Raw genomic sequence first — 124,199 nt, 5'->3', positions numbered from 1 at the left:
GAGGTGGGGGATAGTTGGGGTGGGGTGGGGGGTGGGGGCAGAGAGAGAAAGAACATGAATCATGGAACCATGGAAAAATTTTTTTCTAAAACAAACAAACAAACCAAATTGTCTGAGTTCTCGCCTCTGGAATCACACCTTTCTGAGTGTGTGTGAACTCTTAAGTTTCTGGCTTGTTCTCACCTAGCATCAAGTAAGGTGTGAACTCACAGAGAACCAAGAATTTCCTTTCACACTACTGATCCACCTAGTTGCTATGATAATGTAAGGATGGGATTTGTGCAAGGGGGATAGGACAAAAGGAGCCAGAGAAGGTGTTGCTGACAGTTGGTGACAGTTGAGACCAGAGAGAATTCTGGGTAATTCTCCAAAGGAAGAAGAGGAGGAGAGGGCTTCCAGCAGAGGACTGGGAGGGGAGAGGAGGAGGACATCCCAGCTCAGATCCAGTCCTGAGGGCATCCTGAGGATCTTCTTTGGAAATTGAAACCCTGATTCCCTGGTCAAAGGCATCCAATGGCTTCTCACCCATCAAGACTTCAACCAATGAGTGAGCTAAGTTTTTGGACTCTATTTTGGGAGCAATCTTTTCCTTCACCCACAACCCAACCTTGCTGAGAGACCCTTTCCAGTCTAACTTACAATTATAGAAAAGGATAGAAATAGAAAATAGAAATAGAATCTGAAGAAGAGGCAGGGGGACATGCTTAGGAGTGGGAACCCCAAAAGTTCCCACTTGAGTGACAGACCCCATAGAAATAGAGAAGAGGGCACCTCAAATCCCTCTGCCCTTCACCCCTTTCCCTAATCCCTGGATTGCAAATAATAAAAGACATTCATTAGTCAGATAACATTACAGAGTGCCTGAGAGACAAGGGAGAAGGGAACTACAGCTTGGTTTGGCTACCTCCATCTTGAAGCCAGACCACCCACTGTGAAGTTGGCTGACCTTGGGGGAGGCTGGTATGAACCCTGCCCTCATTCAGAATCAGATTGGGGTACCACATACTTCATCTTATAGGGAAGCCTCGCCCCCAACTCCTGTGAGGCGGCACGACTATACAGGTCACCCAGTTTTGGGGTGACACGCCCTCAAAGTCTCCCAGTGTATAATTGGTGGGAGGGGAGAGCTGGAAGAGAGTCTCACCACATATATATCTCACCACTCTCTCTCTCTTTCTCTTCTTCGATCTAACATTGGTTACTGGCACTCATTATTATTACAGTTTTGGCAGAGGCTCTCTTTATTCTCATAATAAGCATAAATGATATACTTATCAAATTTGCAGATGACACAAAGTTGAGAGGCAGAGCTAACACACTTGATAGTATTCAGGATCCAAAAAGATGGGTCTTGATGACCTAGAATGCTAGGCTGAATCTGGTATTTTGAAACAGAATAGGAACAAATATAAAGTACTATGTATTGCAAAGGTTTTTTTTGTTGTTATTTTGTATTAAAATCCTTATCTTCCACCTTGGAAGCAATACTAAATATTGTTCCAAGACAGATTAATAAAGGTTAGGCAATGGGGTTAAGTGACTTGGTCAGGTTCACACAGCTAAGAAGAGTCTGCGGTCAGGTTTGATCCCAGGATTTCCTGTCTCAGGGCCTGGCCCAGAACTTAATCACTTTGCTGCTCTGCAAAGTTGTTTTAAAGGCAGCTAGCTAGGTGGTACAGAGAATGAGGTACCAAACTTGTAGTCAGGAAGACAGAATTTAAATTCATCTCCACACACTGTGTGATCCTGAGCAAAGCTTCGAATCCCAGTCTGCTTCAATTTACTCATCTATAAAATGGGATTAATAATGGTTCCTTTCTTGCAGTTTAGGGTTACTATTAACTTAATCCCAGTGCCTTCCTTCTGTTATTTCTGTTTTATCCTAGCTATAAGGAACTCTGTATCTTTTTCTTTGCACATTGTCTTCTTCATTCAATTTAAGCTCCATGGGAGCTGAGGTTGTCATTTGTCTGTTTTTGTATCCCCAGCACTTGGCACAGTACCTGGCATACAGTAAGGGTCTAATAAATGATTAAAATTGTACTGATTATGAGGATCCAAAGATATTACACATGCAAAGCACTCTGCAAACCTCAAAATACTACATAAATGCTAGTAATTGCTCTCGTTAATTATTCTTCATTAACATAGACATAAGAAGGCTTGGTTAGTAAAAGATCCACAGAATCTGGGAAGTCTGCAAACTCAGTCTTAGCCAACAGTGGGGTGAGGCAGGCAAAAAATGTGAATATGATGTTTCCTTATTTAGGAAGGCATGAAACCTAGAAAACAGTTTCTCAAAAATTAGGAGAAGCTATATGGGGCCACTCGCCCCTGAGAAGGAATTGCCTCTACAGCCAAATGGTCACTAGGCCTTGACGTGAAGACCAGCCAGTTCCCGGCCTGCTTTACTGGGCTCTTCAGGCGTGGCTCTTGGCTGCGCGTGTTCCTTGTACCCAAGCGCCCTCTGCCAATAAAGTTAATTTGGCGGAGAGTGCCGCGCGGAGGCTGCTGGGGAAGGCACCTCTCCGCCAATCAGGAAGCTCTGGCGAGCGGCGCGAGAACCTCCGAGTCCTCCTGCCTCGTTCCTGCTCCTCCTCCTAGCCGGCACCGGCTGCCGCGGCGTTGGTAGCGGCGGCTCCTGGGCCAGGTAAGCAAGCCCTCGCCGCCCCGCCCTCCTTCCCGGGCCGTCAACGGCGCTTCCCCTAGGCAGTGTTCACACCTTGTGTCCCCCGGAAACTGCAGCCCTGTGGTGTCTGTCCCGCGCCCCCGGCCTTGGTGGGGCAGCACCCGTCCGCTTTCGGAACTACTCGCCCCAGGGGCTGGGCTCCGGCTCGGGTCGTGCTGGACAACTCTACCTCTCAGTCTCCTTCCGGGCCCAGTTGGAGTCCCGTATCGGCGCCCTTCCCTCCTGCCTTTCTGTTGGGTCCCTCGTAGAGCCCCCGAGATACTGCAGAACACTCCAGGAGAGCGCCCGCCGCCCTAGTACGGTGGCCCACGGGTCCCCTTCTGTCACTCAGGCCTCTTCCCCACCCCAACCCTGCCGTGGTCCAATTTCCTAGCAGCCTATGCTCCCTGTGCCCCTCTAGGGCTACCTCGCCTTCCTTCCCCTACAAAGAAAGACTCCCTGTGGGTTAGGCACGGAAAGTTTCAAGATTGCCAGCGTCTTTGCCATCCCATCTCTTCTTCCTCTTGATACACCTGGTGAAAAGAATAGGCGGCTACTGTCTGAAATGTTATGTGTTCATTCCAAGAATCACAGAAACTAAATCTGGAAGCTACATTAGAGGCAATCTAGACATTGGGTCATAGTGTCGAAAGGGACCTCCGAGGTCATCTAGATTAACGACTTCATTTAACAAATGAGAACATTCATATCGAGGTTCTTAATGTCACAAGGAATAAGAGGCCTAGGGGAGTGAGAGTGAGGAGTATGCCTAGGTTGCAAGCCAGGATGACTGGGAGAATAGTGGTACCCACGACAGTAATAGGAAGTTGAGAAGAGAGGAAGGTTTTGGAGGGAAGGTGATGAATTCTGATTTGGATATGTTGAATTTGAGATGTCCATTGGACATGCAATTTGAGATATCTAGAAGGCAGTTGGTGAGGTGGCTCAAGCTCAGGAGAGAGATTTGGGCTAGATATATAGATCTCAGAATTATCTGTGTAGAGATGATAATTGAACCAATAGGGGCTGATGAGATCACCAAATAAGATAATTTTTGGAGTAGAGGTTCTTAACCTTTTCTGGGTCATGGATCCCTTTGCCCTCCTAAACTCTGTGAACCTGTTGCCAGAATTTTTTAAAAATTCATAATTGAAAAAATGCTAAATTTCAGGTGGAGATTAGTGAAAACACAATGATTTTTTTCCTTATCCAAGTTCATGTATACCTTGAAATCTACACAAGTCCTTGAATGCTACATTAAGAACCCAGGTGTAGAGGGAAAAGAGAAGAGGATACAAGACATATCCATAATTAGTGGTGTGGTCAGGATGAAGAAAGGAAAACATGTTGTAGAAATGACACTCATACAGGAATAAGTACAACTGTGTTATATTCCTGGTTTGAGGAGCAACTTGCTCTGTGTTAAGCAAATCACTTAACATCTTTGAGCCTCAGTTTGCTCATCTGTAAAATAGGGGGTTATAATAACTGTCCTATTTAGAGTACTGAGTTTGTGATGGTTAAGATAAATAGTTGAGTTAAAGCTTGATATTAACATGTAAAGTATAGTTAGTGGGGTTTTTTGTTTTTGTATTTGCATATTGGCCTTTCCATGAAAATAAGTTCACATTTGTGTTATCCAATATATTGAGTAATAGAATGTAAGGCTATGGCTTGTCTCCTTTTTGTTTTTATATCTTTAGTGGCTGGCATTTATTAGGCACTTATAGATGCTTCTCAATTGATTGAGTTCAAAATAAAAAATCGACAGCTCCCTGTCTTAAGGATTCCTTGGTGACATTTTTTTTTTTAAAGTGTCTTGGGGGATATTTAGAAGGCTTAGTGGATAGAGAGCCAGGCCTGGAAACAGAGGTCCTTCATTCAAATCTTACCTCAGTCATTTCCTCGCTGTGTGACTTGGGCAAGTCACTCAATCCCAATTGCCTACCCCTTACTCCTCATCTGCCTTGGAACTGTATTAATTCTAAGACAGAAGGTAAGGGCTAAAAAATGTTGGGCCTTTGTGTTTGTCACACTTCATATATCAAGTAATAGATAATTTTAGCTAAAACACTGAGATTTACAAAGTGCTTGATATACTTTATCTCATTTTTATCATCAACAATAATCCTTTGAAGTAGGCAGTAACAATATTGAGATGAGTGACCTGAACATATTCTAAATTAAATGAGTATCAGTCAGCAGTGAGGATTGATGCAATGTGGCAACTGATTGGACAAGTAGAGTGAAGAAGAATGAGGAGCAGAGGCCCTCAGGCTCCAATCAGATCTCAATATTATTCTTACATATTATGTATTATTGCCTCTTTTCTTTTGTTCCTACTTCTTCACTGACTTAGCCAAACTTCTTATTGATTGCATTTCTTAGCATTATTGGGCACTTGGGGTGAAAAGGAATACAGTCAAAATGTAACAAGTCCCTTAACCTAGATTACACCTTAAGGAGATAAGAGACATTCATTCAACAAGAATTTGTCAATTACCTGCTATTTTTGTTGAATTGATTATGTGTGATATAGTGTTGGGTGCTATAGAGAATGCAAATAAAAACAAACCAGTCACTTGAGTGACTGTGAGATAAGTATGAACTAAATGGGACACACTGTAAGTCCTTTAGGTGATCAGATGAAGGAAAATGATTGTGAAATGGAGTAGTCAAGGAAAGATATATGAGGAAACTGCAACTTGAGATGCATTTTAGAAGATGTTCATGTATCAGAGGAGAGGTATTGGGTATTTAGGGTAGATATGAACAAAGCACCATGCACCTTTTAATTGGCTGTTCTGTATGCCCATAATGTGTTCTTTCATTCCTGGCTTCCCTCAAGAGTCAGCTCTGATCTTACCTTCTGCAATGTCTTTTTTCATATTGTTCTTTACCCCCATCCATTTACATTGTATATGTCTTTTATGAACAATTACTTCCCTATTAAAATGAGCTTCTTGAAGTACAGGGACTGTGTATATTTATCACTTAGTACCTGGCATTTAATAATACTTGAATGCTTTTTGATGGTGGCTGGTTAAACAGTCCTGAGAACTGCTTGGAGCTGGAAAGTATCTACTCCTTACTGTCTTTCACCCCATAGATGTGATCAGATGCAGAATCTTGTCCTTTTTACCTCTATAACATCTCATATCCATTACTTTCTCCTAACATTCTCCCCACCCCCATTCCCCATTAGAGCCTTGATTCAGGTTCTCATCACCTCTGTCTTATACGATTGTAGTGACTCCTAATTTTTCTCCCTTCCTCAAGTCTCTGCCTGCTCCAGGGGCTGATGACATAGTTCCATATCTGGAGAAAGTCAGTGTCTGGTACCCATAGCCTAATTGTCCATTTAAATGTCTTAACTTTTCATTCTTATTTCCTCCTACTAATTACTTCCTAATAAAAACTAAAACAGTCCTTGTCGTCGAGGCGCTTGTAGTCTATCAGGGAAATATCAGATACATAAATATATACAAAATACAAAGCCATTTTTAAGAGGTCACTAACAGCCGGGGAAATCAGGAAAGACATCATGGAGAGTTGGACATTTTATTTTAATTTCTGGAAAAATAGGTCGAGGCATGAGTTGAAGCACATTCTTAGACCCATACTTGAACTGTTGAGACAGGTGCTTAGGGAAGCGATCTAGATAGATTTGAGAGGTGTTTATCTAGAATTGATAGCTAAAACTGTGAGGATAGATGAGATTTCAAAGTGAGAGAATATAGAGAAAAGAGTGGAAGGTTAAGGATTTATACCTTATGACATTATACAGGCCAGAAGGTAGAAGAGACGTACTACCAGTTAAACTATCTTTTGTTCATTATATGCCAGGCATTATGCTATGTGTAAATGAATTAGAGGAGAAATTAGTCATAGTATCATAGGTTTAGAGATGAAAGAAATCTGGACGGTCATCAAATCCAGTGATTCTTTGCCTTTTTTGTGTCATGGACCCCATTGGCTATCCAATGTTCTCCTCAAAGTAATGTTTTTAATGCATTAAATTAAAAACAAAAAAATTAAAGGAAATATTATAATTTTTTAAATTAAGATAAAGAACCCCTGGTTCATTCTAATACCATCATTTTATAGCCAAGAAAACTCAGGTGCAGAGAGTTGAAATGACTTGCACAAACTGACACAAATATTATGTGTCAGAGTCAGAATTTGATCCCAGATTCTAGACTCCAAATCTAGTGTTCTTTCCGCTATACTATATACCATGTTTATTGTTGGATGAAGTTGGTGAAGTTGACTTGGAAAGAGGCTGGTTTAATCAGGTATCAATTATTGAGGACCTAGACTGAGGATTTTAAGAGAGATCTTTTGAAGAAAAAAAAAAAGGATAAAATATGTGTATGAGGTATGAAATATAGCCCAGGCCCTAATTATTACCTCCCTATCCTATTGCAGTAACCTCCTAAACATCTTGCTCCCAGCCCATCTTTCAGCCTTGTTGGCAGGATAATTTTTCTTACTCAGAAGTTGCTAAAAAGAAATCTGAAGTAAATTCATATTGTTCCATGAATAAAATTCAAAGTTCTTTGTTTAGTATTTAAAGTCCTTCACAGTTTTGGAGAGTCTGCTTGAGGGTCCATGTATTTCAGGTTAAGAATCCCTGCTTTAAGATAAAATACAGCTTTCTGTTCTGCATTCAAAGCCCTTTACAATATAGCTTCATCCTTTTGCTAGACTGACTGTACATGTTGCTTTCCTATACAAGCCTACATTCAAACTAAATTGTCCTATTTGCTGTGGTTCTTCACATCTGACACTCCACATTCCGTTGGAGTGCCTTTTGCATAGCCTGTCCTCCATGTCAGAAATATTAAAAAACAAACAAACCAACAACTCATGAACTTCAAGCTAAGAACCCTTATTCCAAAATAATCAGGAGAAATATATGATTAACATAAGATCCTAGGACTTTAAGAGTTCAAACAGTCCCCGAGAACTCCCATAACCTAAAAGAGAAAAGGAGTTTGAGAAAGGGGAACTGATTTTAGTGGAAGAGAATTTTGGCTTAGGTCATATTGAGTTGGATGTGATAGTGTCTAAATAAAAATATCCATTGATTGACTACTACTAGTATGAAGAGAAGACTAGAAGTGTAGATTTTTGAAATATCAGTATCTCATTTACAATAAAGGTATTGGAAAGGATGAGCTCTCTTAGAGAGAGGTGTTAGAGAAGAGAGATTTGTAGATTCTTTTAGAAGAGGCTTTTAAAAATATAGTATTCAGTGGAGGAAGAAGATTGTATTTATTCATATACTTATGGTAGTCTTATAAATTGTGTCCAAAAAGAATCATAGAACTTATCGTTCTTGTGGTGTATTATTATGTATTACATGTAATATAGTTCTTTGTTTTCTTTAAACATCTATATACTGAATAATTATTAGAGCCAATTTTGCCTTATGTCTTAGACTAGTGATGGGCAAATTACAGCGGCAGACCAGATGTGACCCCCTGAAATGTTCTATCCAGCAGAGGGACATTATTCCTAATCTGACGAATACAATGAGTAGGATACAATACAATGAAACTTCAAAAGAGTTGCCTTAGAAACAGACTTAACAGATGAGCATTTCTTTTCCTTTGGCCCCCTCTTTAAAAAGTTTGCCCATCACTGTCTTAGACCATAAAGAGTTGTCCAACAACAATTCTAATTTCTATTCTTTTCAACCTTTCCTCCTTACCTCACCTTTGGAGTTTGGAGATAATAATTGCCTACCAAAAAAACAGTTTTCTCTTTATATACTATATGACAGTGGACACCTATAGTAGAAAGATGAATGACTAGGTCCCCAGTCATGGTTTATCAATATTTAGAAGACTTCAGAGGATAATTTAAAATTTTCTGGTAAAATGAAGAAGATTTTTTCTTTTTAACTAACCTTTTCCTCAGAATTCATTAGTATCTTCACTGTATAATTACTTTTTAATTTGATCCCTAAAAAGTGTCAATCTTTCACCCAAAAATGAAGTTGTGAATTTCTCCTTTGCCATTACATTTTCTACATGGAAATATGTGTTACTTGAAACTCATATTTGTTCATTAAAATAATGATAAAAGCAATCTGTCTCTAATGAGTGTTATAAATTACATCCTGGAAAGAAATCTAAGCATAGAGAAGACCTGGATTTACATATGAGCTCTGCTACTCTGGTTGGTGATAGTGGAGCAAGCAGCTTTCTGGGTCTTTCTTCAAGTGGAACATGAAAGAGTTGTACTGGCTTGATCTAAGTCCCTTCTTGTATTCGTAATATATGAATAATTATGATAATTCTAATTCATTATATCATAGATTTACTATAGACAAGATTTTTGAAATACCAAGTAAATCCATAAGATAGGGAGTAGTGTATCTGTGATGCTCAAAGGAATTGATAGATGCAAAATGCTTTGCAAATCTTAAAATGCTCTCTAAACATCAGCTATTATATAAATAGTATTGTTATATAAATAATTATATGTAAATATACAATACATATAAATAATATTAACTGTTACTAAATCAGCAAAAATATTTGTATGTGATTTTTTCATTTAGAACTTTTTTCTACCAAGCAAGGGAAAAACTTTGTGAAAATGATGAAATAGTTAATAATTCTTCTACTGACAGCATCTCAAACATTCTACCTATTGTGCATATGTTGGGATGTAGAGATGATTTTGGGGGGAGGGATGAGATACAGAGTTAATTCAGATAGTTAATAATGAGTTTATGTTTATATATATACATATATATGCACATATATATATATAGGGAATCCTTCAACAAGATTTATATAGTGCACTCAGTTGAGAGCAGTTTGTTCTTTTTCCTATTTTTTGTTTTCTCTTAAGGTCCTTTGAATTTTTATATTTTGACTGTAGAGAATAAGAAGGAAAGGAAATTATTTCATGTAATATATTATGTCACCGAGTGTTTGCAAATAATCTTAGAAATCACTTTCAAGATTTTCTTATTGGGATTAAAGAGCTATCCCTCTTAAACAGAAAACATTCCCTTTAATCACTGAAAGTCAGAAGGTCAGAAGATCATTTACATAACTAGTATCCAATGAAGCCTATCTTCAAATAAACTGTATAAACCCTCACTTTAAATATTTTTTTGTTTTTAGCCAAGTAAAAAGGCTTCTAGGTTACTATTAGTTGGAATGGTTGTGAAACTTTTTAATAGTTTCTTTTGCTTTATTTCCTGACAATGATGGTGGTAACTTTTGGGGCTAGTTTCTTTCCGTTAGATGTAATGTAGAGATTGTAACCTTTAGCTCATATGCCATAATCATTTATGGGATGCTGTAAACCATATGGTATTGAAAGTAGCAATTTTCAAGTTTTGGAGATCATCTGCTTGGGCCTGTTTTTGTTAGCTGGAGGCTGGGCATGGAAACTTAAGCAGAATATCTCTTGTGTAGCTTTCTTTAAAACAATGAAGCATCAGTGAAAAGCATTACAATTAAATTGTTAATACAAAATACAGAAAAATTAATCTTTTCATTTAATAACCATTAATACTGTAAAAGATTTGTCCTTAAGCTAACTGGAGGACTGGAGTTTTGCTGGGAATTGCACATTAGGAACTACTGATTTAAAAAAAAACTAAGTATACTCATCAATTTGAATATTTAAATTTCAAGTCTTGTGGCCTGATTAAATATTGAATATAGCTGTATTCAGAAAGTAGAAATGATTACAGTTTTTGTAATTAAGTCTTGTTAAAATCAAGTGATGATTTAAAATAATTTCTAATGAAGGAATTTGACCTTTTTGCACCTTTATCTTTAATTCCATTTATTTGACACCTGAAATATAGGAATATCTCTTATAAAAATATTGAAGCCTCATAAAATCTTTGAGTTTTATTTAATATGGAATGTTAATATAAAGTACCAGCCAATGGCATTGGCATTATTTAACAAGGCTGGCCTCAGTGTAGAATTGGTTATGTAGATGGCAGTATGAATTTTCCTAAATTCATCTTTCCCTTACTTATGAACTCAGTCTTCTAACTTAAATGCAGAAATCTAGAAACCTAGAATGCTCTTCCTGCTTTTCAGAGTTCCCACTTTCAACAGCAATAATCTCATACTACAGATTTTTTTTTTTAAATTGAGCTCTTGCTATGTACAAAGCACTGTAACTACAATGAAAAACATGAAACAGCCCCTGCCCTCAGGTTGAATAGTTTGTTTTTTTAAACTCTTACTTTCCATCTTAGAATCAGCACTGTGTTTTGGTTCCAAGTCAAAAGAATGGTAAGGGTTAGGCTATAGGGGTTAGACTTGTCTGGGGTTACATAGCTAGGATGTGTCTCAGGTTATATTTGAACTCAGGGTCTCTCATCCCTAGCCTGGCCCTCAATCCACTGAGCCATCTACCTGCCCCTATTCTCCTGCATTTTTGAAGAGGATAGTACTGACTGTTTATAATTTTTATGCACCTGTGCCTGGAAAGCTTAGTACAACCTGGAACACATGAGAAATTTGCTTTCGATCCCATTCCTTGCACAAGTTCAGCCCAAATTCTGTCAGTAAACAAAAGCTTGATTTAATTTTTTCCTAAATATTTTCATTTTCTCATTTGGAAAAAGAGCAGTGATTTTAAAAAAATAATCCAAGTTTTGGGGGCAGCTGGGTAGCTCAGTAGATTGAGAGCCAGGCCTAGAGATGGGAGGTCCTGGTTCAAATCTGGCATCAGACACTTCCTAGCTGTGAGACCCTGGGCAAGTCACTTAACCCCCATTGCTTAGCCCTTACCACTCTTCTGCCTTGGAGCCAATTCACAGTATTGACTCCAAGACGCAAGGTAAGGGTTTTAAAAAAAAAATAATCAAGTTTAGTTTATTGGGTTAAGATTGACTTTGTTTAATCCTTGCATTTTTAAAGACTTCATTTCCATTTCTTATTTCATGAAGTAGATTGAAATTATATTTTGAATCATAGACAAGCAGGACAGCTTTGAAAGCAACAGCTTGAATTTATTATATAAATAAAAAGAAAAGCAAGCTGAACATTATAGAGGTCTGCAGTTTCATTTACAATTCCTTTTTTTTTTTTTGGTTCTACTGTGTATATGTTAATGCCCATTTGGCTTAGTGTTATGCAGAATACTTTTTTAAAATTGCCTTTTGATAATTAATGGAATCAACTTTACCTATAGCAATGCTGGTATTAATGCTGTAGCTTAAATATAGACCTGGGAGTGCTAACAAAACCTTATAAGACTTTTGAAACTTCAGATTTAATTATAGGACAGACCAAATCACATTTCTCATATATAGTATTTTATAGAGGTTTTTTCCTATGTAGCCTCAATGCATGTTATAACCACAAGTGGCATGTAAGCTCATTGAAGACAAGAACAGTCAGTGCCTGGCAAATAATGGGCATTTAATAGAGGCTTGTTGAATTGAATTCTAATAAGGAAACAACTAATAAGAGTTGTTAAAATTTTTCTCCATCATGAGTTATAATATAGTTTTCCTTTCTTATACTGGGTATTCATTATTTTGGTTTTAGATTTTGTATAATCTGAATTATACAGTATATTTGTATAGGTGACCTAATTAGAGAGCAAAGAACTAGATTCACTAGTTTGATATGAATTCATGCCCTACAAAGAGCCATTGATTCAGAAATATTCAAGATGAGTTATTAGTTTGTAAGAAGACTGTTTGCTGTGGTCTGTACATGGAAAGGTAGTAGGGGTGGTAAGGTGCCCATACATGCATGTGCATAAGAAGCCTTTGATAAAGGAAGACAGTTCATAAATAAAAGTGGAAGCTCTCCAGTGTAATCTTATCAGCATCCTGTTATGGTCAAAATACATCCATAATTAATTTTCTTATGATTCATTCATATTAAGTCAACTGGTTGCTTTACTCAAATCCACCAGAGTGCAGATTTGCATGGGTTGGCTAGTTAAAAGTTTCTGGCAGCGTCATGACAAAAGGGTCTAATACAATTACCTTTTTTAGCAAAATATATTTGAAAAGTAGAATATTTTAACTTATTATGTTCTTCAGTTTGTATATTCATGAAAACAAATGCTCTACTGTCTAGACTTTTATTATTCATCCTGGTAGTAGGAGTTAGAGACAGTTGTATAACTAAGTGTACATGCTGTTTCCTCAGAGCTTTCTCTACAAAATGGAATAAAGTGGCAATGATATTTGCTACTTCTCTTTCCCTTTTCAGGGAAAATTTCATGCTTCTACTCTTCACTATTGAAGTTAGTAGAATGTGTGTGCTAATGAAACTGTATTCAGAGGGTTAAAAAAAATGTTATATATACCTGTAATGAGTTTTGCAAACCTTTAAGCCCTATAAGGATGTTAACTATTATTGTTATATGAAAGTGGAAATAATTACATATCCATAAGTTATTCTCTTGCCATTTCTATCTCTGCAACATCCGTAGTATCTGTTCCCCTTTTATCTGCTCATAGGACCACCACCCTAGTTCATATTCTCTACCTTTCTTTTGGATGACTGTAGTAGAGCCTCATACATGCATGTCTCTCTCTTCTCCAATATGTCCTCCATACTGTTGCAGAAGTGACTTTCCTAAAGCATTGGTCAATCATCTCAGTGCCCTATGACAGTGGTGATGGTGAACCTTTTAGAGAGGGCAGGTGATGTCCTCAAGCACATGTGAAGAGGGGGAGGGGAACAGCCCAGCCCCATGTCCCTCTGGCTTTCTAGTAATGAACTGTGGTAATCTTTGTGCTGGAGTAGTGATGGGCATGCCCACAGAGAGGACTCTGAGTGTCTCCTCTGGCACACATGCCATAGATTCGCCATCATGACCTTAGGGTCTCAAAAACTCAAGTGGCTTCCTATATGAAGGCCTTCGTAATTAGGCTCAGCTTAGCTTTCTAGACTTATTGTATACATTACTCTCCTTCATATATGCTAGCCTGGCTTTCTTGCAGTTTTTTCTGCATGACCCTGCATATCACATTTCACTGCTTTCTGTACTAGCTTTACTCCTTGTGAAGGTCCTTTTAGCTAATATCACAGTACCTGCAGTGCCCCTTTCCTCTACATTTCTCCTACTTCCCATCATCTGATTTACCCCTGTAATTTCTGTACTCTTGGTACTTCTAGCATTTTTCTCTGTCCTACAGCTGTATTGTCTTTTACTGAAATTTTCTCCAATTAGAGTATGAGCTCCCTAAGAACAGGAATGGTCTCACTTCTCAGTTTATATTTCTAACTCTTAGAAATGTACTTGACACATGGTAAATTCTTAATAAGTGCTTTTTTCTTTCATTCATTCTATCCTGGGAATACTTTACTTTCTTTTTCTTTTCTTTAAAAAAACAATACAAAACCAAAACCTCTTAATTTCTCTTTTAGCATCAGTACTAGGGATGGGTTCCAAGGCAGAAGAGTGTGTATGGGCTAGGCTAGTGATAGGCAGACTATTCCCTGCTGGCCACAGCCAGGCCGTAGTTTGCCCATCACTGCCTTAAGCAATTCCCTAATCACTACACTCCTACATCCAGGTGTGGGGGAATAGTTTGCCCATTACTGGGCTAGGCAGTTGGGCCAAATGACTTGCCTAAGGTCGTACAGCTAGGAAGTGTCTGAAGCCATATTTGAACCCAGGTCTTCCCAGCTCCAGGCCTGGTTCTCTATCTGTCTAGCTTTATTTTCAGTCTCCTATTTTTCCATAGATAATAGCCTGTTTGGTCAAACATTTGAAATGACCATAGTTTAATATAAGGTAGAAAATAAGCCTGAATAAATAAATAAACATGAGAGTCTAGATTAAAGTCTTACTTGGATCACAAGAACATTAAAATATTTCTGTTCAGGGGGTAGCTGGGTGGCTCAGTGGATTGAGAGCCAGGCCTAGAGACGGGAGGTCCTAGGTTCAAATCTGCCCTCAGATCCTTCCTAGCTGTGTGAACTTGGCAAGTCATTTAACCCCCATTGCCTAGCCCTTACCACTCTTCTGCCTTGGAGCCAATACACAGTATTGACTCCAAGATGGAAAGTAAGGGTTTATATTTAAAAAAAAAATACACACACATATGTATGCATATATTTCTGTTCATTTACTCTAGCTCTAAAGTAGTTGTGATCTTGTTTTGAATCACAGTTCTTTGCTTTCATGCTCTTTAAATTAATCCTTATAAAAAATCTTTACTTTCCTGTTATGGATTTATGGCATTAACAGTGGTTTTTTAAGTATTGGTCTGTTTATATCAGAAAAATAATTACATTTTATATAAAGATTATACCTATTCTAGTTCAGTAAGACATTAGTAGCAGGGGAGATGGTAGGAAGTGAAGGAAGAAAAATATTATGACAAATATTTTCTGTTTAAACCAGCTTGTTTGTTCTGTCTTCCAATAGGGTAATACTTGTTATACCAGTAAACCTTTTATTGTGTGGCTTAGATGCAGTAATTGTCAAAAATAGGATTATATGAAAAATCTTAAAAAAAAAAAAACTTTATCGATGATTTTTGTTTCAATTCCAGCATACGTACCTCCAATCAGATCTTTCACAGTGTACAATCCATGAAAACAGCTAAGTACAGTAATATATATCGAAGAGTGGTTTACAGTGATAGTACATGAGTACATGCTTTCTTGCACTTTAATAATGACAGTATTAATGCACAAAACAATAATAATAATGTACTTTAATAGTATTCTATTTGTTTAAAAGAAGGGCAGGTATTTGCTTCATACGTTATTTTCCATATTTTCTATTGTTTTTGATCCAAGATTTGTGCCACTTAAAATTTTGTTTTCTTGATCTACATAACTATATATATATATATACATATATATATACACACACATATATATACATATACATGTATGTATATCATTCTTTTGTTTCTGCTTTATGATTTGTATGTATGTATTTTACTTATTCATTTGTATATCATAATTTGTTTAACCATTTTCACATTTGTTACAAGAACAGGTTGTCATATTTTTGCTGTTGCAAATAGTGCTGCTATTGATATTTACTTGCAGATTGTTCATTTATTATTATGTTACTGGCAGTAAACCTAATAGTAGGATAATTGGGTAAAAAGGTATGAGCAATTTTATAAATTTTCCTGCATGATTTCAAAGTATTTTTCAAAATGATTGAATCAGTTCACAGTCCCATCAGCAGTGTAAGTGTATCTTTTCCTGCTAGATTAAAAATTTTGCACAGAAGGCTTAAAAATATGTATTATAATTTATTATATTGACATTATTTTTATAAGTTTTTTGATCTTGTATTTTAAAGCATGTTATTCCTGCTGTCATTTGTAATCTGGAAGTCCCTCAATAGTAGTAGTAGTAGTAGTAGTAGTAGTAGTAGTAGTAGTAGTAGTAGTAGTAGTAGTAGTAGTAACAGCAGCAGCAAGAACAAAACTTATTAAGCTCTCATTGCCCTGAATGAACATAATATGAATGCTTAGAGGTGGCAGGAGCCTATTTATTCTAAAAATATATTAGGCTAGCAATATTTGAATGCATATGCAAAAATGGAGCTTTTGCGCTGATGAGAGAGAGACTAGATTGTGCAGTACAAAGAACCCTGGATTAAAAGTGGAAAACCCTGACAACTTGTCCTGCCATATTATACAAGGTCTTCTCAATGGGCCTTCTTAGAATGGTGGGAGAATAAGTAGTTAAGAGCTACTGGTCATTTTTAACCTGAAGTTGGTGCCAAAATTTCTATTATCTCTGCTATTTTAGCACTAGGGCAACTAAGGCAGGAGTTTTTAACTTGGGATCCACAGATACCCAAGGGATATTGTGAACAGATTCCAGGGGTACTGTAAATTTGGATGAGAAAAAAAATTGTATCTTTGTTTTTTACTAACATTTAACTGAAATTTGACATTTCCTTCAGGTATTTAAAAACATAGTTCTGAGATGGGATCCATAGGCTTTGCCATATTGCTAAAAGGGACCAGGACATAGAAAAACCTACTGTTCGAGGGACAGAGGCAAGAATTCTGGTCTTCTTCATATCTTTGCATTTGATATATTGTGCATGTGTATGCATATGTAGATGCACATTTATATTAAAAATATATATATTTTATGTGAACTTGGGCCCTCATTGTGTACCCGCATCTCAAATATATTTGCTTCTCCGTTGTCTGACTCATTTCTTTCAACACTACTGTTCCTTACTGTGTAGATGAGGGCCCCTAATACCATTTGGTGCTAGTCTGTGTTGTTTCTTTTGTTTATAAAAAGGCCTGATGATTTCTTAAGCTTTGCTAGAAACCTGCATGGTGTTTGAAGTTTCTCTTTTTCTTTCCTTAGGTTCCCTGTTTTTTCTTTCCACATAATATCTGCTTCAGAAATGGATACTGAAGGCTTTGGTGAGCTTCTTCAGCAGGCTGAACAGCTGGCTGCTGAGACTGAAGGCATCTCTGAGCTTCCTCATGTAGAACGTAACCTACAAGAAATCCAGCAGGCGGGTGAACGGCTGCGCTCTCGCACACTGACACGTACATCTCAGGAGACAGCTGATGTTAAGGCGTAAGTACTTTATTGTGAAAGCGTCATTGGGTTTGCGTGTCTTAGGAAATAGAATACATTTTTTCTCTTAATGTTTTAATTTTGATGTAGTCTATAAATGAGGGGGGGAACATCACAAAAACTTCAGATAATTTTTGAAATGTGTAAGTCTTGAAATTTTGCCTGCTTGCTTGTCTAGGCTACAAGAGATGTTGAAGGGGTAGTAGAAATAAGAGGAAAGCCACTTAGTGCTATAGTATTATAACATTTGATTCTGTAAAATGATGTAGTATTTGTAAAGTGCTTTGTAAACTCTATAGCTTTATAGAAATACTAGCTATTACTATATTTACTGTTTAGCTTTGTGTTATGTCTTGAGTACTGGCTTAGAAATGCCTGCTATAGTCGTTTTAACAAATGTGAGCCATTTAGACAAATGATGTATTTCAAAGCCTAGGGAGTATACCACAAAGGACAGAGTTTTAGAGAGTACCAGGAAGAGCCTTATGCTCAGTCAATTTCAAGATAAATCATTAAAGCATGATGTGATCCTGATCTGTTTAGAATCAGTGACTCCAAAGGCTGAGACGGAAGGAAAGGGAAGCTGTTGGAAGCATGACTTCTCCTTAGCAATGATAGAGCAATAAAAATCCAGAGAGCCCCATGAGGGAGTAGCTGATGGAAATTGCTGACTGGCAGCTATCCACTGCAGTGATAATGTCTTATAGGTCATAGATGTGTCTACAATTCAGTGTAAGAGTATATTGGAAATAGTTATGTCTTCCCTTATTCTTCCAACCTCAAAAAACATAAATATTTGTTGTGTTTGATATAGGGGACCAGTTTATGTGGTATACATTCAACAAATATATATAACCAGTGATAAGAGCTGGAACAAGCTGAACCCATTCTAGATAGTAGTGGTTTCTAAAATCAAGGCTTTTGAATGTTTTGACTCCAGAATAGAATTATTAAGAATAGAGTAGAAGTTTCTAAGGTAATTCTCTCCTTTTTGTCCTATCTTATGTTTTAAATCTCATGTTGGCCCTATCTACTTATGCTTCTAGACACATACTTTTCGTCCATTTTAAAAAGAGGCCAAAAGAACTCTGGAAAGGATCTGGGTGCTCTGAGGCCACCTGCAAACAAAGTATTGGTCTCAAACATTTTCTTCAAGCTTGTCTTTTCTTCAGGATATTCAGCTCATATGTGTAGCATTACTAGTTCTGGTTTGCTATTATATAGTTCTTGGGCACATAGGTTATATACAAAGCTGCTGTTGAGAGTGGGAAAATGATGTAATACTATTTTAATTACCACAGTTATAACTTCATTTTATAAATCCTAGAGCTTAAGATTTAAAAAGAAAAATGATTTATTAGTAACTCATATTCTCCTTTCCCTTATCTTGTTCATTCTATTCCTTTTTTCTCTAAGTTTCTTTAGAGAAGAACAGTTAATGCACTGGAGGAATGGGAGTAGGATAGAGTAGGTACATATATTAAAAATTCCATGAGTAGACAACAGTCTTTGTGCATCATTTTTCTGATAGGTAGAGGAATGTATACCATAATTTGAATTGAATGTTTTGATATTAGATGAGCTAAGAAAATGACAAGTTGAATAGGAAGTTTTCTTTCTTCTTCATATTGATAAGGAAAATCTAGACTTTAAGATTTCAGTTTAGAATTGACATTTTCTTGATTAGCAGTAGAGGAATGATGTGGGGCTTAGCTTTAAGATCTAGACATATATATTTGACTGCTGAGTTACTCAAAGCAATCTTGAAAACTTAATCAAAAATAAAATCATTAGCTGACAAGTTATATTTGGGATATTCCTGAATTAACAACATAATGTATTTTTAAAAACTCTTACTTTCTGTCTTAGAATCAATATTTGTGTATTTGTTCCAAGCAAAAGAATGGTAAAGGGTAGGCAATGGGAGTTAAATGACTTGTCCAAGATCATATAGCTAGGAAATAGCTGAGGCCAGATTTAAACCCAGACCCTCTCATCTTACATAATATATTTTAATAGTTGGAAAGTTTCAGTTAGTCTCACTATTACTAAAATAGTTGGTTAGACTAGCAAATGAGGGGGTAATATTTGCTTGTTCCTTCTTTGCTTCTTAGAAACATGCTTGAGCTTACCCATTTTACCTTGGACTACATTATCTCTTTATTTTTATTTATTTATTTTTTTAAAAGCCCTTACCTTCCGTCTTGGAGTCAATACTGTGTATTGGCTCCAAGGCAGAAGAGTGGTAAGAGTAGGCAGTGGGGGTTAAGTGACTTGCCCAAGGTCACACAGCTGGGAAGAGGCCAGATTTGAACCTAGGTCCTCCCATCTCTAGGCCTGACTCTCAATCCACTGAGCTACCCAGCTGCCCCCACCATTATCTCTTTAAACTCTTATCTTCTAGCTACTTTCTCATTCACTGCTAAATTCTCAAGAAGAATTTACAGATGTTTTCTCTACTTCTCTTTGATCCTGCCTCCATCCTTTGTAATATGACTCCTGACTATCATTTAATTAATAACAATAATGATAATAACAATAATAGCTAGCCTTCATATAGAATCTACTATGTGCTAGGTGTTATAATTAAAATTTTCTGTGGACCATATCTTAATTTTATAATTATTTACAAAATAGCAAAAACAGGCCAGAGAAAGAGAGAAGCACAAGCTGCTTGGCTGGCTGGCTCAGGGCATGAAAGCCTGGGGCCACCAGGCTAGCCAGCACTTCTAGACACTTCCTATGCAAGCTGCTGAGCAAGTCCAGAGCCAGACTGCATGCCTTTTAAGTCTGTGCTTCCAGGAAAAATGCTGACTTTCTGTCCCCTCCATTGTCAATTTATGTTCTTCCTGATGTTCTTTTCTTGAGCCTCTCTGATTGGATGACTCAGACCTCATTCAGGACAAGAGGTGGATTTCTGGGACATGAGAACTAACTGTGTGGCTTTAGAATGGCTGCACAGATTATGTCTTTTCCCAGTATGGCAGCTAGTTGAGTGATTTCATTACCTAAGAGAATCCTTGTTTACAGATAAAATAGCCACTCTGCCAGTCTTCTATTTTTTTTAAACCCACACCTTCTGTCTTAGAATCAAAACTGTGTTTTGGTTTCAAGATAGAAGAGTGGTAAGGGCTAGTCAATGAGGGTCACACAGCTAAGAAATATCTGAGGCCAGTTTTGAACCTAGCACCTCCCATTTCCGGGCCTGAATCAATCCACTGAGCCACCTACCTGCCCTTACTATGCCAATCTTTACCAAATACATAAGAAGTAGACAAAAGGAGGGTAGATTCTACCTGTATCTGCCTACGGGGAAGATACAGTTAAAGCTTTAGCCTTAAAATCAAATATTTTTTAAGCTTTAAAGTGAAAAGATTGGGGGCCAAAAGAGCTACAAATTAATATTAACTCCATACAGGCGCTCTGCTAAGCACTGTGCAAATATTATCTCAGTGGATCTTCACAACACCCTGAGAGGTAGGTTCTTTACCCTTACTGAGGCAAACAGATAAGTGACTTGTGGGGGATCACACAGCTAGTAAATATCTTAGGTTGAATTTGAAGTCAGCCTTTTTTAAAGATTGGCATTTTACCTAGTGGGCCACCTAGCTGTATCTATCGAAACTGCTTTCTAAGTTGATTGACTTTCTCAGTCATCATTATCCTTGACCTTTCTGCAGTATTTTATGCAAGCAAGCAGGCAGGCAACAATATTTAAGTAGTAAACATGAGCCGGATACTGTGTTAAGTTCTGAAGATATACATAAAAGCAAAACAAAAACAAAAACGTCAAAGAATCTACATTCTAAAGTGGGAAGACCGTACATAAAAGTGAGCTGGAAGGCAGGGGGTGAGGTGGAATATGGAATAAGATGTACCTGCAAATGTGTACTATCACATTTATATACTATAACATGTTCAGCCATTTCCTAGTTGATAGACACCTTCTGCACATTCCCATTCTTTGTCACTTCAAAAAGAGCTATAAATACTTTTATATTTATATAAATATAATTTATTTATAAATAGCATTGATTCATTCATTCATTCGTTCATTTATTTATTTAGCTAATTCCTTCTGTAATCTGTTCTAATTTTCCCTTCTTCTTTTTTCCTCCAGTTTTCCTGTTGGATAAAATACATTTCTGTACCCAATTGTGTGTGTGTGTGTGTGTACGTATTTATATATGTATTCTTCCCTCCTTTGCCTCAAAAGAGAGTAAGGTTCTAGTGTCAGCTATTCCCCACCCTCCTTCTTTTGTATAGCTGTCTTCTTGTGTATCTTGATTATGTGAGATAATTTTCCCTAATTTTCCTTTCCCTTCCACTCTGTGTGTTCTCATCTCTTTCCATTTTTTCTGTTAAGAAGGATAAATAGTTTAGACTCCAAAATGGGGAAATGACACATGAGGCCCCTCTGAACCATATTATCTTTAGGGCATATTATAGAGAAGTCTAATTATACAGAAGACTGGGAGTAGTTCTGTTGGTTCTTGACGATCTTAACAGAAACTTAACTCCTAGTCTTCTGCATAATTAGACTTCCTCTATAATATGCCCTGAAGAAAATATAGTTCAGAGGGGCCTTATGTCATTTCCCCATTTTGGAATCTAAACTATTTATCCTTCTTCAGTACCTTAGGATTGTTTATTCATGTTCATGTTTTTATATTTATCTTTATTCAAACTACAGAATATCTTTGCAACTCTGACCTTGTTATCAGTAATACTTGGGAATCCTCTATTTCATTATAAATCTATTTTTAATTTTGTAAGATTATACTCAGTTTTGTTGAGTTATTCTTGGTTGCAATCCTATATTCTTTGTCTTTTGGAATATCATATTTCAAGTTCTGTATTCCTTCATTATGATGGCTGCTAAATTGTTTATGATTCTGACTGTAGCTCCTTGGTACTTGCATTCTTTCTTTATGGCTGCTTGCAGTATTTTTTCTTTCCCCAGATGCTCTGAGTTTTGACTATAATGCTCTTAAGAGTCTTCATTTTGGGATTTCTTTCAGGAAGTAAGCAATGGATTTTTTCCATTTCCACTTTACCTTCTAGTTCTAAGAGGTCTGGACAGTTTTCTTCCAAGATTTCTTGAACTATGGTGGCCATGCTTTTGGCGGGTAGTGGTAGTCATAACATTCAAATAGTCCAGTGATTCTTAATTTTTTTTTCTTCCTTGTCCTATTTCCCAAGTCATTTTTTTACTATGTAAAAAAAGATACCTTACATTTTCTTCTATTTTTTTCTCAATTTTTTGTCTTTGTTTTAATATTATTGTCTCATGGGATCATTGGCTTCTACTTGGTCCATTCTGATTTTCAGGGTTTGTTGAATGGGCAAGATTTTGTACTTCTTGTGCCAAGCTGTTAATTCTCTTTCTAATCCTTTCTTCCATAGCTCTCATTTCTTTAACAGTTTTTTTTCTCTTTTACTCTCATTTCATTTATAAATATTTTTTTTACTGTTTGAAAAAAAATTCTTTTGCCAAACTTTTCCAAAAATTCTAGTTTAATTTGTGCATAGGCTCTTAATTTTCTTAGAGGCTTTGCTTACAGATGTTTTGGAGTTATTCTCTTCTTTTAGGTTTTGTATCTTGTGCATCTCTGGCACTGAAGTAGCTTTCTGTGGTGGGATTCTTTTTATGTTTGCTCATTCTGTGCTCCTCTGAAGGGAAGTTCTCGACTGGTCCTGTTGCTGCTTTCTTGGAAGGATGGAATGTTGTGTTATTGTAAGATCTCAGGAACAGTTCAATAACAGGATCTGCAAGCTTTCAGTACTCCCACAGTAATCTGATCCAGGGCGAAATTTAATTGCTGCTCGCTTCTGGTCTGAGCTCAACAAATGTTTGACTTGTGCTTGGCCCTGAATAACAGTAGACTACTGCTTTGCCACTCTTTGCCAGGTGGGAAGTTCTGCTGATTCAGAGCAACAGAATTGCAGCCTCCCTACCTTTCTTTTCTTTTCAATATTAAGTATTAATTCCAAGGCTGATGAGTAGTAAAGGTTAGGTAATTGGAGTTTAGTGATTTGTCCAGGGTTACACAGATAGAAAGTGTTTGAGGTCAGATTTAAACCTAGGACCTCCCATCTCCAAACCTGACTCTTTATCCATTGAACCCCTAGCAGGGATTCTTTTTTTTTTTAATATTTTATTTTTTAGAAAATATTTCCATGGTTACATGATTTATGTTTTTACTTTCCCCTTTACTCCCCTCCCCCTTCACCACCTCCTTCCCCTATAGCTGACAAGCATTTCCACTGGTTTTAACATGTGTCATCAATCAAGACCTGTTTCCATATTATTGATAGTTTCATTGGTGTGGTCGTTTCCAGTCTACATCCCCAATCATGTCTGCATCAACCCATGTGTTCAAGCAATTGTTTTTCTTCTGTGTTTCCACTCCTGTAGTTCTTCCTCTGAATGTGGAGAGCATTCTTTTCCATAGGTCCCTCAGAATTGTCCAGGGTCATTGCATTGCTGCCTAGCAGGAATTCTTGATCAGGGATTCTTGATCTGGGATTCTTGCCCTGGTTATTCCTCTGCAGGCTTCAGATTGGATTAGAAGTTGGAATTGATGCCTGCCTCTTTGTCCTGGGGGAGGGGGGGGCCTGAGTGGGAATTACACTGCTGCTGCTTACTTCTAAACTTGTTCCTTTTAGCCTAAGACCTATGAGCTTTTTCTACTCAAAAACAGAGAGCCTGAGAATAAGTATGTTTTTGTAGTCCACCTATATCTGTGACTTATGCTTAATGTGGGTCTGGGACATCCCTTTGCCCTGCCTGTTTAATGTCTGCTTGGCACTGAAGTATGTGGCTGTACGTGGCTGCTCTTGAATAGATGCAGTCCCCAGTGTCCATAGACCTGCTGACCTGGACTACTGACTTTTTCTTGCATTTCCCCACCAGGGTTCAGTCTGGTATGTTTTTGTGATTTATTTAGTGGAGTTTGCAGGAGGAAACTGTTTTGCTCTCTGCTTATTCATCTTGGCTTTTCTTCTTATCTCTCTCTTAAACTCTTTCCTTCAAGGTTTAACTAAGTTATTAAGTCTTCCATGAAATCTCTCACATCTCCATAAATGCATTGTTTCTTTCCGTTGATTTTCCTAAAGTACCTTATCAGGATTTTTCCCTCATCCTGCTCTAATTGTACACTATGCCATACTCATCTATGCGTATGTTATATCTGTTTTGGCAGAATGGAAGTTCCTTAAAGCTGGCACTGAAACATTCTTCAGTTTTTGTGCCAACAGAATCTAGTACAGCACTTTGCAAATACTTAATAAATGTTTGTTAGGGGGCAACTAGGTGGCTCAGTGGGTTGAAAGCCAGGCCTAGAGATGGGAGGTCCTAGGTTCAAATCTGGTCTCAGATACTTCCTAGCTGTGTGATCCTGGGCAAGTCACTTAACCCCCATTGCCCAGCCCTTACCATTTTTCTACCTTGGAACCAATACACAGTATTGATTCTAAGATGGGAGGTAAGGGTTTAGCAAATTTTTTTAATTAAAAAAATAATAAACATTTGCTAAATTGGCCCAACTCTGCCACTAACTAGTAGTACAACCTTAGTTAACCTGTTTTACCTTTTGGGGTCTTTTGTTTCCTCATTGCTAAATGTGGATGTTGGACTGGTTTTGTCTCCAACAAGCCAATAAGTAGTTTGAAAGAACAGCTTAGGCACTGTTTAATCTCTTCCCAGTCCTTAAAAAAGTGCTCAAACCCAGTCCTTCATACTGCTTATTGATTTGTTGGAAATGAAACTTTGATCTCTGAAAGTTAGAAAACAGTACCCAAAGTTGCATCATCAGATGCTGAATTCTAGATACTATTTGTGAGCAACTAAAAACAATTCTTCCCCAAGCCATTTTGGATTAGGGGTAAATACGTCTGAGTGGAACAAGAGAAACTGAACTAGAACAGAGAGGTTGATGCCTAGGCCAGTGTTGTCTGTGGAGAAACAGTCACCTGGAAATATAACTCCCCCAAGAGAGTCTTTGATTCAACATGAATGTCATGGATGTCGGAGATGGATTTTAGTATAGGACAGAATGGAGAGCACCAGTGAGAGGGGCTATACGTTAAGATATTCATTAAAAACAGAAGCAGATAGAAAAATGAAAACTAAAAAAATTAAAACTTGGGTATTGAATATTCAGAATAGATGACAGGCTAGTTCTGGAAGTTTCTATGGGCACTGTTGGAATTGGGGCTCAAGTGTCATCAAAGAAAGTGGTTTTGATCAGAAGTCAAGGGGCTGTAACTAGGCAGAAAAAGACTTTGTTTCACCAGGGGTAAAGGAAGCTGATCGTAGTTCTGATATTTGCCTGGAAAGTGGAAATAGACGGGAGGGTCTAGGTTCAAATCTGGCCTCAGACACTTCCCACCTGTGTGACCCTGGGCAAGTCACTTAACCCCCCATTGCCTTATTAAAAAAAAAAGGACAGTGACTCAAAAGGATTGGGGCTAAAGGATGTATCTGGATTGGAAGAGAAGGATAAAATAGAATGTCTAAATAGGATGAGTCAAGCTTTGAATGTGTTCCAAGCTAATTGAATAACGTGAGACTATATAACTATCATTTGTATTAGATGTATCATTTGTATTTTGAGATTTCATTTTACTATCGATAATGTAATAATTAAAAATAATATAGATTGAGAGTAAAAGGAGAAGTAATATTTTATTCAGGGCCATATTGGTAAAAGAAATGGCCACGCACCTGGCTAAGATCTATTTCAAAAACTCCGCCTTCAGCCATTTATCATCCATACTTTCCCTCCCTACCAAAGAGGAAGTCCCAAGCCGACCACCCAATTTAAGCCACGCTCCACCTTGTCATCACACCAGAAACCGGAAACCCATTGAATCATGGAAAATGTAGTTTCAAAGACCCCCCCAAAAGTCCACAGGAAGTCTGTCATACATCTAAGTATTCCAAGGCTCAAATGAGCCACAAATACCTCTCAATGGAACCCCCCCAAATTCCAAATAACACAATAAAAAACATCAGCATGTATTGTAGTAGAAACTGTGGGGGAAGGGCTGCTACAAGAGAAGGGGAGAAAAGGGATGAATTTTGAATCTTTGAAGAATTTGAGCCTTGTTGTTTAGACTCTAGAGCAACAGTTTAGACTCTAGAGCCATAAGTTGCCGACCCCTTCTCTAGAGGAATGCTTTCTCCTCTATTTTATTGTATATTGGAACTAGGAAATGACCTAGAGCAGTGATGGACAAACTTTTTAAAGAGGGGGCCAAAGGAAAGGAAATGCTCATCTGTCAAGTCTGTTTCTAAGGCAACTCTTTAGAAGTTTCATTGTATTGTATCCTACTCATTGTGTTCGTCAGATTAGGAATAATGTCAGATTAGGAATAATGTCACGCTGCCTGATGTGGAGCTGCATCTGGCCCTCTGGCCATAGTAGTTTGCCCACCACAGACCTAGAGTAAAATTCAGTGGAAACCTGCTTTTGGAGAGCCTTTTTTGTTTTGTTTTTCTCCACAGTTTATTTTTCAAGATTTCTGTGTGTTAGTGCCTTTTTATCTTTTTAAATCAAAAGTGTATAGGAATTCAGTGAAGGAAAAGCAACAGTATGTGAAGACTTCATGAAGGAGGTGAGGCTTGAACTTGAAGGGCAAAAAAGAATTTATTAAAATCCTATATGAGGATGACTATTCTAGGTACTGTACAATTAGCATATTAATTAGAGCTTGGTACTATTGAGACTAGATTGGGAATTCCATCTTATGTGGGCTAGTTAGTGTTGCCCTGTTTCATAGAATGTATAGACTTCAGACTCTATCCTTACCCACCAGCTTTTAAGTTTTCCACAGGAGGAACTGGGAAGAGTATATGAATGAATTGGCACAACCTCATCACTAGACAATTCAAAATATAACTATGCTGTTAGGGCCTTAGTAATGTTATTTTTGTTTTGGGAAGAAAGCCTATAGATACAGAAAGTCTTTGTCCTCTAATTGCAGTCAGTCACAATTTAGAATCAGACCCTAGATCCTAATTCAGTGTGCCTTATTTAGGGCCGTAGGCTAAAAGCCAACAATGTCTTATTACAGTGGACAATATTGGAAAAATTTCAAGTTAATAATTAAGTTAAAGACCTTGAGGCAGAGTGAAAAAAAAAAAAACCAAACTGGACTAAGCAAGGAAAACCTAGGCTCAATGCCTGCCTCTAATACACACTGGCTATAAGTAACTTAAACTCAGTGACCTGAGCAACTCTTTAAGACAATAAGTTCTAGAGAAGCTTCTGATCTGCATTGGTAGAAGTGTCCTCACCAAGGAGTTCCCTAATCATAGCTCTAGTCCCTATTGCCTAATGTATAGTTTTCATTTATCATAGTGATTTAGGATTTGCAAAGCACTTTACTTAGTTTTCTTTGACTCTTACAATTTATGATTTTTATTTTCCCCATTTTACAGATGACAAAACTGAACTCAGAAGTTAAATGCTTTGCTTAGGGTCATGAATCTAGTAAAGAGTCTGAGAAGGGATTCAGATTGTTTGGGATTGCTTATGACTGTTACATACTTCTCTTCCTGAATTAAAATCTGACCTCAGACACTAGCTGTGTGACACTAGGCAAGCTACTTAATCTTGTTTGCCTCAGTTTTCTCATCTGTAAACTAGAAAAGGAAATAGCAAACTGCTCCATATCTTTGCAAAGAAGACCCTAAATGGGGACACAGGAAGCCAGACACACACACAAAATAAAAGCAACCTAGCCATTAATAAAAAGATAAGAATCATTCATGGATATACGAAGTCTTGAATATATGAAAAATCTTCCATATTTATAATGCAGTAATCCAATTTCTTCTCTCATTTTTATCTTCCTACTTTTTCCCTCTTCCCACCACAAAAAAACAGGTCAGTTCTTCTTGGGTCTAGAGGACTCGATATATCCCACATCTCACAGAGACTGGAGAGTTTGAGTGCCGCTACTACATTTGAACCTCTTGAGCCTGTGAAAGATACAGATATCCAGGTAAGAGTAGTCTGACTATTGAAATGCAGATAAAATCCTTGGCAAATAATTGATCATTTGTTTTATAGCAATTTGCGTTTGACCAGATATCCAATAAAAGCAATATTATTATTGTTTTTCTGCTTCCTGATTAAATGAAATATCTTACCAAAAAAATCCCTTCTGGTTTGGTTTGGAAGTATTGGAGGGGACTGGGGTGAATTTGGTTGAATATATTTAATTACTTTTAGGAGTTTCTGCAAGGCTAAATTATGGAAAACAAGCAATTTCTGTCCTAATTTGAACATTTCTATTTATTTCCATTTCATTTTTTTTTTTTACTTCAAATCAGAGGACAAAAGTCATGGCTACCAGATAATGTTTCAGACAAGTCATGTTCTTTCTATTGGATCCCAAGTGGTGTTATGTTTCTTTTTGTGTTGTTGGTTCTCAGGCAAAAAATTAAAAAAATTTTGACTACAACTTGTTAGTTTCCTCTATTGATTTCCTTCCTTTTTTTCTTTAATTTTAACAAACAAATCAGCAAACATGAACATTCAATATATAGAGATCAGCAGTATATCTGTACTTGTGAATCTGTTATATAGTTTTTTAAAAGCATATATTATATTTAGCACAGTGAATGTAAAATTGCTTTACTTGTTTCTTTCTGAACTTTACTCTCATATTTTTATTTTTTTTTTAGTGCTATTATTACTGACCAGCTTCCCCTTCTTACTTAATTCTCACTAATACAAATGCCTTCTCTCATAACAAATAATCACATTTGAACAAAGCAAATGAACACCATATTGAATAGGTCTGAAAATGTTTCTCATTCTTAACCTATAGTCAGTCCATCATCTTTCTGACAAGGGTGGGAAAAATGCTTCATTATTCAGTCTCCTGAAGTCATGATTGGTCATTACATTAATCAGCTGCCTTAAACCTTTGAAGGCTATTTTCCTTTACATCAATCTAGACATTGTACAAATTATTCTTCTGATTCTATTCTCTTTACTGTGTCATTTCATGTAAATCTCAGGTTTCTCTGCATTTGGTCTTTTAGTTATTTCTTGAAGCACAATATTATTTCATTGCTTTTTGCCATAATTTTCAACTACCTCTTGCTGGGTAGCTACTTTGTTTCCAGTCTTTTGCTAAATAATACTTCAGTAAAATGTAATGAAATATGCTAACATTGTGTCTCTCTACCATATTAATCAGGAAAAAAGATAGTAAGATTATTAATAGTGGATAGATCTGTCCTGTAGTCAGGAAGACTTGAGTTCAAATATGGCTTCACACTAGAGACAGGGCTTGAGCTAGCCCTTAATTTGCAATCATTTCGAAATGTTGTGGTAGTTAACTTTATATAATAAACTATGCACTAAGTCAGAAGTTATTGTTCACATTTTTATTTTTCAGAAATATAAAGACAGCTTTGTGATCTGATGGGCTTATTGTATGTGAAGTGGTATTTTCCAAACAATGTTTTTTTTATAAGAATACAGCAAAATTCTCTATACTGAATATAAGTCAAGAGTGAATTTATTATGTGAATTTACAACACTTAAAGCATAGTTTGTAAGTAGAAATGCTGATGCATCCTTAAAAGGGTATTGCCAAGTACTTTGCAAACCCAGCCATTGTTTGCATTACTTAGAAGCTTGAAAAAGCATTTTCCTTTGTACAGATTGCCCTTTACTGTTTAGTGAACATTGATTATTTTTTCTTCTTTTCTAATGGACCTTGAAATTAATTTAAGTTTCTTTTGTTTTCTTGTTTATAATAATCAATGATGTTGGCATGCTCTGGAAACATTTTTTAAAGTTTTTATGGCTAGCAAAGGTAGCATTTAAAAGAAATTCATTTGTATATGTATGGATGGGATAAATGGGTTTTTAAAAAATATTAATTTCTTTTTAAAAAACATAAGCACGAGAAATTGCTGCAAAATTGTGTAACAAAAGCATGATAATAGAAAGCTTGTTTTGTGCCACCTGTGACTGAAGTGTTGTGGGAACTAAAATCTCTTCACAATTTTGCAAATATTATTTTACTTGAGTTTGTCTTTTACAAATTGAAGGTAGGTTTTATATTTTTGCTATGTTCTGAAGCATAGTATTGGTACTAGTATATTTTGAATGTATTCTATGTGTTGAAGAAAAACAAATTGATGTACCCTTTGCTGTAGGCATAGCCAAATCCCCAAGCAGAAAACTCCCTTCTCCCCTTAGGACAGCACTGACTTCCTCTATCTCTCCATTAAAGACATTACTTTTTTTTCCTTGCAACTCAGGGTTTTAGACAATCGCATAGAATAAATAAATACAAGATAGTTTATGGAAGACACTAACAATTGTGGGACTCAGGGAATGTTTATTTAGAGGGGAGTGTTTGAATTAATTTTTTTTTTTAAAGCTAGGTTCTATTAGGCACAGGAGAGGTTGGCGCAGGGTAGGCAGTACAAAGATGTGGAAGCAGGACATCAATCAGCAAGTATGGAGGGGGAACTCAAGATTCAAAATTCCTTTCAGATTGTTGGTGTTGTACCCAAATTTTAATACCTAACCCAGGTTCATGGCCAAAGAAAGAATCACACTGACAATGCAATATGCAAGAAGAGGCTCATTCTTTACTAGCTGTAATAGCTAGGGTCGCTAGGCAGAGAGGCATGCCTGAACGACCCCTTGGAATTCTCAGCCAAGAGTTTATATAGAAATGTTTGGGGAAGGGGGTTGGTACATACATAATTATCAAGGTAGTGTCAGGGACTGGTGGTCAGGAAGCATCTGGGGAGGGGGGGGTGTTTCAGGGTCAGGGGTCTGGAAGCATTTGGCAAATATTGTAAAGCAGGCAAACATAGACAAACATTCAAGATAGCTTCAGTTTTAGGTTTATGATAGGGGAAGATAAGGAAGACTGTGCTGGGAAACCTTGGGGGCTGGGGGTAGCTTGTCCAGGCCAGAAATAGTTCAGTAGACTGCCAGACTGATTTTTAAATCCAACATTGGAAACTGTTTTTACATGTATTTGGGGGAAATTAAATTTAAAAAAATTTAAACCAGCAATTATTTATTTAGTGCCTATTATGTGCCAGGCACTATACTAGGTGCTGGAGATACAAGTACAAAGAATGAAACAATCCTTGCTTGAAGGGAACTTAGATTCTAATGGGCGAGACAATAGACATGTATTTAAAAATATACGTCATAAATATAAATGAATAAATACAAACAAATAGGTTAAATTTAGTGGTTGTACTTAAATTATATGAAATAACATGGTCACAAGTCAGAACTTTATTTACAAATTAGAGGGGAAACAATAAAGTAGAGAAATATGAGAGGTTAGAGAAAATACCTATACTAGTCCTCAGCCAGGAGGGCCGATAGTGAGTGACTAAGAGGCTTCCTCAAAGATGGAAGCTAGTTTCTTAGGAAACTAGGAAAGTAGTCAGCACTTTTCATTCACCCAACATAGTAGTCCAGGATTCAGAATCTAAGTTGAAGACACGATCCAAGCTGAAGTCTCTAGTGAAGTTCCCTGGAAAACTATCTCCAGGAGACACTATCCACCAGACTTGCTCAGCTCCAGGATATTGTGACTTTTAGGGTGGTTTCCTGTTCCTGCCCCTCTTCACAGGGGCCAATCACAGTTTCCAAATTGTCCAGCCCTGCCCAGGGGCAGTGTCTGTGGGATTTACTTTTCATCTCTAAAGGTGTTAACTCTTCTCCTAGGATTCACATGTTTCTGAGTTGTCATCCAGTTTGGATTCACTTGTTACTGAGTTATCACCCAGTTTAGCACATGGGTTGCAAACTTCCACCTATTTAAGGTTAAGTAGGGGTGTCTTCCTTTTGGAGGAACAAACTCCTATAGTAAGAGTTTCCCTAACTTTAGGGTTAAGTATGGGTTTATTCACTTTTGTTGATTAATTCAAAAGTAGACAAAGAAAAATTAATCCTGTCCTCACAATCTAGTGACTTACTAAGTAGGGGTATTTAAGGTATTGTTAACCAAAGTTTTAACTCCAACTAGCCTAAGTGAATAAAGGATTCCCTTTTTACAAGTGTAAATTCAGAATAGACTAAGAGAACCAAGAATTTCCTTTCACAATAGAAGATAGTTGGAGGAGGACATTAGCAACTGACAGATGAAAAACACTTTTATTTAGAAGGTGCTGAGATATGACCAAGTGTCTTCTAATGAACAGAGAGAAGGAATTTGACTAGATTTGTGAGTGTGAGAATGCCCAGCGAATTGGAAGAAAATTTTAGACAGAATTGTGTAGAATTTTAAAAGTTAAAAAAAGGAACTTTTTTTTTCTAGAGGCAAAAGGAAGGCACTAGAATTGATTGAATGAGGAAATCACATGTTCGGATCTTTATTATGTAGGATGGCCTAGAATGGGGAGAGTCTTTTGAGATGGTGATATTTAGGAAAATTATCAGTAAGGAGAAAGGCAGCTAGGTGGCTCAGTGGATGGCGATGTGAAAAATAGATAATGGAGGACACCAGGGATGTTACAATAAATCTAAATAGTGGTGGGTACACACACTGGGTTGTAGGAGAGACTGGACCAGGATAGGAAGACCAGAGTTCACTGGATTAACACAGGAATGGCAGTTGGTCTTAACTGTCACCCAGCTCTCCCTAGGCCAGAGTCTAGAAACCAACAGGCAAGGTAAAAGGTTTAATTATGTTTAACTAAAAGGTGGAAAAGGGATTTCTATACTTAAAACCTAAAGGGCAAAACCACAGGGCAAGGGGAGGACTTCTCTACTCTAATCTTAGTGATCTAGCAGGCAGAGCCCAAAGGAGCAGTAATGGAGTCACTGGGAGCCTGCATCAAACCTGGTTCCTGCCAGGCTTGATCAGCACAGCTAAGGACTGAGGGTGGCTTTGGGGTTTCTCACAGTAATCCACCGATGACCTCTGGATGTCAAAAGCCAAAGTATCCAAATAGAGAGGGTGTGCTTGAGATGCTGTCCACCAGATCCCAAACTTCTCCTCTTTCCTTGGTGCTGCTCTGTTGTTCTTGCTTTCTTTGCTAGATGCCACCACCACACAGGATCCCAGGGAAATCAGGATGCAGGGTGTCCTTAACTCTGAGATCTCTCAGGGCTAACAACAGTTTGTGCCAATCCCTAATGGAGTCTCTCTCAGGGCACAAGCACCTTCCTGTTCCTTCATTCTATCTTGGAATGCTCCAGCTCCTTCCTGCTAGGTACATCCTTAATATTTAATTACTAACTAATCTTTCTCACAACAGGGAGACCGCCTAGAGATAGGAGGGCCTGAGTTTAAATGTGGCCTCAGACACTTCCTAGCTGTGTGACCCTTCGGCAAGTCACTTAACCCTAGTTGTTCAGCCCTTCCCACTCATCTGCCTTGGAACCAATACTTAGTATTGATTCTAATTTAAAAAGTAAGGGTTTTTGTAAAAAAAAAAAGTCTTATGAAAGGAGTGATAGCAACCTAAACTAAAGTGTAAATATTTGAGTAGAGAGAAGGAGTTGATGTGAGGGATGTTATGGAAGTAGAATTAGGAAATTTTAGCATCTGATTGGATATGTGAGGTGAGGGGGAAATCAGGTTATTGAGATTAAATAATCTAAACCCCTTATTACCAAACTATTCAGCTATTTGAAGTACCTGGTAAAGTATCTAGATTTCTGAAAAAGCTGTGATTTAGCATACAGGATCACAGTATTTGGAGTGGACTACTTGGGGTTCAAATCTGAGATCTGCTACTTATTTCCAGCCTGATGCTAGGCAATTTGTTTCCATTTCTATAAAATGAGGGAGTTGTACTAGGTGACTTTCAAGGTCCCTTCACCTTCTCAATCTACAATCCCATGTGAATACTTTTGGTAATAACTATACACACACAAAATAGTAAAGATAGTATCCTTCTAATTGCTTTAATAATAGTAGCATTTTATAGTTTTCAAGATGGTGGAAATAGTATTTTCCTCATTTTTACAAATGAAAAACCAGTGGTCAGAGAGGTCAAATGACTTGCCCACAGTCATAGAAAGTAAATGCTCCAATCCTCAAATTTAGGCCTTCTGACTCAAGTACAGTTGTTTACAGTATGCCAAATTTATGTTAACTTCAGCTGTATTGTTTGTAGTCTTAACATTTGTCCTTTTCTCTCCCCTCAATTATACTATTCTTGTCATATGTTATACCTGTTTTACCACTTGGGAAAAGCCATACATTTTCTTTATCTGTAAAGTAAAACAAATCTGCATTATGGAGCTAGATGTTAGAAAGTAGTTCATAGACTAGTCTTAGAAATCTTAGAGGGTGTAATGGTCTCTTATGAGAGCATATTTTTTTAAAAAGTTTTTATAAATTTCCTTCATCTCCAAATTAGAATCCAGCCTGTTAATGATTGGAGGGGAGGGGGGATGGGGAGGTCCAGAATTGAGAAACATTTTTAAGTGATTAGGGTAAGGGAAATCTGTTTGTCATTTATAAGAATAGGTCCTCAATAATTGATTTTTACTCCACTATACAGTAACTATAATGAAATATTCATGATTTCCTTCCCTTTTCTGCTCATAGGCTTGTAAATGAAAAAGAACATGCTCAGACCTCTTTTAGCTTGTCTTTTAAATAGTTATAAGAAGCTAAAAGGTATTGACAATCCTAAAACTAATTTCAGAACTGAAGTAATTCCGTATGCTTCTTTTAAAAGGCCAGTTAATGACTTTAAAATAGCAAAACACTTCAAAATACAATGAATTCTATTTGAGGAATGCTTAAAATTCTGTTTTTGATTTTTTTTGCCATGGACTTTATCTTTATTATTAATAATATATTTGCATGGTAATTGTTTTAAAATTTTGTTGTTGTTGTTGTTTTCTTTCTAATTTTATACCTTCCAAATTAAATCAGTAGAATTTTAAATAAATTAAACAAAGATAAGGAAAAAAGATGATTTCCAAGATACCATACTGCTGTTAATTACCCATTATCGTCTTCATATCATTTCCATTGTTTAACTAGAACTTAACTGGTATTTAGTATGGGATTTTCTCCAGCCGATAAAATGGAAAATAGAATTAGGCATAAATTGGAGAATTTATATTTTTTTTTTGCTTTAAATACCATTGGACAAACATCCTATTTCTTCTCTTTTCTTTGAAGTTCTTGGTTTTCTTTACCTGTCTCAGTATCTTTATCTTTCTGTCTTATTTTATAAGATGAATATATGAATTCTGTGCCCAAAATAATAATTTTATATAGAACTTTAAGGTTTGCAGGTGCTTTACTTAATCTCATTTGATTGTTAAGAAGATCTCCTAAATCAGGTATCTCAGATTAAGAGCCTGAAGCTCAAAGAGGTTAATTATTCCCTCACCCTGAGACAAAAACCTACTGAATGCCAGTGGTGGGATTTCTTTTTTTTCCCCTAGGTTCAAATCTTGTCTCTGTCACTTTTTATTTGTATAATCCTTTTTTTTGAAATTTAGAATATTTTTCCATTGGTTACATGATTCATGATCTCCCCCAACTCTCTCTTTCACCCTCCTGAAGCTGACAAGCAGTTCCACTGGGTATCATTCTTCAGAACCTATTTCCATGATATTCATATTTGTAGTAGAGTGATCTTTTAACATCAAAACCCTAATCACATCTCTATCGCACTATGTGATATCATATCTTTTTCTAATGCATTTCTGGTTCCATAGTTCTTTCTCTGGATGTGGATAGCATTCTTTCTCATAAGTCCCACAGAATTGTCCTGGGTCATTGCACTGTTGCTGGTAGAAAAGTCCATTACATTTTATTGTACCACAGTGTATCAGTCTCTGTGTACAGTGTTCTCCTGGTTCTGTTCCTTTCGCTCTGCATCAGTTCCTGGAGGTCGTTCCAGTTCACATGGAAATTCCTCCATTTCTTTATTCCTTTTTAGTACAATAGTAGTCCATCACCAACAGGTACCACAATTTTTTTAGCCATTCCCCAATCAGTGGACACCCCCTATTTTCCAATTTTTTGCCACCCCAAAGAGCGCAGCTATAAATATTTTTGTACAAGTCTTTTTCCTTATGATCTCTTTGGGGCACAAACCCAGCAGTGGTATGACTGAGTCAAAGGATAGACATTCCTTTTAAGGCCTTTGTACATAGTTCCAAACTGCCCTCCAGAATTCAGTACTTAGTGGTGGGATTTCTGTCAATAAAACAGCAAATATTTATTGAGAATTTAGTATGTGCCAGGCACTGGGGCTAGGCACTAGAGACATAAATACAAGTTATGAAACACAAGGAGCTTACATTCCAATGGGAGAGTTTAGAACAGTGATTCCCAAAGTGGGTGCTGCAGTGATACAGAGGACCGGTGATGGCCACAGGTGCATTTATCTTTCCTATTAATTGCTATTAAAATTTTTAAAAAATTAATTTCCAGGGGGCTAAGTAATATTTTTTCTGGAAAGGGGGCGGTAGGCCAAAAATTTTTGGGAACCACTGGTTTAGAAGTACATATATACAACATAAAGAGACTAAATATAAATCTATGCCAGTGATGGGCAACCTTTTGAGCTTGGTGTGTCAAAATTTGCCAAAAAACTGAGCATAAATTGGGTGGTGTGTCACTTTGAGAAAAAAAACATAATTTGATGATATTTATAGTTTAAATAAAAATGTATAATTGTAATATATAACTGTATTTAATAAACCAAAATAGGTAAATTAATATAGGAAGAATTGCCATCTATAGTGCACAGAGTATCTACACTACACTACAGCAAATGTTTCATCCTCGGCATGTGGCCCCATACTTCTCTGTATCGAAAATGGCTACACAGGTCAGTGCTGACACACGTGTCATAGGTTTGCCATCACCAGTCTGTGCAATAAGGAGAGGGAACATTCTAGACTGGGCTGACCGTGTCATAATTCAGTCAATTCCAGTTGTTCCCTATCATCTCCAGAATCAAATATAAAATCCTGTTTGGTTTTTAAAGGCTTCCATAATCTGACCCTTTCTTAACTATTCAGTTTTCTTACTCAGCACTTTCTACTCCTCATCTCTAGAAAGACTTTCTCTCCTATAACCTCCCCCACCCTTTTTCCATGACACTGACTTCTTTGCTATTCCTCATGTACTACCTTCCATCTCCCAACTATGGGCATTTTCACTAACTTTCTTCTTTTCCTGGAACTCTCTCCCTTTTTATCTCTACTTCTTGGCTTCCCTGGTTTCTTTCAGGTATCATCTAAATTCTGAGGTTTACTTCACCTTAATCTTAGTATCTTTCCCCTGAGATTATCTCTAATTTGTTCTGCATATATTCTATATTTGTATATAAAACTGCATATTGTCTCCTTCATTAGAACATGAGCCCCTTGAAGGCAGGGCCTGTTTTGTCTGTCTTTGTATCCCCAGTGCTTAGCTCAGTGCCTGGCACATAGTAAAGCTGCTTAAATGCTTGTTTACTTACTGACTGATAGAGATATGAACAATTTTGTGTGAGTTATAGAAAGAAGGCCTATTTGGCTGAATTGAAAAATGCTGAATGGGAAGTCATGTCTAATGAGACTGGGAAGAATAGATTGGGGCTAGATTGTGTTAGGACCTTATAAGCAAAACAAAATTTTTCTTAGAGGCAATAGAAAGCCACCAAAAGTGGTTGAGTGAGCAGTCAAATGGTTAGATCTGAAATTAAAGAAAGGATTGGAGTGGGGAGACATAGTTAAGAGACTATTGTAATAAACTGGGCAAGAGGCTTATTGATCAAGTATCTGAATAATAAAACTGAGGTAGCAGTTTTGTGAGTGAGATGGAATCAGATCTTGTGGAGGTTGAAATGACTAGTTTGGGTAACTAATTGGATATATGAGATAAGAGAGAAAAGAAGGAGTTGAGGATAATGCTGAATTTTGTAGCCAGGAATGATGGTGCTACTCTCAATAGAAGTAGGAGAAATTTGGAAGAGACATGTTGGACATGTTGAACTTGAGGTGTCGCCAGGGCATCCAATTTGTAACTCTAGCCTTCTTTCTACTGTGTACTGTTGCTTTTCTCCATTGTAGTATTGTTACCCATATTTAGGCTAATAATAATTACTCATGTTTAGAAAGCACTATAAATGAACATTGTTCCTAACAGTCTTATGAGGAAAGTTGTGCAAATACTATTATCTCTCTTCTTACAGTGAGAATAACTAAGAAGAGAAGAAACAACTTGACTTGCCCATATTTTCATGGTTAATGTCAGGGTGGAATTTGAATCCACCAGTCTTAAGACTAGTGTTTTTGTAACTTCACTATATTGTCTGTGTTGAAACTAAGGGATAAAGGAAGGAAGCTAAAATTTATTGCTGATAATAGATGGCAGGACCAGGTCTTTGAGTCATTTTCTTTCTTGCTAAGAGAACTAGCTGGATCTGACCTCAGTTACATTGAGTTGAGACAGATTGGGGTATATTCCTTAGTGATTGTTGGAATTACAGTGCTAGAGTGTGCCTGAGATGTTTGAAGACTGACATTTTTAAAAAAATGTACTCAAAATAGTGTAGAGAAAATACAGGTGACAAGATTATAGTCCTTTGTGGCTTTTCCCCAACGATGTCACTTCTTGTTGCCATTGAAATGAGCTATGATTGTTAGCAACTGCATACTTATGGGTCTTACCAAACGGGTATTATTAAATAGCTTTATCTTGGCTATGGTGAGGAATATGACTTATTTCAGTAAATAGTTTTCTGTCCTAGAACAGTTTTATTTTATAACCAAGAACATCAATTTCACTTACGGATTTTAAAAAATCTACTTTGAATAAAGTATTTTTGAAGACCATAGCAAGTAAAATTTTTCTATCATGAAAAAATGCAGTGAATTTGTTTTGGGAAGATGTGTTGGTCTAGTTCTGGCTCTTAAAAGAACAGAAACACAGCCATGTCTGCTTCTTATTTTACAAGGTTTACAAATTATACACAAACTCCTGACAATACATAACACACAAATATATAAGGAGACAGAAGCTTCCACCTCACTTCTACCCTTAGGTCTCATTCTTGACTTGGTTCTGGGAAATGAAGCCCCACTGGTACATACACTTCAGGAAGTCTATGATATCAGACCATAGGCCATTACAGAGTATATTGAGATGGAGAGGAACTTGGAGCCTTTTACTGATGTACCAATCAATCTAAGATAGACTCCTAAGAACCTTTGAATATATTACTCATGAGTAGGCACACTCTAACATATATGGATGTTATGTAACACAAAGATTGATAGAATTCCTTTAGTTTGGTAGTTTGGCTGCACTTAATGGTTCATTATCAGTTATTCCGGTTGTTTCTGTTTACCTGAAGAAAAGCATCTAGTCCAATCACCTTGTGTTAGAGGAAGACTGAAAATACTTATATAATACTATATTAAATGTAGTTTTGCTTTTTCCACATAATCAATATTAATTTTTGCTTGGCCACAAGCTTGGCATTGAACCATTAGTGTTATGATGCAGCCTCCAAAGCAAATATAATATAGGATTATATTTAGTGGAAGTCTAGTGTCTTGGTCATAGCACATAATAGCTCTATTGTACTTCAATTGTAGTCTGACTATGGTGTTCTTTTCTGGGTGCACAATATTGTAGGACACTGATAAATTATAGTACATTCAAAGGAGGGTGGCCAGAGTAGTGAGAGGTCTGAAAGTTAGGTCATATGAAGAATAATTTTAAGGTCCAGGAGATATTAGTCTAGAGCAGCTATGTGAACCTTTTCCAAGTTCGAGTGCCCAGAGGACAAATTCAAGCTGTCTGTGAGCCCCACATTACTAGAGAGAGTTGAGGGAGGAAGTGCTTGCTTTGGGTGGCTGGACAGAGAGGTGGGACATGCAAAATATATCCTTGGAGGAACAGAGCAGCTCCTCCAGTTCTGGCTCTGCACGTGTGCCATGTCTGCGCCAATGTTGGTCTAGAGAATAGATGATTAAGGGATATATGCTAGAGAGCTATCTTTATATATTGAAAGACTCTTATATGATATAATCTGTGTAAGTCCAGAGACCAGAGCTCAGACCAAACAGAAGGAAATTATAGGAAACTATATTTCAGTTTAACATTATGTAGAATTTTCTAATAATTAAAATAACCCAGCAATGTAAAGGCTTGCCTCAAGTAGTACTATCTCCTTATTCCTGGAAATCCTTAAAACAGCTTAAGGATACTAGTCAGAGATGCTATGGAAGGGATTCCTGTTGGGGAAGTCCCTTCTCAGTCATAAGAAATATGGGACCTTTAGGTACCAAGTAGAAATCCTATCTGAGCAAGATTATTATGAACCCGATAAGGTTCATTTATAAGGGCTTGCATATGCAAACAATTTGTTCAGGTACTTAAAAGTTTGTTGTAAAGTAGATATTTGCCCTTTCAAGAAGAGTTTATACTTGCTTTAGAAACCACTTTTGTAAATTGTGCTAGATTGCATTATAAGAAGTTTCTTCTTATGATCATAGTAATATTATAAATATTTTTAAAAGGAAAACAATTATAAGATTAAGGCAAGAAACTTGTTAGGGAATGATGCTTACTTCTCATCTCCTCTGTTATGATCTTCTTACCTATAAGTAGATCAGCAGTTAAGTTCTTGTTAGCCTTCTTATTGTAGCTTAGAGAATAATGATAGTGTATATGATATTTGACATTTGTCTGGTGAAGTGAATTGTTGCTGTGGCCTTTCTTTCATGACAGCCTATATTCTTTTTCTCCTGTGTTTATGAAGAAACATCAGTCTTTTTTCTCTGTGGATTTCAAACTCTGCTTAGTTCAACCCAACCAGTTCTAACATATAGCAGGTTTATTTCAGGTCAGGATTCACCAGTATGGTCTGAGCAACATCTGGAAAATTCATAAATACTTTTTTTGATTTGTATTGTGTTTTCATACTGCATGATGAATAAGAGAAACAGAGACCCTTAGAGCTCGAATGAACTTGGAGATGATTCATTTTGTATGCTTCTTTGTCCCTTGCAAGAAAATATCACAGTTCACATTTTCTACTTAAAAATGTATTTGCTGTTCATTGTCTTTTTTTTTTTTTAAACCCTTACCTTCCATCTTGAAATCAATACTGTATATTGGTTCCAAGGCAGAAGAGCTGTAAGGGCTAGACAATGGGTGTTAAGTGAATTGCCCAGAGTCACACAGCTGGGAAGTGTCTGAGGTCAAATTCGAACCTAGGACCTCTCGTCTCTAGGCCTGGCTCTCAATCCACTGAGCTACCCAGCTGCCCCTGTTCATTGTCTTTGAACCCTGGCCTGGTGTGAAAACTCAAAACCAGGATAGAATATTTCAAATGGATTTATTTATAGCAGCCTGCTGGACTGTAAGCCCGGTAAAGATAGGAACTGTGTCTTATCTAAGCTTTGTAACTCTGTCTAGCACCCAGCACTGGTCTCCACAGAAAGGTGTAGTTCATTGAATTTTACTGGCCAGGTTAATGGACTGTCCTATTTTGTTTCCATTTACAGTGGCTAACCTAATGATGATTGTTTTGGTCTGCATTGCATTGATTTACTTTTCCTGCTTTACTATAAGGAAAGGTAGATTAGGTGCTGTGTTTTGACTAGTGACAAAAGAGGCAATTAACCACAAGTATTCTGTGAATCAAATTAAGAATAGCAATTTTAGGATAACAATAGATGTTGCAGGCACCATTTAAGAAGAATTTAAGAAAACTGCATTTATGGTGAGCCAAGGATATGATTTCAGCTCTTCTCTTTATCCATTCAGTTTATGTCTGAAGGATATGCATTCTAAACAAGCAAGTAAATGGATGTTCAATGTATTCTGAACATGCAGGAAATGACAAGTGTTTTTTTGTTTTCTCAGAGATTTCTTATATCTTGGAGCAAGCAAGGGAATATCAATTTCAGACTTAAAAAGAAGTACATTGAAGTAGTTCAGTAAGAGTATTTTGGAATAACCTCAGACTAAAATATTTATTTCACATTTTAGCATAGCCTTTTAACTATCAGCTAGCCAGTGGAGTCTTTGAATTGGAGCCCAAATAGAATCTGAGTTTAGCTTGCAGTTCTCTTAACCTGCCAGTATTTATTGATAGCAAACCCTTTTAAAACATACATCATCACCACATATATTGAATATATATATTGAATTCTACCACTTTAAGTTGTTTGGTTTCAGGAACTTAAAATGAGCACACAGTTTTGTCTTTTAGAGTGTTTGATATATTAAGTAGTAAAAGAAAAATAATCCTATAGAATAATAAAATTGCTATCCATTGTTGTAGAGTTGTAATTCTACATGAAGCTTTTTCACATTCAACCATGGGTGGTAATATTCTACTGGTTTGGGGCTCCTAAGTTTCCTTCCAATACCAATATTCTGTTACTAGACTCCACTGGACAAGAGCCATGAATAAAGGTCTTCATTAATGGTGATTGTAGCTGTGGATTCAGAATTAGAGAACTATGGGAGTCTCTGTTACGGAATAGCTTATGGTAAATCATATGAAGGCAATGAAAGAAGGGCTTTCTTCTAAGTAATTTGTTCATAGACTCTTACCTTAGGGTGTTTTTTTTTTTTTTTTTAAATCAGTTTTGTTGTTGTCATTGTTGTGTGCACAGGGATAAGAGAAAAAGGTTTTTGGGAGAGGAGAAAGCCATCATTTCCCAGTGTGTTGTGATTGTATTGTTTTTTGTTTAAATGCTTTTTGTTCATGTTTCCATTTTGTATTTTGGATAGAGAGTTAGGTGATTTCCCCAAAGCCCAGAGATTTGGTGACAGAGCTGGGACCAGGTTCTCAATGTTGTCATCCACTGGTCTGAAACAGTAGTGATTAGGCTTTGCAGACCCACTCCAATTATATCCGATGACGGCAGGGTGAGTCCTTGCTTTTAATGGAGGTAACTATGAAACTGAGACGTGATTAAAAAAAAAAAAACCTGTGCCTCCTTGAGACTGCAGTTTTTTAAGCACTGCAGCAGATTCTTCTGAGAGTAGCTGGGTATAACACAGTTTCCAAGATACTATATAAAAAGAGCCCTCGTCTTATAAAAATATACTTCCGACTAGGCATAATTCATTCGTTTTTTGAAACAAAGGGGCAGATTGTACCAGTGGCTCAGCAGTTTATAGGTGGGAGTTTAGGATTTACACCCTCATTTGAGGCCTTTAAAAATGATTTGGCTTATTTTATTTTTGTGCAGTGAGATGGTGGATTCTGAGATAGACATTCCTCTCACCTTTTTTTCATTTGTTTATTTTAAAATGCTATTTTTTTCCTTAGAAGCAGCCTTAGAACTCTTCAGATTCATATACTGTTTTTTACCTTCACTACCTATTATGATGGTAGATTTCTGGAAATGTGTCCTTTTTAAGGGGAAGGGGGATTACATGTTTGATTAACTTATTCCAAGATAAAGTTTCAACTAGTAAAAAACTTGTAAATTGTTCATACAGGTGCACATCAGCCAAATTATGGTTACTTTGTCTAGACATAGTCCATAAATGATGACTTCCCCTAATAAATATTCTCTTCAAGAGTAGTGAACACATGAGGTATAAACTTTTTTCAAATAGTGCTTAGTGGTATTGATGGCACTCTCTGCACCTCCAGATGCTCCAGAGCAGAGCAAATAGCATAATGTGTACCCCATCAATAGAGGTGTTTAAGCATAGACTGCCTGGTAAATGTTGAATAGATAGCGCTTTCTTTGTTTTTGATAACATTATTTAGTATATTTCTCCTCCAATGGAATTATTGGTCAAAAAGCATATTCTCTGTAGTAATAATGACAATGATGATGATAACAATAATTACTGACATTCATATAGTGCTTCAAAGTTTGCAAAGTACTTTACTTACTTTTTCTGCACATAGCCAGATTGCTTTCCAAAACAATTATATAAAATTTCAGTTTCACTTGCAGTGAATGGGCGTGCCTGTTTCTGTACAATATCTCCAACATTGATTTTTGTTGCAGTCCCCACCTTTTTTGATGAATTTGATAGATGTGAAGTGGTGCCTCAAAAATAGTTTTTAAAGTGTATCTCTGATTATTAATGAGATTGAGCATTATTTTAAATGGTACATTAATTTTATATTTCTTCTTTTGATAATTGTCTATTCTTCCTACCATTAATTAGTCATAATTCATAGATAAATGGGAGGCTACCTAGTCTAACTTTCATTTCATCATTGAGGTTAAGAGACTTGCTTAAGGTATTCTAGGAAGCAAGCCCTAGACAAGATTTGAACACAAGTGCTTTTATTCTGGAATCAGTGTTCTTACCCTGTAGCATATATTCCTTCCTCCATTGTGCTATGCTGCCTCTCATATTTACCATCAATATTTTCTCAATATGATTTTTCTTTTATATACATATACACACAAAATGTATATTTTTTGTACATATATCTTTTTACTTTAAAAACATTAATGTACAGCACACTTAATATTAAATTTTCTAGAGAATGATGGATGATTTCTCTTTCAGGTGGCAAATAGATTTAAATTTGAAAAGGTACCTAAAAGTATTTGAAGATCAAAAAAACATTTTCTCTCTATAGCATAAAAAATGATACTGAAGAAGAGATAGTAAAGTACCCACTACATCTTCCCCTTTTTTCTGCTTGATATTGGAAAATTTCATTGTAACTTAGACTACTCTATATTTATTTATTCATTCATTTATTTACTTACTTATTTTGCCCATTTATTTATTTGTTTGTTTATTTCCTGGACTACTTTAGAAAAGGAGTAAGTTATGAGGAGGAAGTATTTAAAAATAAAAAGTTAGCAAAGTAGAATAAAGATAGTGTGGCTCAAGAGCTAGTGAAATAACATAAGGAATGAGAAGTTAGTAAATCTGGAGAAAAGTCTGGGCTAGATAAAATCTTTGGGTATATGAAAGGTTCGAAACTGATTGTGGAGGAGATGGGATCCATTTGTATGTGCTTAGTAGTAAAATGATTTAGATTCATGGAGAAACTATAGCATACTTAATAAACATTGATGCTAACTTCTTCTCAGTATCCTGGGGAGATTAGTTTTCCAGGAAGACCGAGCCTAGTTTAGCCCTTAATCTCCCGGTCCTTGCTTCTTGACCAGAGTTTTCTACTTCCCTGAGCTGTCAGCTTAATTTACAATCTAAAGCTCAGCCTATTATTTCTTCATGTTTGCTGCCCTACAGGCACAGTGGAAAAGATTTCTGTGAATACTGGAGCAGTATTTGGCTTAGAAACAGTAAAAATCTTGAGCTTGTGAAAATAGGTTGTATTTCAACCTATGCTTGATTGCCTTCATTTTGTTTTGCTTCTGAAGCTGAATTTGAACATCTGACAAAGAAAAGGATGATGCTAGAAGCAATTTTAAAGAGCACATCACGTTTTACTGTAAAACTGAACTATTGATTGTTGACTTATTTGTAGGCTTAATGCAGACCCATTTCCTTCCTTAGTGTCTCAATGGCCATTAAGATTCTGGCATTAAGCCGGAATGTTGAAATCTGACATTATATAATATGATTTGGCTGTCCAGCAGTATTAATGTGGGTTTGTTTTTAAAGACAGAGGCAAAGCCTAACTTCCCTTTCTAGTTTTTTTTGTATACTTTCAAATTTTGTAAAGACCCTCTGTGAAATAAGATTATTCTCATTTTCCAGAGATGGTTTTAAAAGAATAGACATGACATTTAATATAGCAATGGTGCATATATCATACACACATTTTTCTCTGTGTGTGTGTATGTATGTATGTACACATATTTCATATATAAAGCATCTTTGGGATATAAACTTGAACATGCATTCAATTTGGTACCAACTGGGCTACCTAGTTCTTTACATTAGATCATTGTAACTATGGGGAAGAATTGAAATACAGGCCCTGCCTCACTAAACGGAACAGTAGTTAGTATGGTAGTGCTGGGTTTACCTATAATTGTCCCAGAACATCTGCTTGGGAAGGAAGAGAATTTGAGGCACTTTTAAGGTATTATAGCACAGAACTGAAACCTTTGATTTTGGTGAGGACCACTGCCACAAATTCAGGAGGGAAAAGAATAGTTTTCATATTTTTAATACAACTTTTCCTCCCTTTACTCTCACACTTCTGATGACAGTATTTGTCATTGTAATGAAAGAGGTTTTGGGTGACAAGGAAAAATTAAAGTTTGTGATTAGAAGTTTTAATGTGTGAATGATATCTAGGGAAATAAATTTGGGGCTCTAAAGGAAGTATTAGACAGGAAAAGCTTATTTTTAGACAAAAGTAAAAGCATCTTGGGATATAAACTTGAACTTTTGGAGTCTAAATAAGAAGGTAAGCACTCTGATCAATTCTTACTCCTGAGAAAATTGATTTCTTACTCCAAAAAGCATGTTTTATGCCCAGTTAGTTTTCTTGGAGGACTTTAGCCTATCTGAAAAAGAGTCTGGCAAGATAGCCACCACTTTTTTCCCAGTGTTAAACTGGTTCAGCAGTAAGAAAGGGAGTATTTGAGAAAATGCAGCATTACCTGTCTAACAAGAAGAGTATATAGCATTAGAAAGCAGTTATCTTGACCTACAGAATTAAAAGACTATGGTAGTGATTAAGATATAGTAGAGGCAACATGGTATAGTGGGAAGAAGATTGGACTTGGAGTCAGAGGACCTACATTCCAATTCCAGCACTAACACTAATATCTTTTTGACACTGGGGAAATCACATGACTCCTGAGCCTCAGTTTCTTCATTAATAATACTATAATGTTACCTGAGCAACTTAACTTATTGGAGTGGTTTTAAGGAAAGTGTTATGTAAATTCTAAAGTATTATGAGTGTTGGACTCTTGTTATTATTATGAGCTGTTATCTAGAAATAGTCAACCTCAAAATTAACAAGTTCTTAAAATTGTGAATCTTTTATGATCCTCTAATTTTTTAAAGGACTTTGATAGATTTATTTAGCAATCATAAGCAATTTTAAAAATAATTTATTTTATCATGTTATTTATCATTATTCTTGCCCTTTTAAGGGGCTGAATATGAAGCATAGAATTACTTTGACATAATTTAGAATGGAATAGGTAAAAAAATAGAGGCCTGCTTAGACATAAAATGATAATAATTCACACTTTTATATATCACTTTATTCTTTTCCTGGCTTTTCCTCATTTGATTATCACAGAAGGTGGGCCTTCATTTTACCATTGAGAAAGGAGAAACCCCATTTGTTGTGTTCAGGTCACACAGCTAGTTAAGGGAAGAGCTGGAACTGGAACCTTGCTTTCCTGGCTCTACTTGCCAACAACACTGCTAAAAATTCTTACATTTCTAAGGGGGGCATCAACACTTGGAATGACTGGGTAATTCTTTCAGTATCTAGATCTTTCCTACACTTCATTCTTGATTCTTTGGAGATACTTTGGGCTTACTTTGATGCCTCTCTTTAGTATTGAAGTGGTCTAGGGTTCTGAACTCTAGGCTTTTCTAGTTCGACCCCAGAAACAGTGTTTATCAATGTTTGTCACTTCACTCAAGGGCAGCCTCCCCACATTTAGAGATTCACTAGGAGAAGACAATTTAACCAGATCGTGATTTTCTTCCAAAAATATCATCTCATTAATTTTATTTACTACATTATAATGGGGCTGCAGTTTATGTCAGTGGAGGGAATATAGTTGCCAAAAACTGGTGGGTCCTTGTAACAGGTGAAGTAGCATCATGACAGTTAATACAATTAATGGCAGAGATGAATGCACTTTCTGCTATTAATGATAGCTTTCTGTAGATAGAAAAAAGTATCTTCTTTCTTCCCAGATGCCTATTAGCAGCAAAAGATAATATTGTTGTTTATTGTTGCTGTCCTGGTTTACATATGAATTATTTAGATTACACTTGATAAGATTTGTATACCTTCCTAGTCTCCTGAATCACATGCCCTTTCCCTCATGCCTTTCTTTCTTCTAAAAGAAATTTTCTTTACCTGAAATTGTGACTCTTTTGAGAGGCCATTCTTGTTGAATTATACCATCTAAAATGATTTTGGAGACATTACTTAGTACTTTTCAATGAAATTCTTCTAATAAAAAAACTTGCGTGTCTGTTTGTCCGTCCCATGTTACATTTTGAAGGTTTGTATTGGGCATCTAAGTTTCTTTCTGTTCTTGTAATTCCTTCAGATTTTCAGATTCCAGCAGAGTAGCCAGTTTTGAATAGGACATCTCTGTCAGTTGAATTTAGGATTCAAAGTATAACAAAATTAGTATTTTAAGTATTAGTAGAATACAACATTTGGGGTTTTAGAGCACATTACTTTTGTCCAAATTAGAGATTGACTGTGATCTCAAAAGCATTAGAATTGTCCTGTAGGCAGACTTTTGTTTGCAGCTGTTGTTGGCTTTCTTAGTGGAATATGCCAGTTTATTTGTTAGAATCAGAGGGACCTATGTACTTACCACTTTTTTTAGCAAGTCATTTTACCTTTGGCAGCCTCAGTTTCCATATCTGTAAACTGGGACATTTGGATTAGATCTCATTCTACCCCTTAATTCTCTGAGAATATGTTTATACCCATTTGGTTTACATAAGGAGATTGAATAGGTCCCTTTGATAGAATTCATCCTTTCTAAACATATATATTGCTGTTGGGGTTTTTTTCTGAATTTTTATTTTTTAGAAAAATTTTCCAAGGTTACATGATTCATGCTCTTACTCTCCCCTCCACCATACCCCATAGCCGGCGCACATTTCCACTGGTTTTAACATAAACATATATATTGTGTCTACTAAATAGTTGAAAGATGAAATTAGTAACAACCTTGTTCTTTTTTAGCTCTTTGAATAACTATATATAAGTGAATTTCCTTTATCATTTTTGTGACTCTTATATGCTTAGGAAACTTTTTAGATCCTATTCTGTGGCACTAGATTCATATTGTCAGTAAAAGTAGATGAGCATTCAGTGGTGTGGTACATTGGGCTAGCAATCTAAAAGTTAAATGGTATACTTTTTTTAATTTAAAAAAGGATATATTTACTTGGGATAAAATAACTTTTTTTTAAACCCTTAACTTCTGTGAATTGGCTCCTACGTGGAAGAGTGGTAAGGGTGGGCAATGGGGGTCAAGTGACTTGCCCAGGGTCACACATAAAATAACTTTTTTTGAGTGCTTATTATGCTATTCAAATGAAAAGTTACTTTTTGTAAATTAAATATGTTTAGCAACAAACAGCAGGTTGATCCCAGACCCAATAGCTACTCGTCACTATCTCAGAAAATTTGAGTTAGAACAAATCTCAAAAGCAGTGCAGTCCAGTGGTACTTATTCCTACAACAACCTCAGTAAGTGATCATCAAGTCATCCCTTGAAGATAAGAGAAGAAAAAACACTACTTTTAGAGGCAAATCATTCCACATTTGTACAGATCTAATTATTAGGAAGTATTTGTTTTTAAGGTTTGATCACTACCTTTTGCTTTAATGACATTCATTCCCTAATCTATCCCTTCCCCTCCCCGATATAACAAGCCTTTGCTTGTAACAAAGATTTTTTTTTAAACCCAACAACTCAGCAAAATCAAGTGGTCTATTGTGACGCTGTATGTAACATTCCACACCCATAATCCATCATCCCTGTAATGAAAGGGAAAAAAGTACATTTTAGGAAGGTCTCCTTATATTGTGCCTGACTTTGCTTTTCTGCCTTTGTTCCCATTTCTGTGCCTCTGAAATCTAGCATAGTAAATTTAATCTCTCTTCCACATGACAGCCCTTGAAATACTTGAAGACAGCTTTCATGTTTCCCCTCAATTCTCCCACCCCATCTTCCCTAAACATTCCCCTTTCCTTCAGCTAATCTTCATATGTGTTCCCTCTTCTCCCTGTCAGCTCCTGTTAATTGAGGAAACATTGTAATCTGGCCAGGTGTGGTGAGGAGTAGCAAATGTTTATTTTTCAAGGCCTGGGTATTCTTTTGAATTTTTATTTTTTGGTAAATAAGAAAACATGGAGATACAGGCCTGTTCTCCTGTTGAGGCTGCCTCTGTCCTGAATGCTAGAAAACACTGAGTTTTATCTTAAGCAAAAGTAAGTTATAGTCACGTTTTGGGAGTTTTAATCTCGTCTTGGTCTCTTGTGTTTGTTTCCTAATTTAACTTAAATCGAGGTTGATTCCTATACTCTTTACTTAATAACAATTGAAACCTAAAGGAATTTTTTGCTTAGTCATAATTAAGAATTTATACATTTGTTATATACCATATATTAATATGATTAAGAAATTAAGTGTAACTGCTTTTGGTGCGGAGGGTGGAGTAGAGAGGGAGGAAATAAGCATTTATATAACTGTTGCCGATATGGACTGAAATGTCCTACATACCCTGCCAGACTCCAAGACAGAGGTACTCTTTCCACTATACCACTTAGCTGCTCCCAGCTCACTTTAACTTTGTATCAATTCATATGTCTTCCTAGATTTTTCTAAAACCACCCCGTTCATCCTTTCTTACAGCACAGTAGTATTCTTATACCACAACTTGTTCAGCCATTTCTCAATTAAGGGATATCCCCTCAATTTCCAATTCTGTCACCACAAAATGAGTTGCTATAAATTTTTGTACATATAGATCCTTTTCCTTTTTCCTTGATCTCTTTGGAATTCAGGCATAGTAGTGATATTTCTGGACCAAAGAGCATGTACAGTTTTATAGTCTCAAATTTTTCTTCATAATAGTTGGATCAGTTCACAGTTTTGCCAGTAGTGCATGAGGGTCCCTATTTTTCCACATTCTTTCCAGCATTTGTCCTTTTTCTTTTCTGACATTTTAGTCAGTCTGATAGATATGAAGTGGTACCTCAGAGTTTTAATTTGCATTTCTGTAATGATTAATGATTTATAGCATTTTATATGATTATTGATAGCTTTGATTTCTTATGAAAATTACTTGCTCATATCCTTTGACCATTTATCAGTTAGAAATCGGTCTTTTTTTTTTTTTTTTTTTTTTCAAAATAAATTTGAGTCAAGCAGCAGGTATTAATTAATCTGGATTAAGAGCCAGATCTAGAGACAGGAGGGGTCGTAGGTTCAAATGTGGCATCAGATACTTCCTAGCTATGTGACCTTGGATTCAACACTTAATCCCCATTGCCTATTCCTTAGCACTCTTCTGTCTTGGAACCAGTATACAGTATTGATTCTAAAAGACGGTATGGGTTTTTTAAATTTAGCTCAGTTCTTTATATATTTCGGAAATGAGACCTATATCAGAGAAAATTTCCCTCAGTTTCCTACTTTCCTTCTAATTTTGGCTGCACTGGTTTTGTTTGTGCAAAACCTTTTTGATTTTATTAATCAGAATTTCCCATTTATCTCCCTTGATCTTCTCTGTCTCTTGTTTGGGTCATAAACTCTTCCATTATGCATGGATCTAACAGATATTTTTTTATGCTCCCCTAATATGCTTAGGATATCACCTTTTATGTCTACATCATGAACTCATTTTGAACTATCTTGGTATATGGTATGAGGTATTGTCAGACTGCTTTTCAGTTTCTCTAGCAATTTTGTTGAATAGTGCTTGCTCCAATAGCTTGAATATTTGAATTTGTCACTAGGTTACTATGGTCATTATATATTGTATGCCTAATAATCATTTCTGTATATTATGTACCTAATATTTTCAATTGATGAACTATTCTAATAATTTCTTACCCAAAACCAGATTGCTTTGATGATTACTGCCTTGTAATGTAGTTTGAGATTTGGTACTGCCAAACCACCTTCCTTTACTTTTTTTTATTCCCTAGTTATTTTAGACATTTTTTTCTTCCAAGGGATGACTATTCATTTTAAAACCTGGGATGAAATAAAAGTTCAGGGCAACCAAAGAGAGATTTAGTAATCTAGTAAGATTATATTTAATATGGATATGTGTAAAGTCCTGCACAGGATTTCATCAAATCATTCATAGGATAGAATGGACAACAGTTGGGGGGGGAGGAAATATGATGTTCTACTGGACTCAATGGAAGTCACACATGTGGAATAAGCAAAGAAAGGTAATTTGATTTTAGGCTGCATTAATAGAAGTTTAGTGTTATGAACTTTGCAAGACAGATAGAAACACTTAACTCTGTCTTAGCCAAACCACATACAGAGCATTCTATCCAGTTTGGGTAGGAAAGACTTCAGTAAACTAGAATGGTTTAGATAAAGGAATTGGAGATATTTAGCTCAGAGAAAGACAGACTTAAAGACTTAAAGTGATAGTTGTCTTCAAATGTAGGGAAGAGGGATTAGGCTCATTTTTTAAAACTCCATTAAGCAAACTGGGTAAAACTGGAAACAAAGAGTTTGCAAAGAAGCAGATTTAGACTTTCAGTGTAAGGGGGAACATTGCCAAATAATTAGAACTGTCCAAAAGCATAATGAGTTAGCTCATAAGGTTTATGAGTTTCCCTTTAGCATTGGTCTTCAAGCAAAGAGCAGGATAACTCCTTCTTGGAGATATTGCGGAGGAGATTCCTATTCAAATAATAATTAAACCAGGTGACCTTCAAGACTTCTTCATTCAGATTCTTAAGATTCCAATAAATGTTGACAGTAGTTTCTTTACTTTGGAATTAGAATCAAGTGTGAAGTTCAGTTTCTTTTCTGTCATATGATAACTTTTTAAAAAATCTGAAAGTACCTCAGATCAGACTGGGGATTCATCAAATGAATGATTATGTGTGCCTTTATAATTGATCTAAGTAAGTACACTGTACAGTGTCAGTCTGATTGACAGCTAGTGATGGGAAAGAATATCATTCTTGAAATAAGGAGAATCTGCGTTCTGGTAGTGGCTTTGATACTAACTCAGATGGGTGCCTCAGTTTCTAAGCTTTCAAATAAGAGGTTGAACTAGATTTTCTTTTAGGCCCTTTTGGCTCTAAAGTTGCAAGATTCTGTCAAACTGACTGCTGGGTCATTCCAAATACTTTTGAAAACTGTTTGCCCAAAAGGTGCACTACGTCTTTCTTACCACTCTTTCCTCAAAGAGAATAAAATTGTCTTTGTAGAGGCTTAGTGTCCACTTTCTGCATATATGAGCATATGGGTGTGTGTGTGTGTGTGTGTGTGTGTGTGTGTGTGTGTGTGTGTGTGTGTGTGTATACACTAAAGAAAGGGGGAATGGTCTCACTAAAAAATTGGAGAACTTCTAAAAGATTAGGTTACATTGCAGAAATATTCAGAGGACAGATGCTACCTACCACTATTTTAACCATCCTGCTTTCAGTAACTGCTTTTATTGGGAATCGCTTGTTGATAATAGGTTTAATTTGAAAAGAATACTTCTAAAATCTCATTTCATCTCCTTGAACGAATTACCTTGTTTTTATCTTAAACCGTGTTTTTCCCTTCATTCTAAATCTCTCAAAGGAAGCTCTTTTCTTCTTTTGCTGAGGGAATGATTTAGCTTCTCTGTAGTCTGACATCTAGATGTAGAAAGATCTTTTTTTCTCTCAGTTGTATGTAGACCCCTGGGCAAATAAACAAGTTGGCACATGAATTGAAGAAGCAACTGAAATTGCACATGAATTTATTTTGCTGCCAAGTAAAGAATTGCAGAAATCATCTCTATTTTATCAGCTGGATTTACCTTGCTTCTTTAAAAAAAATTTTTAAGTACTACAGATAATTTCATTGATAAATCATCACATTACTTTCTCATTTTCTATTAATTTGTCCATCCAGATTAGAAAGTGAATTCTGCTGTTGTTATAATAGCCAACATAATGCTTTAAAAATTTCAAATTGCTTTATATTTATTCTCTATTATCTTCACTATAGCCTTATAAAATAGATACTATAAGCATTATCATTCCTACCCTGAGATGAGGAAACAGAGGCTCAGAGAGGATAAGTGAATTTCCTGTGGTTACACAACTTACAGGTGCACCTATTTCAAACCCAGCTTTCTATACTTCAAGCTCAGTGTTCTTTCCACACTGTGGTATTGTCTTACTGCCTTTCCTCTTTGACCCTGAATTCATTTCTGCTGAACTCTTTTGCCATTAGATGTTTCTTAGTACATGAGAAGACATTGGTCTGGTGAGTGGAAGCAGTTGTTAGCCACAAAGAAGTACTGGATAGTAGTACATGCTGATAAATAACTTGGCTGCTGAATCTGCTCTGGAAAGTAGAAACATCAGAAGCTGTAATGGGGCACATTTGCCAACTTTTGACTATATTTGGCTCCTTAGATAATAGTTGAAATTTACTTAGGTTGTGCCTGATGAATGATGATCATTCTGTAGGTTGCCATCCTTTTCCTTCCACCTTTCCTCCTCCCCAAGAGAGAAACTGGTCTTCTTTTGGCTAACATTCCATCTGTTCACCTTTCTAATTTAGTTAGACTGTTCCATTACTAGTGCCATACTCATAGCTTGTTTTTCACTACTACCTTCAAAAAAGCTAGTAAAGAATGCTGGAGACAGAGTCAGAGGACTTGGGTGTAAATGCCAGTTCTGCTCCTTACTAACCTGTGAGACCTTGGGCAAGTTACTTAGCCTCTCTGGAGCTCAGTATATCTGTCTATAAAACAATGAGTTGGATGAATTGATCTCAGAGGTCCCTTCTAGCTCTCAATCTGTGCTCCTTGAAGAACCCAATCATTAAAGAATGACTTTAGTATAATAATCACTATTTTTTCTTAAATGTTCAGCACTATGTTACATATTAGAGATAAGACAAAGAGGAAAGTAGATACAGATGGGGGGGGGGAGAGAATGTAAAAATTCTAGAAAAGTATGTTTATATTACTGTGAAAGGGAACAGCATAGAAGAGCCCATACTAGAGCAACAGGTAAGGCTCGGTCTCCTTGGATATCACATAGCTCTTCTGTTTCCATAATTTCCAATATGCTAATCATGTAATTTGTATTATAATTGCCTAGGTTTATGTCTTTCCCTTTCTAGACTTAGGCATCATGAGGATATGCATCCATCTTGTTTTATCCAAACTTGGTTTGGTTTAAATTGGGTTCCTTAGGAAGTGTAGTTTTTTACCAGAATGGCATGACAAAAATTAATATTTAAAGAATATTACTGTGGCAGCAGTATGTAGGATAAATTAGATGACCAAGAGATTGGCATCCAGAAGCTTAACTTTTGTTTTTTTGTGGTAATCAAAGTGTAAATTAGTGAGGACTTGGACTAGATTAAGATGATGGCAGTGGGAATGAGAGAAGGGATGAAATACAAGATATTTTGAAGAAAAAAATCTCTAGGACTTGATGTGTGTGACTAGAGATAGATGATGAAAGAAGGGAATGAATAAAAGGTAACAATTTTGAACATGCATTAGTAGGGAAATAGTGTCAATGATGGCAACTGTAAAGTTGGGTTGGCTAGCTGTTTAGGGAGTGAGATAATGATTTGTTTGAATATACAGAGTTTGAGGTAATTAAAAAACTCTAAGAATAAATATTCAATAAGCAGTTAGAGGTAAGGGATTGAGCCTTAACTGTAAGAATAGGACTGCAGACAGATTTCAGTCGGGAACATAGAGATAATGATCAGTTGAAGCAAAATCTAAGGGTAAGTCCTCAAGAAAATTGAAGAGAAAAAAGCAGTGAGCCAAGGACTTTGTCTAGTAGTATGCCTGTAATAGGTATAAGGAGATGGAGGAAGAAGGGGAATAATGAGCCAAGGAAACAATAGCACAAGAATCAGAATAATTCACTTTTGCCAAGTTAAGAGAAAAGTGAGTTATAGGAATATTACTTTATATTGGTGTAGTGCTTTTAATTCCTTTAACATTTGTTATTGCATTTGATCCTCACAACAATGCTGTAAGGCTGGTTAGATGCAGAGAATGATTTAAGAGACTGCCTAAAAGCTTTGATTTATGGTGAAATATGCCAGCTATAAGCTTTAGGATTCTAAGTCATATTGTTAGTAGTTTCTCTATTCCTTTTACTCCTTTGCCCTCTACCATAGTCTTAGTATTAATTAAAGACAAATGAAAAAGATATGGTAATATTAATAGCTAACATTTATATAGCCCTTACTATGTGCCAGGTACTGTGCTAAGTGCTTTATTTTATAAAAGTAGCTAAGATCTTTTATTCTAAAAATTTCTTCCTAACTTAAATTTTGAACTGTGTCTCATCTCTCATTCTTTCCCCCTTGGTGTCCTTTGGTGGTTATATCTGTATAAAAGCTTTCCTGAGCTTAAAATTAAGCCTGAGCCATCTTACTGTTAGTTAATTATAACGTAATTTGTCTCCAGTGGAAATAGGGCCCTCCTTGTTGGTGAATTGCTTGGAGAGTGTTTATAAATTTGTATGTATTTAAGTATTTGTGTGGCCTTGGATATGTGAGTTGACTTTTGGGTCTCCCGTTTTCTTTTTTACAAAACAAGAGCATTCAACTAAATGATCTCTGTAAGGCCCTTCTCAGTTCTGACATATAAATCCAAATCAGATTACTGATTTTATTTCCTTTGAATTCTTTGAGATGGAGGAAAACCCAAGTTGTCCGAGTGTATATTCTTGGCATAGAAAATACTTCCTCTTTGATAGTAATGAGAGAAAAGTATCCGAACAGGACTGTGTGTACATTTGAGTAATTATGTGTTTTGTTCCTTCCCTTTCGGTAGTGGATTCTGGGATGGTGTGTAACCATCAGTGAAATAGTGTTTGACTAACTACTTTTGAGTTGATTCTGTCACAGTTAACCCCCCTTCCTCCCAGTACTTAAACTCTTATTGCTACATGTCCTCTATGTGTCAGTATTGTATTTATTCAATAAAAACCAAAAGAAAGTTTGTTTCTTGTACTGGTAAAGGGCAAGATCCTCTAGGATTGCCTTTTGTCGTAGCGATTGGAGCACAAGCTAAAGTTGGTTAATGTCAAAGCACAAACACACCTATTCACTTGCAAAGTTTCCCCAACCTTCAGTAATGTCTAATGTTGGGTCTGAAACTAGTAAAGTTGAATTGTTGCCTACTTTTACAAATAAGTTGACATCTCCAGTAGCATTAGATAGAACTGTTGGTAAGGTTAATTTTAAACAGCAGATCAAGGTAAAAAGCAAACCAAAACTAGAAGTTCTTTAATTTTGTAGTGCTTATTAACACATGCCTCAATATTAAACATTTAGTGCTATCACAATGAATAAAAATAGAAATAATTTATTTTGTTACTTACAGATACTTTGCATTTAAGATGCATTCATGTGCTATTCTATTCATTATTCAGGTTTTTTTTTTTTAAGATCAAACACCTGAAATATCAGGCACCAAATTGGCAAACATTCTGGTCCATAAAATCAGAATTAATGGAATTAATTTAAAAAGATTTTTCTTCACTTAAAAAACTCAAAATCCATAAGTCAGTTTTACCTTGTAAGGTGGGAAAGTGATAGAAAGGAAAATGCCTCTTAAAAACAGCAGTTCTGTATGCTAAACATATAAGTTAATATTTCAGTGGAACTAGGTTAGGAAATTAGTCATTAAAATAACTTCTTTATAGTATTCTTCAGTAAAGATGTTTATTTTACATGTGCAAAAGCTTATTCCTTATTCTCTTAGACTTGGTGATTTTTCTTTTTGAAGATGGGGTGGTTCGTTTCTCGATTTTTCTCTAGGTTTCTGCACTGTAATGATGACACCATCACCTGACTGCTGGAATATACTGGCCTGACTTTAATCGTGGGGTGACTGGCTTTTAGCATAGTTTCCTCTCTGCTGTTTTACATCCTTTTCTGTAATTGTAGGATTGTTTGCTACATTGAATTTTTATTGATGATAATGAAAAATACATGTTGGCATTTTAATGTAATCTTTAGTTTCAATATATATGTAACCCTTTTTTAAAAGTGCATTTCTAAGAAACAAATTTTTAATCATTGGGAGAGAATAAGAATATTCATGACTTACACATCATATATTTTTATCTAAATGTCATACAGGAAAGTGGCAGTTGAGCTGAGCATATGTTAATAAAGAGTCTGCATTTTCATGTGTCACTGACAGTTTCATTGGCTGTATATTCCTGAAATGCAAATAACCTCTGTTCAAAGCTATAATTAATCTGAGTAGTTATTTAAACAGTATCTAAATCTTTTAACCACTAAGAAGCCAGACATTTAAAATAGCAAATTACGTGCATTCTTTTAAGAACAGTGAAACTGATATGAACAGTGTGATAAGCAATTGTTCTGTATGTTACATCTATGCTTTCTGTAAGTCTAAAATGGCAGGATCTGTCTGCTGCTGCTGCTGCTGTATAAAATCTTTTAACTACCATTTATTTTAGCACTATGGCATGTGCAAATTCCTGCTGCTCAGTTAAGGGAATAGCTTCACAACTGGTGTTACAATCTGTGGCTACAGCATTGCATCACAATGCACCAAATGCATTTTCCACATTAACCAAACATGACAGCTGAAGCGATTATTAACCATGCAAGATGTCGGAAGTCATCAAAAATTCACATCAGAGTAATTGCAGTGGCTTGGGGGGAAAAAGTAGCATATCTTTCCTTGCCTACATGTTGTCTCTCCCCCTCTTAAATCTTAACTTGGTACAGTCCGTTAACAATAAAATACCCTTCTGTAACCTATAAACTGTTACTCCCGTCAGTTACTGCTTTCAAACTGATGGTTGACTTCTCAAAATTTGAATCCAGCAAGTCTGAAAAATGATAAAAATCTTTCATAAGCAATAGTGGTCAGCTTTTCGAGGGGGATCTTCCAGTCCCATTGTCTTACTAGACTCTTCACTGCCTCAGCCACATCAAGACTTGCAGGGTATTTTCTTTTTCTTTTCTTCCTTCTCTCCTCTCTTTTCCATTTTTCTCTTTTCTCCCCTTCCTTTTCTCTCCTCTTTCTCTTTCTTTCCTCTTCAACTAAAGGGTGGGGGGGGGGGGCGACTTGGGCACTGATAGAGCTTTATAAACCCAAAGAGAAGGCACTGAAGAGTTGCAGTGACAGACAGCATCGACAGGTTTGTGACTCCTTAATTTTGTTATCTACAGGTAGGATTGTCTTCATTTTGTAAAGAAATTCAGATAAATTCTCTTTTATAAATAGGTTGACAGTTTTGTTATTATAGCTTCTCTCAAAGACAAGGTCATGCTTGAATTTATGAGATAAATTCTGGTAACAGTTGGCTCATTTGATAGTAGAAGCACTTGGCTCTCTAGAGAAATGTTCAAATTTGTGCCTTTGTATTCTAATATTTTATTTTTGAATCATTATTGGGTGGGGCAATATGGTGTATGCTTTAGAATTATAAGTATTTTAAAAGAAATCGATTGATTTAATCTTTGAGCTTTAATTATAAATAGCATGGACTTTCGTTAGGTTTTTAATTGTATATATGGTGGTGTGCAGAATTCTTGCATGAGACGAAACATGAAATTAAATGTTTTTTCTTGACCAAAATAAAATACTAATTTTAGATATAGATATCATCTATATCTTCATCATATAAATTCTTTTCCAGCAAGCTCAATTAGTGATAATTGTGCTTTTATTGCAGTGATTTTGAGAAAATAAAAGTGTTAGAGGTTAAGCATTATTTCTCAGTAAACATTTTAGTATCAGATTCTGAATAACAGGAGACTTGAGTCTTAATTATTATTGAATTTAACAAAACTAAAATGATTACTTTCCTTTACTTAAATATCAAAAACAAATGAGATGACTTCTCTAAGTATAGTTTATATCTTTGGTTAGGGAGTGTCATCATAAATAAAATGTAAACTTTTAAAGTCATGTAAACACTAGATAGTGAGTATTAATACTATAAATATTAAAGGCCTGAATCACATTAAATAAAATGATCCATAGATGACATGAAATGAACTGACATGAAAAGAACATTAAAATAGGCAGTAGGAGAAGTATAGCTTTTTATCTTAATGAATGTATTTGTGATTAGAAGACTGTGGGTGTGAACTTTTAAAGCTCTTTCAAAAGTATGAATTAGAGAATCACTAACCTAATTTAGAGATTTAACTCTCAGATCATAAGTCTGACTTTGCCTACTAATAACAATAGAAAGTATGGAAGAGATGTCAAGTGGGAAATGGATGAACCAAACAGGGAACAGAGTAACTGTTGAGCCTTTGACTTATCTTGAAACTCTAGTTCAATATATGAACAGCACTAAGGTTCTTTAAATCGTATAGCATTGAAAAGAATTGATTTTCTAGAGGAGACAATGAGCTGTGGTTTACATTTGTGTAAAGATGGTGGAAACCTCTAACACTGACCCTGTGTGGGAGATGGCTCAATTATCCATGCGTTGGTACAGTTGCAAATTATTTTCCTTTGTCTGAAGTGGGTGGATGCCAGAGCCTTCAACTGAGCTCTCTAATTTAATGTATGGAAAATGTCTAAGCCACCATTTTTAACAATTAGCTATACCACTGTCACAGTAAGACCGTTACTGAAAGCAGCTGTGGTGCTATTTCATTTACATTAAGTCCTATGTTACTGTAAAACTCAGAAAATGGAATTGTACTCTAGAAAGAGTTCCTTGTTAGGGTGGAGTACATTCACAGGAAGAAAATGGAATCCTTTTGTCTACAGTAAGTATTTATCATACTAGTATAGCGGTGACACTGTATAAGTTTAAAATCTATTTTCCTTCAGTAGAGAGGATAGATTTTTAAATGAACTGTGCAAATATTAATGATGTGACTTCAAATGCATTTTTGTATCACAAAGCATTATGCATATTAATAAGTATGAATTACATGTTTGCAAAATGAATTGAAGTAATTTCCATACTTTAAAATTTTAATTATTCATTCGAAATTTTGGTAATGAAATGGATGGATTTATTACTCACTAATTTAGCTGTAGCAGGAAAAAAATATTAGTATTTAAATGTGTCCAATTTTTTTTACCACCAAGGGATTTCTGTATTTCCTTAGAAAAAGCTGCCATATTAGAGATGTTTATACTTGAAAAATATTTAAAGAAATGTGTTGAGAGAGAGCAACAGATCTGGGCTTTTTTTCCCCTCACTTTTGGGAGTGATTATCAGTGCCTTGTGTTTAATTAATAGTGTGCAACTTCAAAGCTACTTGTTTAAAACTTATTTGTGATTGTGGGCTTATAAATCTTGTTATTCTTAAAAATAATTGGATTTCATGCTTGCTGTTTCTTTGTTCTTTTATGAAATAACTCATTGGAGAGAACAAGTGGATTTTCATTTTTTGATTTGTGTGTTTATCTTCTAAAGGGACTGAATGACTGAAATTACTGTGAATAAATTTTACAGTAAGCCATGTCATAAAGAATTTACTGTCCAAAAAAAGGCATTGTAGTACTGCTTCAGTAGTTCTCATCTCCCAGTCAGTGCATTAGTTGCCTGTGAATTCTGGCTTAACTTAAAATACCAGCTATGGTTCTCTCCTTCTTTGTACTGCCCAACTTAATTGTTAGATGCTGCTCTATCTGGTTAATGGGGGTTTTAAAGTGAGAAAGAAATATTTTGTATATCTGCAGCCCCAGTATTGTTTAGGACTTAAAGAAGACTTTCTTAGAAATGTGGAACACAAATATTAGCATGGCTCTGAAAGTACCTTAGATTGCAATTAGAAAATTATAGAATTTGCCAGATAGACTAGCTAAATTATAAATGTTTTCTTTTTTGTGATTTTTGCAAGGCAAATTTATTTTGCCTGCAAAGTATATAGGTTAAGTATTAAAATTATTTGACAAATTAGAACTAGATACAAGATTTTAGATTTCGAATATGGTTATCTATATCAATAATGTGCTTTCTTTGTTTTGACAACATACTAATATGAATATAAAGTGATATGAAGCTACTTTTTAATTTTTCATGTGGAACATTAAGATTCTATTTACTATATTTCTTTCTTTAAAAAAATATTCATCTAGTATTGTTTCTTAATGCCACCTTTTAGGAATACTTGAAAAAGCAGAAATAAATACTATATACTTTCTTTTTCTTCTTCCTCCTTTTCTTTTTCCTTCTTTTTTCTACCCTTTCCCCCATTTTGTGGCATTGAGGCTTTTTGTCAGGTTATTAGGTGCTATGAAGCTCTTCAGCCGACTTGTTCCAGTGTTCTCCCAAGATTACTGATATGCATATTAGTGTGAGGAGCCAAGGTACTTCCCATCAATGAGCAATGAGATGTACTTATGTACTACCAAAGTGTCACAACATCAGACTGACAAGGAAGAATTTACTTTGCCGTAATTTAGATAATATAGTATACCCACTAGCTTGACTAGGAAATATGCTACTAAGATGGCAGTAAAGATGTAATGAAATTTTATCATCAATAAAATTGAGTTAGGAAGTTGATCTCATGATCTTTCTTGAAACATTACTCTGCCACTCTACATTGGCTTTTTGCTCTGCTGTAGAATTGAAATTTCAAGATTATTGAGAAGAGAAAATAATTTAAGGATTTAAACAAGGTATTTGTAGTACCTCACTGAAGGCATTAATGTTGAATATGGTTACACCACAAATTTGCCATAATAATAGATTTTATTTTAGCATTTGTCCATTATCCACTTTGTGCTTTTATATTTCCTTTTATTCGGTGTCCATTGCTTTCTGTAGTTCAATGCATTTTAAATTAAAATGAAGACTCCATAATAAAGGGCTCTTTGATTCTAGATTTTTCTCTAGCTTGTTAATGGTTTGTTCTAAGGTAATGTAAACTTTTTCTAAACCAAGAAATATTTATATTCTTGTTTCGTTTCAAGATGTAGGTGATTTAAGAAATGTATCAAAAATATTAGAGAGCCTGTCCCTATAAACTTGTTCCAATTTATCCTCTAAGAAATTAAAAAGGCACAGAATGAGTATTAAAAAGAACTCTATAACCACAATAATAATGAAAGACTTCATTTCCTGATATACAAAAGTAAACCAATTCCTGCTTCATCTGGCTCTGAATTTGGTTCAGTTTCTCTTTCCTTGGTTTGGATTTCTTGGTTATTAATGAAGGAAAAAGTTGCAACAGTTTACTTATGGTTTGAAGAATCTGAGTAGTGCAACTTCATGGGCCATTCCTTTTCAAATTCTGTTCCCCACTAGTTATCTTTATTAAGCCATACATAGCCCTTTGATATAATCAATGCTACTGCTCTCACTTATATTTAAAAATTAAATTTTTTGAAATCTTGTATTCTTGCTGGTACATTACCAGTTCAGGGAGGAAACTAGAGGAGTCAGGCAGTCATTTGCCCTGACAAAGAATAAGGGCATTAACCATTTGGTATAAGGAGGTTTAGAAATGAGGATTCTGAGGCCTTATCTCTCTTCTACAATTTTTTCTAAGTGGTTCCAAGATCTTCCATTTCCATTTCTACTGCTGGTTAGAGAAAGCATCAAAGGATTTCATTCTCTCTCATCTATAATAGTTTGTACTAGAAAAGCAGCCATGGCCTTTGCTTCCTTATGTTGCTTGTAATTGCTGCTCTGGCTAAGCAGTGTTTTACATGGTCAATGCCTTTGGTAAATTGTGCCTTCTGCAACATTTCCTCATATTGGTCCGGGTAAAGTTAAAATGTTTCCAAACTTAATTAAAGCTAGGAAAAGAGGAAGGGGATTATAATCAGTTCTCTTGTCTAAAGTAATATGGAAATGTAAAGAGGAAGGTGTTTTTTTTTTTTTTAAAGAAAGAAAACTGGTAGGAAAAACATATGAACATATGAAATTAATACTGAATTAGAAGAAACCCAAATCAAGCTGGGACTCACTTTTCTATGACAACAGTAATGATCTTCTGCTCACATACTATCAGCATGAGCATTGCTGCATAGCAGGAAGAGTTGTATTTTTTGACTGCAGTGTAAGTGACTGACACCATGTACCAGCGGGGAATAAATATGAGCAGTATTTCCTAAACATCTTGGATAATAAAGCTGGTTTTACCATTTCTTATGCTTGGTAAATAACACTACAAGATCTGATTATAATCCCTTTAGAAGCCAGTCTAGAACACCTGATGCAAATGGGAACATTCTTGACCCTATTTTGTTTATTTTCATTCCTCCCTTATCAACTCTCCTTCCTTCCCTTCTATTCCTCTTTTCCAGCGGAAAAGTGGACAGTTGAACAGACATTTTTTTTTTTTTTAATGTAAAGGTGCTTTGGTCTTTAGGGAAATTGTTATTACGAAGTAGGATGCTTCTTTTTTGACACAGTGCCATTTTAAACTGCAGTGCAGATGATTTTAGTGCTCATATACTATAAAATGGACCAATCCATCTTAAAACTAGGAGCCATTTCCCTTAAAAGGCCCTGGCATTTATTTATAATATTTTTATAATATTTTTACTTATTACTGTACTTGCCTACCATTGCATAATTATCTTATCAATATAATTAGTAATAATCATGTTAATAGAGTCAGGCCAATTCATTCTTGTTTATTGAGGAATCCTTTCTGGTCCCTTCTGAATTGGAACACAAAACAATTCACCACTGTATTATAGATCCCAAGGTAGATTGAAACTTTTTTTTTCCTTTTTCCTTTATAACCTTTTTTTTTCTGTTGTCCCTAAAAGCTGAGCCAAGTAATACATGCTTCCTTTTTTTTCCCTTCTTTTTTTTTCTATAAACCTTCTCATCAACAGACTTAGAAATAGTTTGACTAAAATGCCCTGATTTGCTCTCCTAAATTTTTCCCTTTGGGGTCATATCAGCAGTCTGCTAATTGGGGCAGGCTGCCCCCCTTCTCCCTAAGCTTTTCATTCTCCTACTTTCCTTACTTATTGTTGTGACAAAGGAAAATAGATAGCCAACTCCTTGAATACTACAGTGTGTACTGGAATAATGTACCCTTCATATTGACCTGCTATCAGTAGGATGGGAGTTTGGTAATAGGTGATAGATTTGCATGACCCATCTATCTACATTTTCATCTAATCCTTCCTGAGAGTAGCCACATGAATTTGGATGCTTTCTCTCTAGGGTTAAAACAGAGATAGCCTTAATTGAGTGAAATTGTGAGGAATTACACGATGACTTCACTAAAAAACAAATTTATTCCCTGTTGATGAGTAAAATTCTCTGATCATGTCATTCATTTGGTTTATTCAGTCACTCCCCAGTGTCATTTTAAAATACAGACATTCTTTTTTTTTTTTTTTTTTTTAATTTTAAACCCTTAACTTCTGTGTATTGACTTATAGGTGGAAGAGTGGTAAGGGTAGGCAATGGGGGTCAAGTGACTTGCCCAGTGTCAGACAGCTGGGAAGTGTCTGAGGCCAGATTTGAACCTAGGACCTCCCGTCTCTAGGCCTGGCTCTCAATCCACTGAGCTACCCAGCTGCCCCCAAAATACAGACATTCTTGTGAAAGCTAACACATTAAGTTCTTAACTCCATCATCTGAAGGTAAATTGCTTGGACTGGTAGTTGCAACAGTAAAGAAGGAAGCAGATGATTGGGCACTTGGGCATAAGAGGTTGCTGAAGACAGGCTTCACCTGTACTGTTTTCTTAAGTTTGCCAAAAGTTAACCCTCATTAAGTGTGCAGACTATTGCTTTGATAGAGAGCAGACTAAAATTTTAGGCCTATATAAGTACTGAACCCATAACATTGACCTTGTTATCAAAGTGCTTTAATTAACTTAAGGCAGTCAAACAGTTCCAGTCCTTGTTGTAGTAGTAAAGGGAAATGAAATTATTATTTTCTTATATATTATCAAAGAGAGATGCCATATAAACTGTGGGGTTGCTCTACATTGGTGGCACATTCCTTTCCTTTGACAATGAGTTTTCCCAGGCACCTCTTAGCAAATACAGATCTTTGCCATCTGTACAAATGTGATTCTCACCTCTTATTTCTATATTTAATACCAAAAGTAAAAAAATTCATAAAAAGAAAAAACCTGGAGAAAGATTAATATTCCCCTGGAGGTTTTGTGTGTTCTATACAAGATATAAAGACAGATAGTAGTGGTAAAAAGGTGATGTGGAAGTTCTCTTAAAGATAGAAAATATAAAATGCCCATAGTCTTGGATGGAAGTACTGGGTAGATGTTAGTTTTTTTTCTTGTGTATGTAGCCATCCAGGCCCCTAGTAAAGAATCTACATTTTTGTAAAGGTGTCGGTGAATCAGAGAGTATCCTAACTGCCATCTTAGCCAGGCATACTATCTCCCTAGTTGACTCCCAAAGCTGAATGGGACATCCAATAGGCCACCTTCTGAGGTGTGAAAACCCCTGAAGTTCTCCAGAGGTAGCCCGAACCACTTTAGGGCAGCTCTCAATGTCAGACCTAAATCTGACTCTATAGCTTCCACATATTGAATTCAGTTTAGCAGATACTAATCAGGTCCCTACTATGTGCCAGGACACCGTAAAGCACAGATGGTTCAGCCTTTTATAGCCATATTGAATAAGCCTTCTTCCACATGACAGCCTCTCAAATATTTTAAGACAGTTTTCATATTTGCCCCTCCCGTTACTCATCCCCATCTTCTTTCTTCATATCTCTCTCACACACACACACACACTTTTTTTTTTTTAACCCATGCCTTCTGTCTTAGAATCAATACTAAGTATTAGTTTCAAGGCAGAAGAGCGGTAAGAGCCAAACAGTTGGGGTTAAGTGACTGGCCCAGGGTCACACAGCTAGGATGTGTCTGGATTCAGATTTGAACCCAGGACCCTCTATCTCCAAATAAGGCTCTCTGTCAACTGAGCCACCTAGCTGCTCTATTCCCTAGTATATTTGCAGGAGTTTTGACCATTTTTGTGACATGTACCACTTTGGCAGTTAAGCACTGCCTATCAGCACCTTCCTTAAAATGATATTTTTAAATGCATAAAAATATGATATGGAAGATTATGAAGGAAACCAATTATATTGAAACATAGTTAAACATTTTTTTATATGTTCATAGATTCCCAGGGTTAAGAATCTTTTGTTCTGTACAATCTTTGAAGGACATTGTTTTCAGACCCCTCACCATCTCAGTCACTTTCCTCTGGACGATTTATTTATTCTTTTGTTTATCTAAATTATTAGAACCATGTCTGAAAGAATATAATCCACTCACTGCAGTAGAATGGTATTATTTCCTGGTCTAGATCAGCACCATAGTGTAACATAAAGGCCAATAACCTGTGGCTCCAAAGCTGCCTGCCGGGATGATAGATTTGGGAAGCCGACAAATGGCAGAATACCACATTGATTCTTGCCGTGTCTGCTGCCACCTGCTGAAGAGGAACTGTTAGGTTTCTGCATATCCGCACAGCAAGAAACCATACCACAACATTAAAAATATATTTCATTTGGCATACGTCGACTTGACTAGCACAGCACTGATTAATGTAGGGATTTTTAAACAAGATATTGGGACCAACTTAATAGAGTTCTAAAATACATTTTTTTAAAATAGGGGTTTGGGGGCAGAGATAAGTAATAGAATATATTTTAAATATTTGAGAAAAGTGTAGATATAATCGATTAATAGCATATGTTTTCACTTGAAGAGAGGGGTTCTGATTACTTTTTTATGGAAAGCAGTTAGCAGTAAGGCAATAGCAAAACATTTTAACTTGATATAGGTAGCATAATCTATTTTTATTTTTAAAGCATTAAACTTTGATGGACTTGAATAATTAATATTTTTTGAAGTCAGAAGGGGAAGTTTCACAAACTTTAGAAATATTTATAATTTTTAGCTCCTTCTGGTATCATTCAGTTTTATCAATAATGAGAATCTCTGCACTTGAAATGCTCCAAGAGGATTTCCAGGGTAAATATAACAAAAGAGAGCTAATGAAAATTGCATCCATGATCTCTGATAAACCCAATAGCTTTTCATGTTCCAGGCCAGATTTCCATTGTGCTTGCCTGAAAACAATATCTTACTTCATTCTCCCTGAGTAGGAATTTTTCTTTTTCAAATTCTACCGAAGTAAAAATTTCAGAGGAAGTTGTCCTTTCAGATCCTGTGCTCTCATACCTGGGGGTGAACAGTAGGAGGAGAAAGTAGATAGTTTCCCCAATGGCCAGATATTTTACAGATATCTGTAATCAGATACTGAATTTAATTCACTCTACTATCTTTATAGAAATCAGTCATTTCCTTTTCTCTAACCTGGAGCTAGAAAGTTTTAGAAGTATTTAGAGCTTTTTGAAACCTTATCTCTGTTCTTTTTGGTTTAACCACTTTTGTCTTCCTTTTCTTATACCAATAAGATTATTCTTAGCCATTGCTGAAGTCTAAGAATTTTTTTCCCCTTTTCTAGTCATTTTATTCAAATTTTACTCTTCAGTTCATGAATGCATGAATTTTGTGTTGACTTTAGTATATTCTTCTCAATGGATGTAAGGTCTAAACTAAACTAGAATGCCAGCTCCTGGAAGATGTGTAGTCAAATACTCTTGTGGTGGCTCTGCAAATATTGCAAATGGATCGATTGATGGTTGTACTGATAAAGACAAAGATAAATGCATAAATTAAGAGTTCAGGTTTTGAAGAGATTGGCTTGTGAGACTAATCTGATTTCTTTTTTAAAAAAATTATGAAATTTATATGTACTTAAGATCAAGTCAGTTATATAATTAGTCATTCAGCCCAAGAAAGCATTTGCTTTATGTTAAAGGGAAGAGTATGTACATGCCAATCATAATAGATTCTTTTTTGCCTAAGTTAAATAAACTTTCCCTATTTGTTCTTTGGACTATGATCATAATTTGTTTTCATTTTATTCTTTTGTCTGTTTATAAATTGAGTTTTTTATTGTTAAATATTAAGTCATAATCTTAGTAATAAATAGAAGTTGACTATCCAAAAATGATTACATATCTGTTTTCTTCCCACCCCCGCCATCTTTCTGCCATGGCCAAAGTATTAAGTTGCCTTCTCTTTCTGAGATTTAAACCTGCCTTTTACAGCTACTTTCCTTTTTTATCCTAATTGGTGACCAGCATGATAGATAAACTGAATTTTCTGACCAGATTAAAATGAATATAAAGCATAGATCTTAGAGAAGATAAGTGTTCTATATGTGAAATATCTGTTTTTACAAAGTACTTTACTTGAGAAACTACCAAATTACACATTTTTGCCCACTTAGAAAAACAATTTTTATATTACCCAGGAGAGTCCAAAATTTTGTGACCTGACCTTTTTGAAGCTTGCAGAGGTCATATCTTAAGCTGTGCCTTCTCTTCTTTTTATTTAAAAGTATTTTTAAAGTAGTGGAGAGAAATATCTTCTCATAGCTTTTCTTTGGGCTCATGCTTTTTGTGAGTTTGCAGCATTCATTTTCAGTGATTTTGTGGATGTTTCCATTTGTGTTTGTTGTAGTTGTTAAATATATTGCTTACTGGATTCTGCTTACTTCATTTTGCATCATTCCATATAAGAGGTATTCATCATGTTTGTTTCATGCTGCTATTGTTATTGAGTCATTCAATCGTGTCTGACTCTGACTTTTCATGACCCTGTGGACTAGAGCACACCAGTACTGTAATTGGGGTTTTCTTGGTGATACCATTTCCTTCTCCAAATTCCTCCCTGGATTAAGGCAAACAGGGATTTTATATATATATATGTCACTTAGTATGTTCCAGGCATTGTGCTAAACACTTTACAATTATCTCATTTGATCCTCATAACAACCTGGGTAGCAGATGCTGTTATTATGCTCATTTTACAGATGAGGAAACTGAAACAAAGAGAGGTTAAATGACTTGCCATTTAAGTCACAAAGCTTATTAAGTTCCTAAGGTCAGATTTGAACTCAGGCTTTTCTGATTCTAGCCCTGATGCCATATCCACTGTACCACCTTGCTCGTCTTATTATTAATTAGGTAAATTCCCTATTTAAAAACCCTTTTATTTTAGTTGTATAAACATTAGCCATCTTTTCCACAGATAAGGTGAGGGATGGGCAATAGCAATAATCCAGAATCAGATGTCCTTGTTCTCATTCATTATACTTCATTACCTCTTAGGAGCACTGGATACTGATGAGCTCTGAATATTTTCTCTTTCCTTTGTTTTCATCCTGTCTGTTAAATTGTTCCTCAGTTCCTTTGTTGATCTCACTTCTGTGAGTATAGACTTATTGTGGCAACTACAAGCTTTATAATTATTTATTTTTCTGCTAGGAAATTGCATGGCATATGGAAAGAGCACCGAACTAGGATTCAAATCCTAGATTTAATCCTAACTTTGAGAAATTTACTGTATGCCTGAAAGCAAGGAGTTCTCTCTTTATGTATAAATTGAAAACAATACACTATTTGCTCAGTGGGTAATGTGAAGAAATTCTTTATAAACTTTAAAGTGTGATGTGTGTATATATATATGGTTTTCAAAAGAAACTAGGGATCCAAGACAACTCTAAGAGATTCATAATAACTATAGAAGGAACTGATGGAGACTGAATGAAGATTGAAGCATACCATTTTTCACTTTATCTCCTTCATGAGTTTTTTTCTTATAAGTGATGTGTCTTCTTTTACAACATGAGAAACATGGAAATTCATATTACACAATACATGTGTAGTCTATATTTTATTACTTGTCATCTTGGGGTGGGGGAGGGTAGAGGGAGACCATGAATTGCAAAATGTCAGAAAGCGGTTATTAAAATTGTATCTTGATATGTTAAAAAAATCTTTATTAAAAAAAGGAAGAAACTAGGAATTCTAAGAGGCAGAGATAAAAAGAGACAGCCTGTATGTACAAAGGCATGGAGATGGGGGATGGAATGTTGGGGTACAAAAAGCAAGAAGGCCAGTTTGACTGGACTGCAGAGTGCATGAATGAGAGTAATACAGACAGAATAAAGCTAGGAGTTTATTGAACAGGGTAGTAAAAGCCCTATGCTCTAGGGAAGTGACTGGCAGCTACGTGGAGGAGAAAATAGACTTGAGGCAAGGAGACCAATTATTATAAGAGAAGAGGAGAAAGTTGGAAAGGAAAAATGGAAGGAAAGAAATTCATAAGGAAGGGTGAAGAGAGCAAATACTCAATGAAGTCTAAACAGAGAATATGCACAGACTATTTCCTTTGGCCAACTTTTCTGTTTTTTAATTAAGATGAATTCTTAATTTCCTTTGTAACAGCAGTGATTTTCACAAAGCTAATTTTGTAATTTGTACAGAAATTATTTGTATGTATGTGCTTAAAAAGAAGCAATTGCCTCTAGGTGGCACACAGTGTCTCATCTTTAATTCCAATTATCATGATTTGATACATACATGCAAAAATACTTCTAGAAGAATAAGCTGCTATCATGTGGTTTTAAAAATACATATTAAAAATGTGACTTGTAATCTGTTGCTGCAGAACTCATTAGGAAAAGGGAAAGGAAGGAGAAACAAAACTTAGTATGTGTATTTTTCTACTTTGGACCTAGAAACACTGATTTTGAGATGCACAGAGGTAAATGGACCTTATTCATGTTGTGGCTGAGACCTAAAATTTGTTTCTTGAACACAAATGCCTCATTTGGTTGATTTTTCTCTCTTGTGAACTGAAGAGTACTTTTTAAAGCAATTTTTATGATGAATTTGAATTTAACAAATATTTGAAAATATTTGAAAATAAAGAATAGAAAAAAGAAAACTGTACAACTATGAATATGAATTTCTGTTGCAGTTGTTTAAAGTACTTTTTAAACTTAACATGCTAGCAATAAAACTGTCTTGCTTCTGTGTAATTAAAAAAATTTACTGACTAAATGCTATTTTAAAGAGATGATTACTCCTGCCCAAAGTTTCTGAGTACAGAAAATTTCTCCTTTAAGAAATTTGAAAACTGCATAAGTGACATAGAATATTCATCTGCTTTTAAAATGAGCACCTCAGACCTTGCTTTTAAACTTTGTGTTTCAGTTTTGTTTGTATGGGAGATTTTCTATGTTGAGATTAGAGTAACTGTGCTAATAATTGGCAAAGGGTCTGGTTGAAGGTCTGGGCTGAGAGAATGAGTGTGAAGTACAAATAACATGTGTAATAGGTAGGATTTAGTACACATATAACTGATATACAATAAAAAGCTACTCTTGCCTAACTCAATCACGTCTAACAAAAGTCTGAATTGACAGTAGCTCTCATTCTTTACTTTCATTAAAGGTTAGACTAGGTATCAGATACAAAGTTCACCTTGTCACCTCTGTACACATCGCATATCTGAAGGCTTGTTTGGATCATTAGCTTCTTGTGACTGAAGCCAGGAAATTGTATGACCTGTTCTATAAAAACACAATACCTGCCTGCTTTTTGTTCATAAACAGCAATTAATGATAATAATTCGTTAGTTTTGCTAATGAGCTGGCCCCTGTGGTACTAACCTACTTGAGTTAAGTTAATTGGAGATCTGTCTCGTCAGAATTACAAAAAATGATACATAATTCATGCTTTAATAAAAATTTGGTTAGATATAATCATTGATTTTGAAGTGTATAAATGAACACTGTTAAATGTTTTCCCCATTGTTGTTGTTCTTCTAGCTCATACAGCACCAAACTCCTCCCATTTAAATTAAGGATATGCTGTAGCCGTGATTTTATGTTTTGTCTTGAGTTTTTGAGATAATTTTGTTGTTGTACTATTTAAAAATCAAGTAATCACACATATTCCTTATTCCCCAGGTGTTATTCAACCCCCTCAATTACTTTATATTTATTTCAGTATTTGCTTATCTATGAACATATTATCTATTGCCAGTATCACCACTACCCTTCCCCAGTAGACTGTAAAATCCTTGAGGGACAGTCTCTTTTTTTCTCTTTTCTTTTCTTTTTTTTTTTTTAATCCCTGTATTATCAGTTACTGGCACAGTACATGATATATACCGTGGTGTTTAGTAAGTGCTTACTGTTGATTGATTGATTGTGTAAGCATTGGATGAGGTACTAGAAAACATCACTACCCATATAAATTCATGGGAGCTTTGCTTAGCTGTGTGCTCAGGATTCATATCATGGAACTGCTTCATAGGTGAAACCACCTTATTATGAAGTGCTATGGTTTGGCAGCATCTGAGCTCATTTTAGGAACCAGAATGAATCTCCTTATATTGAATTCCATCCAATATCAAATCATGTTCAAATATGTTCCGGTATAGAACTTGACTGGCATGGTGAAAGCCAAAATTTAACTGAGCCTTTTTGCATGTAAACAAAATATAAAAGCAGTTACTTTAAGATGAGTGAAATTTTATTTAATAAACTTTTTAGGATTTTTTTTGTTGTGCCTGGAAAGTATAGCAAAGGATACTAAAATATTTAATAAAAAAACACATCAAGCAACTTAATTCTCAAGTAAAACACAAGAAAGCTTTTTTTTAGAGCTTCTTTTATTTAAAAATGCCTTTTAAATGCGTGTAAAATGCATCTAAAAATACCTAGGGTTACAGTTCTGTGGCAACCTGTCTTTTTATTTGTTTTCCAAATAAAGACTCAGGAAACATGGAAATATATTTGTTGTTCTTCACATTTTGTGATATGCCTATGATTTTCTTAATAGAAATACATATATATATATACTTTATAGATTGCAACACATACTACTTTCATTTAAAGGCCCAACTCAATTTTTCTATATCACGTTTCAACTTATAACCATTTTGTAGCCAGAATTTTTAACAGAGAGCTTACAAGAAGTCCCTGAACTTGGAAGGGAATATATATATATATATATATATATATATATATATCTTATTCTCACTAACCTTTGGTTTCCCTTGTCAATCCTATGTATTTTATTTTATGCATTTTAATTATTCTAAGAAAGGTTCCTAAGCTTCACTAGATTGCTGAAGGAGACTATGATATAACAGTATTACAGTTCTATAAATTGGTCCTTTTTTTTCTCAGCCTGTTTATTATTAGCCCAATAGCAATTGTATAGGCTTTTGTTGGAGAAGGACAACTCTGCTGTTATAGGTTTTGCTGCAGAGAATCAGGGTGGGGACAGCTCTTTGCTGGTGTATCTATCAAATAAGTCAACAACAGTTTTGGTAAAGATATTTTTGAATTATATGCTACACAGTATTTTCAAGGTTTGTAGTCATTTTCTTCCTGTTCAATAGTTTTACAGAAACTATTCATCCCTTTTGTGTAACTAGCCTAACCCTAATCAGTTCTGATAAGCTTTAAAGTTATTTTTTACTCTACCAGTATCTTTTCCAGTTTCTTAGTAAATAGGGATATAAAAAGAAATGAAAGATTTTGAAATATTATTTGGGAATTGGATACTTTTTAAAGAGTAAGATGGGTGGCAGAAGTGTCAAAAGTGAAAAACTGAGGTACTGTGGTTAAGTTTTGATTAGATTAATTTTAATATATACAATTTATCCCCTTTTTAGGGCTTTCTGAAGAATGAAAAGGACAATGCATTGCTCTCTGCTATTGAAGAGTCCAGAAAAAGGGTGAGTAAGAAAGCAGAATCCCAAATAAAAAGCTATTTCAAGAGATTCATCATATATTGCCACTGAAGGAATTTTGACTAGCTATTGGGAGTCAATGTCCTTTTGCTTAGTTCTTTTCTACCAACAGAATTTAACATAACCACAAAAGTTCTGTGTATATAATGAAGAATGTTGCTTCTAGCATGATTGGGAAGATAATGTGTTTATAAATCTTGCTAGTTAACTAGCTAATAACTGAAATGGAAATAAAACCCTGTGAAACTGTTTGCTAAATGGAAAGACCAGAAGATCTTGGAATTATATTTTTACTGCTGGCTATATACTTCTGCAGTCATGGGAAAAATTTCATTCCTGCTGGAGTACTAGACCCTGAAAAGATCTAGTACCGTTTAAGGGGCTAACTTTTTGCTCTCATGGGCCTCTTTGGCAGGCTGGTAAAGACCCCTTCACAGAATATTATTAGTAAATGCATCGTTTTGCAAAGAAGAATTATAGTGAAATATAGTTATCAAAATATTTTTAAAAGGTCTTGATCAATGACACATGTTAAAACCAGTGGAAATGCACATCGGCCAGGAGTGGGGGGAGGGCGAGGGGTGAAGGGGAAAGTAGGAGCATGAATCATGTAACCATGTTAACTTTTCTAAAAAATGAATATTAATAAATGTTTAAAAAATATTTTAAAAAACAAATTTGTGGACCTCAGGTTAAGAACCCCAATTTAAAGGGTTTCCTTAGGCTCTATTCCTATTATTAAATAATGTGTCTTTTTTAAACTAGTAGTACCTCCAACCACTTCAAAATAGTTTTGGCACTTAATTTAGTAATACCTCATAGTTGACAGTTATCTATTAAAATTCTCTAGTGAAAGTGTTTATCACATTGCATTATCTCTAGTTATTTCCAGCATGCATATTTGTATTTGTTAGGGACCAAAGTGAGATGAGTAAATGATTTGAACATTATATTTACAAGTAGAATGATACTTAGAGATTCCCAATAAAGTATCCCTTGTTTTTTTTTCTAGTGGCCTGCCTTCCTTTTTTAAAAAATATAAGTGCACTTAATTTGAAAAGTCCATATTAAGATGATTTTTGTGGTGTTGAAAATATCTTATATTGCCACATAAAGAGATAACATTGATTTGAGGTGGCTCTTTAAAGGCTTATATCCAGGTTTGTCTTAATATTAAATCATAATTTCTAAGAAATGTCACAAAGATATTAACAACAAAATTAATTATCAATAACTTCTTTAAAACAGCAGTTTGATATTACTAGAATATCTATTTGAACTGGATTCATGCTTCCAAAATAACAAAAATAATTCATGATTTGAGTCAAATTTCACCAAAATTTCATGTAATTAAATTATGATTGTTAAATGCCACCAAGCCTTATTAATTCATTTATCCTGCTGAATGTTTTTCTGCATTTGGCAGTCTCCAAACATTGTGCCATACTGAGACTAAATGTGTAGCCAAGCAAAACATTTAGTGACATGCTACAGTGCATAACATGTGCATATGTGTTTGTGTGAGACACATTCCAGTGTTGTAAGTTGGCCTGGGAGGAGAACTTTGACTTGTGCAGAAGATATTAAGATGCTGCAAAGCAAAAATTCTGTCTAATCCAAAGGTGGGTATATTGCTGGCATTTCAGCAAATGGTTAGAGGGGAGATTTCATGCTAGAGTAACTTGCCAATATCGTGTTGAAATGCCAAGAAAGCAGACACACAAATTACAGAACCTCAAATGTGCTATATCTTTTTCATTTGATGCATCCCAGCAAAAACAGAACAGTGTTACCCAAACATATGCAGAGTTCCCAGAAGTCAGCAACAACACAATAATAAATTGGCATTAACTCAAAACAGGTTACCCTTTTCCTTGAGAAAAATGGGGGCCCAAGTACCCACCACCTGTTCTTTACTAAGTTCTCCAATGTGCTCTCTTCCTTATATTGTATGTAACATAAAATTCTCAGTTATTTAACATAACTTAAAAGTATCCTACTTCCTTTAACTTTGTTTCCATGTTTGCCTTAAAATTTCTTATGATTCTGGGTGCTTATTTTCATCCATGATACTTTATTTTCCCACTCTGTAATACTTCCCTCTTCCCCTTTAATTTGGCAACCCTACAATTTCTCTTTATTTCTGTGTGTTTGTTTTTTTTTTTTTTCTGCTTGTTTCTGCTAGTCAAACTCTCCTGCTTTGCCCCAATCCTCCTGCTTCACCTCACACTTGAATTTCCCATCTCCTATCCTGGTAATGGTGGTATCAGTGAAGTTTCTATGTCTATCTTATCACATAACTCTCGTTGATATTCTTTATACTTAATAAGGATATGCAGAAAGTATCAAGAGATAGGTTAGATTAAGGCATATGATCTTCCCTGATTATCTTTTGAATTAGATATACTTACTGTTACCTTTGATGTAACTGGAATTAGAGGATTGGGAAAGATATGGATAGATACAGAAGGAAAGGAGAAGAGAATTTATTTTATTGATAGTCAAAAGCTTCTTAAAGTTTCTGGTCATTTTCACAGAAATTGCTTAGTGGAAGTATAATAACATTATGTGCCAAGTGGTAGGGTTTTGAACTAACAAACATTCTTTCTTAGTCATATATAAGGATATAGGAAGTTTGGTTGCCTGTTTTTTTTTTTTTTTTTTGGTTTTGTTTTGTTTTTTAAACCCTTATCTTCTATCTTGGAGTCAGTACTGTGTATTGGCTCCATGGCAGAAGAGTGGTAAGGGCTAGGCAATGGGGGTTAAGTGACTTGCCCAGGGTCACGCAGCTAGGAAGTGTCTGGGGCCAGATTTGAACCCAGGACCCCCCAACACCAACCCCACCCCTCCCCACCCCTGTCTTTAGGCCTGGCTCTCAATCTATTGAGCTACTCAGCTGTGGCCTGTTTGAAAAATTTTAGGGAATTTTCATTTTAGAAAAGGCAAAGTATCTTGACAATTAGGGTTTTGTTAGGATCAGTTTTCCATAGCTTCTTTCCCTTAAATGACCATAAAGTTTCCCATTTTCTTCTTGACAAATTTCTCTTTGAGTTAGTGGAGTCGTTTCTTTATAGATGTATGTTTTCTACTTAATCAAGATTCACAATTGGGTGCAGAAAAAATCTTCTAAAAATTAGGACAACTTTGCCTTTTTTTTTTTTAATTAGCCAAAAGAATACTTTTTAAGTGAGTACCTATCTCCCATCTCTGTGCCTTTTTATTGGTTGTCTTCAATTCCCAAAATGTTCTCCTCTTTCATCTCCACCTCTACTGCATAGCTGGATGTCGCAGAAGATAGCATGCTGGACCTGGAACCAGGAAGACCTAAGTTCATATCTTGCCTCAAACACTAGCAATGTGATCATGCCAAGTCAATCTCTCTCTCCTCAGTTTCTTCAGCTGTAAAATGGGAGTAATAATAGCACCCATCTTCCAGGGTTGTTGTGAAATCCAAATGAGATAATACCTGTAAAGTGCTTATTAGCACAATGCCTGGCACAAAGTAGGTGCTTAAAGGATACTTGTTCCCTTTCCCTAATCCTAATTTCCTGATTTCTTTTAAGATTTGGTTCAAATCCTACCTTTTGTAAGAGGCCTTTTACCTGGCCTGCTTCCTCCCTGTCCCACTGCTAGTGCCTTTCCTCAGAGATTGCTTCCCATTTACACTACACTACACACACACACACACACACACACACACACACACACACACACACACACACACACACACACACACATTCTCCCATTAGAGTGTGAGCTCCTTGAGGGTAGGAATTGGGTTTTTTGCCCTTTTTTGAATTCCCAGTGCTTACTTAACACAGTGTAACCACTTAATAAATGCTTATTGACTGTTCAACTGAAATATTCTTATTGACCAACAGACTGATAAGCTGGACATCCATCAAAAACTAGCAGTGCCACATCGTTAGCTATCTTTTGCAAATGCTAATGGCGAGTTTTGAAAATTGCTTCCCTTGGGCCTCTTCCTGTTAAAGCACTACTCCACTTTATCAGAGATCCCAGCAAAGAGAGGTTCAGAGTCAAGGATGATTTTTGGCTTGGCTACTGGATTGAGAGAGAGACTTCCTGTGATTCAAGTGAGAATAATGCTGTCTTATGGACTGTATCTAGTTGCTTGCCCCTCAAAACAGTTTCTCCATGCACAAGAATGTACTTTCTCACTAACTGTACTAGTTAGGTCAAAGATCATTATAGGGAAATGTTCAACATTATAAATTGTCACCAAGGTTATTCTTTGGAATGATTCCATTTGAAACAACTAAATAGGAGTCTGATTTTTTGATTTGTGATTATGGGCTTTTCTGTATCTATCACACACTTAATTTTAAGTCATATCCACCAATTCTTATGAAAATGGATCAAAATCAGACTTGTAATATTCCCCAAGCTGATGCTTCTTTAATTGTTGTCTTGCTTCTTTTTACATTTTAACAAATACTGAAGCAAAAATAAACTTCAAAATAAAGGTAGGATAATCAGTATGCCTAATGGCCTCACAAAAGCTTATGTATAGATATATTATCAGTATAAATTACCTATGTTGCCAAAAAATAAAGCAGGCATTATTAACAATCATTCCCTTAGTGCTACCTAATTAGATGCCAATCTGATTCTAAATGAAATAGCTTTTTGAAAAGTGTATTTAAGCTGATGGGAAACCTGGTCTGCCAATTAGAAAATAATAGGTTGAATGCTCATTGTACAGTATGTTTCTCTATAAGTGCTTTGATTTCCCCTTAGTGTTTATCTTTTCCTTTTGTGTGCCTGTGCTTTTTGGCAGGAGAGTTTATAGTGACACCAACAGACAGAGGTAGAGTTTGCCAGACATACAGTAGCAAATCTGAGTAGAACATTTAGTAACCTAATTACAGAATAGTCTTTTCTGTTATGGGTTTACTTCCTCCTATGAAAATGTTACTGTGGTGCCTTAGAAGATCACTCAATAAATGTTTTACCACCTGGCACTCCTAGAATAGGCTTTAAGATTAATCATCATATAGAGTATGAAGGGACTTTAGAATTAGTTAATCTAGCCCAGTTCATTTTACAGATGAGAAATTGAAGCACAGGAAGAGGTGAAGTGATTTGTCCAAGGTCACACAAGTACCAAGGGGTAGAGTTGGGATTTGAATCTAGATCATCTGTCTCTAAACCCAGCCCGCTACCTGAGATAGAAGTGGATGGGATAGGAAGGAAGGAGGGAGGAAAGGAAAGGAAAAGATGGAAGAAAGAGAAAAAAAGAGAGATGGAGGGAGAGGGGAAGTAAAGGGGGAAAAAGGAAGGAAAGCAAGTAGGTAGGTAGGTTCTACAACTGAGGTGGAAATGTTATGGTCAGGTGAAACATACCCTCTCTTCTTTTGGCCAAAAAATGGTGAATTATGGTTGTGAGTAAGATGTACATTTTATGACAATGCAGGTGTGTTATGTTCACTTAGTGACAAAATTGGGTCTATATTGTGGCACCTAGCCCAGTGCTTCTTCTAATGGCTTTCATATCATACAACTGTTTTCATTGCTACTTATGTAAATATAACTAAATCCTTCTATTTCGTTTGAATTTTTCCTCTTCTTTACAATCATATTTGGTAGCAAATCCTTTTAAGATTTTTAAAGGTTACCTTCCTTTTATTATTAGAGAGACTTGATTTATTGTTTTGTTTTTCATTTCTTTTGTGCTTTAGAGAAAGTTCTTTTGTTCTTTGCACATTAGATTCATTAGCATCTGTTTCTTTTGTAGACCTTTGCTATGGCTGAAGAATATCATCGAGAGTCAATGTTGGTGGAATGGGAACAGGTCAAACAAAGGATACTCCATACTCTGCTTGCTTCAGGAGAAGATCCTCTTGACTTTACACAAGAGAATGAAGTAAGTCTAGTTCACAAAAATTGTGTATTAATAGCATTGTACATCAACTATATTAGAGCTAAAGTCAAAGAAATATTTAGCTAAAGGTGTCATTTAGGTAGTTTCTGATATGTATTTATGAATGCATTATGAGAATTTTGAATTAATGATTAAAATTTTTGTCAAAGTTTCCATTTTAGGCCTTTAAGAGTTTGAGTTACTAAGAGTTCTTTATCTTTTTCAAACAGATCTATGTTGTATGTGACCAGTGTTCTCAACACATTTTGGAGGAAGCAGATTCATAATAGAGGCTATGTAGTCAGTATGACTCAAGAATGCTGGCTTCCATTTTGTAATTCTGACCACTAGATTCTAGGTCTGGGATGCCCAAATGGTAGCCATTTCATGGACTCTTGCTTGTAGGGCAATTTTGTATAGCAAATGAAGAGGCCTAGTATCTAGAAGTCTTTTCCTGTTTAAAATTTTTGATTTTCATTTAAACCAGTCTCCAAGTAAATAGATGAAAAAGCTAAAGACATTAGGGAGTGGGCCATATATAGTCTTAGACCTTGTTTCCTTGTCAAATGATGTTCTAACCAGAACCTTCAAGGAGAAAAAAAATGTATTAAACCATATACCAGCTCAGTTTTTCAGTTTTGCTTCTTCATGAAGCTTGGCAATAACTAGAACAATTTATTGCACCATGGACTTCATTTTTTAAAATGATGTTAATAGGCTGTTGTCTGTAATGGGATTTGGAAATAATTAAAAGTTGTTAATGAGATGTTCTTTTCTGGTAGCTCATCTCTTAAAAATAGACTAGTCTACTTAGCAGACTATTCTTTACTAATCTAAGGAGTCTGAGTCCCATTGGAGAGTAGTTTATTGATGCTGGTGATTATGACCTTCCAGCAGGGTGGATAACATTGCTGTCATCCTAGCACACACACATCATGCATAAGGTACTCATTATAGGTTAGCCAAGATAGTATCACATCTCTGACAACATGGATGTCTGGTCACTCTACTAATGTAATGAAATCCTTCTAGGTAGTAGGAAGGATAATGTGGCATTTAGGCAAAATGTTGTGTAAGCCCTCTTTATATCAGTATTTTCTATCTTACTTAAAAGACTAATTGTATTAGACTCCTGGGGAGACAGATATTGTTTTTCCCTTTATGTTTAAAATATCATTGGGCACAGATCAAAAAGGAAAGCAGGTATAATTTGATATCTGAAATATTTTCTTTGTTCTTAGACAAAAGGTAACTGAGATAAGAACAGTTTTAAATCCAAAACAGAAATTATTCTTCTTTGGGGGCAGACTCGATCATTGAAGAAGGTGCCAAAATTTGGGTACTTTAATGAAAGAGGATGAGGCCTATACCAAAAATGGAAGGGGGGGAAAGAAAAATATCCCTCCCTGCCAAGCTGTTGTATAATTGAAGAACAAGAGGCCAATCAGTCATATCAGAGGCTGGCAAGTTTTAATAAAGGAAATGCTTCAGTAACATAAAGTTAATTTGGAGAATTAATTTCCTCCGGATGTCATCAAGGAAAATGGTATAATATAATTGTTAAAGGAAGTTCAGTAATTCTGTAGACATTAGTAACTTTTATATAGGGTGGTCTGAATAAAAGGCTCATGCTTCAGAATTTAAAAAGTATAGCACCTAGTTAAACACTTCATATCCTTCTTTGGTTCTCACTATTTGATCATGACAAACTAATTATCTGGAGAGAGCAACAAGGAAGGGGCATGTCAGAGATCACATTGGCTAGCTGACTATCTAAATTGTTTTTATCTTATATAGTAGCTGTCTTCTTTTTCCTTGAAAAACCATTTTGTTCTTCTCCATTTAGGTTAATCCCTATAGCTCAATGTTTGCTTTTGCTTTTAGTGGCTACAGTAAAGGTAGTAAAATTCCCTCCTCTTCCAAGTTATAAAAGAGCCCAAGAGCACGTTTCTTTTAATAATAGGCTTCTTTTCAAAATCCTTAAATAATATCAATCTATCATTTCAAAAATGTTTTAGGTGTTTGAAGTGTTTTTATCTAACCTTCCAATATATACTAATTATTCAGAATATTCTTTATTTACTCTTAGACTCACAGGTGATTCTTTAGAGTTCTATTTCAGTTACATGGCATGCACACTGTGAATTGAAGCCAGAATTATAGAACCTTGGATTTGGGAGGGACCACAGAGGCCATCTAGTCTAACCTATACCAAAAATGACTTTCTACCACATTATACTTAAGAAACAGTCATTCCACTCTTTGCTTACTGAACAGGTTTCCCTAGCTCCTAACTAGTCAGTTCCACTTTGGGATAGATAATCCTCCCTCTCCCCCATTATATCAAGCTTAAATTTGTTTCTCCTTGGCCAAGTAGAAAAAGCACTGGATTTGGAGTCAAAGGACCTAAGTCAAAAACCAGCTTTCTTTCATACCTCATTTTCTTAATATGTAAAATTAAGTACTTGGACTGGATGACCTCTATGACTCTTCCTAGGTCCAAACCTATGTTCCTGTGATCCACTTCTGTTCATACATATGCCCTCTGAGACTAGGTAGAATGAAATCTAATCATTTTTTCCTATGACAGTCCTTCAGATATTTGGAAACCACTATTGTGTTTTTTTTTTCATCTTTAGACTAATAATAAAATTGGTGCTTTCAGCCTCAAATGGCATAATACCAAGGCCCTTCACCATCCTGGTTGCCCTCCTTTGCTTGTGCTCCAGCTCATCAATGAATTCTATAAAAGATGGCATCCAGACCTGAACTCAGTAGTCCAGATATGCTCATATTAGGGTAGAGTACAATGGGACTATCACTTTCCTCAATCTGAATGCTGCTATGCCTTTTTTAATGAGATCTAAAATCACATTAGCATTTTTGATTGTTCAGTCCCACTGTTGCTTCTTATTGAGGTAGAAGTCTACTTAAACCTCAAAAAGATAATGAATGGTTTATTGCACATAGTAAGGGCACTTGATAAATGTCTTTGAATTTAGGTACATTGATAATGTGGGAGTTACTGCAAAAGGAGGCAGACTTATTTTTGAGCAGGAATTAAGACTCAGTGATTTCAGGTGACACTTCTAAAATCTAGTGGGTGCCTCGTTTAAGAGATAAAATTAAAGAGCCAAAGCTTTATTAGCCTTTAATACTTTGATATTTAATAAAATAATCTTAACAATATATAACAACATTTAGCCAAATTAGGAAGAGGCCTTAGAGATCCTGTAGTCAAACTCCCCAATGCATCTCTGCTCTCACTCAGTACCCACTCCCTTTTTATTTTAATTTGTTGAAATATATTCTCAGAAAAATTAGGACTTGGTCATATTCAAACCACTAATTAGTAGAAACGTATTCTCCTGATTCCTAGTCCAAAATGACATTGTGAAAACAGTATTGCTAAGATTTTTAAAGGAAGCTAAGCAAAACTGCAAGCTTTATAGATAATAGTTTCTTATAACTTAACTCCTCTTAATTACACTTTCATTTATTAGTGTTTTTTCATAGGAGATTGGAGGAGGAGAAAAAGGATAAAGAAGCATGGCTTCTCTATCCCTACCTTTAATCTCTCACCATATTCTGCATATTTCTGAACTCTCTTTGATTAGATGTTTTGGTAATTAGCTCAGTTCTGACAGTTTCTACCCATATACAGGTTTTCTGAAGATTCTGTTTTCTACTTTGACCTCAATTTTCCCATTTATCTCATAGTTTGGCACTTGCCTTCTGTCTTCACTAAAGAATGCTGCCACTGCCTGCCATTTCTAGTATATATCTCCTATCTCCTCTCATTCTTTTCCGTGCCTTATTTGGCAGCACTGCTGTGAAATCCAGGAATGTAAATGGTGTTTAGATCCATTATTCCTATGCAGTATGGTAGCACCCACCCCCAAACCATTAATCGGCCCTGTTCTTTGGAATTTTGATAAAATGTTTGCCCAGTTTCACTGCTCTGGAACATTCTTCTACACATTCTGTTGATGAATAATGCATTTTATGTGTATGGAGCTTGGGTACACAAGTGGAAAGGAAAGCTTATCTAAGGACAAATGAAGGAGAAAAACTCTGGAAAACAAGAACATTAGGCAAAAATACTTTAAATGGAAATTTGAGGCCAGAAAAATAACTACTCTTTAAATGAGTAATTTTTTAAATTAGATTTTTTGGTGTTTTTTTTTAAAACAGTTCTCCTAGCAATATTTAACTAAAACAGACTTATATGTCTTCGCAGATAATCATCAGAAACCAAATAAATACCATTCTCTTCCCCTCCCCTCCCTTTTCACTTTTTTTTTTTTTAACTGGCACTCACTACTTTAGGAGATCATATCACTTTTTGAGTATGACTTTCAGGTCATCTAACTTTGATCTAAAATACATTACGTGTATCCCCTGGCCCTCAACATGTTTTTTTAAGCCTTGTACATGTAACATATAGTTAATGCCAGTTGCTGAAATCATCTCAACCTTCTTTGCTATTGCATTGCAAACATTGTTGATAGATTCTTAAATTGAAATGGATACTCTCCAGATTTCAATATACTGGAACTAAAATTTATATTATTTATAGAACAATTTTGAAAATCAGTATAGCTTAAAATTACTCGAGGCAGGCATGAAATTAAACTATAGGAGAATTTAACATGTAGTGACCAAATTGTCTTTTATTAGACAATTTTGTGTTGGGAAAATGAGGGGTAAGATGGACATTTCCATCATGGAAAGATCAAAAGGCTACATGGTCCATGTCTTTCCAAGTTTCTTTTTTCCACCATTTTTCGACTCAAGACTCATCTCTTGAGAACATTTTTTTCCTAATCTAAGCTTTTTTTTTTTTTTTTTTTTTTTTTAATAAATTTTCAGTGCCCAATGATAATATTCCTTGGACATTTGCCCTATAACATGATGGATATCATCATCTAAAAGATCTTGAATTTTGTCTTAAATTCATTTTGTAAAATAAATATTTAAAGCCCTATGATTTACTAGAATTAGAGGATTTTAGAGTTGGAAGGGGAAATAAAGTTTCAGAATTGTCACATAATTAGGGGAAAAACCAGGCCTGGAATCCAGATTTCCATTAGATGAAGTTGCTGTTGAATTTAATCTTTTTGTGACCCCAAAGTCATATGTTCACTCTTGTTTTCTTTATGTATTGTTTTAGGATTTTCTAAAAAAATAATTTTTCGTGAGGCCATTCTTTCCACAATAAAATCATTATTAATCACTTTCTTCAAATCTCTTAATTGTATTTTCATTCTTAGTTTGCCTTTGAGGTACTTCCTTCAGTCAGCACTACTATGGTAGGTCTGGGTTTTTAACTGCGTAGCAAATTGCATATAAATTAATGTCCACTGTGACTCTTCCATCTCATGTATTTGTTTCTCAGCATTAAATTCTGCTTAATTTCTTACTCCATTTTCTGATTTTTCTTCTTTTTGTTTATCTGTTTTTTACTCTATTAGCAAAGATAATTTACTTGAAGCATTTACTGTCTCTATGTTCTTGGTTGTAACACAACTGCCAAAATAATTTTCAATATAAAAACATTCCAGTTCAGATGGAGGGGTGGGGGTGGGGAAGGAGGGGAAAGAACTTTGTAGTGAAGGGGATTTATGTTTGTTTAAATAACTTGCCAGAAATACATTTTTTAATTACAGATTCTGGTGTGTACTTTCAACTTAGTCAGACATTCATTATTAAAAGTAACAGCCACGGTGATATTTTAAAATCCTTTTAAATGGCAAAGGGGAAAAAATATTGTGATTCACAGAAGGAAGCTTTGTTTTTATAACAATCCCAAATCACACATCATCCTTTGGCATCTGTGTTCAAGTAAAACTCCTTCAGTGAATGATGATGGTTGCCCAAATCCAGAATTACCTATGATAGCTATATAGTTTATCTAAAGGAGCCCAGGGAGAGATTGCATAGTAGTTCTTTCTTCACATCTGTTTCCCAGGAAACCTGCCTCAGCAGCTGCTTTGTTCTCAAGAACAAAGCATCTGTCATTTTTGAGGAGGGCGCAAGGAATTTTGCCTTTGTTTTTGGTTTGGTTTGGAGGTTATTGTATTTGAATATATAAATACCTTCTCTAATCAGTATTATTTTAATAACTATTCATATGTAGTAAATCACACGTTTAAAAATATGCTTTTATACTTAGGAAAAATGACTTCTATATATTTAACTTTTCATATGTGTCTTAGTCCCCTGACTAGATTGTAAGATTCCTGAAGGCAAGGACTATATTTCTGTGGATATATAAATGATATTCAATACCCAAATTGGACTGATTATGATTTTTTTATAATTATGATTTTTTTTTTTTTGCATCTTAAGCACCAAAAATGAATTGGCTACTGCTGTCTTATATAGGACATAGATTTGAAATATGTCTGTGCACATTGCTGCTTTATAAACTTTTCTCACCAGACTATTTGGACATAATCGATGATGGTAGAATAAACAGATTTAAGCTTTATTAGAGACCCAAGGGGGAAAAAACATCTATTGAGAGAGAATTACTTGAGATCTAAACAGAAGGTTTGAAATAGTCTTATCCCAGAAATACCAGTTGAGGTACTAATGAGGCTGACAGAGCTTTCTGTCCTTTTCAAGACAATCAAGTACTGTACAATCTCAAGGAGACTTGTCTTTTATTCAAACTCCTTGAAGCCGTCCTTCAGGGAAGTTGGTGGGTATGGAGGATGGTAAAAAAAAAAAAAATCTTGAATATGTACTTTTTAATGTAACTTTAACTTGGTGTCCATAACCGATTATTAATGTGTTTTGACCTATAGCCAAGTTATGTCAGTGATTTGGGACCCCCAGGCCGAAGCTCTTTAGATAGCATTGAGATGGCTTATGCCCGACAGGTGAGTATGATGACAATTGTTTTTATTGGCAAATAAATTATTTTAAAATATCATATTTGTGAAAGGTAGCCTGGAATAGTGGATAAAGATCTGGCTTTATCAGGATGCTAGCTTTCCAGCTGGCCATATGACACCAGGTGTCACATGAAACTCTCTAAGTTAAAGAGCTGATGCTGGCATATTTTGATGAGGGATTTTCTTCACTTTCACCAATAAAATAATAGGTCCTCGTAACTCCCAATTTTTTTTAATCTGAGTAAACAAAGTGTGAAATCTAATGTAATAGAGGATGTTTCCTGTTTAAACAAATGTAGAGAGAAAAGTGTTAAGAAAAATAACTTTTAAAAAATGAGAAGTAGGTTATTGTCTCTTATTAAATACAATTCTAAATAATTGAGAAGCCTTCCAAACTTTCAAGGACTGGCTCATTTCATAATAATGATAATGATAGCCAAGACTAATGATAGCCCTTAGTATGTGCCAGAAATTATATTAATTACTTTATAGATATTTCATTTTATCTTCCCAACAACCCTGGGAGATAGCTGCTATTATTATTTCCATTTTATAGTTGAGGAAACTAAGACAAACAAGTTAAATTCCACAAGGTCACTTTAATAAGTGTCTGAGGCTGAATTTGAACACTAAGAATTTGAGCACTCTGTCTGCTGCACTGCTTAGCTACTCCTTAAGTCCTTCTTGCCCATTACAGGTCATAGTAATCTCTCCTTCCCCTGAACTCATAGCCATTTATTTGGCTAAATTATTATATCAAATATAATTTTAAAAGAATGTCTGTTTTGGTTACCCAGAAGAGTAGATTGATGATCTAAATTGCACAATGAGTGTGGTACTAAGTTTATATTCAGTAAAAGTCTTTATTAGCCAGAATGATTAAGGAATTGGGGGCTTTGCTTAATGGAGTTTTCTGACTAACAGCTAACCAGAAATTTTCTTTTGTTTCAATAAAAACTGTCAATAAACATTTGACTGAATAGTTTGTTATTCAAAATGAAAACTTTCCCCAAATTCTGGTTATGGGTAAGAGAATAGATTCATTTTCTTGGTTACCATCGCTGATGAATTTTCATTAGTTATTTGATGTACCTTGCATGTTTTTCACTTCCAAGTTAATTTCCATGAATCTGTTAAGAAAATTTTTTTAAGAAAAGATTTAAGAATATTTTTTAAAAAGACAATCCTTTTCATTGTTGCTTGAGGTCTCAGTCTTTTTGATGCCATTCAGATGAGACCAAGTTCTTACATATACTCAGCACCATCATTCCCAGACAGTTTTATCTAAAGCATAAGGATTTCCTCCAGAACAAGTGTGTGCTTCAAGTTTGAAGTACTGATCATTGTAACATAACAGGATGGTCCATATAACATTACCCATTTGGCATGGATGTGGCACCATTATGTTTCTCTGGCTTAGAAGAAAATGAAAAGATTTTTGCTGCTGCTTTCTGGATGAGCCTGCCTTCTGGTTACCAGATGGTAGCAGTAAGGACACATTTCTCCATTACCTCGTCTCGCCATTGATTCCTATCAGCTGGGACCAAACGATGGTAGAGCAAAGGAGCCCTGGGTTGCCCATAATACTTCTTTCCCTCATTTCCCCTCTTTCCTCTGTGCTCCTACTGTTCAGTTAGTGGGGTGGTGGGTGGCCTTGAGGTGTCTCAGTGCTGCTGGTCTTTAGTTCAGATGTGAAACTGGGAAGCTGGCTATGAGAAATCTTTCTTTAATCTCTGTGTTTAACTTGGCTACCCTTAGTTAAAAAACTTGAATGAAGGTTCCTTTGACCACTATTTGAAAAGATGCTTTAGATTGAGCCCAAAAGAATTTTTTAAAAAGGAAAAAATATTTAAATAATACTATTTGCTTTGCTTTTAATGATTTCAGATTTATATTTATAATGAGAAGATAGTGAATGGACATCTGCAACCTAACCTGGTAGACCTCTGTGCTGCTGTTGCAGAACTGGATGATAAGGTACTAATAAAGTGTTAGCATAAGTATGGAAATATATAATCTTGTTTCCTTAGATGTGATTAGTAACTTGCTGACTTTGCTGAAAGCTACTGATAATATTACATTTCTTGGATATTAAAATATCTTTCAAAGGTTTTCTTCACATTCCATAAAGAAGATTAGTGTGTTGTGGTTCCATTTTTGCTTTTCCTTTAAGCCATATACAGATGGCCTACATGGATTCTTAGTCACAATTGTTGCCATTTTTTTTTAAGTCAGCCAGTACATTGTTTCCCTCATGATTTCTGACACTTGTATTAGGCTATTTGACATGGAGCTTTCACAATTTTCAGTTTTTGGTGGGCTTACTGAACTTGAATCAAGTGATAGATAGCCTGATAAGTGTTTTCTCATCATTTTCATGACTTTTCTCTGCTAGTACTACTGCTCAACCTAACTTGCCCTACCTATCCTTTTCTTCTCCAACATCCCCTTCATCCCCACCTCTGCCACCTTCCCTCACCCCAATATAAGACTGTAGGGAATAAGCTGCAACTTAATATGCATCTACATTATATAGGATTTCCCCTTTCTTTTTTTCCTTTGAAAAACAAAGTGTTAATCTACTTGATCTACTGTGGTTGATTTTATCATAAATATCCTTAACTTAAAAATTCCACAAAACTTTTTTTACAGTGGAAGCTTGCCAAGTACTCAGAGATATCTTAAGGAAAAATTTAAAGACTGGAAGATTCTTAGGGAGAAGGAATGTGTGGGCAGCACAAAGGAAAGAATGACAGGCCTCCTTTAATTGTAGGTCGTCAGGGGAAGAATCTTTGGGAAGGGGATGAGTGGGTAGAGGGAGGAGGTTGCTATGTAGTCCAAAAAGTATGGTTAGAGCAACAGCCCATAGTGACTCCCTAGGAGGACATAATACGTATTATTTAGGTTAAATTCTTATTTTAGCCTTGTGAAATCTAAATGACCTTGTAAGGACTGAATCATAGCTACCTGAATTTTCAAACTCCTAGAGCTTTGAACAATTACAAATTTATTCACACTCTCTTAATAGATAACCCACTGAGATTCAATGTTCTTGTTACTTTTAAGGTCTCTTAATTATGTAGGTGGGCATGTCAGACAGAGAGAATAATTGATCCAAAAATTAGTTCTGATTATTAGCTCACTAGAGAGTTGAGATCAGAATCCCTTAAAACAGGACGAAGGTGAATGTTACATATTAGAGCAAGCCAAGAGAAGAACCTGTAGCTTTTCAGCAGATTAAATTAACCTCAATATTTCCCATTTCTTTTAAATTATATTCATGTAATTTTTTTCTAAGAGAAAAAATGCTATATAAACCTTAATGATTGCTTTAGTGTTTGCAGCATTTCCTTCTAATTTTGTTGTTTTTGTGTAGAATATTTCAGATATGTGGGCGATAGTGAAACAAATGACAGATGTGTTGTTGGCTCCTGCGACAGATGCACTAAAAAGTCGTAGGAGCATGGAGGTACGAATGGAATTTGTGAGGCAGGCTTTACTTTACCTCGAGCAAAGGTAAGCTGAAGCCAACTAAATGAGCTTTTAAGATCCTTTATAATTGAAAGTTTTGAATGTATATGTAATCTTCACGTGGAATGCTTTATAGACGTGACTGGTTGTAATTTGGAGAAGAGTAAATGAGGCAGAAAAACATTATGTTGTTGTCAAAAATGGCTATTTACTTGGGCATCACTCCATGATATGAAATTGCACCAGTAAAATCATATGGTAAACAGTGAGGCTGTTAGAACACACCTATTTCTTTCTCATTTCTTCTCTTCGCCTTAGCTTTCACATACTCACACACACTCTTTTTGCAGTAGAGATACTATGATTGTTAGAGGGTAATGCCTTGGATCAAAGTCCCATTTCCTAGTATGGTTCCACCTGCCCCCTTTATACCCACTTGTGCTCTTACAGCATTTTAATTAGACTGCTAACCCTAGCAATCTTACTGCCTTCAAACTGTAGATGGGCCTGTGTCCCCCCCTATTAAATCCCTCTTTAATCTTAATTTTCCTTTTGGCTACATCCAGTTAATCCCTGTGAGTCCACGCTCCACATTTGATGCGCTGATTTCTTCCCTGCTGTTAATGCCAGTGGTTTGTACTAAGGTTTCTGTGCCACTTCCACAGCAACTTGAGTCAGTCATTTAGGGGGATTACAGTTGTGCTTTTGTCCTTTTACAATTGTCCACTCCATTAATAGGGGGTTGTGCTATTCATCCTTCATTGAGGACATTCAATTCATCTCTGAATTAGCCAGCAGGGGTTGCCATAAGTGTTGCAACAAATCCTCTTTATTTCAGAGAGAGAGCACTGTGCTTCTCCCTGCTGGCTTAAGAAGAGAAGGCTGCTGAGTTGAATATACTTGCAAAATTGCAACACTTGGCCATGAAGGCTGGTGGCTGCTGCCTTTCAATATTGTTTTCAGTATATTCACTTTATATAAAATGATATCCTATTAAGAAGTCATAATATTGTCCTGTGTAGAGCTGTACATTAATTCAGAGGTAGTATAGCATCATAGTGGTTTTTAAAACTAGTAGTTTATTTGTTATAACATAGATAATAAAATAAATACATCCAGTGCATTAGACAAAATAACTATATTCTGGAGTACAGTGCTCATGCAGCCAATGTATCTAAAATTCTATGTGACTTTCTGTGTTACAGAGGGTTTATACACTTTGCTCCAAAATTCTTCATTAAGCTCAAGTTGAATTTTTTAAAATATTGATTTGTTTCATGTGTATTTCTATTTTTCCCCCATAAAGTATTATGTATAGTACAGTGATAGTAAATAATTGTTTATTTTGATTGAATCTATATCATTGTACTATCTAAAGTGTATTAACTTGTAAAAATTACTCTGTAGTGACAGATTCTATGTTTTTAAAAGGTTTCAAATAAAAGGGAGGAGGAAAAGAATTCAATTCAGTTAAATTACATTTCAAGTATTGAAATGTGTTTGTTTTTGAGTCATATATATCTTTTAATTTTAATTTTAAACTTTTACCTACTTTCTTGATTAAGTGACTTGTCCAGGATCACACAGCTAGGAAATGTCTGAGACTGGATTTGAACTCAGGACCTTCTATCTCCGGGTCATCCACTGAGCCACCTAGATACCTCTGGATCATATTTATCTTAATGGGTATTCACAGTACTTATTTTCTGTGATCTTACAAAAGATGATACCAAAGGATTTTGCAGGCTTATATTCAGGGTCTGAAGACTCCTGGTAGGGAGTCTCTTGGTGTGTTGGGAAAGTGTCCAGCCAATTCTGGCTCTGCTTTTTTTTAAATAGAATACAAGTCCTTCACGACTGGACTAGAATTCTCTCATCACATCTTTACTCCTTAACTAAAAGCTTATAATGGTTACCAGTCTGTTTCCTTTGATTTCTGTAATTTTAATAATAATATCCTTTCTTAGTTTCTTTGCCTGTTTCTCCTCTTTCTTTTTTAATCACTTAAATTGAAGTTCCTGGAAATTCCTGGGACCTAACTGTCCACAATTTTTTTAACATAATATATTGTTTTACCTAATAGTTATTTGATTGTGATCTTGTAAATTTATCCTTACTTCATTGTAACCTTTGCAGGACTCATCAAGACCAAAGTGAATATTTAGGTTTAAAAGCAAATAATACCTTTTACTGAGTCTAAAATGAGAGTAGTATGAGTATAATTTGGGGAAACTTTTTCTTGCAGTAGATAGCAAAGTAGATTTTTTTTGGTCAAATGTTTTCCAGTGACTTAGCTATATGCTATTTATTACCCCTTCAGAAATGAGACATTTTCTTTAATATTGATTCTCTGCACACACTGGGGGGATATTTTGGAATCCTATAATTTCAGTATTAAAAGGAATCCTAGAAATCCTTCAGTTTAGCCTTCTACCCAAAACAGAAATCTTTTCTATATCAGTGCTGACAAGTGGCCGCTAAACCTTTGTGGGCATTTGCAGGGGTTGGAAGAGGGAGAATTCATTATTTTGTAATGCAACCCATTTCATGTTGGACAATTTTCTGATTCTTAGACATTCTTCATTATTTTTTGAGCCAAAAATCTATCTTCCTATCATTTGTCCTAGTTCTACCCTTTGGAACAAAATAGAACAAATCTATTCCATCTTTAGATATTTGAAGGCAGCAGTTGTATTATCCTCCCCCTGCATCCACCGTCCTTTAATGGTGCCATATCTTTAGTGATAGAGCATTATTTGACAGCTTTTTTTAAAAGGAATATCTTTAACTTTGGGCTGTTTTTAATGACTTTTTCCTAGTTACAAAAATTATACACTTGTTACTGTTTTTGGAAATCTACATCAAGCCCAATTGGGTGGTGTCCCTGGAACTTACCAGTTGGTTCGAAGTTTTCTTAATATCAAACTCCCAGCACCTCTTCCAGGACTTCAGGTACCTCAAATTTATTTTATTCCTTTCCTTAACCACATCACAGTAACCTTTAATGACTTTATATAAACCTTTTCTATAGTTACCTTGATAAGATAAAAAATGAGAGGGGGAAAAAAGGATTTTTTTAAAAACATGACTTAAAGTTCACAAACGACATTTTAGCATGTTTAACTTTATTTGTAAAAGAGTTATTTTGTTTTAATTGTTTTTCAAAAATGAATTTAGGTGTTTGATTTCCTAGAACTCCCAAGCAGTCCATTCCCCACTCTTACACATTCCAACCTAATATGGGATTTTAGACTTGGCAGGACCTGAGATATTCTACAAAATGTTTGTGTTTGACCACACCACCTTAGAGCCCAAAAGAATCAAGTTAGCTCAGAATACAGTGATCTCCCTGTTCTTGGTTATAGTCTCCACTATATTCAGCACATGCCACTTCTCACTCCTGATCATCAGTTAGCAAGCCTAGGTCTTAAAGGTACACTAATCTACCAATTCTTATCTTTCTCTCAGTGGTGTTCTTCCTCACTCTCATTCTCTTGTCTTGTTTTCCCCAGTGATTTAGTCATGTGACTCTGGGATGAGATCTCTAATAACCACTATCCAAAAGAGCCACATAACTATATTACATACTATCAGAGCATTTGAAGAACTACTAGGAATTGGTTTGAAGTTATACCCTAAAAGTGATTAAACTATACATACTTTTTGACCCAGTGATCCCACTGAGTAGTGCTTCCTAAGGAGGCCAAATATAGAAGCAAAGGTTTCATGTATGCCAAAGTATTCAGGGCAGCCCTCTTTATAGTAACAAATGAAGGAAACAAAATTAATATCCATTATTGGGGAATGGCTAAAAAATGCTTAGCAGGCTAATGAAATGAAATATTTTAGTGCAGTAAAAATAATGAAGATGAGCAATTCAGAAAAACATGGGAAGATGTATATGAACTGATGTAGAGTGTAATAACAAAACCAAAAGAACAATATATTTGTGACTGCTGGAATGTAAATGAGAAAATTCCTAAAAGGAAGCAAAATTCTGAGTAACTGAAATATTGGTGATGGTCCCAAAGAACACTATTCTTCTTCCTCACAACAGAGAGATAAGGAATTTTGAAGGCGGAATGTTTTGTGCATTGGCAGATGTGTCCATATCATGCCTTTTGTCTTAACTATTTTATTATATGGGAGAGTTCAGTCTAGAGATAGGTGAGGGGATTTGCAGAAATGATTGTGATATAACAAGAAATGACATCAGTACATTTTTTAAAATAAATAATCCATAGGCTGTTGGCATAGGACCATCTGCCTTGTGGTTTTAATGCTGTAAAGAATAATTCTTAGTAATAATTCTTTTTAAATCCTTTTGCTTGAATCCACTCAGTGAATTGGTGACATAAATAATAGATCCTCATTTTAGAGAGGAGGATACTGAAGCTGAGAACAAATAAGTGACTTGCCTATGACCATAAACCTTAAATGTTGAAGTCAGGACTCAAACCCAGATCTTTTGAGTCATTGTTCAGTGGACTTTAAGGACTTTGTTCTACATTTAACCCAGAAAAAAAAAGTGTGCAACATAATTCATAGGGATTTATAAATAGAAATTTCTAAATATTTATAATTATGTACATATATATAAATAGAAAGATGAAAAGATTTTGCTGATGATGTTCAATTATTTCAGTCATGTCTAACTCTTCATGACTTCATTTTGGGGTTTTCTTGGCAAAGATACAAGAGTGTTTACCATTTCCTTCTCCAGTTCATTTTACATATGAGGAAACTGAGGCAAACAGAGTTCATTGACTTTCCCAGAATCACACAGCTAATCAGTGTCTGAGGCCAGATTTGAACTGATTTAGATGAGCCTTCCTGATTCCGAGCCTAGTGCTCTATCCACTGTACTACTTACTTGACAAGATTGAATATCCTCAATTAGATTGTTATATCCCTCATTAGAGTGTGAACTCCTTGAGGGTGAGGAATGTTTTTACCCTTTTTATATCCTCAGCACTTAGGATAATGTGTGATACATAATAAGTACTTAAGAAATGCTTTATAACCATCTAGATGCTTTGAGAGTTGCTATTTTTTAAGTATTTTCCTTTATTAGGATGGAGAAGTGGAAGGACATCCTGTTTGGGCATTAATTTATTACTGCATGCGCTGTGGAGATTTAGTTGCAGCTTCACAAGTGGTTAATCGAGCCCAGCATCAGCTAGGAGAATTTAAAACTTGGTTCCAAGAATATATGCATAATAAGGATCGAAGGTATGTTGAACAAGATAAAAGATTTCTAGAAGAAATTAAGTTGTAAAAATAGAAAGTTCTATTTGTGACTGTACCCTCCTTTGCGTCTATGTGATTAGAAATAAGCTTCTGTTTTAAAAACAAAATTTTGAATAGGTATAAAATAGTAATTGAGAATGTTAAATCTGGTTATTACACTAAAGCTGAAGGGCAATCTACTCAAGGCCCCTGATGCTTCATTGTGGCTTAGAAATGACCCTGGTCCTCAAAGACTGTACCAAAGCAAGATATAACAGGTCCTGCCAGGTCTCTGTGTGCCTAGCATCAGCCTATTTGTTTGTCATCCTGGGAGCAGCCTCTTGAAGGCCAACTTCCAAGGCATGCTTATGATTGTGCATTAGTATTGGGGGATTACATCCTTTCTGTAGGCTTTCTATATGGTAGTGAAAGAGACATTGGAGAGGAACATGATTCATTCCTACCATTAATCCCTGGTTAAGGACAGTTAAATGGGATTTGCATTGTCTCATTTTATTTATAAGCACTGAGTTAATTGTCTATAGTCTACTGCCTTCAAAAATATTGTTTGCTACATTGGTAAGTTGGAGACTAGATAGACAGTCTTCTCTATGGCAGTCAAATCGGTTCAACAGATATTTGTTAAATTTCTGGACCCTAAGGGAATGCTAAGTGTTGGGACTTATGTTGGTTTTATTAGTGTTTGATGTATTATCAGTATCTCTGTACCAATAAAATGTTGCTTCTGTGATAGCAAAAAGTTCAATTTTTCCTTTATGTTCCATATATAACTTAAGAATGGCTTGTTTGACTGAATACTACTCTAGGCCTTAAAGGATTTATAATTTATGGATCTGAGTACTCAATAAGCTAATGTGAATTTTCTCCTTTCTCTGACTTGGTAGACTGTTTAATCAGTTGCTGTGATTTTTTTTTTTTTAATGTATAATGTTGTGTCCAACCTTCTAGTGGCAGCCAACTTTAGCTAGGCTGGTTCTGGTACAGTAGATGTGCAGACCATCACTAGCTCCATAATTTAAATTATTTCCTCTTTGATAAGATGAACCAGAAGTTGTGCTTCTTTACTGTAGAATTGGACACTCTTCTAGGACTCCATATGTTTATACATTTGTGTGTGCTTAAAAGTGCTTTCTCAGAAGTTCTCACTTGATGGTCATGTAAAAAGCTCTGTTTGAACATCCTCTAAAGCCCTGTTTTATTTTTGTTGAAGTATTCAAGTTGAATTAGAGTTTGAGTTGTTTTCAAATACTCTCAGTCATTTTCCATGTGTTTATATGCTTTTGTCCATTTTTTAAAATCTTTAGATTGTCCCCTGCCACTGAAAATAAGCTTCGTCTCCATTATCGACGTGCCCTTAGAAACAACACTGACCCCTACAAGAGAGCTGTTTATTGTATCCTTGGCAGATGTGACGTTACTGATAATCAGAGTGAAGTGGCTGATAAAACAGAAGATTATCTTTGGTTAAAGGCAGGTTGCTGTTTGGAGGGAGGGGAAGTGCATGTGCACGTGCACACCTAGGAAATTGCTTAAAAGTAGGGGTCATTTAATTTGTGTCTTTTGGCGTTTGTTTGAGACATTTAGCTCTTTGATGTGGGGGGAGGGGCACAGTGAGGTAAACAGAATGCTGTGCATTTTTTTTTTCATAAAATATTTGATTCATTGAGCTTTGAGCTTTTAGTTTCTGTTTATATGATGATAGTTCTATGTATTCATTTCTGTCTTAGAATTCTTACTAAATATTTGTTCCAAGGCAGAAGAGTGCTGGATGATTAGGGTTAATCAGCAGATCTGTCTTCTGGTCCATTTTTTGTTTCAAAACTCCTTGTTTAAACACAACCATCATAGCAATGACTAGCTTTCAGTATAGACACAGTTGCATGCCCTCAATTGAGAAGTTTATAAAAACGTATGTGTTTCTTTTGGGGATTTAGTTGAATCAAGTATGTATTGAGGATGATGGCACCAGCTCTCCACAAGACAGACTCACTTTATCACAGTTTCAGAAGCAATTGTTGGAAGACTATGGTAAGAACTTCTGAACCCACCTCGGTTCTTTCCTAGGCATTTTCCATATATTCAGCAGCCTCAGCTTTTGAAGTCTAAAAATATTTTGCCTCCAAGCACAGTAGCCTTCCCAGTCATTTTCAGGGCCTTGATTGCTAACTCTCAAGGACTGGTTCATTAAGGTGAACTGGATTTCTGTAATTACAATATGAGTGACTTCGTTATTATATAGATGAGTAGTCACATAATAAGAAGCCTACATCCTGAGCAATTGAACTACATTAATCATGGTAGTAGTACTTATTGGACAAGATATAGAGTGTGTACTTATGTGATCCTCTATCCTACATCTCACTCACAGCTTGAGGAGTGCCCTATGACCAGTCTAAAGGATAAACTGAGGCATCTTTGAACCTTTTCCTTCTTCTCTTCCTGCTGAACAAGCCTCATTAGGCAAGAATAGAGGCATGATTCCTTTTGGAGATATTTGGAAGGCATGTGGAGAACTTTTTTTCTCTGTGCCTTCTTGTGGCTGGTTTCGGTGACTAATGGCAACCCCTTTTTGCTTGTCACTTTCTAAGGTACCAAGAATATCGTTAACATCCCATCTTATCAACCAATTGTAGTTAGACCATCTTGTAACTCCAGCAAACTGTATCAGACCACTAGTTATTTGCAGTTACATGGGATAAAATTCTTTGATAAAACAACTTAATTCTTTAAGAATGGCTCTTCTTGCTCTTTGTATTTCCAGGAGAGTCCCACTTTGCTGTGAACCACCAGCCGTTTCTCTACTTCCAAGTGCTCTTCTTGACAGCACAGTTTGAAGCCGCAATTGCCTTCCTCTTCCGTGTGGAGCGCCTACGCTGCCATGCTGTCCATGTAGCACTGGTGCTATATGAGCTAAAGCTTCTCTTGAAATCATCTGGCCAGAGTGCACAGCTCTGTAAGTACCATTGCCTTGGGATGTGAAGGGAGGAATTATTTCAGAATCATTGTTAACTTTTCATTGATGGCAATAATGACATCACTGTACCCACCTTCTCTTTTTTAGGAAAGGCAGGGATTAAATCATTTTCAATCATATTCTTAGTGGGTCAGTTCCCCAGATGATTTGAAATTCTCCTAGCATTCATATAGCATTTTATATTTACAGCTGCTTTATAATTATCACTAAACATAATAGTTTGTGTTCTAAGACATACCACATTTTGATATGTATTATTTAATCTTTGTATACCTTATCTTCCCTTCTAGACTGTAAGTTCTTTGAGGGCAGTGGCCGTATCTTAGATATCTTTATAACTCTTCCAGTGCCTACCAAATGTAGCACATTGCAGAGAGTAGGTACTATAGGTTTGAATGGACAAATTCTTTCTGAGTCATTCAGGGTCCAAAGTTAATCAGGTTATTCCTTTGTGAGCAGCCACCTTTTTCAGTAGTTTCAGACTGCTAGCTAACCCTGGTTAGCCATATCTCATTCATGCTATCTGTGTCTAAAGTGTAGAAATGAAGGACTCTAGGTAAGTTCTGTATACCCTCTTAACACTGGTGGAAAAGTAACTTAAAACTTGGGTCATCGATTGAGGGGGAGGAGAAGACAAAAAATAATTACATTTAATCTATGCATTTTTGCCAAGCCATACTGAATTATTTTAATACTAGAGGCATTAGGAACTAACTGTACAAAAAGAACCAAATTTGAAAGCATATTTTGGGATACATCATTTCTGTAATTTTATAATGTATTTCCTTATGGTTTTAAGTGATAAAAGACTAAGTTAACAAACATAAGAAATGTATGCACTGTTTGAAATGTAAATTATTTTTAGAACACTTTTAATGGGTGGTGCATTGCCCTTCTAGTGCCTTAATTTGAGATAATTATTTTACTACCATGTAGAAATTTCAAAAAAGCAAACGTATATTTCCTGACAGTTGTATGTCAGTGGATTTTTATTGATAATTGGTTTAATTTAAAGTATTTTTAGAAGTTGGTTTGAATTTCATAAATTGAATACAATCTTTGCATGAAATTACCTGCTATAGTGAATGAGTTCATAAAAGTATCTGCAGAAAAGTATAGAAAGGTATGCAGAAACAAAATATGTATGGCATACATCTGTGATGTTTTCCAGTTAATATAGGAATTACCAGAAAAATACTGTTAAGCTCTTGTTCTATAACGAGAGTTGATTCAAGGTATGGGCAGTATGATTTATTTTATTTTATTTTTTAACCAAATACCTCCTCAGTAATTTATAATGGCTTTGCAGTTATGTATATCAAATAAGAAGCACTGGAAAAATGATTCGTCTCTAGGATGATATGCATGTTTCAAGTGGTATTGAAAGCCGCACTGATGGATATGTAATAATAAACATATCTGTTATTAATATGCTAATGACTGTGCTCATTTAATGAGAAATAAAAGTAATTTATGAAAGGAAAAAAAACTTGGGTCATCTTCATATATGAAATATAGGATAATTGTGATTTTACTACCAAAACAGTCATTGTTACCCCATTTTATACAAGAAGAAACTGGAATCCTAGTTCCTTTTTTTTAAAGCTTCATGTCAGGGATAGCTAGATGGCTCAGTGTAATGAGAGCCAGACCTAGAGACAGGAAGTACTGGATTTAAATCTGGCCTCAGATACTTCCTAGCTATGTGACCCTGGGCAAGCCATTTAACCCCCATTGCCTAGCTCAGTGATGGGCAAACTTTTTAAAAAGGGGGCCAAAGGAAAGGAAATGCTCAGTCTGTTTCTAAGGCAACTCTTTCAAAGTTTCATTGTATCCTACTCATTGTATTCATCACATTAGAAATAATGTCCCAAGGCCTGAAAGAACATTTCAGGAAGCCGCATCTGGCCCACTGGCCATAGTTTGCCCATCACTGACCTAGCTCTTACCACTCTTCTGCCTTCAAACCAATACATAGTATTGCTTTTAAGATGGAAGGAAAGGGTTTTTAAATAAATAAATAAACTTCATATTGCTTTATTTTCTTTTTTCTTTTCCTCTATTATATGTAAAAACAATGTCACTTTATTTTCAAAATCTCTTGTGATAAAGCAATGCATTTTTTTCTTTCTGAACTTCATTTGAAAGAAAGGAAACACAAAATAAGCAGATATACAGAAAAACTTGTGTTTGACTTGGCTTCCAGTGTTCAAATTTGCCAAGGTATCAAGCAAGGAATTAAGATTTCCTAGGAGCAAGTCGAATAACGGCAAAGATCAGGTCACAGAATAATGACTGACCTTGAAGTACTGTATCTGTGCATTGGATTTTGTTTCATAAAATATTTAATCCATTGAGCTTTTAGTTCTTTTTTATGTGATGGTAGTTCTGTGTATTCATTTCTCTCTTAGAAATAGTACTAAGTATTGGTTTTAAAGCAAAAGAGTGACAAGGGCTAGATGATTGGGGTTAAGTGACTTGCGCACTGTCCCAGTTCTATTATTCATTAAGGAATATGGTTATGACCTATTTTATTTCTTATATAGTGAGTCATGAAGCTGGCGACCCTCCTTGTGTAAGACGTCTTAATTTTGTTCGCCTTTTGATGCTCTATACCCGGAAATTTGAATCGACAGATCCAAGGGAAGCATTGCAGTACTTCTACTTTCTCAGGTAAGGAAATGACTGATTATTTTGAATGACTTTCATTCCATAGTTCTTTGAATACCATTAAAGGCCTTGAATTCATTAAGCATGAATTAAAGAATATTGTTTTTATTTGCTTTCTTACAGAGATGAGAAAGATAGTCAAGGAGAAAACATGTTTTTGCGTTGTGTTAGTGAACTTGTAATAGAAAGTCGAGAGGTATGTCCTTTTTTCTGTTTTACTAAAAACATGTAAACATAAGTAAGTGTATTTCTGTTTCCATATGATTTTCATGTACATGTGATGCATACTAAGTATTGGGGGGAGGGATTTGTTTATGTTTCAGTTGAATCATAGTCTTAAGAGTCAAAAAGCCCTTAAAATTATCTAATCAAACCCTATATGAATCCCCTTTAAAATGTCCTTGACAGTGGAATAGGTACTGTTGCCTTCAAAAAGTAACAGCATAGAATTTGGACATTTTCCACTACTTTTCCCTCATTTTCACCTAATTTTGTCCCTTAGATAATGGCATTATTATTACTAAGTGCATCAAATTGTTTAAAATTTTTTGTTTATTTGTTTCTCTAGTTTGATATGATTCTTGGGAAACTGGAGAATGATGGAAGTAGAAAGGTGAGTAAAAAAATTCCTTCTGCTTTTTAAAAAATTGTCAGAGATCTACATTCAAATGACTCAGTTCTGTTTCTGAGCTTATTCAGGGAGGCATCTCAGGTGTCAAGCAGTAGCAAAGGAAAGGATTTAGCAAAAAATAACAGACTCAAAGTGATGATATTGATACTGTTATTTTGAATATGCAGATTTACATTTAGTATATTCTTTTGAAGTGAGCAGAAGGCTTTTAATCTCTTCACACATGCAATTTTTGTAGGTGAGATGACATGACTAGGAAATGTGCTAAAAGAAGAGATTGGATGATATACCTGGTCTTCCAAACAGAAGAATTTAGTTTTCTTTTTAACATTTTCTTTTATAAAAACACCTTAGAAGACTCAAAAATTCACTCTTTTCCATAAAAAATTTAGATCAATAAGCTGTATAGATTCCTAACTCATTTATTCAGATATCAAGACCTACTGTAATGTTATATAAACAAGCTGTTGTTCTTATCCAAAGTAAATAGAGAAACAAAGCATTTTGATGTAGTCTTGACTGAAATACTAACATTAATTCAGGACCAATTTAGGTTTTCTAGAAAACGTATAGCAGCAACTTATGTAATACCCTTCCTAAGTCCTTTTTTAATTGTATTTGCTTGTTTATGTGGTGGCACTGATTTTTCAGTACTAAATTTCATTTACCATTTGTTTTGTAAAAGCAAATTCAGAATCCTTAAGAAATTTTCCTAAATGTTTTGATTTCCTTTCTTTCCCAGGATCCAGATATCAGTAGGTGCTTTTACCTGCTTTCTGGCTCATTTTAAAATATTAGAAACCACTAATGTTTTGCTGTTGACTTTGGTGTGCTAGTTAATCAATTTTGCCTACTTAGGTTACAGCATTTTTCATAAACACCCTTCATATTTTTAATATGTCCTCCAGCATGTATTCCTGTGGAAATCTGTACTCTAAAGTGTAACCAAACTATTGCCTTGGGTAAAACATTTTTATTTTAACCCTTTTCCTTATTCCAAATGTTTTTCTGTGTTGAAAATAATAGCTATGTGTGTGCTCTTCCCCTCTCCTATTTTTCTTGTCAGCCTGGAGTTATAGATAAGTTTACTAGTGACACAAAGCCCATTATTAACAAAGTTGCTTCAGTGGCAGAAAATAAAGGATTATTTGAAGAAGCTGCAAAGCTTTATGACCTTGCAAAGGTAAAATATGTTTTGTTCTTTTCACTGAATATATCTGTTGGCCTTTTTGGAGTAGGATACACAAACATTTTCACTAGACTATTATCTTAATCTTTCAGAATTGTACCATTTGTCTAGAGCAGTGATGGGCAAACTATTCCCCTCACCATCGTTTGCCCAACACTGCCTTAAGCAATTCCCTTAATCACTATGCCCTCACATCCAGATGTAGTGATTAGGGACTTGCTTAAGGCAGTGATGGGAAAACTATGGCCTGGATCTGGCCTGCAGGGAATAGTTTACCTATCACTGGGCTAGAGTGTTAATGCTCTTGCCACTGAGCTTTTTTCTTACAGTACTTGGGCAGTTAATGATCCCAAACATGGTGAAATTCCCATTTTACAGAATTGTTTTTGCCCATAAGATGTTTTCAGCTGACAGAGCAACTTATTGAAAATAAGCCCTCAAACATCTAATAGTAATATCATTTGGCAGCAAGTTAAATGTTTATCATATTTAGACCATGAAGTTGCTTCGTGAGAAATATGTCAAGCTTTTACACTTTAGCAATGTGCTACAGTGTGTGTTATATAATAACACAATGAATGAGGTTTTGTCAGAAGGTGAAAGAAATATTTCCTTCTGAAAACATATGATGACTCCGTGGTTAAGTGTAAATTTTAAGGATTAAACCCTTTGTGGTAATTTAGGAAGTGATTAAATAAGGGTGAGGGTAACAGCATACTGAATCATTTGGCAGATTGCTTGTTTAGAAAAAAATATATAAACTCATATACATCTTTTGTTATATGGTATGTTTTTGAGGAGTCTCTTTTTAAAAATATATATTTGACAGAATGCAGACAAGGTTCTTGAGTTGATGAACAAGTTGCTCAGTCCAGTTGTTCCCCAGATCAGTACTCCACAGTCCAATAAAGAGAGGCTGAAGAACATGGCACTCTCCATCGCAGAACGGTAATTACAGTAACAATAATAACATTAATGATAATACTTATGCTGATGATAGCTTACACTTATGTATTAGTTTATAGTATACAAAGCACTTTCTTCATAGTAGACCTATGAAAGTGTATTGGTTCTAAGGCAGAAGAGTGGTAAGGGTAGGCAATGGGGGTTAAGTGATTTACCCAGGATCACACAGCTAGGAAGTGTCTGAGGCCAGATTTTAACCTAAGACCTCCTGTCTTTAGGCCTGGCTCTCAATCCACTGAGCCACCCAGCTGCCCCCGGTACAATTATTATTAACTTTATTTCACAAGTGAAGAAATACAAATGTTTAGAGGTGAAGGGATTTGTCTAAAATAATTTGGCAGCTGATGATTGACCTGAAATTGGAAACTGACTTCTAGTCTAATGCTCTCTCTACTATACCTCTAGGCTTTCTAAATTCTAAAGGGGCAACTGGAAGAATCTATTGTTCCAGCCCAGTCTTCAGGCCTCAAGTACCAAAGCCCTGTGGCCATGTTCTTGACCTTGCATGAATTGGTTTAGGCCAACAGAAATGTAATTAGCAATAATCTGTGTAAGATCTTTGATGTTTCACGACTGATATCAAGTCTGCACAAGTTTACAAATTCAGCACAGCTGAGAACCACATCTAAAAGGACTTTTGATACTTCTTTAAAGACAGTAGGGGGGTGGGCTGGGTGATAGATTTCAATTGAAATCTATCAAAAGTCAAAGAATTTTAGAGTTGGAGAAGGAATTTTGGCTGACTTCTATCTTATCTGAAAGGACTCTCTACCATAATATACCTGACCAATGGTCATCTAGCCTCTATTTGAAGACCTCTAATGAGGCAGAACCCACTACCTTTAAGGGAACCCATTCCACTTTTGAACAGCTATAATCATTAAGTTTTTCCTAACATTAAGGTAAAATTTGCCTCTCTGCCACTTCTTCCCATTGTTCTTGGTTCTGGGATCCAAAAGAAGTTCTCCATGATATGTTTTCAGATATTTAAAGACAATTGTGATGTCTCTTCTCAGCGTTCCCTTCTCCAAGCTAAAGATTCCCACTTCTAGCTGCTCTTTAGGTGACATGGACTTGAGTCCTTTGACTCTCTTGGTCTCTTTCCTTGAGATATTCTGTAGTTTATCGGTGTCCTTAAAAACTCTGGCCCCTAAAACCAAACAGATTCTCTATATGTGATCTGACCAGCATAGAGTACCAAGGAACCTCTCGCTTCCTGGAAACTATACCTGTCTTAATACTGACTAAGATTTCTTCATTTTTTTTTTTTGACTACCATATTAAATTGCAAACTTCTCTTGAGTGTATAATCCAGCAAAATTCCCAGGTTCTTTTTTTTTTTTTAATTGCTGACTACTTGTGCCTCTACTATCTTATACTTATGAACTTAATTTTCTTTAACTTAAGTGTAAGACTTTATTTATCTCCCTATTGGAGATAATCTCATTAAATTTAGCCCAATGTTCTAGTCTGCCAAAATCTTTTCAAATCCTAGTTCTGCCTTTAATTGTGTTCCAGTGTCTGTGTCATCTGCCAGGTTGATGAGCATACCATCTACTCTTTTATCCAAATTATTTATAAAAACATTAAACAGCACAGGACCAATTACAGATCCCTAGGGTACTCCACTGGAGACCTGTTGCTAAGTAGACATGAAGCCATTTGAGACCAGTCATTCTAAGCTATTTTAAAACTATTCTATTATCTTCCAGTCCATTTCTCTATTCTCTATTCAGAGGTAGCATGACATAATTTCTCAAATTCTTTGCTAAAATCTGAGTGAACTACCTCAGCAGCATTTCTATCATCTATTGTTAAGGAATCCTCTCAAAAAAAGTAAATAACATTCTAAGGTTAGTCTGGCATGACCTCTTCTTGAGGAAGACGTGATACCTCTTTGTTGATCACTCCTTTTTTCCCTAGATGTTCATTAACCATTTCTTTAATCTATTTTGGAATTTGACCTGGAGTTGAAGTCACACTTATAGGGCTATAATTTTGTGGACTCTTTTCTCTTCCTTTTTAAAAAAATCAGAACATTTGCTTTCCTCTGGTCCTTTAGAATTTCTGCTCTTTTCCACTACAGATCATTCTGACAGTGGCTCAGCATTCACTTCTGACTATTTTTTCAGTACCTAAGGTTCCAGCATGTCTAGCTAGGTAACTTGAATTCATTAAAGATGACTAGGTGCTTTCTTTCTGTCTCCTTTATCTTGAGGATCAACTCAACATCAGCTATTTTTGTTCTGTCATTTCTGGTGCCAAAGTCATTCTTCTTGTGGAGAAAACAAGAGCAAAATAAGGATGAAAGAGTTCTGCTTTCCCTCTTTTGTCTGTTATCATTCCTACACCCCTCCCCCCAACAACAGGCTTCTCTCTTCTTTGATCCTCCTCTTTCCCTCAATATTGATTTTTTTAAAAAAATCTTTTTTATTGTTCTTCACTTCCTTTTCCAGCTTGTGCTCATTCTGAGCTTTAGTACTCTCAACATTATTTTTAAAGGATTGCATCATGATCTTATATCCATTCTCTCTTACCTACCCTTGAGCTTCCATCTTGTGTACATATATTTTAAAAATTGAAATCGGTCGTTGAGTTTCCTGTATATCTACATTAATCTTTTCAGACAATTCAAGTTTTTTTTAACTTCATTGAAATGTTTTCCTTTTTTTGTCTTCAGGATGCTATTCTTGAGAATTTTCTATTCTTCCTAGGCTGACTTTCTTTTTTAAATTATTATTTTTATTCAGTTTTATTTTCAATTCCAAATTCTCTCCTTTCCTCTTGCCCTTCCTCTACCCATTGAAAAGGCAAGAAAAACAAAATCCATTACAAATACATATAGTCATGCTATGTCCAAAAGAAAATGTTTTAATCTGTACTATTGAGTCCAGCCAGCTGTCTACCTGAATTTTATTTTGAGGTATTATGCTTACATTTTCCATATTAAGAACATAAAAAGTATAGTACATGGTTGATTTTATATACAGGTATATCCAGTCTAGTATTTTGGCTCCAAAGTACAAATTATACAAGAGCTTGATTGTTGCTTATTACATCAACCTCAAAAGGTTAAGAGTTATTTTAAGGAACAGCTAGGTGACCCTATGAATAAAATGACAAGCCTGAAGTCAGGAAAATCTGAATTCAAATCTGACCTCAGATGATCTCTAGCTGTGTGACTCTGAGTAAGTCACTTAACCCCAATTGCATAACCTTTATTGCTCTTCTGCCTTGCAAACAATACTTGTATCAATTTTGAGACAGAAGGTATGGGTGGTTTTTTTTAAGTTATTTTAAAGATATCCCTAGTTTCTTTTAATCCCCTAGTGTAATAACAAAAGAATTAGACTAGGTGAATTCTAAGGTACCTGCCACCTCTAAAATTCTCTATTCTGTCATCTATGAATATATCTAAATCTTTTTTAAGCTGTTTAATTTTCAGTCTGTACCATGCTTTGGAATAGAGTTCCATTAGTATAGTTCCTGCTAGGAAAAGATAATATTTTTACATGCCCTAAATTTAACTCCCAGAAGTTTCTGTCTCATGTTGGAAACATGAAGCATCCCTTCTGATATTCCAGAATCAGATATTCACCTTAAACTAATCTTCTTTATAGACTTTAGTCATAGCCCTTCTCCTTTGTCTTTTTAGATTGAAGATTTATCATTTGTTTAGCTTTTCATTACATGTGAACTATTATATAGCATTGGCTTGGTTCTTTTAGTTCCTCTGTTTGGACCTTTTCCAGTATTTGCCGTAATATATGGTGGCCAATGTTTCAGGTGCCTATAATACCATGGTTTTTACACATGGAGAGAAGAATGCTTTGCTATTTCATTTCTCTTGTTAATAATTTCTTACCGTAACTTAACTTTCAGACTAACTATAATCTCCATAAGGTCATGAGCTAATTTTTCTGAATTGTGTATTTTTTTCTAGCACCTATCCAAAATGCCCTATAATTTGGGTGTTTAATAAATGTTTGCTTACTGACTAAATGAATTAAGAGAACATATATTTAATTTCATTTTTATTTTAGGCCTAATGGGAAATGTATTTGTGAAGTTTTGCTAAATTATTTGTTCCTTAGCCATTTGTATATTAGGAAAAAATTACATGACTATCCACCAAAGAGTCTCCAAAGACTTTTTGGACCATTGAATAAATGGAGCATGTTTTGTTCCTTAAGAATATGCCACCAGAGAAGGGACTATGTTTGAGGAGCTATACTTTGTGAATATAAAAATTTGTTTGAGTTCAAACCAAATGTTATTGTCAAATTCCAAATCTTCCCATCCAAAATGTTAATTCCTAACTTTTGCTCCCACCACAGTTGTTATTTCTTTGCTATTTAAATTATTTTAGACAGTTTCTGATTGCTTATTTGCCAATAGCTACTCTGTTGCCTAGTAAAATTATAAATATTTTTCTTGTCTTTCAGGTACAGAGCTCAGGGAATAAGTGCAAACAAATTCGTTGACTCTACATTCTACCTTCTGTTAGACTTGATCACGTTTTTTGACGAATATCATAGTGGTCACATTGACAGGGCCTTTGATGTAAGTTGAGGAGCTTTGTTTGAAGTAGAGATTAGTAAATGCCCTTGAAAATCTGTAACATTTCACCATTTAAAAACAAGGAAATGTCATCAAATCATATATGTTTGGGCTGTAAGAGGAGACAAATGGGGTCCAGGAATTTTTTTAAACATTTCATTTTTTTTTTCAGTCTTATAATCAAGAGATAATTTTAAATCTCCAAATTAAAATTTAATTTTGTGTCAGTAAGATGTAATCAGAGGGGTTTTTTGTTATTATTTTAAAGAAGAAGAAAAGGGAGACCCTTTATGTACATTTTAGAATTATTTCCATGGTCTTAATATGGAAAAAACCTAAATAACTAAAAAGCATTTTTCATCCACATTCTGTTTTTCACAGATAATTGATCGTCTGAAGCTTGTGCCCCTTAATCAAGAAAGTGTGGAAGAAAGAGTGGCTGCCTTCAGAAACTTCAGTGATGAAGTAAGCATTTCTTTCAATAGATATTTCTCCCAATATAAAGGATTTTTTGAATTTTTTGGAGGGGTACAATTAGCATTACAGTGTTCTAGAATAAATGAGATCTGTATTAATCTAACTGGGTTTGATTTGAATTGTTAGTACTCTGGCATTAGAGACAGCTTTAGGAGTTTCAATCACATGAACCCATCACAGCCTAATAGAAGAAAATCGCAAACAAATCATCTAAGTACTATCTTAGTACTATTACTATCTTACTATGAGTATATTTCATCATTTTACAAGCCATAGAATACTATGAAGCCTCATTCACAATCTCTGACGGAATTTATGACTCAACCTTCTTTGTTAGCCATAGGCTTTCATGGCCTCCGTGTAATTATTAGATCTACATTGCTAATTGTAAACCTATTACGTCAATTCTATTTCCACTTCACTTCAACCCACCATTTTGGTTCTGAAGTAGCAGCTTGATACTGACACTTCATAGATGTCGTATGACTATTCTTACACATCTCTATCTGTTAATGAGGCTCATATTTTTCTAGTATAATTAGTATTACTGATTTCCAATCATTAAGTTCTGGGTAAAACCAGAGAAAAATAATTAACTTCATTATTACACTAAGAACCAATTCACTCCTAGCAACTGTTATAGTTATAATAATCACTTTCTCACTTCCCAAACTCTATCTGTACTTAGAAAAATCTAGTCCATATGAATGTAGTTTTTGACCCACTAGGTTCAGCCTGATTACCATTCTCTATAAAATTTTTTTCTAGTAGCAATTACATTTCTTCTATTTGACCTAGAAACTGCACTTTTGCTTCCTTTACAATGAGCTATTCAACTCCCAACCCTAAACACTAGAGTCAGGAAGGCCTGGAAAATCCTGCCTCAGATACTTATTAGCTGTGTGACCTTGGGCAAGTCATTTAATGCTTCTCAGTTTGTTTCTTCATCTGTGGAGCAGAGATAATAACATCATCGGCCTTCTAGGGTTATTGAGAGGCCCAGATGAGCTAACATATGTAAAGTACTTTACAAGACTTAAGGTGAGCTATTCTTATTATACCCAGATGTCACCATATTTTTTACCAGCTGAAGATATTCCAGGCAAGTAAGAGGGATAGAAATAGAGCATACAATTTATTGTCACTTCTCCCATAGTCCTGGAAATCCCAGAACAAATATTAATTTTGTTTACTTTGCTTATTAGGGCTAGTGTTTGAAAAAATTTATAGCCTATGCTTCTTCAAAAGAATATTTTGTTAAAAATAAGTTAATATAAAAAACAATTCTGCTTATGTTCTTGGTTTTTTCCCCATCCTAGCTTTTTTTTTTTAATACTCTCAAAATCAGTTTTCTTTTTCTAGAAAGAGGCAAGGTTGGCTTATGATATTAAAGATAGAAGGAACTTTAGTCTAACCCCCTCATTTTATAGATGAGGAAAATTTAGGCCAGAAGAAGTTAAATGATTTACCCAAGGTCATATACTTAATCAGTCAGAGTCATCTATTTATTAAGCATTTATTATGTGCTTACAAAGAAAGGCAGAAACAGTCTTTGCCTTCAAGCAGCTTACACTCCAATGGAAGGAACAAGATACCAAAAAAAAAAAAAATAGACATATACAAGATACATGCAAATTGAAAGAAGGTATCTCAAGATGGGAAGATGCAAGTGTATGAGAAGACTAGGAAAAATCTCTTACAATAAAGGATATTTGAGGTGATTCCTGAATAAATCCAGGGAAGCCAAGAGGAAGAGGTAAAGCTAGGAGGGGGATCTATGCTCTCTGGCTCCAAATCCAATGCTCTTTCCAGTATGCCTTTGTTAGAATTGCCCTATCCTTGTATCTTTTAAAATGCAAATACTTCTGGCACAGGGTAATGTAGCAATCGGTGCTTTAGTAAAGGCTATTTTATTTTCTTGCCAGAACAAACTACTTGCTTAACTAGAAGTAAAAGAGCAAAAATGGCAGCCAGAGTAAAGACAGACTAATCATTTAATATTTCTGCCTTAGGCCTGGTTGGTATGGAAGATTGTGAGGGGAGGGAGCTTCATTTGATGTGTTATTCTTGTTATAACACTCTGATGGGTGGTATACATCTGCAGCGGTGTAACTTGAATGCTGCTTAGTTAAGGATAATCCCCAAAGTGAATGCTTTATGGTATTGTCCTTCCTCAGTTGATTTTTCTGTTCTAATACAGGTCAGACATAACCTGTCAGAAGTGCTTCTTGCCACCATGAACATCTTGTTCACCCAGTTCAAGAGACTAAAAGGCACAAGCCCATCTTCAGTATCCAGACCGCAACGGGTTATAGAAGACAGAGATTCTGTAAGACCCCATTTTCCTCCAGAAATCATTCTGAGAAAACCATTTCTGGCTCTACTATAAATATGTGATTCCAACAGGTTCTCTACAGCCCAGTTTTCCTGTCATTTCAAAGTATTCACAGTTGACTTATGAAAAGGATTAACCTGGTCTGTAGGATAAAACATAGCATTCTTGTTATTTCCTTTTTATGCCCACTGAGTCCATTGTTTTTTGTTTATTTCTTCAAACCGAAGCAAAGGCCTTTCCTCTTCAGAAAAAAGATGTCCTAATTTAGAAATAACACCTTTTTTTTAAAAGTATATACCTAGTCTCTCAAGTACTTTCATTTCAATGAAATGAAATTTCATTAAAGTGAATTTTCCCACCAAATGAAAATTGTACCCCATAGCAGACAGATCTTCAGAGTCTTAGGAATCAGAAATATTTGTCACCTCATAACTAGCCTCTAGTGATTAACTCTGTATTTACACAGACTAGTCCTCAGATATCATCTATTGCCTCTTGTTGGACCCGTCCCAATTTAGTAGCATATCTGAGAACTCATACACCACTAGTGTGGCCTTTAAGTGCCTGCCCATCCATTATTCTGTCCACATCATGACAAAGCATCACAGTAGAACTTGACAGAGATATTGTCTCTAAACATGAAGCTAATTTCTATTTAGAGTTTGAAAAATTCCAGGTCACCTAAGCAGGCTCCTGATGATGATTTGTAAAGTTCATAGAAAGGAAATTACATCTGGAAAAAAAAATGTTAGAACAGTCTTAGTCCTGGTAATATCATAAGCTGTTTGTGGTTTATGTTCTTATGTGAATAGCACAGAGTATTTGACACAGTAAAACTAAAAGAAAACATGGTAAGGCATTAGATTATTTAAGCCATTTTTTTTCCCTTCAGCTTACATTTGTACCAGAGTTTCCTCATGCTGTGTAATATTCAGATCTGACTAGCACTGAACAAAACTGTAATAGATTTGGCTTTATTGAGAATCCTAACCATCATGTTCAAAAATGTTTGCTGTTTAATATTTCTGTTTAATGTCAGGTTTTCTTTACAAAACATGTAACTGATGGGTGATAGGAAATCTTCCATCTCTAAAAACACTGGAGCCATTACCCAGAAATCCCTTCATTTAAGTTTCAAGTCCAGGAGGTCATCATGGATAAGCTTCTCATGATGCCAGCTGCAGCCATCTTTGCTTAAGCCATGGTCAAAGGCAACATGAGCTAATGGGCATTTCCCATGTGTTTTGTATCATATCCTAGCATTTGTAACCCACCTTGCCTACACCTTTATACAAATCTAATTTTATGTTAATTTGAACTTATATTATTCTTGACCAACTTCCAGGAGACTTATGAGATTAGATGGTTGAACCCGAGGGTAGAAATACTTGCTATGGGGAGGGAATGAATAAGCTACTAGATGTGCCTGGGCTGTTTTTTTCACATCTGAAGTGCATTATTTGAAAACCAGTTAAATTGCCTATAGACCTAAGGCATCTTAAAGTAAATTGCCTAAACATGCCCTCTTTACCCTCACAAAAGGTAGCTTGGAGGATGGGTCTACCTGCCCAGTAAGTGGCCATCCGAATGTAAAGTAAAAGTACCATGTAATGAGTTAGTCCATTTGCCAGTTACATCTTGATTATATTGAAAAAGTTGGGAACACATTTCACTCCAACTCTAACCTAATTATGTCCTTAAAATGGAGTCCATGTATTTTTAATAAGCTTTTAAAGAATACATAATGAGCACTCTTCTGGCAGCTTAAATTTCCATTTGGGCAGCTTACCTATAGTTGTTTTCCCAGCTCTCCATTCTCTCTACCACCTCCCACCCCAGTTTCAAGCGGAAGTAGTTCTTCTTCGTGAGTGATCATCAGTTAAACATAGAAAATATTCCATATTTGTAGACTTTTAATCTTCTTTCAGTATCTCATTACCAATTCCAAAATGGACATTTTTAGTGTCTTCCTTTCCACCCCAATTAATGTTTTTCTTTTCTATCTCTATAGGGTTCTGGGGTAAGCATCAGACACTCCTCCTTATGGGACATTTGCAGTTCCTCAACCCTAAACTTAACTCATTTGTTATTCTATACAGAAGTTACCATCTAAAGTTTCTTTGTCCCATATCCATACTTACTTTTTTTTTTAATAGAGAATAAGCATTGCCCTGTTTTTAATTGCTAATGGATGCTGTCATTTAAACTCATAGAACAGTCTTGTCTTCCCTGCAACATTCCCCTGAACATATATAAACGTTGGCTTTCTTTTGGAAAAGGGGGCAGCAACCTCTTACCTCGAGTACCCTAAAAGGGTGCTAAGCTGAGCCCTTGTAAAGGGGTGGGGAGGAACAGAGGGATAGAGGAAAAAAGAAGGGAAAAGAATAGAAAGGAAAAAAGAGCCAAGACTGATCTTTCTGGGATGAAATGGTAAAAAACCACCAGAAATCACTGTATTTGTTACAGATGGCATACATCCTCTTTGAAAACTCAGTTCAAAGGAACATTTCCTAGGGGAAAGAATTAACAAAATTAGAGTAGACTTGACCAGAAAAGAGTTGTTCTATGGTGTCAAAGCAATAGTAAATTTTAAGGAGTATGACTTGTTACTTTGTGGGTATTTTGGAGCCTTCATCTTTGACAATTTTAGCAAGTCCCTATTGCTAAATAATCCTCTCTCAACTAGGAGATCTAATTCATCAATCTGATTAGACTTTACTTACTGGACACCAGAATTGATAACTATAAGCTAAGAATATAAGAAATGCTATCCCTGCTCAGCCAGCTCAGGACATGGTGATAACTCTCTACACATTGATGTTAAGTGTGAAAATTAACTCGGAGGGTTTTTTTTCCTCCCTCTTTCTCTTAGCATCTCCGAAGTCAAGCACGAGCATTGATTACGTTTGCTGGGATGATCCCCTATAGGACATCAGGAGACACAAATGCAAGACTGGTGCAAATGGAGGTCCTTATGAATTAAGAGAGTATTTACATGTTGTTACTAGTACATCAAAGGAATGGGCCCCCATTTATTTTATTTTTTAATTTTTTTTCTATTCTGTATTTTTGTCAAAAAATAAATTTCTTTGATTTGTATTTCCTTTTAAACATCCTTTTATTTTCATTGTTTTGTCTTTTAAATTTTTTTTAAGTTATTATTTGCATCTTGTAGAAGAATTCTTAGCAGTCCTAGGCCATTGAGCAAAATGAAATAGGTTTTATTTGGGAAAGTTAAAAACATTTATTCAAAATGAACAAACACAGCTTCTGGGAAAGCACTGTTATTGATAGTGAATGTTCAGAAATGAGGACACATGACACTCATCACCACCACTAATAACAGCTTACATTTATATAACTAGTGCTTTTAAGATTCCCAAACTACTTTACACCTATTGTTTTTTCTCACTGTCACAATAGCACAATGAGGTAGGGTGGAGATTATACTCATTACTTTTTTATAGATGAGGAAACTGAGGCCCAGAGATACAAAATTGCTGAATAGAGCCTCTGTTTGGTTTTGGATGGCTGTATAAGATGAAGAGGAGAAAACAAGCAGTCCTGGAGTTGAAATTGTCAAGTTATTGGGATGAGATGAGGAAGAAAATTTTGTCATCTGATGAGATGATTCAGTACTTAAGAGATAAAGTAGAATTTTGTTAACAAAGGGAATACCTTAGGTAAGCCACTTAATGTTTGTCCTTCTGTATACATAGCCTTGGGGATGCAGAAACAGCTGAAATCATGTTGTGAAAGCTACTAGGAATGAGACTTTGATAAGTTACAACTACTTTCCAAATAAGACTTCTCCAAAAACATGTCAGTGTGACCAAAGAAATGGCTAAATAAGTCATCCTGATTACTAAATTCTATTCAGAGAGCTTGGCCCACATTGTCATAATTTAACCACTGAAAATGCGAGGCAGTGAAAATGGGCTCAACTTCTGTCTTCAAATAGGAAACCTCTGGTAGTTGACCAGTTCAGTGCTTGCCAGAATTCAGTCTACATAATAAACTCTCTTCCTTAGTGAAATACTAAAAGAGAAGATGGAAGTCAGATTGATTATAGGTCATTGTTCAGAGACCTAAGGACTTTGATTACTTTGATTTTCTTAAACCCATTCTGGCTGCCAGTCTTCAAAGAGAAATCTGAATTAGAACTTGTGAACTGCCTCAAAGATGAACCTTCAGATTTATCAAGCTTACTGATAATACTGAAAATATTGAACTAAAGTACTTTACAAATACATTCCATGTGAGTTTGACCCTCTGGATGGTCTAAGATATAAATAGCATTGATGATTACTTAGGGATTTTCTCCAGGTTGTGCAGTAGTTAGCTTTTGTGTCATTCATTCAGTGATCTTTTCTTTAAGTCTGCAAGGTGCCAGGAGACACTAGTGCTATTGTTGGGCCAGAGATCAAAGTAGTCATTAGTTTGTATCACAGAATCATAGATTTAGTACTTGTGGGTATTCTAATACAAAACCTCCATTTGGCATGTTAGAAGGGTAAGGCTCAGAAAGGGGTTGTGATTTGCCCAAAATCACACAGGTAGTTGGCAGCAGAGAAAGGGTTTGAATACAAACCCTCTGACAAGTCCAGCACTCTTGCCACTATATTAAGTTTGTAACTCTTCTTTATTTAGCCCTTGAAAGTTCGTAAAATACTTCACATACATTATCTCATTTGAGTCTCACAACAGTCTTATGAGGTAAGTATTTTTGTTTCCCCATTATAGAGGAAGAAATGGGTTTAGAGAGTAAAATTATTTGCCCTTAGTCATAGAGATACTACATGTCAGATGTGTGATTTGGAAGAATTCAGTTTTTCCTGTTGCCAAGCCCAGAACTCAGCAATGCTACCCTGCCTTGAGGGCAAGGATTCTTAACTTTTGGTAGTTTGGTTAAGTCTATGGATTCCTTCTTAGAATAATGTCTTTAAATGCACAAAATAAAATACAAAGGATTAGGAAGGAAACCAATTTTATTGAAATGTAGTTATCAAAATATTTTTTAAAACACAAGTTCAGAGATGCCACCTTTTTAAGAACCTCTGTCCTAGAATCTCTACCTGTCATTTGAGTAGAATTGCCTCACATTCTGGATTTCTCAGTGACAAGACTCATAAGAGGATCCATACAGATACACCAATAGCCTAGTTACTGCTTATCAGCTTTCTATTTGTGTGATCATTGTGTTCTTTTCATTAAGCATCCAAATCTGTCTCTGCTTCATTCAATGTCTGATGTGACCTGCAAGTTTTTCTTTTAGCCACAACTTCATATCATCTGGGACATGGCATATTTATTGCCAAGGTAGAAAAGTGAAAACTAGGCTCATGTTGTCATCATTGTATCCTTGCCAAAACCCTCACAGATTGAGGGTTTTGTTTTAATGTATGACCATTTTCTAATGAAGAAAGCTCAGGAGGTCAGCAAATTGGAGGTACTTGATGATTTGCAAAATTCATGGTGGAAATGTACATTTTGTGATCCAACTCATGGAACTTGGTTTTATAGCTTATGAATTATCTGGGACATTTCCTCCTGAGGAGCCCTGAGATCATGTAATGTCACTTGTGTATTTTTAGTTCCCTGCCTCCTTGTATTCCATTTTTTACTTGAATATCAGTGCATGCAGCTAATTTGCAAAGCTCTAAAGCAGCCAACTTTCAATTCTCCCACTGATTACTCACTTTCTAGATGATGGAAGCCCTACACTTTTTCCCCAGGCCCACCTTTTCATCAGTTTCACTACTTAACATTCCTCCTGGGAGAAGTGGAACTCAGCTTTTATTCTTACACATTTAAAGCTCAGGTGAAAGGATCGAAGGAAAAAGATCTTAAAATCGTACACCAAAATGAATGTTTAGGTTATACTTTGTCTCATTTGTCCATACTATCATCCATTCCCTTCCTACTGTGTATAATTGAGAGTTGGCTGTAGTCCCAGGTGTCTCTACAAAATGAAGTACTATATTTGTCAACTTGTGTATAATACAGCTTTATTTGACAGACTGCCAAATGTCCTGTGCCAAGGTGACTTGTATTAGAAATACTTCCTGTCCTGAGCTGGAGACAGGTAAACTGGTTTGTCTCAAGGCCAAGCTTTTGATGCCTTCTCCCTTCTTTGCCCATTGGTTCTCACACCCTTTTCTTGCCCCATTACCCACTGTGCAGTGATTACTTGAGAAAAACATTTGCTTTGGTTCACACTTGATTCTGTTCCAGTGATTGGACCTGAAAGACAGAGGCAAAGAGGTCCTCATCAGAACCAGAACTTGATTCTTTGGCTCAAAAGTAGCCATCGAGGCTGGGTCATTTTAGGGGAAAATGCAACCTGCTTTAATGGGAAAGAAACTGTAGAGGGGGTTAGATTTTGCTTTAGTGATAGGCTTACCATTTCTCTGTGATAAAAGGCACTAATGGAAATCTGGCATTGGGCTTAAAAGCAATTAAATGTGCTTTGTGTCTCATTTTTATTGCCTTTAACTTGGTCTCCTTGAGCCTCCAAGTCTCCTTGGTGGGGAGAGTGGTCCTGGTTTCTGTTCCCCAGTTAGAAGATAGCAGCAGGACCCAAGGTGTAGAGGCACAGTGTGATGGGCACAGCCAACTCATATCGGTTGGCCTGCATAGAACTGCAGCTTCAATTGGGGAAGCTCTTTGAAAGGCCAAGTTATTTGTGAGCCATTTGGATGGTGTGCACTGGTCCCATTCCAGCTGTCTCTGCTGGCACATGCTGTACTGCTGAGAGACTTTTGGCCATGTGGCACCAGATGATTGGAAGCACTCTCACTAAAGTGGATTCCTGTGATGTGTTGCAGCCTCTGTGGTTTTATAGATGATGGAAATTATAGTGCAAGATGGAATCACTTTAGAGGGAAAGGAGGCACTAAATGAAATTAGGCATTGAAAAACATAGGAGAAGAGCCATGCTGTCTGGACCGTGCTGTATGATTGTGTGCCCAGCAATGACCTTGGCTGTCATGAACAACTTAAGATTTCTACATCAAGAATTTCAAATTAAGTAAAATTTGTAAGGGGAATGGGGATGGGGATGATGAAACATAAAAGGTCCTCTTAATTTGTGCCCTTTGTGTGTGTGTGTGAGAGAGAGAAAAGGAAACAAAAGAGTCTTTGCTCTATTCAGCTTGCCTTATTTCCATCTGTCCTGCTTTTTTGGTTTTCTTATTATGGTTGTCACTGGTGTATTTACAAACATTGCTGGGGGAAGCTGTACTCTGCATGTCCTTTTCCATAAAATAATTCATTTGTTTAGATTGCTTCTTTCACTACTGTTTCAAATGAAATATCCAGTGAAAAGGTGAGTGCCTTGGGAGTTGAGAGACATGGGTTCTGAAAGTTTCTCTGCTACCAACGAGTTATGTGGATTGAACAAGTCATTTTATTTTACTGAGATTTCTTGTTTCTAAAATGAAAATGGTGAATTAGGATCATCTTTGTGGTCCTTTGTGGGTCTAAGATTTTGGGTTTCTGAACTGGAAACAACCCAAAAAGTATCAAGAGAAAACACTTCCTGACCTCTTAGTATTGCCAAAGGGAAACCTCCAGACCCCAAATTGACTTCCAAAATTATTCCTAATATTCTTTCTGACTAAATAAATGTTTGTTACTTTATTGACTCTTAGAGGAAAAAGGGACCTCAGAGGTCATATATAATTTAGTCTTCTGGACCAATTAAGGTAATCGTCCAGCTTCTATTTGAATCTTAGAAGTGACTACTTTCTTGGACACTACTAATCATGAGAACAATTTTCTGTATTTTGAGTTTATATCTGCTGCCCGTTGTACTCACTTTGTACTCTGCTGTAACACAGAAAGTCTGACCTTCTACATGATGGCCTTTCTAATATTAGAAATCCATTACCCTGAACTCAAGTCTTTAGGCCAAAATCCCATTCCATCAACTCACATCTATGTGATGTGGTTTCCAAATGGACCATTCACTATGAGAAACAGCATATTAGACTGGAGAGAGGACTGGATTGGTGTCAGAGGGCCAGGGTTCAAATCTCACCCCTGTCACTATCTAGTTGACTTGAAGTCAACTTAACCCTACTGGACCTCAGTGCCCTCATGTAAAAGGCTGGACTAGATGACCTGTAAAGTCCTTTCAGCTCAATTCATCTGTTTGTCAGTCGCTCCTAAAATGAAGTACCAAAATGTACACAGTATTTGAGGCTTATATCAGCTCCCTTATACTAGGCATGCTATAATTAGAAAAGCAGCTTAAGGATCACTTCTTTAGTTGTCTCATCACTGGTAACTCCTATCAAATCTTTTAATGCAGAAAAGTCTCTCTGTACATTTCCTGTGCAGAGCAGTGTTTTGAAACAAGATCTTGAAACAGGCAGTGCTGAACCTAAATGAGTGCTTCAGCAATAGTAGAACTCAAGGTACCCTGGGACCTGACAGGAAGGATTAGGAAAGGCTCTTCCCTAGAGCATTTCAAATGGTACCATGTAGGCTGGGATGTTTCACATTTTAGCCTGTCACAGTTCCATGTTTAGAGAAAATAAGGCCCTCCTTCTTTGGAACATGCTAGAGATGCCAGAGGTGGTGTTTTCTGTGGCCATATGCCCCTGTGCAATTTTAGGAAAGTAGTCCTATAATTGGGAAACAGCTTTTTCTTTCCGACCTCCTGATTACTGTCAGTAACTGTAAGAAAGTAAACAGACAGAAAGGGGAAGCCAGATCAGTAGTACTTAAAAGAGAGACTCCATTTAGAGTCAAAGGATTATAGATTTAGAATTGGAAAAGATTGGAGAGATCAGTAAGTCTGACCCCAACAAAGGAAGAAATGAAAGCCCAGAGAGACTAAGTGATTAAGTGGTTACGCAGGTAGTATTAGGAGGCTGATATCTGAACCCATGCCCTCTGGCTCCAGGTCCAGCACTCCACTACAAGATGTCGCCACTTAAGTGATTGGATATCATTTGGAAGAGGAAACAAGATTTGAACTGATACAACTTTCAGACAGACATCCGGGAAAAGGGAATAGAAGCTAGTGTTTTTAAATTTAGTTTGAGAGACTTTATGGCAGGTCAGGCACTGAATCTTCCAGTAAATTCTTGTTTATTGGCATCTCAGCCAAGCAGTGGTCAGATTTTTGACCATAGCAAAGCCAGATCGAGGTTGCGGAAGCCTGTGGAAAGTCATGCCACTGGGTAAGAAATGTTTGGTTATGCTGATAAATTCAAGTTATCTGGTGAGCCCTATCATGGAGAAGTTAGGTACTTCTCTGGAGAAATTGTTTCCTTTCCCTATGTGGTACTTGGGATGGAGAGTGGTCATTTGGTGCTGGCTGATGATGTGCTGCTAGCTATTTGACCAATGTTATGACTGCTGTCTTCTTTTTGTGGCAGGGAATGCTACTGTGCAATCATGTTATTGCAGTAGCATTCTCTTATCAGCCAAATCTCAGACTGGGATAGGGAGAGTAGAGGTAGCTTAGCTACACTGCCATCTCAGAACGAAACATTATCACTTGTCTCCAGCTTTGGTCTAGCCTGGTTATATACAACCAGTGAGGGTCATTTGGTATTTCACCAGCTGATATTAGTCGTACCTGCTGGTGAAAAACAAAGGGCCAAACATAAGGCTTCAGGGACCCAGTAGAGGCCTCCAAGGGGCTAGATAGCCACTTGTTGGAGACAGAGAAGGAATTTAACTCTCTGGGGTAGGAGGTTGGATTAGATAACCTGGAAGGGTCCTCCCACTTGTAAGATTATGTGGTTCCTCATTCTATCCCTCACTTCAGGAGAGCAGAATCTTTTCTCCTGTCCATACCACGATGTTCTTATTGGTGAAATAGGGAGGTTGAAATTCAATTATCTAAGGCATAGTGCTGTCAATTTGTTAAAACCTTTCTGATTTCTTATCCTTCATCCTCAGAGCATTTTTTTTGAGGGTATGTGAACAGATGGCATTCCCATTTGTCAAATAAGAAAACAAGCACGGAAACAAAGGAATTTGCCCATAGGCCTCACTGTATTGAAGTTAGTGGCAGAGCTGAGTTTAGGACCCAAGTCTCCCCTTTCGCCAGGACCACACTGAAACAATAGCTTGTCCCTTCAGCATCTAAAGACCAGCCCTGTATACTATCATGGAGTCACAGACCTCCAGTTAGAGAGTAGACGTGTCTGCCCCATTTCCAACAAGAGATCATCTTGGAGAGACCTCCATTAACGAGGACCTTCGGCTTCCTCAGAGGATCATAAATTTAGGGCTCAGAGGAACCTTTGAGGCCATCTTGTTTGATTCCCTCATTTTGCAGATGAGGAAGCCCAAACCCAGGTATGTGAAGGGGTTTGCCTGAAATCATATAGCTGGTAAGCTAAGTGTCAAAGCCAGGATTTGAGCTCAAGGCCTATGGACTCCAGATCTAGCAATGCTCTTTCTTCCACCCCTTGCAGCCTTCTCATTTACTCTACATTGGAAAATTGACCTGGCTAGAGTATGATGCAGAGGCTAAGCGGCCAATAATGGCTGGTGTGCTGGCCCATTGCCACTCCTGCAATGCTAGGTCAGAGGCCTCTGTCCCCCATAGGGCATCTAGGCTTTAATGGCCATCCTTGGAGGAGGCGAAAAATGAACCCATTGAAAGATCATTCTGATAAGAAATGTCCTATGAAACTACACAGGTGTAGCAGAATGACTACATTTCCCAAATTGCTTTTGGGGGCCGTGGGGGAGGGAGGAGGGGTACAGTAAAGCCCCAGGACATGTTTGGAGACAAAAAGGCTCTACAGAATCAGATTAGTTTGACTCATTGGCAAGTGCAGTAGAATAAATGGAGAAAGCTAGCTGGTGCAGTCATGACTTGATTGCTTAGCATATGTTCACTCTTGATACTGAGGATACCTTCTGCCACTGCTACTTAAATTTGTTTTGGTGCAGTGAGTTCATGACCCTGATCAGGTCCCTTCACTGGAAATTTCTCCAGCTAAGCTTAGGTGCTGGGGAGGACAATGGACACCCGGCCTTGACAAAGCCAACTGCATGCTCTCTGGGAAGGCCTCGGCCACATGACGCAAGCCCAGGGCTAGTTACACACACCAGGGACAAGGACAAAGGGGCACCCAACTTCTCTGTGAGGGGTGGTAGGAGGGCATGGAAAGGATGTGGGCTTCTCTACCTGTAGTCTGTCTCTAAAGATGATTTGCCTTGCTGCTGACCGCCTCACCACGCCTGGAAGGGGCAGGAGCCCAGAGCCTCAGCCACCACGGATTCTGGTATTGTTGCTGCAGCTGGTGTTGTGAATCAGGCCGACAAGCAGCTCATCCTATTACCCGGCTATTTCACTACACCAGGGTTGCATCATACCGCTCTCCTTCAGAAGGCCCAGAAGACGCACGGAATCCCGCCCCAGACATCCAGCGCATTGCCGCAATGAGTCTGCCATCTGTTGAGTGTTGCTACCATTGAGTGTTCCTCCTAATAAACGGCCGATCTGTAGAAGTCAGGGCTTGTACGTGTGTGTGATTTCTGGGATGGCCGTGATTTGGGGTGGGGGAGTAAGGGCCGAATCTCCCAAGACCTTCAGAAGACAGACCATTTTCTTTTCCTGTGATCTTGGGACCAGAGACTTCCATGCATCACTCCCAGCCTCTCCTGCCTAGGATTCTAATTTTCTATGAGTTTCCCAACAAGGAGGCGCTAAGTTGGCGCCATCTCGTTCCTGCTGCTTCCCAAAGGTAGAGATGGAGAAAGAGAAGTAATGGCCCCATAGAGACCACAAACTGGAGATGCAGTCCCTAAAAACCCGTGTGAGAACACTCACCCACCCTGGACGCTGGCTTGGGGCAGAGGAAAAGAAGGGGTGGTTCACAAGGATTGACTCCTTCCTTTATCTTCATTATGGATATGAGATTCACACTTTGCAGTGGCCCCCCTCGTACAGAGGGGTACATGATGACCCTGAAATTGCCAAAAAGGTGAGTTAACCTGTTCTGGATTTTAAACAGAAGAAAGTACTAATCAATGAAGCAATTGTTAAGAGCCTGCTGTGCCAGGTATTGGCCACAAAGATACCTGCTCATAAGAGGCTCATGAGGCAGCCTGGGGTAATATACTTCTAGCTACATATACACACACAGAATGGAGACAAGAAAATTGGGGGAAGAGGAGGGGGGCGGCTGGAGAAAGCCTTTAGCACCCATTGGGGGTGGAGGAGTTCAGAAAAGGATTTACAGAGAAGGCATCAGGGGCTGAACCTTGAAGGAACTAGGGCTTGTAAGGCATGGAAATGCACTGTTCTG

At 36.0% G+C, this 124,199-nt stretch overlaps 1 protein-coding gene across 1 annotated transcript; it reads left to right on the top strand.

The window, feature by feature from the left end:
- Positions 1 to 2,581: 2,581 nt before the first annotated feature.
- Positions 2,582 to 114,976, top strand: NUP93 (nucleoporin 93). Its single transcript, XM_044664134.1, has 22 exons — positions 2,582 to 2,650; positions 16,993 to 17,211; positions 28,107 to 28,224; positions 74,529 to 74,591; positions 80,365 to 80,493; positions 87,303 to 87,377; positions 89,280 to 89,369; positions 90,769 to 90,908; positions 93,683 to 93,815; positions 95,938 to 96,095; positions 97,418 to 97,583; positions 98,048 to 98,141; positions 98,875 to 99,066; positions 101,634 to 101,760; positions 101,881 to 101,953; positions 102,326 to 102,370; positions 103,455 to 103,571; positions 104,407 to 104,525; positions 108,989 to 109,106; positions 109,485 to 109,568; positions 111,781 to 111,909; positions 114,788 to 114,976. Exons 2-22 carry the CDS (start codon positions 17,033 to 17,035, stop codon positions 114,896 to 114,898), a joined length of 2,460 nt encoding a protein of 819 aa, XP_044520069.1. The 5' UTR covers positions 2,582 to 2,650; positions 16,993 to 17,032; the 3' UTR covers positions 114,899 to 114,976.
- The last annotated feature ends 9,223 nt before the right edge of the window (positions 114,977 to 124,199 follow it).

This window comes from Gracilinanus agilis, chromosome 2, assembly GCF_016433145.1.
Source record: "Gracilinanus agilis isolate LMUSP501 chromosome 2, AgileGrace, whole genome shotgun sequence".
In the NCBI taxonomy this organism is placed as follows: domain Eukaryota; kingdom Metazoa; phylum Chordata; class Mammalia; order Didelphimorphia; family Didelphidae; genus Gracilinanus; species Gracilinanus agilis.
The sequence above is the reverse complement of the archived record's forward strand: the minus strand, read 5'-3'. Positions and strand labels throughout refer to the sequence as shown.

What these genes read in the sequence shown, in the direction of transcription:
- NUP93 (XM_044664134.1), top strand. Translation starts at nt 17,033, where the DNA reads ATGGATACTGAAGGCTTTGGTGAGCTTCTTCAGCAGGCTGAACAGCTG. An exon ending in TTACTTTACCTCGAGCAAAG is followed by an intron (nt 90,909 to 93,682) that starts GTAAGCTGAAGC and finishes ACTTTTTCCTAG; the next exon opens with TTACAAAAATTATACACTTG. An exon ending in AGAATGATGGAAGTAGAAAG is followed by an intron (nt 102,371 to 103,454) that starts GTGAGTAAAAAA and finishes TTTTCTTGTCAG; the next exon opens with CCTGGAGTTATAGATAAGTT.